Genomic DNA, 141,417 nt, shown 5'->3' with positions numbered 1-141,417 from the left:
CTCAGTGTGCTTCACCCCGTTTATAAACTTCTCTATCCTCACTATCGTGATACCATTAATATCAATGGACTTGCTAGGCAATCTTTGATTAATGCAGGTGGAATTATAGAGCAATCATTTTTGCCCGGAAAGTACTCTATTGAGATGTCTTCAGCAGTTTACAAGAACTGGGTTTTTACTGACCAAGCTTTACCAGCAGATCTTGTCAAGAGGTATGTATATATAGTAAAAGCTAACCATTCTTTTAAACTATTGTTTTTATCTATATATATATATATATATATATATATATATATATATATATATATATATATATATATATATATATATATATATATATATACAGGTACCATAAAAATCAGCCTATTTATCATATACTATTGAATTTGTAATAACATTTTACTGTTACTTGATTCAGAGGATTGGCTACTGAAGATCCTTCTGCTCCTCATGGCCTTCGTCTTGTGATAGAGGACTACCCTTATGCTGTTGATGGACTTGAAATTTGGGATGCTATAAAGTCATGGGTAAAAGAGTATGTGTCCTTGTATTACCCTACAGATGTGGCAATTCAACAAGATACTGAGCTCCAAGCATGGTGGAAGGAAGTTGTGGAGAAGGGTCATGCAGACCTAAAAGATAAACCATGGTGGCCTAAAATGAAGACCATTGAAGATCTCATACAATCTTGCTCTATTATAATATGGACAGCTTCTGCTCTTCATTCAGCTGTTAACTTTGGACAGTATCCTTATGGAGGCTATATCCTGAACCGTCCAACTCTAAGCAGAAGGTTTATCCCTGAACCAGGAACTCCAGAATATGATGAGATGGTGGCGGATTATCAAAAGGCTTATCTGAAAACAATCACACCCAAGTACGAGACCCTCGTTGACCTTTCAGTGATAGAGATATTATCAAGGCATGCTTCTGATGAGATCTACCTTGGACAAAGGGATACTCCAAACTGGACAACTGATAACAAGGCATTAGAAGCTTTCAAAAGGTTTGGAAGCAAACTCACTGAAATTGAGAGCAAAATCAATACAAGGAACAGTGATCCAAGTCTGAGAAACCGACATGGACCAGTTCAACTGCCATACACATTGCTCCATCGTTCAAGTGATGAAGGGTTAACTTTCAGAGGCATTCCCAACAGTATCTCTATCTAAAAAGACTGTGTGGTTTCCTTCTCTTTATCATTGTACTTCTGAATAATTTACGTATATGCTTAGCTGTGTGTAACTATAGCATGTATGTTTGCACTTTTGTATTTCCATGCTCTCAGTTCGCATATAATAAATAAGGAGTTTTTTCAATATCACTTATTTAGTTATTTATGTTTACCACCAAAGTTGTAGAAGTTTTTTTCTCTAAGGAATTCAAGAGAGTCCAAATTTTATACTGGATAGAAATGAGAAAGTAGAACACTGAGAAGACTCATTAATCCATTGTTTTAAGGTTTTGGATAGAGAGTGATGTCAATCTCTTATATGGTTGGACTCCAATATTATTGGTGTTTGTGTCTCTCCGGTGAACTTCTTCGATAGACTCAATAGTGGTATCAGAGTCAGGTTTGTCTTGGTGACTGGTGTGGTTGTGGTTGGTTGGGAATGTCCCGTTGGAGGTGAAAGATCCATTAACCCATTATCTTGAGATGGTGTCAATCCCTTATATGATTAGGTTCAAATGTTATTGGTGTTTGTGTCTCGATAGACCCAACAGTTTCCGTTTAACATAATTTCAATTTTAAGAACAAACAAAGGGTTAATTTATAATTTATTAAAAAATTCAACTCCGCTTAATGAGAGGGTCAATCACATTAGATGTTGTTTGGTTAAAGTATGTGCTCTCTCAATATTATACGCGAGTATGTAATTTTGTCATGGTTTTGTTTTTAAAAAATATTTCAGATGTGGAGTTGAGAACTACTCATTCATGTCTCCATTACAGTTGTCTTAGTCTTTCACATTCAGAGTTTCTAAGCTGAACGGGTGTATACTTGTCAAAAGTACTCTAACGCTCAAGTGAGTCAAAAGTATTTGATCGATTATCAAAGTAAAATCTTGAATTCGCAATAAATACAATCATCTATCTCCTTACCTTACTTCTGTATTTATAGGTTTTGAAGTGAACGTTTGATTATCACTAGCTTAATCACGGTTCAAAAGTTAATAAGTGTGTTTTATCTATTTTTACTTATAGATATGTTGGATTTATGATGATATACTTAACAATAAAATTACTGATCAGCTCAATAAAAAGTTGTTTGGTTTATATAAATTTGGGATTGAACATCTTTTAAACTTTTTTTTTTAAAACATTGATTCAGCGATAACATTTACAAATGTTGACCATAATCATACAATATAAAAAAACATGTGAGATAGTGAAAGAAGAAAAAAATATTTAAATTGTTATAAATTTTAACTCCAAAATTATATAAAACTATTAAATGTATTACGAATAATTAGATACTTGATAGAGGTTGGCTTCATAAGAAATATACGTCCAACAAATTTTGAATTTTCATTTAGGAGAAGTATACCTATGAAGTTAAATATACTTTTTAATTCTTAAATTCGATACAATTATTTTTATTAGTTTTTAAAATGAATATCTGTAAAAGTTTTAGCCAATAAAAAATATAATTAGTTTTTTCGTTATTTAAGAAAAATTACATAAATTAATCCTAATACATTTCTGTTGGTTTATTTTGGTCACTATGTCTTGTCACAAAAAATAAATAATTATTTAAAATACTATTATAAAGATCTAAAACGCTATCAAATGGAAAATGGAAATATAAAAATCTAAAATACTATCAAATGGAAAATGGAAAAATAATATTAAAAGAAGTGATTTAAATGGAAAGAAATAAATCAAAAGAAAAATACAAATACAAATCATTTAATAAAATAAATAAATAAATTAAAAATAACAAATTTTATTTATTTATTTATTTATCATCATCATCATTGTTATTATAAAAATAAATTTTTCTATAATTATAATTAATTAAATCTTTAAAAATAATTATAAAATGTTATAATTAATATAATCAATTATATATTAAATAAAATTTTCTAGTATGTCGTCATTTTTAAGTATTAAAACTCTTTTCTTGCGTCTAAACTTCATTATATATATATATATATATATATATATATATATATATATATATATATATATATATATATATATATATATATATATATTGCACAAAGTCAGATTACCTTTTGTTGAAGGTCGTCACGTGATATAAAGTTTATGGTTTTAATAAGATATGAAAGCACTTTAATCTTTTGTTGAAGGGACAAGTTGATTACCTTCCCCAAATGCCTCAAACATGTGTTACTTTAACCCTATTTATTGCATTCATAATGACAAAATTGTGTTAATTTTCATGGGTAAGTAAGGTTAGATTGTTTAACAACGACATTAGAAGAAAATCACTTCTCAAACCGTTGTTTCATCAACTCGTGACTAGCGTGCAAATTATAATATATTTTGTATTCTTGTTTTGAAGATTAGACAACATTAATTAATTGATTAATTCATTAATGACAGGTACAACTTCTACCTTCGCTTTCCTTCAATTAAAAGCACAAATTATTACCATTTCTTTAATATTTAATGTTCAAACCAAACCATACCTGGTAGGGATAATAATAGCAATTATTATTTTAATATATTCTATTTGTCTTCTACATTCTGAAGATGTGGATGATATAATGAAATGGAAACATTTTCGTTTATTCTTTAAAAAAAATGATTTAATTTTACATGTTCCATGCTGAGATATGTAGCTTTCATGCTGTGAGAATCTGTGATTGAAAGAAAACAAAAATAAAATGTCGTTTTACAGCTTTTTGTTTGTCTCTTTCTGATCTTAGTGAATTATTCTTTAGAAGTTCATATTCAAAATGTAACCATAGATGGCAATATATATATATATATATATATATATATATATATATATTAATAATTCTGAATTTTAAATAATAGAAATGGAAAGAAAAGGACCCATAGTTTTTTAAGTCTTGAAAAGATCATTTACTTTCCGTTTTTCCATTGGACAAGGAAAAGACGTGGATGTGTTTATTTATTATTTTCATCACGTCGACATTATAATTCATACTTTTATAAATGTGATTTGAATCACGTCAACCAAGGTATTATATATTGAGTTTGAAGTTAATTAATAATAAACAATTTAGCTACAATAAATATAAAATCAATGCTTTCATCATAATAGATTGGGCTTAATATTTTACTATTGGACTCCACATTTGAAACTTTATATTCTCTTTTAAGTCAAATGTCTAAGAAAACAATATATCAACTAAAATAAATTATCTTTTAAAGATCAGGTAGGTTATTAGAAAATATAGCACATTTCATTGCAATTCGTATAATTTGTTTATTGTTTTCGGCACATATATCATTCTTGTTTCACAATTTTCAATTTATATTTTCTATTTTCTGAATTGTATTTTTGTTCCCATTTTCATTATTGCTAAAAAAATCAAAAAAAGAAATCAAAGGATGATTGTAATTGTGAGACATGCAAGAAATCCTAATTCAAATTTAAGTGAAAAGGTGAGATTAATATTGGTATTAGATTAATTTACAAAATAAGTTATTTCTACGTCAAGTTTGTAAAAATTTAAAGCAAAAGATCCCAGTTAAATTGAAAAACTAAGTATCTACTAATGCAGGGGAAAAAATCACATCAAATTAATTTAGTTTTAAATAAACGAAAATACGATTGAAACTAAATTACACATTAAAATAAAGTTGATCTTTTATTGTATGAATATATCGTAAAATTGATTTTCTCTTCTATCTAAAAACATTTACAAGATAAAAATATTAAGATATTCTTATCTCATTATTAATAGATTAAAACTTTGAAAAAGAAAAGAAAACTCGTAATTCACATTTTTAGTTGAGAGAATGATTATCAAAAAGAATCCTAAGCAACCTTACGAATGAGTTGTATGAGCACAAGCCAAACTGTACTTTCTTCAACATTATTGTGACTATAATAATTCTATCGTTTCATAATTAATAGTATTTTTTGCAATAAATAACCAATCAAATGAAGATTCTGTTCATTTTTTATTTCATGCCACGTACACACAGGTACGTTAGATTTGAAATTCTGAAATATAGTATTTTTTTTTCTGGGTATTCACCAGAAGAAAATAATTTTTTGAGATACGAAATAGATTATTATAGAAAATATCATTTTTTATTTTGTGGTGTTCAGATTTCCACGTTCAACTCTTCTTAAAAAAATGTTCATAACACATTTTTTTGGTACCATATTGTATTATTTGACTGTTTTATATGAAACAAAAGGTACTGTTACTTTTTTTTAGTATAGTATGTACTCGTTTCTTATGGATAAGATATGCAAATTTTCTTACTAACATACCGACAAAGACAACATGGACACGTACGAAAAATGTCTATTCAAAACAAACAGTACACGTGCCTCAAATTTCAAAAGACATTAACTAATTATTTAAATATATTAAAGTTTCTTCTAGTTTAATCTTTTCTCAGAAAATTCATCCATAATGTCTATTGGTGGTCGATTTAAATAAGTTTAACTTTACATCTATTTTTATAAAATTAATAAATAATAATTTTAATTATTATACAAATATGAATTGTATATTTTTAGATTAGTTTGAAAGTTTATTACTTAATAGTAAAATTGATATATAAATTTAAAATATGTAAGAAATAAATCTAAATATATTTAATGATAAATTTAAAAATTCCACTTCATCTCTTGGGTGCGTGCTGTACACAGATTTTGCTGCTGATTTTTTTTCTCACTTTCTCTTATTGAAAATATCAATATAATTTAAAATGTCTTATTGAAAAAGACAAAAAACAGATAATAGAACGTGCTCTATATATTCACAATATTAAGAATATTTTCTTATTGAAAATTCGTAGCAAATAATAATTCACTTTGTAACTCATTTTTTTAATATATCATTGATCCTTAATTATTGACTCAAACGTCCAATCCAAATCAATCTATCAGTCATGTGCGTAATGTAATCGATGAGCTGTCATATAATTGGTATAATAATGATAATGTATTAGTATTATAAAATGAAAATAGTATGTAGAAATAAGATTTCGATTTTATTTTAATATAATTGTAATTGTGCTCTGCATAATACTTTAATTTTACTGAAATATTTTCTAAATATTATTTTATTTTTAAAATTATAACTTTACGGTAATAGTTTTTTTTTTAAATCATTTCACTTTTGAAATAAAACTACACCATTTTTAATAAAAAAGGATGAATTCGTCCATGAAATTTATTCACGTGAAAATTTATCGAAAAAATATAAAAGTAGTTTATTAATATCACTTTTAATATAAAATTTAAAAATAATAAATTTATGAGTTTTTTATTTTAAAAAAATATTTATATTTTCTACTTTTATTCAATATAAAATTCATATTTGGGATGACTTGTTAATAATAATTTATTAGAAAAGGAATTTAATAATTCTTTTTAAAAACAATAAAATTTAACTTTTTTTGACTATTTTTTAAATAATAATAATAAAATGATACATTTTTATATTTATTTGACACACAAAATAAAATAATTATAAAAGAGTAGATTTTTATACTTTTTAAAAAGCTAAAAATAAAAAGTAAAAAATATATAATATCAAATGAAAATTTATGTGTTAAAATATCTTTTTTCTTTTTAAAAAAACTACAAAAGTTAATTTTTCTATGATTATTAAATTTTTATAATGTGTGGCAAATAAACGTAAATATTTATCATCTTATCATTATTTTAATCCATTTTGCATAATCATAATTATTAATTTCTTGTCCTCCATTGAATGGGTTCTCATTGTGTGAAGGGCCAAGAACTTAAGAACAAATGGAGGTGAAAAAAGCGTACCCTTCGTTCACACGCAGACACTCTTTCTAACATGCATTCAATCAAACACAAGGTGTGTGTCTCAATCGTTACTCACTATTTCTCCATCATGTTTACCCTAAAAACAAGTTATGATTGGATTCTTCCAACATTTTTTTCTCCCTTTCAAAAATATTTATAGTTTTTCTAACAACCATCGAGATAACAAAAACTAGTATATATTATAATATTTGAAAATATTCGAAAATAGTTAACTTTGTATTTTTAGTACAATAACTATTTTAATATTAGCTAATATAAAATAATAATAACAACTTGAATAAAATTATTTGAATATTTTTTATACGATGGGTAACAAACTAGTTTGAATTTAGAATTTCATGCAAATTGTTAAAATTTTCGATAACAAGGAGCTTTTTTAGTTTTTTTCTTTTTGTATTATTAAAACAACTTCAATTTGTTATTTAAAAGTTTCGATATAAAATTCAGAGAATAATATAATTATATTAATATGTCAACGTGAGTTTGCATAAAATAATGTAAAATGAAGTAAAAAAATAAAATAAAATAAAAATGAATTTTATCTTATCATGTTATGTGGTAAGTGTTAAAATTTGATAATAAATCAAAATAATATAACAATCAAAATTGTATTATATATATATATATATATATATATATATATATATATATATATATTGTTAATACAAAAATGTTTAAATATATCTTTCCATATACAAAGTTATTATAAAAAATTGTGTTTAGTTTTTAAATTAAATTATTAAATTCTTATATTTTATTAAACTCATTTAAAATATGTTTTCAATAAGCAGTACTTTTCATGCGATAAATGAAGTTTCACGATGAATAATTTATATGTGATTTTCATAAAATATATATTATTTATCTGATTTTAATAAAATATAAAGATTAATACTTCAGAATTTAATTTAAACAACAAAAACAATATTTTTTAATATTATAAAAAAAATCATAATTCTTTGAAGATATTTTTCTGCCAAGTATCACATATATTGGTTAACGGTATAACATATAATTTCGTCAAAACTATTTTAAATACTTTTGTTAAACACCAAATCCAATTTGAGTAAAACAGTTACTTTATTTTATTACATATTTTATGTTTATCGATAAACATTTAAAATGATAACATTTATTTTTGTGCTGAAATTAAAAAAAAATGCTATATTTATTCTTACGGATATAAATACAAAACAAAAATCACTGCCAAAAAAAGCAATTGGTGGTCCCTGATAAGCAAAAAATTCTCTACCGACCAAACTCAAATGTCGTTTTTAAGTCATTGCTGGTCGCTTTATCTCTGTGAGAAAAGTGGGAAAAGAAAATGCAAAAGGACAAATTCAAGGAATATGAATTTTGTTTTCTTACATTCTTTTTATCTTCTCTTATTTATTTTTAATAAATTGATCTTTTATATATAGTTTGTTAGATGAATATTTTTCTGTGATTTTCTTGAAAACATGAACTTGAATTGATGATTAAGTTTGGAGAAACCGTTTGTCGCGTGGCATTTAGCTGACGATTTTTAAATTGAGATGATATTAAATATATTATCTTGATGCAATAAAAGGTTAGGTAGAGATTTTTGGTTTTGCATGGACCACCAAAGACGTGGCGCATGGAAAATGGTGTTTTGGACTTTCCAATTCAGACATCATTTATTATTATATTATCTTATGATTGAGACCGTTATCGTCTTATTTATTTATTGCCCTCGCGCACCACGATTCGCATTTATTATTCTTTTAAATGCATCGTATCCTTTTCGACGTGTTTTTTTCAATTATCAGAAAAGGTTTTGTCATAGATTATTTTAGATATTAAGTTATGATTTTATAATCGAGATATATATATATATATATATATATATATATATATATATATATATATATATATATGAAGATAAGATAAAGAAACTTTTTTCTCAGTTTTAAAAGTTTTTATTATACTTCGATTTTTTTTATCGCTTAAAATCATAAATAAATAATAATAAATATAAAATTCAAATAGTAAGTGAAACTTAATTTTTTATTATATAAAAATGTTGTTAAATTTTAAAGATATTTAATCTTATTTTTTACAACAATCACTAATTTTAAAATTAAATAATATTTTAAATTAAAAAAGATAATAGAACTAAATTTTACTTTATGTTCAATCATGGTAACCAAACTCAATGTAGATATTTTTTTATTTTTTTTCTTCCTATATTAAACCTATAAATAATATTATAGAACCAACACAAAAATAATATATTATATTTATAATAAATCAAAATCTAGATAAAGAGTATAATGTCTTTCTAATAAGTAAATGTGCTAAATACTAATGTATAACATGTATCAAATATAAAAAATACATTAAAAAAATACTTTAATATAAATATATAAATATACAAAATTTTTATTAAAAATATATTTACAAAAAATTAAAACTTTTCATGAACTTGAGAGTACAAAACAAATTGTAACTAAAAGTTTCGATGCCAAATACCTTTAAAATTTTAAAAGTTTTTGTACTTTGATATCAGTTGCTGGGAATCGAAGTAAAAAAAATTACAACTTGGACTATAATAATCGAAACCAAATGTCCTTCTTAGATAAAATAATTATAAAATAATAATAAGAATTTTGAAAAAAAAAATACATACCTTTGAACTTTAGTTTTTGAAGAACTGAATTAGAAAATGATATATGAGTTCGATAATCAAAACTAAATCCTTTTGCTCTAATAGAATAATTTTAAATAATAGTGAAAATTTAAAAAAAAATTAGGCAGCTTTTAGTTTTGGTTATTGATTAACGGAAGTAAAAAAAATATGGTTTTAGTTATCAAAAGACAAACTCTTGAATAAAATAATTAAAAAAGTGGTAAGAATTTTTTTGAAAAACACTAGTTCTTGCTGTTCCTGTACTGCAAAATCTGAAGTTGAAAGCAACCCTCCATAGGTGCAGATCCTTAGGCACATTATGCCAAACAAAGTTCCCACCCCACTAATAACATACTTCTGCACTGAATTTCAATCATTGTTTAATCTTATAACATCAAATATTTAAAATATAATTTTTGTATTCAAATTTATCAATCACATATATATAATAGTTGTTTCGGGAGTGGAATATGGAATCATAATCAAAACACTTTATGTTATATTTTTTTCAAATCTTCTAACGTTGTTTTTCTAGTTTGAGTTATAAATTTTTTCTAAATTAATCGTACGAAATATTTGAGACTCGTATTTAAAGATTTCGAAATATCATGACTAAATAATCAATAAATATACTTTACTTATAAATTTAATTATTAAAGATGGTTATGTATTTAGATGATATTCATAAATTATATCGCTTTAACAAGACGGTTATACAGTATAATATTAATATTAGTATAACTCGTACAAAGATGAAGATAAAAGGACAAGCTGCATGATGGAGAAAATGACATATGCGTTTCCATCGTTATTACATACAGAGAAAAGTGCGAAGAACATAAACCGTCGATTAAGATATACATTGAAAACAAATAAAGTTACTTATAAGGAAACAGGTGAAACAACATTAGATTTTGATACATCTAACGTAAACTACTAGGTTAACTTGTGAGCTTATTTAATAGTGAGTTTAAAGTGTAAAAAATTCATACTAAAGATTCGATAAATCTAAATATCTCAAATAAGCACGTTTAATTATATTCAGATTTATAAAAAAGAAAGCGAAAGTAGAAAGATCAACCTCCAGCCATTGTTGTATATTTGCTTAAATTCTGGTTTCTGAATCTTGCTCTTAAAACACGGTGATGTATATGAAATAAAGAGTAGGCTCAGTGACTTGATATAAAATTTTCTGTAGTGCTCCAAAAATCATCACAGAGAGTATTTTTATAACGTTAGAATAGATTGTTGTGGGAATAATGGCACACCCACACGTTTGAAAATGATTTTTATTTAAAATGGACCATTTTTATAATATTAACTGAAAAGGAAATAAAATAAATGGGATATGATATATTCTTAACATGTAACCTCTTTTTTGTATAAGACTAACATAAAGTGTGAAAAATATTTTTTTTTTCAATCTATAGTTTAAAGTGTTTGAGAGGAAATAAATTATGTATAAGGTGGGTGAGAGAACCTGGAAATTTTTATGCAAGATAATGATCTTGCAGTGTATAGAATAGAGAAAAAAAAAGTTGAGAAGACAAAGAGAAAGATTGATCTTCCATCGTGTATCATTGATTGATCTACGTATCATGCTATGATATAATATGGAGATAACGCCATTAATGTGACATGACATGCCATATTTTATGATATGGTAAATGATGACATCATAATAATATCGTCTTAACATTTTTAAATATTTTGGTAGTAGAAATAGAAGATAAAACGATTGAAATATCAGACTAATTAAAATTTTATTTGCAGATACGGAAATTAAAATCTAGATATCTTGTTGCAAAGGACAAATTAATAATAATAATAATAATAATAATTATTATTATTATTATTATTATTATTATTGGTAAACCATTCATATTATATATGTCTTGTCGATAGATGTTTGAAAGGAATTTATGGGAGACAAAAGAACAATATCCTAGTGTCAAATTCACATAAGGTGATTTATATGATATTTAACTTTTTTGTTTATGATGTAATGAGAATGTAAAAAGCAAAGGATTTATTTTCTTATATGAAATTCAATTTTTTTTAATGAAAAATGTGATACAGACATCAAATTCTGGGAAAAAGTGAGGAGCATTAAAACCAGAATCAGGATTCAATTTAAGACTTAGGTGAATCATAGAAAAAGATTTAAAAAGATTAAAGAGAAATTCTAACATATATGGTCTATCTTTTCTAAGTTGAATGGTTAAAGATTTCAAGTATCAACTTAACTGCTAGAATAAATTATCTTTCTTTATAATATAAAGATTGTAATTTTTTTTATTTGATTATAACTAATGCAAGACCTACAACTTAACTTATTTTTATAATTTTTCTGATCCAGCATAAGATTTTATCTAAATAATTATGAGGTTATCTTTGTTATGGTTTTTCAGCATCACATTATCTTATCAACACTCTAATTCTTATTGCGGTTATCCTTATACTTATCAAACATTATATTTTCAATTTATAATTATTTTTAATTGATTTCAATCCCTAAATCTTTATGTTAATTTCTAAATATTAGATTTATCTTGGATTCCTAGCAATTTTCAATCATAAGTACTTATATAATTTTCTTATATTTATTTAAAGTTCGTTAGAAAAAATTTCGATACATATTATATAGTACTCGTTTCACTTGGTTATCAAGACGATTTTTCGATTATAATATTATTAATGAGTATTTTGAAGAGATTCACTAAAAAGATTCAACAATAAATAAATTTAAATCTATGTAAAAAACTTGACACTACCTTTAACTTATTATCTTAAAGTTTTTCGTTGAAAGTTATATAGTTTTCTTAGTTGAGTTTGACTTATATTTTATTAAAAGACTCATAAGTGATATTTAATTATTGGTCTCGGTTATTAGCCGGAACAAATACAATACATTTCATGTATCAAAAGTCTAATGGAAGTTTAGGCAAGTGTATCCAATGATTAATCACAATACAAGTAAACATACTCAATTAATGTTTTCGGAAGTGTATAATGGGAAGAAACTTACATTAAAACCCCTTTTTCATATTAGAATTATTAGTTTTTTTATTATTATTACTATTTTTTATTATTATTGTTCCTCACATAAATTTAAAAGAATTACTTTTACATATTTTAGTATTTTTTTTTATTGTTGTGTTGTTGTTTCCTTCATCCCCTGTTACATACTTACTTTGATTACTTTGATGACATTAAGAATGTATTGCAAAATAGTGGTAGAATATAATGTAATAGTTTGAAACGTTTAGGACAAATAGTCATTGACAGAAGAATACCCCAATAGGAAACATACACATGCTTAACATATGTTGTTCAAATGGTATTAAAGGCTAAAGAACTTCATACGAAAATAGAAAATAAAATTAATTTTGAAGAACTCAATTTTAATTTAAACATGCAGTTTATTTTGCTGAATATGATGTATACATATAGCAGTAAATATTAGATTAAAGATATAGTTGGGCTATCTAGAGATTGGAAGATATCCAATGAATGATATTGAAATCCAGCCCACACTCTCTGACAGATCTTCCGAACACTCCCTTTGGACCATATAAATGCATATATCAATATTATCACAACAGTATGCTTGATTACTCTGTCCTTTGCTTCGTAGTCAATGGTCAGTGTATGCTGAATTAGATTCTTCCTGTAAATAAATAAATAAATAAATAAATAAATAAATAAATAAATAAATAAATAAATAAATAAATAAATAAATAAATAAATAAATAAATAAATAAATATATATATATATATATATATATATATATATATATATATATATATATATATATATATATATATATATATATGGGGTTTGCTAACGCGCGTACGCCTGTTTTTTAGTTGGTATATTTTAGCAATGTGTACCGAGTTTTAGTAGACAAAAATACCCTCATATATCATGGATTCTAAGTTTTAAGGTTAAGGGTATTTTAATAATTTTCATTCTCAAAACTATAAAAAAAAAAAGAAATCCCCAAACCCTTACTCACCTCTCTCATTTTTTTCTTTTATCTCTCTCACTCCAACATTCTCTCTGTCATTCCTACTTTAGCCCCAATTGAAAAAATCAGAAACACCTGTCGTTAAACAATTTGTCTTTGTAAAGAGTTGATTGATTGATATAAGCACCTTCAAGCAAAGGTTCATTAAATATCTCTTCAATTTCACCATCTTCACTAACCTATCTAATTTCATTATCTGCATATGTTGAATCATCATCTCTAAAAAAACCCTCCAGGCCAATTACCAATTCCTTTGGATGTCATTATCCTTGTAAAAATAAAATTAGATAAGACAAAAATTATAAAATGAAAACTCATTATAAAATCATTTTTTGTAAGAAATTGTTTAACCGCAAGTATTTCTGATTTTTTCCAGGTTAATTACCAATTCCTTTATGCTTGTGAAAATTGGATAAAATTATATAAGACAAAAATTATAAAATGAAAACTCATTATAAAATCATAACTCATTATAAAATCATTTTTTTGTAAGATTGTTTAACCGCTAGTGTTTCTGATTTTTTTTTAGTTGGGACTATCATAGGATGACAGAGAAAATGTTGGAGTGAGAGAGATGAAAGAGAAAGGATTGAGAGAAATGAGAGAGGTGAGCAAGGGTTTGGGGTTTTTTTTTTTAGTTTTGAAAATGAAAATTATTCGATACACATTGCTAAAATGTACCAACTGAAAAACAGACGTATGCACGTTAGTAAACCTCTCTCTCTCTCTCTCTATATATATATATATATATATATATATATATATGAAAAAGGATACAGGATTGAAAAAATATATTTTGAAACAATTTTTTTACTTTTATTTGATATTACAATTTCTTATTTTTAATTTATTTATTTTTAAAAAATTAAAAAAAATTATTTTAAAACTATTTTATCCTCGTTAGATGTTTTAAATGAATATAACTCTTATACTTATTTAAGGATGACAACGGTCGAGTCGGGTACAGATAGTGCCTTCACTCGCTATCCAACTTGCTACCTGCATGAATATTTGCTTAAAAAATATTTGTCAAAATTTTAAAACCCGCACATACCCTTAGATACTCACAAATATTTAAAAAAATATATATTTTTATAAATTATTAAAATAAAATTTAAATAAAATATATAAAATATAATATAAATTAAATTAAATATATATTAAAATTTAATTTTTATTAAATTTAACTTTATAAAATATAAATTAATGTTAATTTTAATTAAATAAACTTAATAAAATATAAATAAAATATTTATTTTTATTTTTTGTGAGTAGCGGAATTCTCAAGTACGGATAGTATAATATTCATATATAAATGTGTGTTAAAATATCTGTTACCCACAATTCTTAAATAATAAATATACGCAAATACTAATTATCCGTTATTAATTTTATCCGTAGATATTCGCGGGAGTGGATTTTTTTTTGCCATCTCTGTACTTCCCTGTATTACTCATTGGTTGGGTAATGTATGAAAAGAAACATTATAGGAAACAATCTCTTCTGGAAAAGATAAAGGGAGTTGCCATAATGCTATCAGAGAAGTCACAGATGCAAAAGTGCCGTGGAATGCTTGTTATGGAATGACAGAATTACCCAAAGTTTATATCTTAGTAGTAATTCCCAATCACAGTACAAGTATAAATAGGAAATAATAGTACATTAGAAATTTCAGCTCGGAAACATGTCGTGGATATAATATAAAAACCAAGTTTTTAACTGTACTTAAGCAAAAACCTGTGATTTTATTTACATGTTTACGCAAAAACAGCAAGAGAGAAGAGTACAATAATAGTGGACACATAACAGGAAGTGAACTATACGTAGGCTTAACAGTTAACTACTTAGCAAACAAAACAAACACTAATAATATGGAAAGATGTTTTGAAAGAGATATTTTCACATTTTGACTCAACATATGTATATTTTTTTCTCATTTATTATTTATTTGGTATTGTATGTTAACATATTTTAAATCTAATAAAAAAGTAACACGTGTGTTGTGTGCTATGTATCTGATGTTAAAAAATATATGTTATTGATATTTTATAGAGCAGATGAGAAGAACAATGTGGAAGATCATGTTTCGCTCATGCTCTTAAAAAATGACAACTCTTTCTTTCTCACCATCTAGTTTGGCCTTATAAATACTGACCACCTTCCTCGTCTTTCTCCCAACCCAGTTTCTCTACTGGAGAAAAACAAAGTGTATAACGTTGTTGTTGTTGTTGTTGTTTAAGATTTCCAAAGATGTTTTCAGGTGTGACAGGTCTCGTCAAGCGGGGGCAGAAGCTGAAGGGAACAGTGGTGTTGATGCATAAGAATGTGTTGGACGTCAATGCCCTCACTTCTGCTCAAAGTCCCACCGGCATCATCGGTGGCGCAATCGGTGTTGTGGGTGGTGTCATCGGCACCACCGTTGACACTCTCACTTCCTTTCTCGGACGATCTGTGGCTCTCAGGTTGATCAGTTCCACCGCTGCTGATGGTAACCAATTTCTTTTCTTATACTACTTTGCTTTTTAAATTATGTTTATTGTTATTGAAATGTTGAACTGATAATACATTTTATTTATGTCTGATAATACATTGAAATGAAGAGAAAGTTGTTAGTTCTTTTTGCTGTAAAAACTTACGTTGGGACATGTTTATTTTGTATGTGGGAATTTGACAAAAAGTTGAATAAATGAGAATATGACACTTGAAAATTTTGTTCAGCATCTGGAAAAGGAAAGGTGGGAAAACAAACATATTTGGAAGGTCTTGTTACTTCCTTACCAACCTTGGGAGCTGGCCAGTCTGCATTCGATATTCATTTTGAATGGGACAGTGACATGGGAATTCCTGGAGCATTTTACATTGAGAATTTCATGCAAGTTGAGTTCTTCCTTGTGAGTTTGACTCTTGAAGATATTCCTAACCACGGAACCATACACTTTGTTTGCAACTCATGGATTTACAACGACAAAAAGTACAAATCTGATCGCATTTTCTTTGCCAACAAGGTAAACTCCTCACCAAGTAAACCAGTTAAATCTATTTTCCAATCTTGGCATCACCCATCAATGAGAAAATCAATCTGTTAAATATAAACAAATATAGGCATACCTTCCAAGTGAAACACCAAGTCCACTGGTGAAGTATAGAGAAGAAGAATTAAAGACTTTGAGAGGAGATGGAACAGGAGAGCGCAAAGAACATGAAAGAATCTATGACTATGATGTCTACAATGATTTGGGTGATCCTGACTCCAATGCCAGATTGGCCCGTCCAGTTCTTGGAGGATCCACGTTGCCTTATCCTCGCAGGGGAAGAACTGGAAGAAAACCAACTAAGAAAGGTAAGACTTTGTTCTAAGATTCAATACAGTTTTTCAGCAATCTTCTTTTCAAATTCATGGTATGCAGTTTTAGAAAAACTGATACAACAACACCTGAAGTTGTGTTTTACCTCGATGGAGGAAGTTTTGGGGTTTAGAAATTAGTTTTTGAGATAATTAACATTTGGCTGAATTTAATTCGTTAGTATCAGTCTCAAATAAGCATGTCGTTTTGGTATTTTGAGTCAATTCTACCTACAGAAAAGTTGAAAATTATCATTTCTACCTTACAATAAAGTATAGTTACAGTGACCTCAAATTTATCTTTGGGGGCAAATTAGCCAAACATTACTGGCACTGTCAAACAATATCAATTTGCTTTGCCAGAGCTGAGGGTTGAGAAACACAAACATATAGTGAATTTTTTCTGATATTGTACTAGTTCTAAAATTACTGTTGTTAATTCTGGTATTGTGTACCTTGACAGATTCTAAAAGTGAGAGTCGCAGTGACTCTGTATATCTTCCAAGGGATGAATCATTTGGTCACTTGAAGTCATCAGATTTCCTTGTTTATATTCTTAAATCTGCATCTCAAAATGTGATACCTCAATTACAATCTGCACTTAGACTACAATTCAACCAACCTGAGTTTTCTAGCTTTAATGATGTTCGTGGACTCTATGATGGTGGAATTAAGTTGCCCACTGATGCACTTAGCAAGATTAGTCCTATACCATTGTTCAGTGAACTATTTCGTACTGATGGAGAACAGGTTCTCAAGTTTCCACCACCTAAAGTAATTCAAGGTAGTACATTACAAACAAATTCATCATACCAATGCTTATATTCATAAAGATATCATATAAGTTGATACATCATTAAAAAGTTTTTATTTGGAGTAGTGGACCAGTCTGCATGGATGACTGATGAAGAGTTTGCAAGAGAGATGATTGCTGGTGTGAATCCTCATATCATTAGAAAACTTCAGGTAAATTACTACTGTTAAGAAAGTACAAAAAATAAATTTTTTTATCAGGGTTTATTACCTTCCCTCATTGCAAATTTTTTGTAGGAGTTTCCGCCTAAGAGCAAGCTAGATAGCCAGCTCTATGGTGATAATACCAGTACAATTACAAGAGAACACTTGCAGCCTAACTTGGGTGGGCTAACTGTAGAACAGGTAAATGCACATACTTTTTTGTTTCCTCATAGAATTTTCCCCTCCTTCTATCCATCTCAATCTCTAACTTAACAAAAGAAGAATAAAAGAATTTTGCTATTACTGTGAAATGAACTTGTTTTTTATGTGATTGAAATGAGTTACAAGGACTAAAATATTTTTGGTTGAACAGGCCATCCAAAACAACAGACTCTTCATACTAGATCACCATGACACACTTATTCCATATTTGAGACGAATCAATGCAACAGAGACAAAGGCCTATGCTACTAGGACCATTATTTTCTTACAAGATAATGGAACATTAAAGCCATTGGCTATTGAGTTAAGCAAACCACATCCCCAGGGTGATAATTTTGGTCCTATTAGCAATGTTTATCTTCCGGCAAACCAAGGAGTTGAAGCTTATATTTGGCTACTTGCAAAGGCTTATGTGATCGTAAATGACTCTTGCTATCACCAACTTGTCAGCCATTGGTAAAAATTTGCAGATGACATTTGTCAAACTTGGTTTTTCTATTTATGAACTATTCTTTAATAGCTTTACATGTATGACAGGTTAAACACTCATGCAGTTGTTGAGCCATTCGTGATAGCAACAAACAGGCATCTCAGTGTGGTTCACCCTGTTCACAAACTTCTTCTTCCACATTATCGTGACACAATGAACATAAATGCACTTGCAAGGAATGTCTTGGTCAATGCAGAGGGTATCATAGAATCAACTTTCTTGTGGGGAGGCTATTCGTTAGAAATGTCTGCAGTTGTATACAAGGATTGGGTTTTCCCTGAGCAAGCACTACCTGCAGATCTTCTTAAGAGGTAATACTTACAAGCTATTAGCACATCTCTTTCAAATTCTATGTATTCGTTACTTAAGATAAAAACAAAAAGATTATCTAAAAACAAAGAACATATTTCCTTCTTTTGTTATCAAGAGGTGTGGCTGTTAAGGATTCATCTGCTCCACACGGCCTTCGTCTTCTAATAGAGGACTATCCTTATGCTGCTGATGGACTAGAGATATGGGCCACTATCAAGTCATGGGTGCAAGAATATGTGTCTTTCTACTACAAGTCTGATGCTGCAATTAAACAAGATACTGAACTCCAAGCCTTTTGGAAAGAACTTGTGCAAGTTGGTCATGGTGACAAGAAAAATGAGCCATGGTGGGTGAAAATGCAAACTCGTGAAGAGTTGATTGAATCTTGCACCACACTCATATGGACTGCTTCAGCCCTTCATGCAGCTGTGAATTTCGGACAGTATCCTTATGGTGGCTACATCCTTAACCGACCAACTCTTAGTAGGCAATTCATGCCTGAGATTGGATCTCCTGAGTATGCTGAGCTTGCCAAGAACCCTGAAAAGGTGTACTTGAAAACAATCACAGGGAAGAATGAGACCCTTAAAGACCTCACCATTATAGAGGTGTTGTCAAGGCATGCTTCTGATGAGTTGTATCTCGGACAAAGAGATGGTGGTGAGTTTTGGACTTATGATAAGGAGCCATTGGAGGCCTTCAAGAGGTTTGGAAAGAGGTTGGCAGAAATTGAGCAAAAGCTCATCCAAAGAAATAGTGATGAGACTCTGAGGAACCGATATGGTCCAGTGAAGATGCCCTACACATTGCTCTATCCTTCAAGTGAGGAAGGCTTGACTTTCAGAGGTATTCCTAACAGTATCTCCATCTAAAGAGGTTTATGAGTATGTTGCATTCTAAATAAACAGAAAAGGAGGAGTTTAATTCCTTCGTTCCCCCCAGTATCAGACTTTGTATTGTGTACGTTTGATGTTCTGAATTAATAAAATTCTGCATTTCTACTGTGTATATCATGCTATTAATAGTAACGATAGTTATGGTAATGACCGTGGTATTGGTACGTAGTATTAGTAATGTTAGTGATATTGGTCATAGTTGTGATAGTGGTAGAGGTAATTCTAGTACTAGTAGTAATAATAGTAATGAGAATGGTGATGATGGTAATAATGGTGGTAATAATGGTTATAATAACTCAAATTAATTTTTTACTTATTTAAAATATTTCATAATTTGATATTAGACATAAAACTAAATAAGTAAAAATTACTATATTTTCCCATAAATATATATCTCTATTGTTTTTAAAAAAATAAAATTTAAATAAAAAAAAGGAGAGGAAATAAAAGTAATATAAAAGTTAGTCTATTTATCTCCATCAAAATTAACTTTTATATAAATATTATAATGATATTTTATTAAAATTGATATTTTTATTAAATATTTTTCACAAGTTTACTTAAATTTATATTTTAAATAAATTTTATTTAAATTTTGTTTTAAAATTTTAAATATATTTATTTTAATTAGTTATAAAATAGTTTTAAAATTTTACATTTTGAATTTATAACATTCTAATTTTTAAACCAACTATAACATTTGCATTGAAATTATTAATATATAATGTTATACAAATAATTGAAATATAAATTTATAAATCTATATAAAATTATATACAATTATTTGAAATAGATATTCAAATAAAAAATATTAAAGTTTGATGTAGTGAAATATCAACACAAATACATTTAAAATTCGAAAACAAATTTTAAATAAGATTCAATGTAAAATATCAATTTAAATAAATTTAATCTTGTTAAAAATATTTAATAAAAAAATACCAGTATAAAATTTATATAAAAATTAAATGTTGTCATTTAGAGAGATATAATGTGCTAAATTAAAAAAAAAATGAGACTGAATCAATGAAAATTATAATTGGTTAATTTTTGAAATCTTGATCTAATTTAGTTTCTCAACTTTAGAAATATATAATTTAATTTTTTTAATTTAATTTTTTTAAGTTTATTTGAGTTTCAAATGCGTTTCTCAACTAATAATTAAGTGGAAACGTGTCATTCGGTATAAATAATTTAACTGTTATCATAAAAAAATGTTAAAAAAACTTAATAAAATTCGATTAAAAGAACTAAATCTACATATTTCTAAAGTTGGAAGACTAAATTAAATATTCCAATTTTCACTGAAAATTCGAAGATTAAAAACATATTTAACTCTTAAATTAAAATAACCAATAATATCACCAAATTGAAATTTATTTACTTAAAACATGACAAAAGAAAATTTAAAAAATAAAATAATAATAATAATAAAAATAATAAATTAACACGCGTGACACATATTTAAAATAGTAATTGAAAATACTTATTTATTACATATTTTCAAAAATAAAAATCTAATTAACATCAATGAAAACATGAAGTGTAAAGACTGGGAAAAGTTAGCCTTAGGAGTGGACAAGTGGCAGCAGATAATGGGATTGAGTCATTAATAATAAAATAATGTTAACATAAAAGCTTTGGACTCAGAATCATTCCATTATCTAAGGAAAACTTTGTCACTCTTCAAAGCCCTACTCCCTCTTCTCTGTCTTCTCTCTTCCATTCCTCTTCACTGAGTCATTGGATTTCCGATCAGGTGACGCCCAAGCATCTGCAACGTAGAGGGCTTCACAACTGACCGATCTGTTTCGGGTCCTAGGCTGATAAGTCCTTCTGCCCAATTTCTCCGCTGTTCTTGAACCTAGCACATGCAATCTTTGCTGGTTGCATGTGTCTTGTGTTTTCCCCTTTTCATTCTCTGCTCAATCCTAGCTCTAAGAGTTGTTTTCTATCACCAATTGGGTGATTTGTAGGGTTTTGTTGAGTTCTTGTTGCGTAAGGTACTGTTGAGGAGTTCTTGTGAGCTGGGCAGTTCAACTTTGAGGTAAGGGGAGCTAGATATTTTGTTTGAAATGGGTAGTAGGATATGTGTGTACTGAATTCTGCATGTTATTACTGTTTGAGCTGAATTGTAGTTCTTGTGTAGGTTAAAAGCATGTAATCTTTGAATATCTGATGATGAAACTGTGAAATGTTGTGATGAACTGATTTAAACGTGTTGTGTGACTGCAATTGAGGATGTTAGATGAGTATATTATGAGATAGCAGTTGTTATGTTGAAAGTAAAGAGGATTGGTAGTGTTTTGGTCATTATAGAGGAAGTGAGGTAGTGATTTTGAGAGTTAGAGGTCAGGGACTATTGTGCTCTGTTGGGGAAGTCTTAGCAAGTGTATTGTGACTTGTTTGAGTCACCAAAGTGGTCCAAATAGGTGCAAAGTGTTAGAATTGGGTTTGGGGTCCTCAAGTTGTGGAAATTGATGTTGAGGAGTAAAAGTTGAGTTGTAATCACTTTAGAATTGTAGTAGGAAGGTTTAGGAACATCTAGACAAGTTTAATTAGGTGTAAAACATGAATTAGGGGTGTTAGAAATTGGAGAAAAGGCCTAGAAATGGTAAGGGGGTGTGTGACTGCATAATTTTGCAGAATTTGCGTTCTGCAGATTTTGCAAACTCGTTATGCGAATGGTCTCGCATAGAGAGTCCCTGCAGAGGGTGCTCTCTGTTTGAGTCATTCGCTGTGCGAGCTGGTGCGCTGTGCGAATGACTGGAGGGTGCTGCTCTCTGTCTGGTGATTCGCATAGCGAATCTGGTCGTTATGCGACTGGTGGTGGCATGGAGCCACTACCAGTTTAATTCGATAAGCGAATTGGACGCAAAGCGAGAGTTTTAGGGGGGTTGGTCTTTGTCTAAGCTCTCGCATAGCGACCTGGGTGTGCTATGCGAGAGGCCTGAGGTTTGTCACCTCTGCGAGCTAATTCGCTATGCGAGTAATGTGCGCCGTGCGAACAACTCTCAGTCTCGCTGTGCGAAGGGGTGCGCTGTGCGAGACGTCCAAAGTTTTATTCTCTATCTTTTCTTTTGTCTTGTTTCATATAGAGTCGAATGTTGTATTGTTTGTGAAGCATGTATAGGAGCATATTGTATTGTATGATGAGATTCAAACATGAAGTTGATTACTGTTAGAAAGTATATGATCGTAAAGGTTGTGGTTGGTATTGAAAATGAAAAGTGTGGTTATTAGATGTAATTCCATGATCCTCAAGGAGAGGATCCATGGTGGTGCCCTTAGTATGTTTAGAATGATTTGCATGGAAGCTCAGTGTTGGGGATTATCCTGAAGCTCCAATAGTCTTTCTTCTCACTTAGACAGAATCGATCTATGTCGTGAGGAGTAGCAGGAGGTCTTAGTCTTGGAGGCTTCCAGTATGCTTCAGGGCGCGGTACAGACTAACCTCGTGAGTGTGGTAGGGTAAAACCCATTGGTAATGGCTTTGCAAAGCAGTAGAAGCCACCACAAGTGCATGACCCGCTATAACTCGGCAATCATTCTAAGTCCGGACGAGTCAAGTTTAAAAGTGTAACAAGCTGTGTTAAGTGACCCAGTATAGGTGAACTAAACTTGCCTGTTGTGTGTAATTGTTATAACATGATTTTTGTATATCTAGCTCACCCTTCTGTTTGCTTTTGTGTGGTGTTTTCTTTTTGCAATGATCATCCATTTGGATGTGAGCAGAGGTAGATGAGGTGCCTTTGGAGCAGGTCTTAGAGGGAGACGACGTCGTTGCTTAGCCTAGTTAGGATTCCTAGTCGTTTTGTGTATTTTTGAAATACTCTTATGTGTTTAAAGTTTTAAATTATAGCCATTTTGGGATGACTGTAACCTTAAGACTTTATCTAGAAGTATTCTTCTAACTGTTCTATTATATTAAAAATGTGGACTACTCTTTTATATAGTTTATACTATATATTTTGGGATGTTACATGAAGACCCATTCAAAATTTATGAACTAATACAAGAACCATCCAAATATTTTAACCAAATTTTAAAAATTTAAATTAAAGTCAAAATACATTTTGAAGACTAAATAAACAAATTATTTTAAATTTTTAATAGGTAAAAGAGTTACAATTATATATTAAAATAAATGATTTTACCTTATATTAGAATTTAGATTAATTAAATTCATTTAGTTATTATTTTACATTAATTTAAAATATTTATTTATAAAATATAATTATTTATAAAAATTACTTATATTAAATAAATTTAATAAGTTAAGCATAATTGTATAATTGATTGCGAATATTTATGCTCATACTTAATTATGTCAATTTTTTAAAATATTATATTTTGTGGATTATGTACGTTGCATAATTATTTTATGTTTTTATTTCTTTACCAATGTTGAAATTTCATTTTTTTTGTAATTTTTTTTCTTTTTAATCTGTAGAAAAAAAACACCTTTTTATATTTTATCATTTAGTTGACAATTCACTTAAAAATAATAATATATGTATCTATATAAAAGGATTTTTTTATGTTTATATTTATTTTCCAAATTTATCTTTAAATAAAAGTTTTCTTAAATTAAAATGATTATTTTATAATTTATTTAAATTTTTGAATTTGATATTTTTTTGTAAATTTAACATCTTTTAATTAGAAAATTATCTATAAAATAAATAAAATTATTTACAATCACAATTCAATTTCATAATTATAATAATAATAATAATAACAATTTTAAATTCGAAGAATACTTGAATATATAAAAAGTAGATGGAAAAGCTCGATTGAATGTGTTTTGTACGTTGATGTGTGACCCATTTGGCAACAAGGAAACGACAAGGAAAGGAAAAAAGCAGCGACCTTGGAGAGCGAAGAAGAAGCTGTGAAGAAGAGAAGGAAAGGCAAAGGGAGAATGTGAGTGTGAATTTGAATGGGGAATCAAAAGCAGAAGTGGACGCAGGACGAGGAAGACGCGCTCATCGCCGGAGTTGAAAAGCACGGTCCCGGAAAGTGGAAAAACATTCTCAAAGATCCCCAATTTGCCCCTTTTCTCACTTCCCGTTCCAACATCGACCTCAAGGTAAACCCATTAAACCCTAACACCTTTTCTTTTCTTTAATCTTATTACAATTGGATTAGGGTTAGGGTTCTTACAATTCCCTCTCTTTCAGGACAAATGGCGGAATTTGAGCGTCAGTAACGGTTCTCAAGGCTCCAAAGACAAGCCTAGGGTTCCCAAGCTCAAGGCTCTTCCTCCTCCTCCTTCTTCTACCACCTCCACCACCACCACCGCCACACCTCAAAACGCGGCTTCTGCTCCACAAAACGTACCGTCTGATGTCACTGTCCCTGATTCTTCTCTGAATGACCAAGATGTCAAAAACCCTCCGAGGTATGACAGTAGAACTGTATATGTATTTGGTGCTCTTTATTAATTTGCAGCAATTAACAGATGTTTGATGCTGTATTGGCAGTCTTACTGCCTTTGTTGTTGACATTTATTGACTCTCAATTAGAAGTTCAAACTCTTTTGTTATAAATATGAAAACATGACACAAGTATTTGTTCTGCCAAGTAAGATCATAATCTGAGGGGCTTTTGGTACTTTTGTTCTTTTATCAGGTATAATGCAATGGTTTTTGAAGCTCTATCAGCACTAAAAGATAATAATGGATCTGACCTAAGTGCCATTGTTAGTTTCATCGAGGTCAGATGAAGGTCTTTATTACTGATGTTTCCACACACACACACAGAGATATTGTAAAGTGGTTAGAATAATTGTTTCTGAGATTATATGTTGAGGGTTTTACATTTCGAAACCTAGAATGGGAATGCATATCACTTTCCGTATGTAATATTATAGATCTGGGATTTGATTTTCAGCCGTTTTTATTTGAGAGTAATGAACAGTTTTTTGTCTGTCAAAGTATAAATTGTTCCGGTGGTAACAAGGGACTTGTTTGCAACGTTGTAACTCACCCCTTTGCACTCTTTGATTGCATTTACATATTTTAGATCAATTTTTCTACTTCGAGACCCTCTTAGTGTTTTATACTTTTACATCATAATGGTTCTGTTATTATCTTTTAGAAGTAGTATGTTAAGACTCCGCACATTTTTTTCTTTATCGGAGTGAGAGGTGTTAGAAAGTTAATTTAATATGAATTGTCTATTGAGCATATTTGTCTTTATTTTTAAGTATTATAATCTTTATTTGAAAATTTTAGATATAACAAGAACTACATGTAATACTGCAGCAAAAACATCAGGTTCCTCAAAATTTTAGAAGGGCATTAAGTACAAGGTTGCGAAGGCTTGTTAGTCAAGGAAAACTTGAAAAGGTAATTTAATTTGTACATGGTGAATTGTTGATTTTACTGATGTATTGCATAGTATAGTTGAGTGCGAGCCTTGGGACAATGGGTGGGGTTGTTTTCTTTCTGTTTCAAATTCTGGAAACAACCTCTCTGCTGGGTAGAGTAAAACCTCACTACTCCTCAAACCTGACAGGGTGGGAATCTCATGCGTTGGACTTTCATTTTCGTATTTTTTTTAATATATTCATTTCTAATGTAGATATTTTGCCCAGTTTTATCATTTAAGCATGTTACCTTGTTGAGATGGCTTTAATGTCTGTGTAATTAGTTACTGAATCATTGTTATTTTTTTTCCCTGTAGAGCAAGCATCTGCCTCTTCCTATGCTAATCAATTTTGTTCTCTTATTTCGAAGTTGCTAAACTTGGTTAATATATTATCGTTCTTTATTACACATTTGTATTCAATGATCTAATGGGAGTTTTCTCAAAGGGAAATTATAATTTTGTTACATGTTCATAGTCGGAGAAAAACATTCTAATATGGGTTGGGGAAAGATACGTTATTATGCTTATTTGTTAGGACTATAACCTATTTTTTCCGTAAATTTGGATCATCTTAGACTTTTGACATGTATATGCAGTACTGAACCATTAATATTTTTTGCTATGCACATTAACAAATTTTGTGCATTTATGTTTTTCTTTTTTCATACGCACAAATATTGCACGCATGCATGTACACAAACATATAAGTGAACACTTTTGAAACTGGAAGAATCATTTATTGACTATTGATAATGTATTATAAAATAATTAGTAATGTGATCTAAGTTTTTGGACATTTTATGCAGTCTTACAAAATCATCCTATCCGTGTTGTAAAATGTATACGCGATTACATTTTTGGGACCCTATTAGCTCTTCTTCTTCCGATAGGGGCTATAGGCCTACCTTCCAACGACAACTTCCCACACAAGCAGAAATTTGCATATTGAAGTTGAATGGTCTTAAAGCTTGTTTTCATTCTTGTATGATTTATCTACTCTTTACCATCTGCAGGTACAAAATTTTTACAAAATAAAAAAGGATGTCCCCTCGGGAACAAAATCACCTTCACCAAAACCAAAGGATGTCCGGCCAGCACCGTCACAACCTGCACCACAACCACAATGGCAGTCCTCGGTTTCTGTCTTTACAGCATCTAATGAGACAATAAAGGATGCTGCAGATACTGCAGCCTACAGAATTGCCGATGCTGAAAGTAAGTCATATCTGGCTGCGGAAGCAGTAAAGGAGGCAGAGAAAATATCATTGCTGGTTGAACATAGTGATTCGATGTTGGAGCTAGCAAAAGACATATATGAACAATGTACTATGGATAAGCAATCTTTCCTGCCTATAATTTGTGATTGTTGACTCATTGATTATTTATAACTGTCATTGATCTTGTGGTCTATTCGTGCAGGTTCTCGAGGTGAAATTATCCTTTTGGCTTAAGATGGTCAACGAAAGGTCTATAAATAGATTCATCCTGATCTTGGTTTCTAAATGTAAAATTGTGTATTCGATGAGACAACTATTTTAACATTTTTTTTGGGCGTATTTTATCATCACTCCAAAAGCATGTTACATAAATTAAACAGCACTGTCTTCTGCGGATGTGGGGGGTGAGGGATATTTCCATTTATTTAGTTTCAGAAGAGAGTGCGGTTTTCAACTTTGAAGATGCATTTGGTCATAATTCAATCTATATATAATAATCTTTAGAGAAGTGGTGATGAGAGATGCATAATCATCCATTAGTCCTAGCTGGGAGAAACCTGATATAATAGTGCAATTTTCAAGCAGGTATGTTTCTGCGTATTGCAAGGCATAAAAAACAAAAATCTAGCCCAACGGAGTTAAATTCCATGACAAACACAGAATTTGAACACTTCTTTCAAAGGTTATAGTGACCACTTAAACCAGGCGTTTTTGGTTTGGTAATATTTCAGGACTTTTGCACTATGAAAAGACAAAACAAATGTAAGCAGAAAAACAAGGAAAATAAAATAATAGTAACAGTGCCATGATTTGTTCTTTTCACACAATGAAGTGTTAAATGTTTTCATTATTTGTGAAAGAATGTTGCTCCTTGGGTTAGTAGGATGTTTTAGGAAGAGAATGTTTTCATTATTTTAATTATGATGCACTTACTTTTTCCGCCGTAAAATATATGGTTATAAGAAAAAATATATGTTTTAGGAAGAGAATAAATTATTTGATTTTGTGAATAAGTTCTCTTAACCACAAATTTGAACCAAAATAACAGTAATTGATTTAGTTTCTGATTATTTTTTTCTTCAACTTGATGGTATGATTAAAAGTTTTTTTTTTTAAACTTTGACAATAGTATAATTTTTGTTTCAGTACTCAAACCTATTTTATTTAAGGGTTAAATATGTTTTTCGTCTTTTAAGTATACACGATTTTGGGTTTAGTCCCTACTCGAAACTTTTATTCTATTTAGTCCTTTTAGTTTTAAAACTCGTATTTTTAGTTCCTAAAAAGCAACAACGTTAGATTTTCTGTGAGGTGGCTAATGACGAGCCACATCAGATGCCACTTTCCCTTATAACTTTGTGCCACGTTTTTTTTTTCTTTTTTTCTCTTTTACTACTCTTTTTGCTAAGAACCCTAATTATTTTCAAACATAAAAAATCCCTAATCTGATTTCATAAATGATTGAAGACAGGTTCGCGTAAAAGTGTTTGATTGAAGACAGACGCGATTTGCGCGAAGTTGAACGGAGAAGACAAAAAAGCGTCGAGAGATGGAGGTTGCTTCGCGCATGTTGCTGCAGGCATAATGGCTTGGACGGAGGTTGAAGGAGATGAGGGAGGCGTTTAATGCTTCCATGGTGCGATTAAAACGAAGGAGATTATCTGAATGGTGGCGCAAAGGAGGAAGATGTCTCGCGGGTTAGGGTTTCACGATTTGGATTGTTGATTTCTGGAATTTGTTATTCAGGGTTGCGAAGAAGATGATGACGTGCGATTTCGCGAGTGTAATTTGGGATTTTATGGTTTCTTTGCATTCAATTGGATTTTTCTTCTGCAAATTTCCATGGTGATTTCGATTTAGTGAAGAAGATTAGTGTAGGGAGATCGTTGTGATTACCCTTTTGTAGGAGTTGTCCATGGTGGACTCATGGTGATGGCCATGGAAGTAATTGAATCACGAGGGAATTAAGAAGGGGCAAAAATTGAATCGTGGATTGAACTGATGTATTCAGAATTTGAACTTGTGCCTTTTTTAGTATCTGAACCTGATGAGTTTGTCGTTATTTGGTGGGAGAGGGAGAGATGGGTGTTGCTGCTTGTCGGACTTTTGATTTTTGTTAAGAACCCTAATTATTTTCAAACACAAAATAGCCCTAATTTGATTTCATAAATGAAAACATACGTGGCAGATCACTTAAATCTGATTTCAAAAAGTAAAAGCAACGTGGTATACAAATGGTATCAGACTGATTTGCTGTTAGCTACCTCACAAGGAAATCTAACACCTGTTACTTTTTAAGGATTAAAAATACGAGTTTTAAAACTAAAAGGACTAAAAGGAACAAAAGTTTCGAGTAGGGACTAAACCAAAAATCGTGTGATAATTAAAGGACGAAAAACATATTTAATCCTTTATTTAAATGATAAAAAATATTATATTTTTGTTTTCACTCTTGTGACAACGTATCTAACATTTCCAAGTTTCTTGATATGGTTAACGCAACTACAATTCTTATATATTTTAGGTTCAAGAATTATTATTAAGATAAATACAACAATAACTATAGTAAATCAATATTAAATGACATAAATAATCGGTCACTGAAAAACAAAATACTTATGCTTGAATTTATATTAAGTAAAAAGTTTATATTATAAAATAGATAAAAAATTAAAACATAATAAACTTCTCTTTTAATTTATAAGTCTTCTATTGTTTACTTAAGAGTTTAAATTTATCTTATTTTTACAAATTAATTTGTAAGTTGAGGTTGGTTATAGTTTATATATTATAATTTGTTCTTCTTTTGCATCTTCACGGAGAGTGGGAGGTGTAATTTTTTTTCTCTCCGTATGATTTGGTTTGGAAGATTCTAGATAGACTGATTCAGAAAGTTTGTAAATTGGATGATCCAGAAGTTCAAAGAGTTTGTATACAATCTAAAGTTATTTAATTTTTAATGCCGTTCATTATTATTTTTGTAATGTTTGTAGTATATGTTATGTTATACACATTTAACAAATTGATAATAAACATGAAATCAAAAATAATATAATGATATAATATGTGAAAAAAAGAGTTGATGATCAATTAATAAACTAATAATAATAGTAATAATAATAATGATAATTCGGTCATAAAATTGTAATTGGGAAAAATTCACAAGAATGCAAATATTCATAATTTTCTCTCATAAGTAAAATCTATTTGTGCATGTTATTAACAAATACAAAGCGAAATCATGAATTCAATAAAACAGTATTTGGAATTAAATTTAAAAGTTAAATTTTGTTCACGTATCAAATTTAAATACGAACTTAAAATATGTAAAAGAAATTAAGTTGATTAGATTGTTAATTTTTGAAGTTTTGAATCTAAAATGTATGAAAGTTGAAGACATGAACTAGCTGAATCAGTGAAGAAGGAAAGAGAAGTGTGAATTCGTGTTGAGTTGTGATAGGAATGAGATGAATCAGTGAAGAAGGAAAGGGAAGTTTGAATTTGAGTTGAGTCGTGAATGTGAATGTGAATGTGAATGTGAATGTGAATGTGAATGTGAATGTGAATGTGAATGGGGAATCAGAAGCAGAAGTGGACGCAAGACGAAGAAGACGCGCTCATCGCCGGAGTTGAAAAGCACGGTCCCGGAAAGTGGAAGAACATTCTCAAAGATCCTCAATTCGCCCCTTTCCTCACTTCTCGTTCCAACATCGACCTCAAGGTAAATCCTTTAACCCCGAACACCTTTTCTTTTCTTCAATCTTATTACAATTGGGTTTCGGTTAGGGTTAGGGTTGTTACAATTCCCTCTCTTTCAGGACAAATGGCGGAATTTGAGCGTCAGTAACGGTTCTCAAGTCTCCAAAGACAAACCTAGGGTTCCCAAGCTCAAGGCTCTTCCTCCTCCTCCACCTCCAACTGCTGCCACCTCCTCCACCGCCACCGCTCCTCAAAACGCCCTCCCTGCTCCTCAAAACGCACGGACTGAGGTCGCTGCCCTTGATTCTTCTCCGAATGGTCAAGATGTCAAAAACCCTCCGAGGTATGAAAATAGCACTATGTATGTACTCTCTTTTTTAATTTGCGCCAGTTAACAGATGTTTGATGCTGTATTAGCAGTGTTGCAGTCATTATTGTTTTACATTCATTGGCCCTCCAATTACAAATTCGAATTCTTTTATTATGAATATGAAAAATGGCAACCTATTTGTTCTGCCAATTAAGATCATAATCTGAGGAGCTGTCTGTCGATACTTTTGTTCTTTTATCAGGTATAATGCAATGGTTTTTGAAGCTCTATCAGCACTAAAGGATAATAATGGATCTGACCTAAGTGCCATTGTTAGTTTCATCGAGGTCAGATGAAGATCTTTGTTACCAATGTTTCGATAATATTTGTCAATGATATTACTCTATATATATTTTGTAAAGTTGTTAGAAGAATACTTGTTTTTGAGATTATGATATGGGTTTTACATTTCAAAACCTAGAATGGAAACGCATGTCACTTTCAATATGTAATTCTGTGATCATTATCATGCTTTATAGATCTGGAGATTTTAGTTCCAGCTGTTTCTTTAAGTTTTCTGACTTAGCAAAGCAGTCTTATTGGAGAGTAATCAACAATTTTTTGTCTATCAATGTATAAATATTTTGGGTGGTAACAACCGTAACTCATCCGTTTGTCATCACTTACATTTTGGTATTTGAGATCAATTCTTGAACTCCAAGACCCTGCTAATGGTTTTGTTTAGGCCCTGCTCCTTTTTTATGGCGAAGAGGGGAATAAGAAAATTACTTTAATATGGTTTGCTTATTGTCTATATTATCCGTTAGTTTTAAGTATTTTTATTTGAGAATTTAATTTGTAACAAGCACTAAACATAATACTGCAGCAAAAGCATCAGGTTCCTCAAAATTTTAGAAGGGCATTAAGTACAAGGTTGAGGAGGCTTGTTAGTCAAGGGAAACTTGAAAAGGTAATATAGTTTCAATATGGTGAATTGGTGATTTTACTGTATTGCATATTATAGTTGAGTGTGAGCCTTGGTACAATGGGTTTGGGGCTTTTTTCTTACTGTTTCAACTACTGGAAACAACATCTCTGCTTGGTAGAGTAAAACTATATATATCTACTCTCACCACTACTCAATTCTAACAAGGTGGGAATCTCATACATTGGACTTTCTTTTTCGTATATTTTATTGGTTTTTCTCATACATTCAATAATCTAATTTGAGTTCCTTAAAGAAAAGTTATAGAATTTGTCACATGTTCGTAATAGGAGAAATACATTCTTATATTGGTGGGGGAAAGATATGTATTTTGCTTATTTATTATGACTACAACCTATTTTTTCCATAAATTGTGATCATCATTTATGAACTTTTGATATGTATATGCAGTACCGAACCATTAGTTTTTTCTTTTTACATATTTACCAATATTGTGTATTTATGCTTTTCTTCATGCACCAAAATTGCACACACTCATGGACACACACATGTGAACACTTTTGAAATTGTAATAATCATTTATTGACTATTGGTATATTTAGGTAATTATAAAGCAATGAGTAATGTGATCTAAAATATTTGCACATTTATTTTTACACAATCATCACACCTGTGTACTGTGTTTCGCGGCTTCCATTTTTAGGACTTTTTATGTTTCTCTTCTTCCAATAGGCTATAGGCTCCCTCCCGCCGGGGACTTTCCATGCAAGCATAAATGTCATATTTAAGTTAATGGTCTTGAAGCTTGAAGCATGTCTCAGTCTTGTAGGATTAATCTACTCTTTACCATCTACAGGTACAAAATTGTTACAAAATAAAAAAGGATGTCACCTCCGGGGCAAAATCACCTCCACCGAAACCAAAGGATGTCCGGCCACGGCAATTACAACCACAACCAGAACGGCAATCCCCAGCTTCTGTCATTACGGCATCTAATGATACAATAAAGGAAGCTGCTGATACTGCGGCCTACAGAGTTGCTGATGCTGAAAGTAAATCATATCTGGCTGCGGAAGCAGTAAAGGAGGCAGAAAAAATATCATTGTTGGTTGAACATAGTGATTCAATGTTGCAGCTAGCAAAAGACATATATGAACAATGTACTATAGATGAGCTAATTTGTGATTTTTTAATCCTTTTGATTGTTTTTTATTACTATTGATCTTGTGGGTCTACTCATGCAGGTTCGCGTGGTGAAATTATCCTCTTGGCTTAAGATGGTCAACGAAAAAGGTCTATGAATAGATTCAACTTGATGTTGATTTCTATATCTAAAATTTTGTTGATTCAATGAGATAGATATATATCATTTTTTGGGTGTATTGTATCAGATTCATTTAACAATTTTTATTCCTAAAATTTGTATGGAAAGTCATGTTTGTAGGCCATGCATATTTTCTATTCTTTAGAAGTATTATTGGTCCACCAAATCTGTCCAGATTTGGAACTAAAGTTTATACAACAGACTTATTTATGTTTTTTTTAGCGTTGTAATATAAATCATTCTTGTATATTGGATTTAGTGGTCTAGAATTTATCCATCCTATGTAATTCTTTTATTTGAAAGTGAAATTAAAACAGAAGATAGCTACGGGTAATGTTAAAGATTACTTAACCATCAAGTTTCTCTATGGTTTAGTTTACACTCTTGCAGTAATTGAAGTATTCACCTGTAAAATATTAGTTTGATAAAGATTTTATATTAAATACAACAAAATTGTATCTGATTTTGATGTTTGTTTGTAATGATTTTTTGATATAGATTTAAAAAATCAAATTGCAAATATTTTTAATATTTATTAATATTTCAATTGGATGTGGACAATAGGTATTTTTAATTTTAAAGTATCTTATGCTATTTATTTTAAATTTTGAAATTTGGAAAAGATTTTCCTAATCGAATATCAAATAAGTTTGCCAGTGCTAATTTTTAATAAAGATTATTTTTATCAATTAAATGTAAATGCAATAATTTCATTCGCCTTTATCATTATAATTGAAATTGATGTGCTAACATTAAATTTTGATGCTTTTTAAAATTTTCAAACCACTCTTTAAAGATATTTCTTTTAGATGTCCTTCGAAATGTAGTTGACATAATTCTTGGCGGCTTCATAAAGTGACGTGTTCTATCATTAAAATTTCAAGATTTTGAGAAACATGAGGAAAGAGTAATCCAACGACACTGTTCAAATACATGTTGAGATGGCTAACATGCAGTAAAATAAGCTATTACAGTCCAGTAACAAAATCCCAAGCTCTACAGAAAAAAAATATAATAAGACATATAAGTCAGAACAAAAGACAAATAAACAGGAACTAGAAATCCGTAAGTTATACCAGTCTGTGGTATCATCACAGGTTTGCCTCCAAGGTCTTTGTAAAACTTGTTTGTTCAAAAGTAAAAACAAAATTTAAGGTCCACCTTGATCATCACATAATTCGCAACCATACAATGTCTACAACAAAACCACCACGAATCCCAAATCATGCATAACATGACAAATTTAAAAAAGTTAGCTACAGAAGCACAAGCCCAAGCTCTGACGGCTTCAATGCATGCCTTATTCGGTAGTTGTAAAGATAATAATGAAGTTTTCCATCACCTGGTCCAAACTTGAGATCCCTCAAAAAGGTCTCATTCTGCATGACATCCAATGCATTGAAAACATCATAATCCTTCTGTTTTGCGACAATGAGAGCATCATTCATCAGCTGAAGCAAAGGGGTGACAGTGGAAACATTATAGAATGAATATGCTGCTTTCAGAAGTGAATAACTAGGGTGGCCAAGGATAGTAGAAGGAAGTGTGTAAAAACTACAGAAGTCAGTGACCTCATGAGTTTCGGGACTTTCAACTAGATAACTATCAATAACATCGTCCTTTGGCAGAAGCCAATGCTCCACATCATTTTCATCAAAATCGGGTGCAACAACAAAACGGCTTAAATAAGTCCTAATTAGCCTTGTAACTGCGGGAACATCATGAATTTCCATTTTTCTGAACCCTGGGGTGACTGTTGATTCTGGCAGCTTGTAAAGCTTGATGGTTCGACTCATTGTCATTCGTGCACCAAGCCGAGAGAAACCAACATCAATTAGCTTCTTGGGGTTCAAAGATCTGTGCCAGTATTGACAAGTTGCTATTGGTGTAGGAAGAATTACTCCAGCAGTATAAGCTGCCTGCCACATATTTTCCAGGTGCACCCTCCTGGTCACCTCTTTGATCATGACAGGAGCAAGCCTCTTTGTTCTAAGTTTCTTATGGACACACAGGAAATTGATCTCTGCCATATGAACAACCTCATCACGAACTCGGATTCTAGCAGGAATACCTGTTATGAAAGCAACCATCTTCTTGGTACTTTTAACACGAACACCAATATGCCAACTCCTAAAATATCCAGGAGGTTGCAGAGCCCAGCGCAGAAATTCCTTCGAGTACTTAAATCGAAACATGTTCTCATCATCCTCAACATAGTTATGAGCAAGAAGGTTGTATACTTCATCACACATGTCCTCGGAGTTGATGTCACAAGTAACCCATTCATAGTGGTCAGGAAGGTTGTAAGGTTCTTGTTTGACCTCAGATAAAGGGGTTGGAAGTTCAATAGGGCCTTCTGACAAACTGGAGTCTCCTATATCCTTGAACTGCCCGACAGGTTGGGTTTCCCAAAATTTATGTCTTTTTTCCAGGGAGAGAGATTCTTGAACTTTTTGTACTAAATTATCCAATGCAAGATCACTTTCAGCTGGTGCATTCCCATCCGGGTTTGGATTTTGTGTTTCTTCAGGTGATCCAGAGGAAGGATTGCTGTCAACCATTTAAAATGCTTTCAAAATAGCGGTCTGAAAGACAAAATAAAGATTTTTCAGTAAATAAATTTAGTAGGACAAAGCACAATTTTCTCTCAATTCCCGCAACTTCAGTATTCCTTGATCAATGCCTTGTGGACAACTATTTTCTACTTCTATTCTCATCAATGAGCAGACACCAATATTTTATATATATATATATATATATATATATATCATATAAAAACCCAAACTAATATTTAGAGTTAAATACTGGCCACTTGATCTTTATGATACAATTAAAAGCCAAGATCCAGTGTGGGCCAAAAAAAGAAATACAAATGTCTACAAGCTATCTCCCATTCTCATTTCAAAGGGACAAAACATACAACTTAACTCTTAAAGAAACTTGAGTTATTGCTGAAAGTATTCTTTGAAATGTGAGATACACATGTAGGTGAAACAAGTTGTCATACTATGAAATGCTTATTTGATGGGATCAGAGTTGCACTAAAGATAATAGTTGGTATTTATTTTCACATAACAAGTTAACAACTTCGGCACAAGTTCATCAGCATGGGCCATTATGAATTTACTTTGCATAGCCACTATTAAGATACTTGAAGCAATGCTTGAATGTTTAAAGTGACATGTTCTAGTTGGAAACGGCTAATTCAGTGAAACAAGTAAAATTAGCTTTGGCTTTGGTATGCAGAGGATAAAATAGCCAAATTGAAATTCACCAAGTGAAATCTAGTACACTTCACAAATAGAATTACGTATGATAACAGAATAGGAAAAAGTAAAATTTCCAATAATCAACAATTCAACAGAATTAATGTTTCCAACATTCCTCTTCAAAACAGGATTACAAAGTTCAACACCAAACAACAAGATCCATTGTTTTATTTTTTGGTTTGCACCAAAAATAACCCCCAACCAATAGTCGGAGATCCATTATAGTCCAAGGCAAACTTAACACTGACTAGAGGATCCATTCCCATCAGGCTTCTTCAGGTGATCCAGAGACAACCGTCTGCAATTTTCTTAGAACGGCAATCTGAAAGACAAATTGACTATGTTCCAACAATTTGATAAAAGAAGATAAAGTTTTCCTTAGCACTGAGTGGTGCAAAAGTGTTCCTCTATATTTCATCGGTAGGCAGAACAACACCTAACCAAAACTTTACCTGACTAAACTGATTCAATCTGTTGAGCTTCCAAACAAGTCCAATCAGTCCATTTTTAGCAAACAAATTTATATATTTATTTCTTAGAATTTGAATTTGGGCATAATTAAACTCCAAAAACTAATTTATACGACAAGGGTTATCCCCTTCCTATATTCACTATTTTAGTCATATAAATGTCCAACACAACTGTTCAATAACCCAACACTCTATTTTTCATTTCTTTGGCGCAAAAACAAGAAAGCATGTTCCGAACACATGACCAAACAGCAAAGCTTGAATATATATATATATATATATATATATATATATATATATGTTCATCTAATTATATCTAAAGCAATTTTGAAAAAGGGAAATGAAGTGAAAACGAAGAAGGCTAAGAGCATCTGAATGGTAGCAAATTCGGATGAGCTTGATCAGGATTTTGAGTAAAGTAATTAGTAATGAGTGAATGAATTTACCTGAGAGTGTGAATGAATGAAGGAGAAGAAGGAGAAGAATGGAATCAACCAAAACTGTGAACGATTTCCTGAGATCCCGATGTTCACATAGACAAAAGGGTTCGGTTCCCTACTTCAGGCCTTTGCTAAGACTATCCAATGGGCCAGGCCCATAAAAAGTTTTCCTAGACGAGCCTATTCTCAGTGGAAAATTCCTTCCTTCACCCCCATAATTGCTTCTTGCACCTATAATATTAAAAAAATTGAAATAAATATATTTATTGTTTTTAAACTATTATTAAAAATTGTGTTTTATTTCTAAACTAAATTATAAAATATTTAGTCTCTTTATTTTATGAGTCAATGTAAAATAAATATGTCCAATAGATTATATATATATATATATATATATATATTGTTTTTCACATGAAATTTATAATAAATTAAAATATAACATTTACGTATTATTTATAGACAAAGATATTTTACATTGAATTTCTTAAAATACAAAATATAGTTTAGGAAATAAGCACACTTTTTTTCGTAATAATTTTTGAAGATATAAAACATATTTAACCTAAAAAATATCGATTTTCTGTCTTTAATATTAAAAGTTACTATAAATATGAATGAATAAAATGTAAATGAAATCATTTATATATACTAGTGAAAATATATATGTCATGTGAATTTAATTTTTTTATAATAATAAAATTATTATTATTGTTATTATTATAACTATAAAATTAAATATAGAATAATTTGATTAGTTTTTATTTATTTTGTTGTAATTTTTTAATTAAAAGAGTAGTTAAGTTTTAAAAATTGGTTACATAAAAAAATGATTAAATTTGAACAAATAATTACTTTAAAATAACTATTTCAGTTTAAAAATATGTAAAAGATAAAATTGGAAAATAAATACGTATACTAAAAAGTTATGAACAGTAAATGATAAGAATATCCTTTGACAACTTATTTTAAAAATATTACTCCGTTTATTTTAAATATTAAAAAAATCCTCTTTATATATAGTAATGATATTTTGTACAACTTATTTTAAAAATATCACTCACTTTATTTTTAATACTGTATTATAAAATTGACATTGTTTATTTACATAGAAACTAAAATAGTTATTTTAAATGAAAATGTTTTTGAAGTATTTTTATTGGTCATTTTTAGAATAAATAAATAAATTCCCTTGTAGCATCCTATCACATGACGTTTCTATTTGATTATCTATATCAATATCAAATCAAAATAAAAGAAGAAAATAGAAATATAAAAGAGATGTTATTTATATGATTATCGATTGATCCCAGAAGGCATCTGAAAGGGTAAACGTGGAAAGCTATATTTACTGTTCTGCCCCTTCCTTCCTCGTTCCTATAACACTCCCTCTCCCTCTCTTTCGCCTCCCTTTAACTCCACGGTGCAGATCCGAGGAGTTACCCCTTTGCTCTATTTTTCTCTTTCCTTATTCCAATATCAACCCTTCAAGCTTCCACCAGGTATCTATCTTTTTTTTTTCTTTTTTTTTTTCGATTTCATATATTATTCATTGTTCATTCTATTTCTCTGCTATTAATCTGGGCGTGATCTATGTTTTTTTTTCTCATTTTAATTCTACCCAGAATTTTGTGATTTGTTATTTATTCGTGTGTTAAGCTCCCAGACAAAAAGATCGTGTTTTTAGATTTAAGAGATTGCGGGGGTAGTGCATGTCTGATAGTTTTTTTTTTTTATCAGCAGAATGATGTGTTGATTTGTTTTCTGGTGCTGTGAAATGTTATACACTAAGCGAACTTAAGTTTTCAATGATCATTTTGTTTTTGTTGTTTAGTTTAAGTTTGATTTTGGCACTGTTAAACTGAATCATGGAGGAGTGGGAAAAGTTGATATTTGACACTGAAAGATCTGTTTTTTGGGTATGATATGTATCCTTTTTTCCCTTGTGAATCTCCTGACATCAGAGACAAACAGAAGTTTAATGCTTGCACTTCTTCCTCCTGTGTGTATTTCAAGTTTGGCTCATCTGTTAAATATGTCCAGTGGATGATGTCTTTTTTTTATCCATGTCCAGTAGAAACTCCTAGTGGAGGCATTGGTGGGTTGGTTATTTGTATGATATTTGGTTCTTGTATTGTTTTACAACTATTCGTTTGTTATTTGTTTCAGTTTCGCCTTATTAGTTGAGTGTATGGTCTTCCTTTTTGACAGAGGTTTCGCTTTTTCCAGTTATGGCAGGTTTGGCTCCAGAAGGAACACAATTTGATGGTCGCCAATATGACGCTAAGATGACTGAATTGTAAGTTCCTGTACTGTACTCTTCACTTGTATTGTAATGCTTTTGTTATTTATTAATTAATTATTAATGTACTATTTCTGTTATTGTCTTGCAAATTAAATACACAGGCTTTCCACTGATGGGCAAGAATTCTTTACCTCTTATGATGAAGTCTACGACAGCTTTGATGCAATGGGATTGCAAGAAAATCTTCTGCGAGGCATATATGCTTATGGTATCTACTGGCAGATTCACCCTCTTAGTCTAAGTGCTTATTCATATTTGTTAGTTTGCCAAATGCTCTTTGAGACTCTTTAGCATTCAATTAAACGGATAAATAAATTAATTTGTGGCAGATTGATTGATGTTATATGTTGTTTCATTAAAGTCATTTAAATTTATTGTTGTGTTTTTATTACCAATGATCAAGGATTGGGAGTGGTTATACTTTAACATGCTTCAGAGTGTACATGTTAAATTAGCATAAACCTCTTTCGTTACATATTTATGACTGCAGTTTTGTGTTTCAAATTTACCTAATGTACTTATTGGAAAACAACAAAACAAAGTGGGTACAAGGTAAATGAATGTAATCTTGAGATTTTAATTGTTTTGAAAATGATTAGATATTTCGTGAGGATATTAATGATGTAATTCTAAAAGTATTATTGTTACTCTTGCTTCTGTTATAACAAAATGATGTGTTGGTGTTTTATTATTGTTCTTAAGGTTTTGAGAGGCCTTCTGCAATCCAGCAAAGAGGAATTGTTCCTTTCTGCAAGGGTCTGGATGTGATTCAGCAGGCTCAATCTGGAACAGGAAAGACAGCAACATTCTGTTCTGGAATTTTGCAGCAGCTTGATTATGGATTGGTTCAGTGCCAAGCTTTGGTTTTGGCACCAACAAGGGAGCTAGCACAGCAGATTGAAAAAGTTATGCGGGCTCTTGGTGATTACCTGGGTGTTAAGGTTCATGCATGTGTTGGTGGCACAAGTGTCCGTGAGGATCAGCGCATTCTCCAAGCTGGTGTTCACACTGTTGTTGGCACTCCTGGCCGTGTGTTTGACATGCTGCGGAGGCAGTCTCTCCGCCCAGATTGCATAAAGATGTTTGTTTTGGATGAGGCTGATGAAATGCTTTCACGAGGTTTCAAGGATCAGGTTTTTGTTCTGACTAGTTTCCACAATTTAATTAATGCACCAATCTTGGTTCTCATGTACTTGTTGATTATCTTATTTCTTTTGTTGGTAAATATCCTGGAAGTTTGAGGTGTGATTTCCCATATGTTTATAAAGCACAAATAGATAAATTACTCTCCAAAACCTTTATGCAGCGAAGGCCTATCCTCATTATCTTCTATAGGAATCTATAATATGGTATATTGCACTTATTACCTCCAATATAGCTTAATTTGAATGTATGACATAGATGGGGAGGGTTATGAGACAAAATACAATATTTGTTTATCTGGACTGGACAGAGGAATTTTCTGTTCTTCAATCAAAATTCGTATCCGTGAGAAAGGTAAAAGTTTGTGTATTTTCATTCATGACATTGAGAATATGTTGGTTGGTGTTGCAGATCTATGACATCTTCCAGCTGCTGCCATCCAAAATTCAGGTTGGGGTTTTCTCTGCTACAATGCCACCAGAAGCCCTTGAGATTACAAGGAAGTTCATGAATAAGCCAGTGAGAATCTTGGTAAAGCGCGATGAACTGACCCTGGAGGGTATCAAACAGTTTTATGTCAATGTTGACAAGGAAGAATGGAAGCTAGAGACATTATGCGACCTTTATGAGACTCTGGCTATCACCCAAAGTGTCATTTTTGTGAACACCAGGCGCAAGGTCGACTGGCTCACTGATAAGATGCGAAGCAATGACCACACGGTCTCTGCCACCCATGGTGACATGGACCAAAACACGCGTGACATCATCATGCGTGAATTCCGGTCCGGCTCGTCTCGAGTTCTCATTACCACCGACCTTCTGGCCCGTGGCATAGATGTGCAACAAGTGTCTCTGGTCATAAACTATGATCTGCCAACCCAGCCTGAAAACTATCTCCACCGCATAGGCCGTAGTGGCCGATTTGGAAGAAAAGGAGTTGCTATAAACTTTGTCACAACTGATGATTCCAGAATGCTGTCTGATATTCAGAAGTTCTACAATGTGACTGTAGAGGAGCTGCCATCAAATGTTGCTGATTTGCTCTGATGACTTAATTTTTGTTCCTATTAAGTCATCAGGCCTCTTTCTATTGTTATCTTGTGCTCATTCTCTCTCTCTCTCTCTCTCTCTCTCTCTTTATATATTTTATCCACATTAGAGATCAAAGACATATGAACTGATGCTATTTGTATTGGATTCTATAAATTTTGTTTAATCAATCAATTAATTAGCAGGTTGTTGTTTGAAGCCTGCATTTACTTTATTGTCTTATCTGTATTTCTTTTTTTGCTGCACTGTTTGTTTCCGTTGCAAATCTTTTGAGCATGCAACTTTTAAACCAGATTTCTGTTAACTATATTTAATAGACAGTCTTGAAAATTAAACACATTTATAATTGTTTGGCATGTTAGATTATGAACTAAAACAGATTAATAACAAATAAGCGAATAAACCTTTCATTAATTCAACAATCTCCAATACCTTATATAACAGAATATGAAAGCTATTTGGATTGACAATTATAAAATTATAAATAATATAGATGAAAGGTACATGATCTTTTAACTGTTGTAGATCATATTATGTTCTTTTTTAATTCTTTCTTCTGTTGGAAATAAATAATGCTTACATATTCAGACACGTGAATTATAATTTCTTTATGTAATATTTGTTGGTTATTTGTTTTAAAAAATCAATAATTGTAAATTTTTAATTTGATTTGATTTGATTCAAAATTTGATTCATATTCTATCAAGACAAAATGCATTAAATTTTATTAAATTTTTTCTTAGATAGTTGGTTTTTTATTTCTTTTATTATATTACACAGTACATTGCATATTTTATTATATTTTAACAAATAATTCTTTTATGTGTTGTGACCAAGTTTCTCCAAAAATTGCAAACCCTTCTTTCCATCGTTTGAAAGTACTGGAAGTAGCTTTAAAACTGCTTAAACATGATTTCTTAACGTACGTTTCAGATGTGAACCAAACACTGCACAAGATAATTGGAATATGTTCCCAAATTTTTATTTTTAAAAAATGCTCACGCCAATGATGAAAAGATATATTTACTCAGAATCTATACAATTCAAACATTACTTTCAGTGCTGAATTATTGAAGTAAGGTTAAGAAAATGACAGCACGAGAATAATATCGTATCAGTTAGTATGAAAAGGATTGTTTCAATGGTAGGTACTGCCACTGATAATACTAATAACGAATAATACTATGCACTTTCCACCAAAGCTTTAAGATGAAGTTTGGTACAGAACTCTAAAATCAACTCAAGAGAAAGAAGAAACTTCTGGTATTGAAATTAGTCACTTGGTGCTACCAGAAGAACAGAAGACTATGAAATCTGTTAGTTTCTTGTACGAATTTCCTTTGGTTGATACAATAGTTTCATTTTGGCAGGTAGCTACATTAATGAACCATATTAAAGTCATTTTTCTCATTAGATGTAAATAACTACACTTGAAAACACTTTCCATGCCTTTTGCCAATAATTTCAAGCTTTCTGTTTTCATATATATATATATATATATATATATATATATATATATATATATATATATATATATATATATATATATATAATAAGTACTTGAAATTTTCACCCAGATTGGTGATGTCAAAGACAGAAACATGTGGGATGATTCATTAGATTTTAAGATACTATTTAAGATGTGGAGTGTGGACCACAATTGACTAAAAAAATCAGAGTGTTTTGCTTGGTCTTGGGGATTTTGTAAAATATATAACAGGAATGGGGGAGCCTCCTCTGTCACACATTCACTTTATATACACATGAATGTCTAATCTCTCCATTACCTATGTTTTTTATCCACTTATGTGCAGAACTCCAGATTCAAAAGCCATTAATGTAAATGTAGAATCTTGATCTCGAGGAACATAATCAGTTAAAGAGACTTAAAAGTGGAGGAAGTAGGTTCTCTTAGAATTTCAAGTGAGTCTAAATTTCACGTTAGGCAGAAATGAAAAAATAGAACGTCATATAAAATTGAAGATCCATTAATTCATTGTCTTTAAGATTTTGGATGCAGTAGTGTGAGTCTTTTATATGACTGGGCTCAAGTCTCATTGATGATGTATTTCTGAATAGATCTCCTCCTTCATAAACCCAACAAGTGGTATCAACAAGTTCCATCTGAACATAAAAGCTCTGGTAATCTGTTGAAGCAGTAAAGTTCAGTTCTTCATCTAACTTCTCAATTAGTACTTTTGAAGAAATCATTAGTAACCTCAAGAACTATAAGAAGTTAATGTGTTTTTGCAAGTTCACAACTTTAGCTAAGAGGGCGGTGCATTAACTTGTATTGTGGGAAAAGGGCATAACCAGTTTTATCACTTACACGTGTAAGAGTTGGTCAAACAAGAATACCTTAAACAGTTATGCCATGTTGAATGCCCCCACAGACTCCATTAATAAAAACGACAAAACAAAGAATAACATTATCTTTTTCATCTGTCTCCTATTCAAAGATTTGATTATATGAAGTCGGGAAAGAGAAGCAATGAACAACACTAATATAATACAACTAGAAAAAAGCAAAACCAACCAACCGACCAACCTACCATCTCTTTTAGCTTCATTCTTTCTCTCCTTAAAACTACACATCCTTAGTTCTTCACTCTTGTGTTTGTGCAGTGTGGTTTTCACCATGGAATTCAGATCCAAATCATGCAGGAGTGAGAGTCTGCAGATTGAAAACTACAATGGAGGAAGGGTGGCCCCAACAGGTATGCAAGATCTAAGGTCTTACAGTTACAGTGCAAGTTATGGTGCGTCTGCATATCCATGCAAGATAGGTAAGGAAAAGGAAGTGAAGGTGGATAAAGGGAAAAACATAGCTAATAAAGTATCAAAAAGTTGGAGCTTCAGTGACCCTGAGTTGCAGAGGAAGAAGAGAGTGGCTGGCTATAAAATATATTCTGTGGAAGGAAAAATGAAAGGCTCACTCAGGAAGAGTTTAAGGTGGATCAAGAACACCTACACAGAAGCTGTTCATGGATGGTGGTGATTAATCGGTATATAGTTATGCAGAATATAGTAACATACTACTTTTTGTTTCTTGTATTCTCTTGTGATTTACTTGTTTTAAGGTGGATTCTAAATCTATTTAAACCGAATTTCCTTCCTTATAAAGGCTAAAACTCCTCTCATGTATCCAACTCCATCAAGTTCCTCTAAGCTTTCAGGGAGGCATGATCTGTTTTAGCAGATTGATGCTCAATTTCAAAATAGGAATGCATGCTCAACAATTTTATTTTGATAGTCATAAAGAGAAAACAGAACAATACTAAATGGCCTTCTGGTGAGTGAAAGTATTGGACAAAGTTTAATTTTTTTTTAATTTATACGAAAAATTAATAAATCTTGACTGCATAGATTAATCAGTATTTATGATACTTCAGACTTTAAGTTTTTATTTTTCTTTTCGAGAAAGATTCATTAGAGAAAGATTACATCAATGTTACCCGAATCCAAACCAAGTTCGATCCATATAAAAGATGAAAACAAGGATGCAATTAGTTTAAAGTTTTGAAAGCTATGTCCCCCTAGCAGCTATTATAAGATATTCTGTGCTTTTATCCAGTCATATTTCAGTGCTTTTTTTCTATTATGGTACAGGTGAATGGAAACCAGACTACAATTTCAACTAAGAAAGAAGGAGTATCAAATGAAAGCTTATTAGTTGAAGAGAGAATTGGCTGTGTTATTCATTCTGTTTCACTCTTGCATGTGATATCAACATATCTCAAGAAGAGTTAGGACAAAACTTACGCATCTACAATTTCTATGTAAACTATACTGAAAAAGTGTGCTAAAGTTTACACAGTTTTGATGAGAGAATGAAAATGGAATTTGCATTGAAGAGTGCAACCTAATATAATAGTTGGGTTCAATATTACAATATATCTTAACATATATTGATTAATTAGTTTCAAACTATATGATCCTAACAGCCCCACAAGTGGGAGTCCATGAAAAACACTTCTAGGGTGGTGAGAAGCCTAAGGAATGATGAATTATCTATAATGCCTCTCTGTCTCATTATTTGGATACATAATCTTGTGAAAGAGAATTTGGCTAATGTATTATTAAGCAGTTTGAATAATTCTCATGCTATAAATAATGTATAATTAAAAATCGTCAATTTTTATGATAATTACTTCACAGGACGTATTTAAAGTATTATACAATTAGTTGATTATGTACAATATTTACACTGGTGTATCAAAATTAAACGCGTAAGCTCAAGTCACTGATATTTTGTTTATTTTATTTGAATTGGAAAGCAAAGAACTTGTCTTGCAATTCAATCTTAATTGCTTATGACTTTCAAATATTTAACAATTATAATTGGAGTGGCTGTTATTGTCATCTGTCGAAAATTCATTGAAGCTTTGATTTCAAAGTTGCTACGAAACGGCATTCAAGAAAATATTTTTGCGTGGAAAATAATGAAAAATGTTATTTGCTGCTATTGTTTACCTACATTGGTTGACATAAATTATGAAGACTTGTATCTCTTAACCAACACTTCAGAATTTGAATCTGGGCGATGTCATGTCAGAAGAAAAATATCTACTTCATGAGCATGTGAGATCAATATTAATTTTATATAATTAAATTCATAGTAAATAAATAAATATTCATGTTTATATTTTATATTTACAATCAACCATTTAAAGATGATATGATATACCTTTTAAGTGACACTTTTACAAAATATTAACATACAAGTTGTAATTTGACACTGTCAACACAAATCTTGACTAGTACGTAAAATAGGCGTTAAATAGGAAATATTTAATGGAATTTGAAGAGTCAAGACTCATCAAATTATATTATCACCGAACTTAATAATGTTATATAAATTGGAGTTCAATCAAATAACAGACTACAAAAAAAAGTCGCACTTTAAATACATTGTAATAATATAACTAGCTTATATTTGAGGTTGTTTCTATAGTTGCAGCAGAAAAACATTAAAACAAGACAACGCCGGTTCACATCTTGTTCAAGAAATGTTATACTTCCCCAACTAATAGTTTATCAATGAAATTATATGATATGCTTTATTCCCAAAGTGTAGCTTAAAAGAGAACCATACATGACCAAATATCAAACCAATAAGGGAAAACGATGCAAATGAGAAGAAGCAAAACATTTGTCAGTATGACACAAACCGTATGAACAGACGAAGCCTTTTACAAGGTCAGTTTAGTTAGGAAGCTGCCTACACATATCTTTTTATTGTATACTTAAGGGGAATAAGTCATAATTCTTCCCTACTAGTTCGCAGCTTTTCTTCAACACAATGCATAGACAACATTCCACTCCTCAGTTCATCAAAAAGAGTATAAGCCTTTTAGAATTTACAAAGAAAGGTTATCATCGAGAGTGGTAGCTACTAATAATGTACCCTCTCTTCATTGAAATGTAGGCTCTCAATACCCCTAAGAGTTGTCTCCAAATTCTTTATATTCGATGTGTTTCTGCCAGAGGATGTACGGTTGTGCTCAGAAGACGTGATTGCTGAACTTCTCTGAGCACCAGGAACAGACATTTTACGAAGTGCTCCCTGACTTGAATCCAGAGTTAGAGGACGAGAAGCCTCAGTCTCACTGCCAACAACTACATCACGGGATTCTCGGCTGCCTGAGACAGCCCCTCGCCTTGCAGATCCACTTGGCCGGAAAAAATTAGAGCTTGACAACTGATAAACCATGCACAGATATTCGTGAGTAACACGAAAACTAATTGGCATATAAACAGATAAACTAGTATAACCTCAACCTGTAAGATATATCAAATATGATTAGAATTTTGAAATAACAAGGCAATCACAAAAAGAAAGATCAGCAACACAAACAAGAAAGGGTCTATATTGATTTAGTTTACCGAGAATCACATACACTGGATAATGACATTCTCCCCACAAAACTCTAATACAAGTCCGAAGAATCTAAGTCCAGGGAATGATATATAAAATGTCTAACATAAAGCTAAGTTTTGAATATTATATTACGTATTTATTTCGTGCTTCATCTGTAAATAAACGCAATACAGCCGATACAGTGTAATTGGGTCATGACCAAAATAAAAAAGATGCAACAAAAATGTAGCTTCGTAATTTTCTCTAGGATAAATGAAAAATAGTTTCATATTCTTTTTTCCTTCTAAAGCAAACCCATATTCCTGATAAATAACAATTCCCTTAATCAAACATGATTTGACAAGAATATAATGTATTTAAGAATTCTGAAAATTATTGCATAAAGAGCCCATCATCTTTAAACTTTCTGCAAGAAATATGATGACATCACAGCACAGGTAACAGCCATGTCACAAATGAATACACGCACCATAACATCTTTAGATTGAGTTGAGTCATATGTAACTGGGCCCTTTTGTCTCGATAACACGCCATCATTAGCAAAAGGTACAGGGTTTCTCCTACGAGTAGGATCTGATGAAGACCAATTATTATGCCTACCATCCTCTCCACCTACAAAGAAGACGCCCCATAAAAATAAGCTAGAGTTACATATCAAAAAAGAAAAACAAGGTTGAGTCAAATGACAAATTAAAAGGGACAAAAAACGTCACATTATAACTGACAGATTATTGAATGGTTACCACACTGTAACAGTCTGTCTGTAAACATCTCAATCAAGGTAAATAAACGATAGATAAGAAATATGGAGCCAAAAGAAACATCATACCTAACTGTCCATCAGTATTTGCCGCTAGTGGTGGCACGCCTGAACTTGGTCCAGCAGCAGGACCCTGCAAGAGTTAATTCCATTAAATTAACCTAATCTCAACAATCAATCAGCTAATACCGTGAGATAGCATGTTATCGAGCTTACAATAGCACGGGCAGGGGCAGTGGCACTTTGAGATTGCTGATATTTCAAAATGGTCCAATCAAAGACATAATCAAACTGGAACCCTGGTGTAAGATGTAAACAACAGCCCAAAAAAAGGCATATAAAAACAGTCATTTGGTCCCTATAATATTTTTTTATCAAGGAGCACAGAACATGGTACATCGCAAAATAAAACATAAATAGAAGAACAAGGCTCAAACCTTCACGAATGAAAAGGTCACGCAGAAGTCTTTTCAAATAAGCATAATCTGGTTTGTCATCAAACCTCAGTGACCGGCAGTAATGGAAGTATGAAGCAAATTCTGAGGGATAGCCACGACAGAGAGACTAACAAAAAAGCAATCCACAGTCAGATATGATTTGAAACCAAAATATGGACATGTGATATCAAACAAAAAACCTTCTTAACTACATAATCACACCTCAATAGAAGTAGAAACTTTCTTCTCACTAATCTTCTCGTACTTCTGCTTCTTAGTACCAGCTTTCAATCCCTGCCAAGGCAGACTGCAGAACATCCAAATGAAAAAACAGTACGTGATAAAAATATAAAAAATTAAATAACAAAGGAGAGAGGCTAATGACCTTCCTCTTAAAAAGTACATAAGAACATATCCAAGTGACTCTAAATCATCCCTGCGGCTTTGCTCTATAAAAGCATGAAAATGACATTGTCAGGTCCAAATAAATTGTCTTCCACAAAGAAATAAGATAGGTTACTGATTAAGAGACATTAGAGCATACCAATTCCCAGATGAGTATTCATACTAGCATACCTAGCAGTTCCTGTCAAATTCTTGTTCTCTCTGCAAGCAATTAGAAGGAAGTCAAATCAACAGAAAATCATGCAAGTACAGAATACAACAGAGACACAAAAATCAAGTTCTATCTAGATATTAATTTAAAAAATTTAGAGACTATGTAAATTGATAATATAGAAATAAAAAAATAAAGACTAATAACAAATCATTGAAGAGAAATACTCATAAAACTCGAGTAAGTAACAGAAAACAAGTCATTGTTGATTAAAGAAACGCATTCACAAATTGCAAGGACACACATTGTTATTGATAGTTGGAACACAAGCATAGAAGGTTCCAGTGCAAGCCGAATTAGCTTCACAACTTTCAATGACATCAATTCAAAGCTGCTATTGTTTAACAAGAAATCTCACATAAATAGTTACCAATTTTATAATATCCCGATAAAGGATTTTCCATAACAGTAGATGCGCGTCCCTAAAAGTTGGAACCTGTTTGAAGTTGAACTGTGCAGCGATAGTGAATGAAGTCAGATAAATGTAAAGTACCTGTATGGGATATGCTGATGGGTAGAGGTGTCTCTATATTTCTTAGCAAGGCCAAAGTCAATGATATACACCTAAAATGAGGCAGATGCGAAGATGATACATCAAAAATACGACATGATAAAGAATTAAAAAGCAACAATTAACTACATACTTGATTTGCACGCCTTCCTAAACCCATAAGGAAGTTGTCTGGTTTGATGTCGCGATGTAAAAATGATTTGGAATGAACAAATTCAACTCGATTTATCTGTAAGCAGTTAAAAATGTATAAGCAACATCACTTAAAGTGGGTCAGAATTAAAAAAGATGTCTCCACAGTAGGGAAAAACCTACCATCTGATCAGCAAGCATAAGAACAGTTTTGAGAGACAATTTCCGACTACAGAAGTTGAATAAATCCTCAAGACTAGGGCCAAGTAAATCCATCACGAGCACGTTGTACTCTCCTTCAACACCGTACCATTTCACATTTGGAATCCCATCTGCCAAATAAAAATGGCCAACCAAAAACATTTAAGCTGAGTGAGCATCACAAACAAACAACAAATAAAAATTTCACAAAGACAATTTCACCAAGAAGAGAGCCTACTTCCTCCTTGCAGAATTTTATACAGCTTCGATTCATACAACAGTTGAGGGTGCTTGGTTTTCACACTTTCCTGAATCAAAAACCAAAATAAAACAGTAAAACATCCAGTTAAACACATCCGACCCCGCACTCAATAATTTCAATCTTGGAGCAGAAAGAAACAAAAAACCTTAACTTCCAAGCACTAATTAGCGAAAATTAACCAACGAGGCCCGTGTTAGAAAACAAACTAAAAACAAACGAAAAGAGATTCGATATCCTATTACTCCAATTTCAACTCTACAATACAACGTCACTGAAATTCTCCAATTCCTAACTTCTGCAACTTCTTAAATTTCTCAGCAACCAAACAGGAGTAGCAAAAAACAAATATGTTAAACTTTTTTTTTTTCAAATTAGGGTACGTCGTAGGTCCAAAAACTCACAAGCTTAATCGCAACCTCTTCATTCGTCTGAAAATTAGTTCCTGCAGCAACACAAGCAAAATAAGCAAAACAAATTAAAGGAAATAGGAAAATTCGCGCAGTAAATAAGCAAAAAACGAAAAGCAAGTGGAAGCAGAGCGCACCGAGATAGATCTCTCCGAAGGATCCGCTGCCAATTTTCCGACCGAGACGGAACTTGTTCCCAACTCGAGTTTCCATTCGGCCGAAACCCTAAGAGGTTTGGGAAACTGAAATTTGGAATTGGAAAAGCAAACGCGGAGTGTAGCTAGCTACGAGTTGAAGTAGGTCATGGGAGAAGAAGAAGAGGGCAAAATCGGGAAACAGGAAAAAACAAGGTCAAAATCGGGAAAGAGAAACGGATAAAAGAAAACGGACACAAAGAGAGTGAGAATGATCGTTGTGTGTCACACGCTTACTTACCCTCCTCAACCTACCAGCTCTTTTGTTTTCTTTGCAAGGATGAAACGACGTTGTTTTGGACGTTTAATTCCTCTTCTCATTTCGGGAATATATATTTCCACCTCTTATATTTGTCCCTATTCTAAAACAAAAAGAAAATTATCTATCTATTTAGAATTTCGAGAACATAATTTTTTTTCCTTTTCTGTTATATATTTATTTAATTTTAAAATAATTATATATGTGTGTGTATTGTGTAGATGAAAAAAAAAAGTTATACAATTACTTTATTGAAATAAAAAATACTATATTTCTTGATTTTAGGAAAAAAAAATAAATAAAAAATAGATGAACATTAAATTTATATATCCTTTTATACGATGGAGGAGGTGATGTGAAACATTAATGTTATACTATTATTTTTTAATTTAAACTACATTAAAAATTAAAAATAATTCTTTAAATATTAAAATAAATATTCAATATCTTTTTAATTATGTTTTATATTAAAAAATGTCTTTTATAAAATTAAAAATTAAAGATAAGTAATAAAAGAAAGTTAAGGGGGATAAAATAAAAATATCAAAATATAAAAACTATTTTAATAAAAAGAAATTAAATAAGTAACAAGTTAATTCTCTTAAAATAAATTTCTTCAAAATACTTTTCAAACATTTATGGTAGTTGAATAAAGCAGTAGTTAATTTATTGGCTTATTAAAAATATAATTTATTTTACGTTTTCTTAAACAAAATTTCAAATTCTATGATGAGAATAAAAGAAGTGGTTTGAGAAAGACGATCTATTAATATTAAACCTGACTAAGTCAAATTATTCTAGAGACATTAGTCATCGTTTAAGTCAATGGACATCTGGTATTAATGTGTGGGATGATTTGCTATCTGTTCTGAAAAAGTAAATGCAAGTAAAGAAGATTGTTTTCTTCTATTGTTACACTTGCATAATTATTAATGTGTTTGGCCTCTTACTGACATTTTTAATGTTTTCACAAAAATTCCTATCTTGCAAATCTTCCACCTCTCTTTCTTATTCTAAAGGTAAACTTTTATGTCTAAGAACATATAATAAGCCTATAAATGAGTTGGAAAATAGGAATGGTTGAAGTCAAGTATGTTGAGGATGTAAGGTTGGGGTAGGTTTCAATGAAATTCGAATGCCTGCCAGCACAAAAGCTTTCAATTCAACCACTGACTTCGTCAATTGGACCATATTAGGCCTCTCGATGACGTTTTTAATTAATGCCTGCAACTTTTATTTCTGTCAGGACTTCTTCAATGATGGAAATTTAAACCTCCCCTCACCCACCAATGAGATAAATACAGTCAATGCGAAGAATTTGAATAGTATAATGAATACACAGTGGACTTCATCCATTTTGGAAGAGAATTTGGGGATTCGATGTTCTAACCAAATAAAACTATTAAAAACCCTTAGCTCAAGAAGAGGGGGGAAAAATACTAACAGTACAACTTAGCTGTTTCACTTCTTCAAGGTCAATTGAATCATAACCATGTGGTAAGAGAATTGCACACTGACACTTCTACGTAAATATGTTACATACAGCAGCAACTTCCATACTTTTCGGTAGTGAATGGGACTTTAATTCACCCCATTGAATCAAACAATATGAGCAACCCTAAAAGTACCCAAAACTGTTAAATTATGTATAGTGTCACGATGGGGCTGTAATAGTCATGGAAGATTGCTTTTTCTGCAGCCTTGCCTTCAGTTGCCTGATCTTTGCTTCCACTCTTGCGGTGAAACCAATCTTGGTTTCCTGTCTGGCTTTAGAACGCTCCCTTGTCCACATGTGTTGGTCTTCAATATCCTTTTTGTAGTACTTAATTTCTTGGATAATGTGATGATCCATGGGATAAAAACATCTTTGGTAGGAAATGTGGACAAAATAAGGAAGATTACAAGTAACTGTAACTAAAATGGTTGCTATCCAATAATTAGGCGCAGGACCAAGAGCTTCAGCCAGTATTTGGTAGGCACTCTTGGAATATTCTGGAGTAAGCATTCCATACAATATTAGAAAGATGTACCAAGTGGATATGCTTCCCCATACAAACAGGTGCTGAATCCATGTAAAGTGGCTCATTGTCAACGCAATCTGACAGTTGACAGTACAGACGATGCAAGTGAACATAGTGGTTCCAACAACAGCCATGTCAGCTACCTGGCCATCACCACGAAATGCTTGGTCGTAGAAGATGGTGACGACGAGAAAGAAGATGATGAGTGAAGAATAGAGACCATTGCCCATCCATCCCAATATTCTATACCAGTCAAAGAATAAATTCCTGGGTCCTTGTTGATACAGTGCAGGAAACTGGAAAGCACAACCAACCGGCTCATTGGTAAGTTCTATTATTCTACTATCTAAGAAACACAGAAGACATTTCAAGAAAACAAACCTGTAAACAAACTTCTGATGGAACATCTTGTTCAAAAACACCGAGTGAAATAACAGGTAATGATGTCAGAACAACATTGAACAATATCATATACCAGTCATCATAAACTGATTGACCAGAGAAGCCTGTGAAAGCCTCAAAATAGAAGATGGTGAGGCCAAATGCAATATTCTTGTAGAAGAAATAACATATCTGCATGCATTAACATAACACTTTAGAAAAGAAATACAGGAACCAATTTGGAATAGTAACATACAAACTAAAACTATTATTACATGATTCTCTATCCTATGCAATGTATCGCACACAAGAAATCGAAGACAAGGCTTCAGACATGTGACATTAATGATTAAGATGATCATTAATGAATTACCATTTGTGCGATTCTCTTGTAACACCAATGTCCATGGACTACCAGAAGCCTCTCTAGAAATCGAAATTGGGCAATCGCAAAGTCACTAGCCATCACTGCCTGGAAGAAAGTTGCAGGCTTGAGTCTACAACTTGCAGAAATTTTACAAGATTCCAAACATAAACATAATGTGCATTTTGTTGTCTTGCAAGTATGAAAAAGACAACTAACGGGTGTACACGGACCAATTATAGTTTCTGACCAAACTATATTCTACGTGAGATTAATTATGCAAACATCATTTTGGAATCAAACAAAGTTGCCAGTTCAAAATATCTTCTATGAACTACAACAATAAATGTGTACATTTAAATAGTTGATAATCCCTATTTCAGCCCACATTCAGAAATCAGAACAAAAACTTGTCACAATGAACCAAGCTAGTGTTTGCGAATACTTACAATTAGCATATAATAATTAATTGATAAGAAACGTTGGTTAATAAAGATTTCCGGTGCTTGTGTTTTCTGACTGAACAGCAAAAGCAAATAGCTTGCAACTCATTGCCCACATGACATTAAACATTTTAACTTTTAAATACGATTAGAATTCAAACATAACTATATTAATATTAAAATGAATGAAAGACTAAAAAGTAGCGTAGTGCTAGATGAGTTTCACATTAAGTGTCACCTTTTTCTTCGTTTTATAGAAGAAATTAGTCTGCAAATAACTATTAGCAAAGCGAGTCTAACCTTTTTCTCAATTAATAGAAGAAATTAATCTTTAGGTAATCACTAAAATGCAAAGAGAAGTCCAGTTCTCCACTGCATTAGATAAGCACTAATCACAATACAGCTAATAGGAAGAATTGACAAGAAGCCTGGTCCATAGTCTAGCTCGAAAATAGAGCCAAAACATGCAAAAAATACACAAGAGCTTCTCTCTCTGTCTAAACCATGTTATTTTAAAAATATTAAAATAACATAAAACTATAATTTGGTTTTGTTTCTGGAACACAACATATGGCATTGCAACTTGCAATAAATATTAAAATCAAGCTATCATTCACGGTGATAGTTTAATGACATCATTGTGCTTAAAGAACCGGTCCTGTAAGCCACTGACCTGCATACCTTCCACCCCACTGATTCCAACACCAATATCTGCTTCTTGAATCATCCCAACATCATTTGCGCCATCACCTATTGCTAAAGTAGTCTTTCTAGTACCTTGTTTCACTAACCTTGTTACCTGACGCCAAAAGACGAAGGTGGAAATCATAAAACAATTAACAAGATTATTTTTCACAGTTGATACATCAACAAAGATTAGAAAACGCTACCAACTGCATGACTACTGTGCACAACCGTACTCATGGATCCATCTGAACTTAACTTGGATCTAAGTTTTCCTATCAAGCTCAGGAGGATCCATGTGTAGTCATGCACAAATTTAACCCCAATAAGCACCTGCATAAATGTGGCAAAAAAAATCGCAACTGAAAGCAAAAATTCCTACCAGTGCCTTTTGCTTGGGAGACACACGACAACAGATGACAGATGCACAATCAACTGCCAATGCCAAAAATTGGTGCTTCATATCATCTTCTAAAGTATATGTCAGAGTTTTCCCATCAATAATTAATGCAAATGCAGCATGAGGATCCTTCTCCAGTTTTATCATTTGGGAAGCATTGGTGAGTTGGTTCGAAATGTTATCCTTGATGGCCTGGGGTGTTAAACAAAAGAACTAGGCCTAACATCAGATGAAACTCAAGTCCATAAAGTAAACTCCTTTACCCTTTCTCAATGACAAAAGGTACCTGTTTGACATCAGTGGTTACAGAATCTGTGACCGGAGTAGTTATACAGATCTGCTTCATGCCCTGTCGAAGCAAACTGCAAGCAAATCTGTACCACAGAAACAAAACAGTTTCATAATGCATTTTGCAAAGGCATTATTGAACAAGTTAAACCTTAATTATTAGAACAGGAATTAATTTCACAAGGTCAAATGATTTGTGGTAGACAGACCCAATGTTGATTGCAGTTTCCATCTTATCACCTGTCAACACCCAGATCTTAAGACCAGCTTGAGCAAGATTATCAATACATTGGGGAACCTGCAGAGAACAAAAAAATTAATTTGGTTGAATATTTGTAGAAGAAAAGAAATATCGACTATACAGAATGACAGGGCCCACCCCATTCTGTAGTTTGTCTTCCACAGCAGTAGCCCCAACAAGAATCAACTCTTTTTCCATCATATCTGATACTCGCTCAAGCATTGAATCTCTTTCAGCTCCAACAGATGCTTTGGCTTTCTGAAATTCATTATTCCAAGCCGAGTATTCTTGTTCCTCAAGCTTTCTATAAGCCAGGGCTAGTGTTCTCAAACCAGCTTCTCCGTAATCATTTAGATGCTTGGTAGTAGCCTCTAAATACTTTTTTCCATTCTTTGACATGCGATCAAATATGATACTGCATAAGCAAGCAATAAAATAATGGATGTCAAAGTTTAAAGAGAGATGCTGAAGATATCTAAAAGCATTCATGTGGATGTGACGTGCACTTTAGTGACTTATTTCTTTTGGAAGCAGGAAATTGCGGTGATTATTCTAATGCATGGTGCATTTTAGTGGTGATAAACAAGATTAAAATTCACAGGCTTGAATGTGATTTCGATTTCCTTAATTCTAGTGTAAATTTTGAGATATAGGTCCTATTGGTCATTAACAACGACAAGTAATGAAACTACAGGCACAAGGCAAGAGTAACAGATTCTGCAAGCTAACCTGTCAGCCCCTTTGCACATAAGAAAGACACTGCCCTCCTCATCACGCACGATCACTGACATACGTTTTCTTTTACTAGTAAAATCCAGCAGATTCAAAAGTTTGTACTCTCTGTGGAATTCACCCAAAAGTACATAAGTAGGGGGCAAATCGTTTGAACGAATTTAAAAGCAAAAGCAAATTTTGGAACTTCTCTGATTCAGGCTGACCTGGAGGGGGTAGTAGAAGAACATAAGATTTTTTGTGAGTACTGACCTTTCAACCACTTGTCTAGAAGCAGAAAACTTTTCACGAACAAAAATACTTGATTGAGTCCTTCTGCAAAACTCAAAGCCAAATTCTCTTGCTGCTACAAGAAAAGCCCCTTCATCGGGTGACTCGGCTTCATATGTATAAACACCAGTCTCCTCATTCAGCTCGGGAATGGCGGTGTGGCAAACTGCTAGGATTCGGAAGAACATCAAAAGGTCGTCAGCATTGGGCTCTTTCAACCAATTACAATTCATGAGACGGTCATCTTCAAAACCAAATCCCTTTATGGCATGCTTTTGATCCTCGTCTCCTTTGGAAGTGACAACAGCCTCCAGTCCAATTTCTTCATCTTTTTTAACATCATCCCATGAAACTCGCACTTTAGCCTTAGGCAGGGGAAAATTGGAGAGATCTGAATCAGGTTCCTCAATATCAGAAGCCATCTGCTTTGCTGCAGCAAGTTCAACATCACTGGGGCGCACACCATATGCAGTACCAGCAATGGAGCACTTCAAAAAGTCCATCTGATTGCAGGTCAAAGTTCCAGTTTTATCTGACAAGATAGTATCTACCTGACCCAACTCTTCATTCAAATTTGATGTCCGTGCATCAGCTGGAGTTCCAGTATCGTCATCATACATTTGAATGTCTTGGTTGATGAAGGTAGCCTGTAAAACCTTTACAACCTCGATGGAAACATAAAGTGAAATGGGTATCAAATATCCATAAAGAATGAGCGCAGTAATCAAATGACTCATTCCAGCTACTCCAACTTTTTTGGGATCATACTGGTATTCTATATCGTCCGGCCGTAAATACCACCAACTTGGGGTTTGGTACTTAGTCTTGATGACAAATCCTATGGAACTAATAACAGATATCAAAATAAGGACAGTGAAGAGGGTGTATATAATATAATCCATCTTCTTTTCTATTGTGCTTCGTTTGGAAGGAGATTTTGTAGAATTTTGCATGACTTTGCTGTCATGACCAGTGAAAATGGCCACCCCATAGATGTACTCAGTGTTCCTGAGCTTAGAATCTCGGAGAAGAATTTGATTAGGATCAAGAGGATAAATCTGGCGCTCATACTCTAAGTTTCCAACAAATGTATAAAGATTCGGGTTTGGGTCTTCACAACGTATTGTTCCAGTGAAATCTTTAAAAACTTCGTCATTGTCTAGATTCAAGGTAGACTCCAAAGATCGTTTCACCTTCAAGTTTGTCTCACCATCTAAATTCATAGTCTCCACATAGCATATCCCATCCTCATAACTCGATGACAACAGAAGCAAATCAGCTGGAAAAAATTGATCCTTTTGCACTTTTACTACATCCCCAACCATAATGGTCTGCCACGACCTGGGACCAAAAATACCATCGCTTTTATGACGATTAACCTTTCGGCGATTAACTTTGACATCCTGAACGAACCTACGAGAATCTTCCAATGCTTCCTTTGCCATACTGAGCCCTACAACAAATGCCAAAGGAGCAATCATGCTGAGTGGGCTGAAAGGTGAAATTGGAGAGGCCGAGAGACACGCAGCCAAAAGGAAGTATATATTAGCAACCCTACGGAATTGTTCAAAGAGTGCCTTGGGGACAAACGTAAGAACATTGTACTTAGTCGTGGATATATCATTCCTGCAGTAATATAGAGGCTTCCTTTCATGAAGAAGAGGCTGATTGCAGTACACAGTACGCGAGAACCCGGGACCTTGAAGTGGATGAGGTGCATCCTCAAGAGTAGAAGGCTTAAGGCAACCAAATGTGTAAAGATTGCTCCTCCGGAGCCTCGCCCTTATCCTCCCCCGTGTCATTTAACCAGAATTCAGCTCAATGCAGAGTTATATTTAACTTAACACATTCCCAGCAACAAGGAAACCCAAATCTCTTGAACCATCAACCTGCCCCTTGTCCTCAATTTGTTCTCTTAAGACCTACCAAAACATACACAACCCAGAATTATTCCCCAAAATCACATGAACACTGATCATTGCTTGCATACTACTAAATCCACGACAAATTATAAATCAAAAGTGCAAGAACTCAATCCCAAGAACAAGAAACCGAATACACGCAAACAATAAAATGAGAAACAAAAAAAATACAAACATTCCAACATAAATTCAAATTCAAACCCACGAGATTCTCCGATGTCATATATAATTTTATTTCAAATAAAAAAAAATCTAAAAATTAAGACAAGAATAATATCAATAAAAAAAACAAAGAAACACGAGATCCTGTAACACACTCGTTCCTTTCCCCGGGTCTGCGAAATCCAAGAATTCAAATCGATGAGCTAAAGAACGTCATGTCAGCGTCTGAGACAACAAAATGCGTTCAAAAAAGCTGAAAGAAAAACCAACGTGGTTCACGTTGTACTTTATTCTATCTTCTGTTTCCAAATTTTCCTAACGACAAGAATGATCCAGCTAGAGGCGTAACCAATTAACAATGCCAGCTAATTGAAGATTCAGTGCAACCAAATCCACCAAATTGAATACAAAAAAGAATTTTCAGTTTCTCGCAGTTAAAACAAAAAGAAATAAAAAATGACACGCACCGAACGGGAGGGGCCCGTTCATGCTGTGCAACGAACGTAACAATGCAGTAAAATGCGAAAGGAAAGGGAAGAGGAAGCAGAGTCACGCTACGCGTGTTGTTCGTTGCAGATCGTGGAAGGAGACAAAATGAAGAAAGAGAAAGAATAGTGAATGAAATCGAAAGATAGAAGAAAAACAAAGTTTAGAGAGAGAAAGAAAGAAAGAGAAAGAGAAAATCTCACATCACACACACTCTTTTTCTTTCCCTCCTCTGATGCCAGCAATTTTCGCTCCCTCGACACATTTATATTTTTTCCCCTTTTTTTGGGTTTGCCTTACAAATAGAATGGGAAAATATGGTTTTTTTATTTTATTTTATTTTTTGTTTTGAGTATTCTAATATTTATATAATTTATCATTTCTAATTTCTAATTTAAATTTTGAATTACCAAAAACCATGTTTTGTTGTCCTACGTGGCAACCCCTGAATGCAACTTTTCCTTTTATATGCTCTGCCACGAACTGCAATGTAGGTCAGAAACTGTAGTATAGGCAGAAATTTAGGTGCAATCTAAATGCACTGATAATAATAAAATAATAATAATGAATTAGTAATAAACATGAGAAAGTGTACTTATTCTTACAACGAAGTATAAAAATAAGCAGAAAATCAAAAAATAAGGAAAATAAATAATTAAATGAGACTTGTCATTTATTATAAATATTAAAATGAAAGTTGCCGTTTAAAAAATTATCCCGACATTGTACTTTTTTCAAAACAGAAATAATGGTCCTCATATCATACACGTATTCGAAATTTTAAAATAACAGAAGTTGGAGCCATTACCATATTTTCTTTTGTCGTGAGTTCATTCCTTCGTCAACGAAGAAATGAATCGTAACAACTGCTAATAATAAATTAATTATGAAAATTAAGATTATTAATTTAAACTGTAAATGATATTATTTAGTATTTACTTGTCACTTTTAAGAATCATTTTTTTTTCATTTATTTTTAAATTTATTATATATTATATTTAAATTATTAATTTATAATGTCTTAAAGAAATTTACTTTCTTGCATGGATTACTGTATAGTATTTCAAATGTAATATCTTAATTATTGCTTGAATATTAAAATAATTATTTTGTACTATAGTTTTTATATTACGTTATATCAATTTTTTTTATATTAACAATATATTATTGTTTTTTCTCATTCTTATGGAATTCTAAAACACAGCGTTATTTCACTAAAAATCTTAGGTAACTCAAATTTGAAGTTATATAGTAACTTCTTAATATATTCTTTTAGATTATATTATTGGTATGGAATGATTAATCTTTTATTACACACATTTAACGATTCACGAACATATTAATAAAGCACAAAACTTGGAGACATTGTGCTTTTTAGAAGTTAAAATGACATTTCATACAATTTCATCATAACTAAATAACGTGTTATCTAAACAATTTCTTTAAGTTAAACAGAGATATTGAATAAATATACTTTTAAAAAATATAAGAGATCATTTAATGTTTTAAATTGTTTTCTCTTTAATTAAATAACTAATTGGTGGATTAATATTTAATTATCATGTTTAGTTAAAATTAAAGAAGTGAAAACAAATCATTCTATCACGAATTGGTTTACTTAATTAAATTTTTATTTCTCAATTCCAAAAGAAATTATAACTTTTTTAATTAAAATTTAATTAAAATTCAATAAAATACAATCCAAAAATAATATAAAAATTTAAATACAATCTAAAATCATAAAAATACAATATAATTTAATATAATTTAAAGATAGAAAAGTATTTAGGATTTTACTTTTGTTAATATAATTTGTGGATGATAAACCAACCTAACTTCTCACGGATTTAATTCAAATAAAACGAGTTCTTAATAAATTAAAATTATTGATATGTTACAAAATTTTGTAATTTTTTTTAATTTAACCCAACTTAAATCCATAATAAATCAGATTGACTAGTAAGTTTTAACTTTTTTTACAACTCTAATTAAAATCATATTTATTCATTAAAGTTATAATGAACTAAGTTATATATATATATATATATATATATATATATATATTCTTTTTAATTGCAAAGTTAAAAGTTATAATTAATAATTAAACTGTAAATTTTTTCTAACAAAAAATGACGCAACAGTCTAAACGTTATAATGTAGTTGTGGTTTTTCTCGTTTTATTTATGTTATAAAACAGTATCTGTCACAAAATTATTAATATGATTTGAGATGTTCATATTTTCATTACATTTATTGTTTACTATTGTTGATGTTATATCTATAAAAAAACAACTCACGTGGTTTTTTTTTTACTTTATATGATTCGTTTAAGGATGCTAACTCTTGTATTTATATTTAACATTTTATGCAATTACTTTTGTTTATTATTGAACATCAATGCCCTAAGATTGTATTAGTAACTACCAAATCATGGCAAGATGGTTATTCAAAAAATATTATATATATATATATATATATATATATATATATATATATATGGAATAAACACAATTAAACTAATTAATGATCAATTTAGATAATAGTTTTTTTACAATCAATATCTTAATAATTAATGAAGTCGAATTTAGTGACCTGTTCAAAACTCTATTATAATTTTTTATTTATGATGAAACTATTTTAGATATTAATAATTTTTAGTTTATAAATTAATTATTATAATGATTAATTATTTTTTGTTTTTGAAAATGGTTATTATTTAAATATTTTTTTATAGTAATTGTTCAATAACACAAAATTTAACATTAAAATCAATGAACTATTGTTAAAAGGTTGAGATGGAATAAAAATAATTTTGAAATATTTAAATAAAAATAATTTTATTTACTTATTATATTTTTAATTGAGAAGGATTAGAAACATATCTACGTTCTAATAAACTTGTAGTTGTTTTGGTATGAACAAGCTAAAACTTTATTTCTTCATCATTTTCTCACAAAGTAGTCAAAAATAATTTTTCCTTGTTAATTTCTCTAACAAAATAGTAAATTTCTTGTAGTACAGAAGATAAAAGCAATGAGAATAAATATACCACAATCAAAATACGTAGACACTTGAAGAACAAAATAAAATAAGGTCAATTGAACTTTTATGAAAATTTAATATTCGACTTGATGTATATGCATTAATCAAGTAAAGAAGAATAAATATTTACAAACTATCTAGTTCTACAATTTAAAATTTAACAAAATGCAAAACGATCAATACTACATTAATATATATCAAGAAATCAAGACTCGTTCATAAATTACAAATTAAGTATAAAAAAGACTTACTATCTATAATGGTACATATAAGTTAAACAACAATTTAAAGAATATGAATTTTTCAAAAAAAAAAGACAAAATGTTCGCTACTTTTTGGTATAAACCAAATACTATAATATAAACAAACCTATCAAAGAATTGCATTTTAAATATATAATCAATTTTATGACTAATCCAAGCTTCCATCTGAAACACAAATACAAATGTAAATTTATCCATTTATTTTAGGGGTAAAATGTGATTTAGGTAACTAAATTTGTGATCTAAATTAGTTTTAGTTAAGTGCTTCAAAGTTAGTGATTATATGATTTTATTCTTCTTTTGTATCATTTTATTGTGAAATTTGTGACACTAAGTGTAAGACCTATAGAAAAATAAAAGTAATTTTATGTATGTTGTGGTTTTGAATAATTAATTATGGTGTGCATTAGTAGGTAGAAAGTATGAAAAATAATAATAATAAATAAATAAATTTTTGGTTAGTGTAATTAGTTTCAAACATATTTTGCATATGTAAGATAAAGACTTGTTTGTATTTTTTTTACCATTTTGTTTAGCTTGGTTTTTCTTGTATTAATTATTTGAATTTGATGCAATTTGTGCTGGCAATCTTTGGTTAAAAGGAGGGACATAATTATAAATTAATAATAAAAAAAATTAATACTAATATGGAAAATAAGAAGACAATATTGAAGCATGGAGGTTAATGTTTTGTTTTCCGTGAAACATGGGTGCATGTTTTGGTAAAGGGGACCCATCCTTTTCTTTGTTTGTTTTTTTTTTCTTTCCATTGTATTACTGCAAGCATCTTCCAAGAGGCTTCATTCTCTTGATATAAGCTTATTAAGGCCAAAAGAGAGGAGGAGAAAAGAAGAGGGATTTAAGTTAGAATTTTCTTTGAATTTGAGAGTGAAAACAAGCAAAGGTGGTGGTCTAGGAGTATCAAGAGTGAAGAATTTCTTGCAAGGAGAAGAGGTAGGGGAGCTAATCCTTTCTTGTTATGATCATGAATATGAGTATGAATATGTTAAAATTTGGTAATGGTAGTTATCTATTGACTTGTGTAAAATTTGGCTTTCATGATTATAATTTCTTATTTTTGAGTTACTATGGTGAAAATTTTCTATTAATTGTTTTCACCGTTGGATTTAGCTAAACTTTTAATATGTGAATCCTAAGACCTATTACTAAACTTTGACCGTTCGGATTTGAAAATAGAAGTCTGTACTTGGAGAAATAAATCCTGCATGTTTGAGTAAATTAGTTACCCCTGTAGTTCTGTTACTAAGTTGTCTCGGTAAAAATATAGATTTTGATCTATTTGACCGTTAGATCAACCTCAAAATTTGATATATGATTTCTAAGACATATTAATACAATTTGACCGATCGGATTTGTAATTTAAGGTCTATGTTTAGAGAAAGAAATTTCGAAAGTTTGAAATGTTTGATGAACACTGAAATCGTCCCCCAGCCAATCAGGTCTTTTTCCTAGAGTTCTAACTTTTTTATACATCTCTGAGAGTCTATGAGATGCCTTGATGTGATAATTTTTTTTGACCTTTTCCTCATCTTCAGGCTTCCATGAAACCCTTCTCTGTTATATTAGAAATAATAGGTTTGAATAAGTAAACAAGTTCAAAGTATAAATTAAATGCAGGACACCAACTATTGACTTTGTAACAGGATTGGGAATGAAAAGTGTTTACCTTAAAACGTTCGAAGAAGACATCTCTGGTTGACTTAGGGATTGAGCCCCATGTTAGCCATGGCTCATCAAACTGTTCCTTGATGGTGGCTGTGATTGCCTTCGATGCAGTTTTTGTAGGATAAAACCTAAAACAAAATTAAACTCAAACATTACAATAATACAACAATGAATTGTCTATATATTAATTGAGTTAATTTTTTTCTTACCCTCCTCCAACGGGTGTAATCATTGGACGACTATTGGAACATTCTTCCACGTAATTGGCGGCTGAACTAGAATGTGGATCTGCATCCTCTATACCAGGTGATGGTGCAATATTTCTGGGAGTTGATGGGTTAGAACCAACATTGGGAGAGAGTGAAGCCATTCGATGGGGAGGCACTTGGTATGGAGTGGGTGTCAAGCCAGGCACTTGTATCGGAGGTGGAAGAGATGTACCAATAGAGGTAGGTGTAGATGTAGGAACTTGATGTGGAGTGGGAGTGAAGGCAGGAACAACTAATGGAGGTGGAACAGATCTACCAGTGGAGGTAGAGGTAGGTGTAGTTGGTTGACTGGTTGAACAAATTTCATTATTGAAACGTGTCATCAACTTCACTGCATAAGATTTCTTCCCCTTCCCCTTATCAGAATTTCTTGAAGGTGGAATAGGAGGGCCAGAACGACCTGATGCCATATTCTTGAACATAATATATATTTTTATACAATAGAAGAAAAGAAAATTTAGAAATAGTACAATTAGAGATAAAAATGTGTAACAAGTAAACCAAAAACAATATTATACTCCAAAAACAAACAAAAAACACGAGTACAAACAAACACATCAACAACAGATGAAATCACATTGTTTCTGGCTTTCTAATAAAACTCTATTAGTAAATGTTTAATCTTAAGACTTACATTGATAAGAACTTAAGATTGTGGACAACATTATAAATGCAACAAATTAGAAGTAAGAACACACCCAAACTCTATTCAGTGCTAGAACTATGAAATTCATCTTCATTGTCATCTTCACCCTGTCCCTCTGCATTGTATTCTTCTGATTCCGTTGTATCTTCATCTATCTGCCCTTGAAATGATGAAATATTGTTAGGGTTCACTTCTTCAAGACCAGCTTTTACATCTTGTAATCAGACTACTTCTTCAACTTCAATGACGTCATTAACATGTGACATTTCCTTCACTTGGTATGGCACATCGGCTTCTACATCATTCGAATCAATGCGACCTCTAGGCTTCGTTTTTATCGCAACACACCAACCTCGTTTGTCCGTCGTGATGTAGGATATGGTACATAATACACTTGTTGTACATTATGTGCAATTATAAAAGGATCAAACAACACATATCTTTTATCCATTCGAATATCCACAATGCCATACTTTGAATCCACCCTTGTACCTACTCTCGATGGATCAAACCAATCACAATAAAATAATACATTTTTCTTTTCTGTGGTTGTTGAATTGTATTCCAACTCATAAATGTGTTTAATGACACCATAGAAATCATCTTGACCTCCTTCTGTTAGCCCTTTAACATGAACCCCACTATTTATTGTATTCTTGCCCTGACTCCATGCATGAGTATGAAATTTGTATCCATTAGCAAAGAATGTGTGCCATTCCTTTACACACCTTAAAGGACCAAGTGATAAATCTCTAAGATGTTGGTTCCTCACACTTAAAGGATCGTTATGAACCTACAACCATTCAGGATATGAACCTATTCAACAATGTAATGATTAAAGAATTAAGGAAGAAATGAATGTGTTAGAATGATAGGAAGTTGTACTTTTTGCCTAAACCACAATGGGAAATTAGCATGTATGTATGTCGAACTGTTTGACTCAGATAGTTGATAGGTATGTAACAATGAGCTGTTGACATGTATGACGAGATTAGATCAAAGACAATTAATTATATCAAATGAAAAAATTGGGAAATATAATTGATTTTGGAGGCTTACTCAAGGTAAGGTTCAACTTCATTGGAATTGATCAATACATGAACATGAGCTGATCTCAATTCTTCATCACTTAACCAATGTGTTGATTCCCTCCCAGAATGACGGCTAGGTTGGTCAAACACTGATAATGTTGTCGTTAGGCTTTCTATTTGAATGTCTACTTCATTTCTACTGCTTTGTGGTGTTAACATGAAGTTTTTGAAATAGTGGGAACAAAAATGAGTTGTTTCTCTGTGCAAGTATGATGCGCAAATATATCCTTCAACCCTAGCTTTATTCTTTACTGAACGTTTAGCATATCCCATGAACCTACAAATTTGAAACTGATATGTTAGGATTTTTGAATTATGCCTAGTAAATTGAACGATAAGATGTCATATTGTCACCTTTCAAATGGGTACATCCACCTATAGTGGACTGGTCCACCAAGTCGTGCCTCATATGGAAGATGGATAGGGAGATGTTCCATAGAATCAAAGAATGAGGGAGGAAATATTCTCTCCATCTTGCACAGAATGAGAGGAATGTTTTCTTCCATCTTCGCTAGGTCATCCTTGTTCAATGTAGTAGAACACAAATCTCTAAAGAAATGACTTATCTTTGTAATGGGATTGAGAACATGAGACGGTAAAGAACTAAACGCTATAGGAAGTAAGCATTCCATAAACACATGGTAGTCATGGCTTTTCATCCCAATGAGCTTTCCCCTATTCACATCAACACACCTTGACAAGTTAGAAGAATATCCATCAGGCATCCTAATAGCTTTTACCCAATGACAGACTTCTTTTGTTTGATCTGCTGAAAGTGTATAATTTGCTTTTGGCTTATACATGTTTCCATTGGTATGACTTTTTAGCTCCAAATCTTTTCGTCTACAGTACAAAGCTATATCCATTCGGGCCTTGTCATTGTATTTTGTCTTCCCCACAACATTCATCACAGTATTAAAGATGTTGTCAAAGAAATTTTTTTCAATGTGCATGAAATCAAGATTATGCCTTAACAAATTATCCTTCCAATAGGGTAGATCCTAAAAGATGCTTTTTTGCATCGTAGTATGTTTTAGGCAAACCTGATTTGATGGGTGTTGCATCCATAACCATTTTTGCAATAAAATCTATGCATTGGTTAGGAATATTCTAATTTGACTTGCAAGCTAATAGTCTGACACACATTGATAATTTCGAATTTGATGCTCCTTCATACAATGGTTGGTTTGCATCCAACAAAGAATTAAAAAACCTTTGTGTTTCTTCATTCGGAGCCTCTTCAATGTTATTAGAAGTATATGCTTGACACGACTCATTTTGCCTAAGAGCATCATCCACCATGTCTTCCATTGTTTGAAATTGGTTAATTTGACCACGTTCCGTCTCTACAGCCATCCAACTTTCATGATTTTGTACATCATCTTCTAGCATTCTTTCCCCATGATCCTCCCAAATGAAATAATTAGGCTTGAAACCGTTCTTGTAAAGGTGAACCTTCACAACTCTTTCATGCAGAATCTTTGTACAATCGCACTTTAAACATGGACATCGAAGACCCCCGTCTCTACGATAACGTTCTTGTTCACAAGCTTTACTTATAAACTCTTCAACACCCAATACAAAAGACTCTTTCAAAGCACCTCTTCCTCTATGACACCTATCGTACATCCATGAACGATTTGGTTGAGCATCATCCATGTTCTGTACATAAATCGATTACAAAACAATTAGCCAATGGTTAATACACGTCTCCATATTAGGACACGTGCCCTATCAAATGGCTTCCTAAACAATAACCTAAATTAATTTAGGTCCTCTTCTCTGCACAATATCTTAGAATGTTTTTCAACATGTCTCTATCTTAATACTTGTTTTGTACATGTAAATCACTATGTACAATATTATTGTTTTATATTAATCACTATGTACAATATTGTTTTAAGCTTTCAATATAGAAGGATATTGGCCAACCTACAACGTTGAGCTAAAACTTTCACTACAACCAAGCATAGTTAAAGAAATATCAAATTACGGTAGATAGTGCTTGATGTGTTTAATTGTTTAGCTAAATAATTTTAATTAAAAAATCAACATTTAAAGAACTAAATAACCCTCCTAATATGTTACATACAGTTGCATAAGCATACATTTGCAAAAGGACAATTATTTGAAGGTTTAGGTCTTACTAGGAGCTTTGGTTGATTGTCAAAATGAGTTGTTCTATACTGGATTGCAGGTACCGAGTGCAACTACAAAAGAAAGAACATCACATATCAATTTATAATAAAGTAATAGAGGGGCAGTCAACTACAAAATTCTTAAGTCTAGGTAGGCTAAAATGTGCTTAATGAGTCAAAAACATGTAAAATGCATGGAATGGGGTAATTCGGGGTTCAGACATCATTAAAGAAAGATAATAAAATGCTCAAAACAGTACTCGAATAAGAGAAATGTAAAATCAATGGTGATACCAAATTTGAGAGCAAACTAGTCAAAACTAGTGTTAACATCAAATGGGTTTTCTCCTAAGTTTAATTCTGATATATTGAAGGTTATATTTGGATGATTTTATGATTATTACATGCTTAATATGATGCTAATTACATGCTAAAATGCAGAATTGGATAGAATGTGTAATGAATAAGAAAGGCCTAATTATATAGACGCATGTGAACCTAGAAAACAACTTAATCGGTCAAATTCTGTAAAATGACTTAAAACTGTATAAACATGATACCAACATGAATCTAACATTAAACAAAAATGTTTGAATAATAAAATCCCTACTGGAATCAACAAAACAGAAAAAGTCATTGGAAAGTGGATGAACAAGTTTTAAAGTAAGAACACCAAGGTAGTTATGCATATGTTTGCAATTTGGGTCTGAATGTTTAGTAATGCCTAAATGCATGATCTTAATAGCTAACATGTTTAGTATGATCCTAATCAAAGTCTAAAATAAAGAATATATCAAAAAAATAAAGCAGAATAAAATTCCTAATTCTAGCTAGTCTAGGTAGCCTAAAATGTGCTTAATGAGTCAAAACACAACCACTAGACCTAGGTTCAAAGAATCTAATTAATTTAACTTATATAGTTTGTAATGAACAAGAAAATTTAGAGTGTTGAAGTTGGAACATATTTTAGAGTGTTGAAGTTGGAACATATTTTAACTATACGAGTGGTGGTAGGGACAATGGGTATTGATTTGGCAACAGTGGTTATCCTAAGAAATGAACACATCTTACTGGAGTCCTAAGAAATCAGACCACACACAGGACAACCACACCATACACACAACGGACAAAGAAAACAACACAGAGCAAAAGTCAGGAGTAAACATACCTTGCTTCAGTTTCTGATAGATCTTTTGCTTCACTGTACAACACTTTAAGCCTTCCCAATGAGGTACCCCACACTTGTCAACCACTTCAGCTCCTGTATCAAAGTCAAAATAAAATTTGAACAAAAAAATAAACACATATTATAGTAGAATAAAATCATAAACATCTAATTATCATTCTCAAAAATGAAAGCAGCACCCTAAATGAAGTATGTTGTGGATGATTCCTCATACATTTCTAAATATGTGAGTTAATAGTAATATTGAAAGGTGATGTGCAGAATAGATTGAGGTTGATGATGAGTAAAGGTGAAATGAAAAGGTGGTGAAATTTTGCTCAAGTTAAGATGTCCCTCCTAGGTCTTTTGTTTAGCCTATAAGATTAGGTAAAGCAGTCTAAATTGGTCTGATAGATGTGGGTTGCTCAAGTCCCTAAATTGGCATGTCAAATTAATTAAAACGTAACAGGTTTTACAGACATCCCTTCCTCTTCCCTGCTTTTTATTTTCTATTATATTTTTTAATTCTAATGTGTCCAAAATGAGAGTTAAATTGCTCCAATAAACCAATGAAGTTGCTTCCTAGCTACTTTGTTGCACCATCACTACGGGAGAGAATTAATGCATTGTCCAATCAATGCATTAAAAAATCATCTTACTTTCTTTTCAATGCCAAAACAACTCCCTCAATTATTCACCTCTTTATGCTTCTCCTCAATCATACCTTACAGTATATATATATATATATATATATATATATATATATATATATACTATAATACAACTTATCCCTAATGCATATTCACCAACACTATTAATCAACATATATATGACTTTTGAAATAAATTATTAGTGAAGGATAAATTAAATAGAACAAAACACTTCCTATCAAATGTAGTATGAATTGACAAGTGCCTCTCTGCACCAGTACAACATTCTGTCATTGCATGTGAAAGATTAAAATATTCCTGATATTGTATTTTAGTAAATATGGTTGTTGATTAAAAGAAACTCCCATAGATGTGACTTTGTGATGAAATTGATTTACCTAAAAGGGGTCTGAACAATATAAACTAGGCCTATGACAGACAATGTTTAAATAATATATGCACCAATAGTGAAGAAGTTTGTTGCATGATCTTGCGGAAATCTGATGGTTAACAATGCAAAAGCTTTTATACTATTTATGTTAGACTCTACTTTTAGTTGTCCAAAGGATTGAAACTATGTTCTCTGTAATTTGGTGTAGTTTTTTATAACTCTTAGACATTATTGTTGAGTTGTTATATTATATAGAGGTTGCAGACACAACAGTTTTCTTAGTTCTCACATTTTGCAAGAATTCTCATTGTATTCAAATTGAGAAAAAGGTATCTTACATAAAGAAAAATAGAGCTTATATAAAACTTTGTATAACTGAATAGCTGTTACAAAACCAACAGAAAAAAAAAACAAAAAAAATAAACTATAACTGCTTATGTCAACTATTAGAAAAACATAAACTAAAAGGGAAATATCTAGTAATAATCCCCGTCAAGTTGGGCAGTGAAGTTCACAAATTCCCAACTTGGTAACAAAAATGTCAAAAGAGGTGTGATGAATAGGTTTAGTCAAAGCGTTAGCAAGCTAGGCTTAGGTAAAAATAAGAAGTAGGTAAATTAAGCCTTGTTGAATTTTGTCAAGAATAACATGGCATTCGATCTCAATATGTTTGGTGTGTTAAACACATGATTGTGAGATCAGTGGATGATAGATTGATTATCCAACACGACACTTGGATCCAAGGAAACATAAATATCATGAAGGACAAAATCCAACCATTGGATTTCACAAGTAAGGCTGCCCAAAGCTCTATATTCAACTGCAGAGGAAGAACAGGAAACAGTAGTCTGCTTCTTTGATTTCCAAGAGATCAATGAAGAGTCAACAAAAACTCAAAAGCCAATGATAGACCTTTTGGTATCCAAACAGCAAGCTCATCTGAATTGGCAAAGGCCGAGAGTCTAAGGTCTGATGAAGCAAAGAAGAACAAGCCATGAGCAGGGGATCCATTGAGGTAATGAAAGATTCTTTGAGCAGCATTGTAATAAGTATCAAGAGGTTTGCATAGAAATTGTCTGAGTTGTTGTACACATAATCAATATCTTGCTTGATGATGGTGAGATGTAAAAGTTTGCCAACTAACTGCCAGTAACCAGCATCATTAGATAAAAGTTGTCCATGATTTGCTTGAAGTTTAATAGAAGGATCAGAAGGAGTGTTAGTAGGTTTAGAACCAATCAAACCACTGTCATCGAGAAGTTCAAGAATATATTTTCTCTGATTCATGTGAATTCCAGATTTGGACCTTGCAATTTCAAGACCGAGAAAGTATCTTAAAGATCCTAGGTCTTTGATTTTAAATTTGGTATCTAAGATGTGCTTAAGATGATTAATTTCTGCCATATCATTGCTAATTAAAACAATATCATCCACCTAAACAAATAATGCAGTAAAAGAAGTAGAAGCAGATTTGACAAATAATTAAAAGCTTGATCTGCAGAAGATTATTCGTAATTAAGAGAAAGAAGAGTATCATATAAGGTACTATGCCATTGTCAACAAAGGGGAAGTAAACTAGGAGGAGGGACAATGTAAACCTCCTCATGAAGCTCTCCATGAAGGAAAGCATTGTTGACATCCAATTTCTCCCAAAACCATCCTTTAATAGCTGTCATAGCAAGGGAAAATATGTAGTAATAAGTTTATTGATACTGTCTAAGAAGCAATGATTCTTACTCTTTATCTTTTCTAGTATGCCAACTTTCAGCAAAGTAGATTTTGGAATGAGTAAACTCTTGAATAGAGAAAAGAGGCTATGTAGTCTCAACACAAACCTTTTAACATTACTCCATATAACCACGGGAAGAAAAATTAAGGGCAGGGAATATATTCTTGATATTGTAAAGTAAACAAAAAAATTCAAGGTTACAGAATAGATTAAATAAAAACACAAAAGGATTGAAACTATGTTCTCTGTAATTTGGTGTAGTTTTTTATGATTGCAGTGCCACAAGAGGAAGAGTATATCTGCCACAAGATGAATTGGCAAAAGCTAGGCTTTTAGATGATGACATTTTCCTGGGTAAAGTTATAGATAAACCTAGTAAATTCATGAAGGGACAGATAAAGAGGACAAGGATGTTTTTTGATGAGGTAGAGAAAGGAGTTGCAGAGCTAAACCCTGCTAGCAGGTGGCCAGTGTGGGCATCCACAAATTCCTAAACAAAAACAAATTCAATAATTTGCCATTTTAGAGTTTAACGGAATATTATCTTTCCATCTTGTGAATGAAGTAATTCCTTGATAGTACAAATTAACAAAGATGAGGAAGAGCTTGAGCTTCCTTTCTTTGATCAAGCTACAATTACCCAAAGCAACTTATGGCTTCTCAATTAACAATGTATATGGTAATCACATCAAAACCATTAAACTAAATACAATAGCTATTTACTCATTAAACAAAACATAATAACTACTTACCCTTTTGTGGTGCTTTCCTTTTTCAATCCCAAAAGCTTCCTCCACTTATCTTACCCTTCAAATACTTTGCAGTCCTATATCACACAAATCCAACCAGAGAAAACCATATCAAACATATATATAATTAATAATATAAATTATATGTTATAGTCCTTAAAGATTGCGTAAACATACCTTAACACGCCTCTGAATGTTCACTCAATGTCCTAAAAATGCACCAAAGTATGGATTCAGGTTTCATATCTCACCGAGAATAAAGAAAGAGATTGGTTTCAAGTTTTCATTTCTAGATTGGTGCTATATTTTTACAAAATGGGTACCTAATAAGTGAATGATGATGTGGGAACATTAGCTGAAACATGGGTTTGTTAAATTTAGTTAGTTGAAAACCTCCATTACAAAGAAAAATGAAAAATATTCATCAACAACCACAAGACATTTCCCAGGTATAGGTGAAAATCCATTCATCATGTACTTAATCTAATGGCATTAAGAAATTATCTCAATATAAGAATCCAATAATAACTGAATGGTTCACCTGAGCAAAAGATGGAATAAATGATTATGGGCATGGTCAAAGATGATCTCTATGACCACGGTAGTGTTTGAGATATTGGGTTTGGACCTACTTGGGACATCCTTTTACGAGGGAAAGGAACTCACTCACCTTTGGTTCCTTCACTAAGGGCCTTCGCAACTCCAAATGGTATGTCTCAATCCTGCATACCACTGACAATCTTCTTAAACCGCCAAACACTAGCCTCAATTGATATTTCCTAACACTCCAACCACAACTTGCGACACTTCCATTGCTGCTTTAGCAGATGAAAGTTCACTTTCAAGGTTAATATGTGAAAGCTTAGAATTAACAAGACTGTTAGTTGGATTGCTTTGCAGTTGATTGACCAAACTTGAGTCACCAAGTTGGGAGTGATCGAATTCGGCAGCAGCATCATGAAGCATATCATCAATATCATCATGACTAACGTCATAAAGTTGTGGTGATGCCAAGTTTTTCTAAATTACTTCTAAAATAGAGTGGCACTTCTAAATTACTTCTAAACATTTAACAGTAGCAGACCTTGGTGGAACATCCTTCAACACCAAGAACCAGATTTGGAGCTAAGACTATCTCTTCCAGCTGCTGCCACTGAAAACAGTGGCAAGTTCTAGTAATTGTAATGCTTTTGTTTACAATTATGATTTGAAAAAACACATGAACAATACAAGCATCGTTTCAAGAGTTGAAACCCTTCACAATGGCGTTTGAGAGGTTTGTTATGGCTGGTTATACACCTAATTAAGCTTAGTTATTGTCGCAACCGGAAAAAATCGCGACGGGACGACGATCCGAAAAAATAACGATATTTTTGGAAAAAAAGAGATTTGGAGTCGCCACCATAGTTTATTCTGGAAAACTACGGAGAAAACCATAAAATGATAAGGCATGGTCTGCGAAAATGAGATTCTTAGTTCGGGAGTCGGTTACGTGTAGGGAAGGTATTAGCACCCTACAACGCCTGCCCTAAGGCAGTACCTTTAACTAAATGCGCGAATATGGATGTGGTTTTCAAAATGTTTAACTTTCCCTTGAAATGAAACTCTAAAGAAACAAACAATATTTTTTTTATTTTTTTGGGCCCGACAAGGATTGACCTTGCTCCTACGTATTCCCATTCAGAATGAGAAATCAGGGTTCCGTAGTTCGTTCAAAAAACTGCTTGAAAATTTGTTTGGAAATTGTTTGAGAATTTTATTTGTAAAATGATTTTGGATTTTTGGGAAAGTGAACCTGACAAGGTCTGGCCTTGCTCCTACGTATCTCCACTTTTGATGGAGAATCAAGGATCACGTAGTTCTGGCACTGACCTTGGTTTACTGTTTGGCTCATATCTTTTTCCACAGAACTATAATTGCAATGAAACTTTTTGGGTTAGATTCTAGACTCAAAGGGCTTTCATTTGAATACTCACACATAATTTTTTGACCTCTGGACTAGCTGCAGATCAGTTTTGAAGAGACGAGTGGGGAAAGGATTTTATTGTTTGGTCATGATGATGGACATCAATTTTGTGGGTGAAATATGTTGATACTGGTTTGCTGAAGGGGTGTAAGGAATACGAAGAATACGGAATAGGAACGAGATTGAAGGTAATTGGGTTTCATGTGAGCAAGAATCCAGATCTATGAGCTTGGTTTTGGAGGAATGAAGAGATTGAAAGGAGAAAGAAACTCTCCCTCTACTCTGGAACGTCTTCCCCCTCTGATCACACACCCCCGTTTGCTTGCTGTCCAGCTTCTTTTAAAGCCAATATCCCCACTTCTTGTGCTTCCTCTACGGTGCAAAAATTAAACCAAACACGGGCCCTCCACTTTCCCTTCATTTCAGTAGAATGAGTGCACTTTTAAAAGAGACAAAAACATTGCTTTCCATCAAAATAATGGGGCGGCTGGTGCAGCAATTATTGTGCTTAAAAATATTTCAAGACTTGCTTCTTGGGTGCAAAGTTGATTCCCATGGCCCCCTGCTGCCATTTCCTCTCCAAGCTGCTGTCTCTATTCTCTTCAAGCACACACTTACTAACGTTGCAGTGCTGCTGGACCGTGATCATGATGAATCTTCCAGTGCTCTTTCCACCAAAAATATTTTACCTTCCCTTACCAAACGCACTATCGCCTCCACTCAATCTGCATTCAAACTTTATTAACCATATTCAGATTAGTGGGTGCAAGAGTGTTGATGAAATGGTGTCTCATTGCATATTAAGTGTACTGCTCATGATGATGTTAAAGACAATGGGTTGGTAGAATAATCTCTAAGTGGAAAGGTTGGTTGGTGATGTGGAGAATGGGGTGTGATAAGAAAAGATGGGTGGTGAGGAAGTAAAAAAAGTGAGATTATTTTGGGCCATTGGATTAAGTGTTTAAAAGAAAACTTGGGGGTGCAAAAAGTAAAATAAATAGTATTTTTCATTTTGGTGTTTTTATGTTTTTTTTTTATTTTTTGTGAAATCTTATTTACCCGGACGAAATTTGGTATTGACAGCTGCCCCTCTTTACTTAGATTTTACTAGATAATATGACAAACAAAGTTTTTATATTATCAGAGTAAAAGATAAGTAAAGATAGAAATACTAATTTCGTCCGTCTTTCAAAATAAACAAGAAACAAATAGAGAATAAAACAAATGGACAAAGCTGAGAGAATTGAGGTGTGACAACCTCGTGGAGGGTGTCGTAACTCTATGGAAGTGAATGAGGTGTCATAACCTCGTGGAGGGTGTCGTAACCCTATGGATGAAGTGAATGAGGTGTCATAACCTCGTGGAGGGTGATCGTAACCCTGTAGAAGTGAATGAGGTGTCATAACCTCGTGGAGGGTGTCGTAACCCTGTGGAAGTGAATGAGGTGTCGTAACATCGTGGAGGGTGATCGTAACCCTGTGGAAGTGAATGAGGTGTCGTAACCTCGTGGAGGGTGTCGTAACCCTGTGAATGAGGTGTCATAACCTCATGGAGGGTGATCGTAACCCTGTAGAAGTGAATGAGGTGTCATAACCTCGTGGAGGGTGTCGTAACCCTGTGGAAGTGAATGAGGTGTCATAACCTCGTGGAGGGTGATCGTAACCCTGTAGAAGTGAATGAGGTGTCGTAACCTCGTGGAGGGTGTCGTAACCCTGTGAATGAGGTGTCATAACCTCATGGAGGGTGATCGTAACCCTATAGAAGTGAATGAGGTGTCATAACCTCGTGGAGGGTGTCGTAACCCTGTAGAAGTGAATGAGGTGTCGTAACCTCGTGGAGGGTGTCGTAACCCTGTGGAAGTGAATGAGGTGTCGTAACCTCGTGGAGGGTGTCGTAACCCTGTGGAAGTGAATGAGGTGTCGTAACCTCGTGGAGGGTGTCGTAACCCTGTGAATGAGGTGTCATAACCTCATGGAGGGTGATCGTAACCCTGTAGAAGTGAATGAGGTGTCATAACCTCGTGGAGGGTGTCGTAACCCTGTGGAAGTGAATGAGGTGTCATAACCTCGTGGAGGGTGATCGTAACCCTGTAGAAGTGAATGAATTTGATTGCTGGGCTCGACCATTGCCTTGCAGAGGGCCGAGATACCAATAGCAGAAAGTAAAATTGTTTGGTTGTTTTGAATTTGAAATTTTGGAATTTTGGAATTTGTTGAAATTTTGAGAAAATTTTTTTTTTTATGATTTTGAATTTTTTTCTTGAGATAGAAATGAGTGTCTATTTTTTTTGAAATGAGAAACAAAATTTGCATAAGGTTGAAATTAAGAAACAAAGTATTGCATTTTTGTACAAGTATTTGGATTTTGAAACCTCGATGTGCAAGAGAAACATGATTGATGTAAATTTTGAAATTTGGAGAAGAAAACTTTGATGCATTTTTTTGTCTTTTTGAAGGAAGAAAATTTGATGAATATACATGGAGGCAAATTCAAAGTTGATGAAAATATGTACATGATATGATTGTTTGTAATGGAAAACTATGATATATTTTTTTTTGAGTCAATTTGCTTTCTTTGAAATCATCAAATTTATGACGATTTAGACTTTCATTTTCCTTTTACGCAAAGGATGTCAAATTTTGAAGTCGAATGTTCAAAATGAAGCTTTTGTGCTGGACATTTCTTGGTGAAATACTAGCGTGTACCTGCTTGATGTCAAGGGTTGGGACAAATATGTGGAAGGATTTGGAAGGTACCGGGTTGGCTACTTGGGCCTCTTACTCCTTAAAACAGTTACACATGCCAATGTAAGGTAGTAGACTACTCAGGAGCTACTCCAGTTTGGAGCATGGTAAAAAGATAGGTATGGACAAATGTATCTGGGAATTGTGAGGGAATAAGTCATGAATCAGGGAGTGAGAATATCATGTGAGATTTACAAATTGCCCCATTTTTGGTTGCGATAGATTTTTTTTTGAAATTTAGGGCGAACCAAGATCATGTGAGGCCCAACAAGGGATGCCCCAGTCTTTGTATGAGCTTTGAATATTCAGATGAAAGATTAACAAAGACGCCCAATATTTTGAATGGGTCAAAACACACGAAACTCACAGAGTTGTCCCTAGTTTTGGGTATGAGTCAATTAAGCGAGGTTCAAAAAGAGGTTGCCCCCACTTTGGGTTTACAAATGATAAGATGGACAAAGCTCCAAAGTGTCTGCCCCTGTTTTGAGGGTGGATTTATGAATTTCAGTGCAGACAAATCTGAGAGGCCCAACAAGGGATACCCCGGTCTTGGTACGAACTTTGAAACTCACATAGTTTCCCTGGTTTTGAAGAACAGGCGAAAAGGTTATGAAAAACTTATAAAGTTGCCTCAAGTTTGGGACTCGGGGGAGGAGTTTGAATATGATATGAATGTGTTCAAAAATTTGTGATGGATATGGAAATGATTGGCTTGAAAGGATTGCCCTAATTGGCTTGATTTTCCTTTGTATAATTTTGATCAATAGGGAGTTTCCTTCATCCGAGGACATATATTTTTCATCATTTTTTTTTTACAACTACATTGTTAGTCATTTTTGTCTTGTCTCAAAAGTTAAACTTTATGAAAATTTAAACAACCATTATTCAATCTGTGTGGACTTTTATTGGGCTTATAATGTGGCTTGGGCTAAAGGGTACTGAAAGAAAAGATATAAAGGTTCAAATACATGTTTTTGGGTTATTCGAAACAAGAGTTACCATCTACACTTTGTATCAACTATTTGTCAAATCTGTTTTGACTGTCTTTGCTAATTTGCAAACTTCACTCTTTGTTTGTCATCACTTTGTGATCCTTTCTATTCTTGCTTCACTTTTGATGAATTCTCTTCGTTTGATCATTAAGTGTGTTTTTCTTGTAATTTGAGTTGACTTCTACTGTGATGGTAACCCTTGTTTGGGTAAATTTGAAAAGAAATTTCTTATTGGCTCAAATTTGGTATCAAAGGATATATTTTTGTTTTTTTATTTTTGGATGAAGAAAGATGGCCACACATCATTTCAAATTTTGATTGCCTTATTTTCACAAGATTAATTAGGAGACAAGATTAAATGATCTCAACAAGAGTCATTTTTCTTTTTTTTTTTTTTGCGTCCCAATGGATTCAAGTATCTCCCAAATGAAAGTCAGTGGAGGTAATGGAAAATCTGCCCCAGTGTAAAACTTGGTGTCAATTATTTGGGCTCAAGAACATGATTGGGTCAATCTTTGGTTTGGCGAGGTCTGAAGGATGATGTTTTCAAGCAATGCACACACAGATATCTCTTTAAGAATATTTGATTTAAACATTTGACTCCAGGAGATTATGACATCCGTTACATTTTTTTTGAAATCTCATAAAATGGATGATTTGCATAGAAAACAATTGACTCAACTTTTGCGTATTTTTTTGGTTTTATGCATGAAGAAAAGTAAAAATGATGATACTAGTTGAAAAGTAGATTTTTTTTGTTTTTTTGTTTTTTTGTTTTTTTTTATTATTGGGCTTTGCGGACCAGTCTGAAAACTGGATCTTGCGGACCGATGTGGAAAATGGGCTTTATGAGCCATTGGAAAAATTGGGATTTCTTGGCCAATGGAAACTGGGCCTTGCGGGTCAGCATAGGAACTTAGCTTTGCAGGCCAGTATGGGAAATAGGTTTTGAGAGCTATTGTGGAAATTGAGATTTTTGGCCTTTATGGAAACTGGGCCTTGCGGGTCAGCATGGAAGCTGGGCTTTGCAAGCTAGTATGGGAAATGGGCTTTGAGAGCTATTGTGGAAATTGGGATTTCTTGGCCCTTGTGGAAACTGGGCCTTGCGGGTCAGCATGGAAGCTGGGCTTTGCAAGCCAGTATGGGAAATGGGCTTTCTGGGCCAATGTGGAATCTGAGATTTTTTGGCCAATGTGGATTTTTTTTTTTTGAGATTTTTCGGCCAATGTGGAAAATAGGCTTTGTGAGCCATTGGGGAAATGGGATTTCTTGGCCCATGGAAACTGGGCCCTGCGGGTCAGCATGGGAACTGAGCTTTGCAGGCCAGTATGGGAAACAGGATTTGAGAGCTAAAATGGAAACAAGGGCTTGGGAATTAGTGCAGAAACTAGACTTGGTGAGCAATGCAAAAATTGATATGAGAAAATTTGATTTAGAAAAAACGTTCGAAAAATAAAAATGTTTTTTTTTTTGGTTTTATTCATTTACACAATGCGAAAAACATTAAACATATTTGAAATTTTCTTTTTAGTGTTTTTATCTTTTAGAAATAGGATTTAAGGAGAAATATGCATGTAATGGGCTGAATTGGGCTAAAAAGGTTTGAACATTTTCAAAAGAATTATTTTGATTCGATTTTTTTGTTTTTTTTTTATTTTTTTGACACGGGAAAATCCAGATCGGATCGAACCTGAGGAGAAGTAACATAGAAGGAAGTTGGACTTACCAGACACATTGACCCAATGGATCAGATGACCTGAGCCGTTGAACTTGACACAAGAAGATGACAAAGAAAACATTTTTTTTTATATAGTTTATGGAACAAGCTAAAAGAAATTCATTTTTTCATTTTTTGTTATGAGAGGATTTTACGAGATTAAACTAAAGAAAATTTTGCAACACTACTAGATTGAATGAGCCCAAGACTATTCTTTTACAATCATGACAAAATCTTCAGACAAGGGTCTGAATTCCTTTATTTTCATTTTTTGCACACTGTTCACACAAATGAAAAGGAAATTATGAATTGAAAACACAAAATCTACATAAACATGTATTTTTCATTTTTCAGAAATTCAGATGCACTGGTTCAAGAGAAACCACATATGACAAGGGGGCCTAATGGGCCGGACAAACCCAATACCAAAGCGACTCAAAGAACTGAAATTGCTTTCAACATTTTTTTTTTGTTTTAAAGTGAAGTCTCACATTATGTGAAATTTATGAAACATGATGAGGGAAATATTTTTTATTTTATTTTATTTATTTATTTGAGAAAACAAAACTAAGGAAAACAATACACTGAAAATGGGCCCAAATGGGCTCAACGATAACTATTCCTATTATCACACTGAAAAAAATTGAAATCTAACTTGAATTCGTTTTTTTTTTCTTTTTTTTTTTTGACAAATCTCAGAATGATACATCATTCAACAACAAAAATGTGAAAACAAAATATTTTTGACATATTTTCAAAAGAAGTAGACTCGAGAGAAAACCATGAAGGCCATTGGGCCTAATGGGCTTGAGCACTGTTCCCTTTTTTCAATATTTTTTAGATTTATTCAGAATGTAGAAGAAGAAGGAATAAAATCAAACAAAATGGTGTGATGTGAAATTACAAATATGCCAAAATAATTCTTCACTCAAATTTATATTTCAGAAGAATTGGGTTCAAAGAAGGCTAACATGACAATGAAGCCCAATGAACCTGAAAAATGTCCTTTATCATGCAAATGAAAAACAATTTTGAACACTTCAAATTTTACATCACTCCATTTATTATTTTTGAAAATTTTCTATTTATCACATTTTTTATATTTTGTTTTATTATTTTTTTTGGTGAAATCGGATCATCTAAGAAGTCTTGTATTGGGTCGGATTGACCCAGCAAAACCCTACCCGTTTTCAGATTTTCAAAATTTTTTTTTTATTCAGAAAGACCGGGACCGACACCAGACGGTTGCAGTGACCGGAACTGTAGCTACAGTGGACAAAATTTTCGCTATAAAATGGTTACTCCTTCGCGTCGAGCGGCATTTCTCGATCTGCCTCTCTCTCTACCCCTCTCTTCCTCTCTCTTCCTTGAGCGTCTGTCGAGAGCGTCGGGTTCCTGCGACGAGGTTCTGCCTGTGTGTGCCCTCGAGAGCGTCTGAGTCTTCCGGCGAGCTTCTGTAAGCCTTTCTTCCCCGGGTAAGTCCTCTCTCTTTCTATCTTTCAAATTTTCCGCTCTTCCTTCCCTTTACGCTTTCCTGTTTCTCTGCCCTTCTCACCTTTCTCTGTTTTTCTTTCTTTCGATGCTTTCTGTGTTGTCCCTTTTCGATTCCCCGCTTTCCTTTCCCTCTTCCCTTTCTGTTTTTTTTCTTTTCTGCTTTCTCTTTCCCTTATGCTGTTCGGTTTTTTTTTCTTTCTCGTTCTGCCTTTTTTATTTCCTGCTTTCTGCTCTTCTTTTCTTTTATGTTTTCGCTTTCTGTTTTTGCTTTCCTTCCCCTCTCCCTTTTCTGTTTTTTTCTTTTTTTTTTTTGCTTTCGTTTTTTTTTTACTGTTTTTCTGCCCTTTGATGCTTTCTCTGCTTTTTTTTTTCTTCTTCCTGTTCCCTTTTATATTTCCTTTCTTTATGCTTTGTCTGCTTTTATTTCCGTCTCGCCTTTCTCTGCATTTCCTTCTGAATCTTCTTTCTTCCTCTTTTTTTTAATTTTCAAAACATAAAACACTTAAAAACACAACTGTCTTAAACTTAAGGGGTATATAGGCTGGAAACCAGACGTTAATCTCCCTTCGATTGAAGGTATGGCAGAGACAATCGGGTAGAACAACGCCACGTACCCCATAAAAACAAAAAACTTAAAAAGAGAATTTTATTTGTATGAACCGGACATGGACAATATGGACAGAAGATTTTACTTGTATGAACTGGACATGGACAATATGGACATAGATCCGTTTAGGAACCTTCTGCAAGGACCGTGAGACAGATCCAAGACCAGACACTAAAATAACAAAGACTGACCGGACAAAATAAACTAAAGGGAAACAAAAACGAATAAAGAAAACACTGAAAATACTTTTTGTTTTATGCTTTTGTTATGTTTTTGTTCTTTTTATTTTTTTTATTTTTTTTGTAGAAAACTTAGAGAAGAAGGATGAGCGAGATGGAGATGGAGAGGTACACCAGTCAGCGGTGGAGACCTACTGACGATCAGGTCAAGATGATGACCAGAATCTACAACTTTGGGGTCACACACCCAAGCAGAGCGCAAGTTGTCGAGATCGCGTCTCGACTAAGGACCTTCGCAGATGCCAGCGAATACAACGTGCACTGCTGGTTCAACAATCATGGCAATCGGGTCAGGCGCTGGCAAGCGGAGATAGACCCCACTGGCACTCAGTTTTCACAACTGCCGCTATACATGTATGGTAAGCCTCCTGATCACCTCCATCTTTTTTTTTTTTTGAAAATATTCTCCTCTTCTTATTATTGACAAATTTTTTGTTTTTTTTTTATTTTTTTGGAAAGAATACGACTGGGTGATCATGAGGGCGCCGAGGCTGCTGAACTTGTTCCCCGTTCCGATCATCATTGACGACGACAGGGACGGACGACAAATCGCTCCACCCATGCTTCTCACATTCCGGACCAGAGCCCCCTCGACAGAGCTCTCCCTTAGACCACCACAACCGGCTCGGGAATTTTTTCGCTGAATTTCTTTTTATTTTATTTTTATTATTTTTTTTTTGTCTGTAATATTAACGATCAACATTGATCGAACTCTAAACATCCTTTATTTGCTTTTATTTTTTGTTTTTTCTTTCTTTATGTTTTTACTGTCAATGGTCGAATTTGGACGAATTCCAAAATATGTACTTTTAATGTTTCCCTTATTATTATGTGTTTTTTTTTTGTTATATTTTTGTTGTTTGAGACCTAACCCCTTTTTGTGCAGATTGTCATTCTACAGAACTCGAGAGGGTTGGCAGAAGACAATGACCTGAGAGATCTCCAAACGCTTTGTAAATTTTTTAATTTTTTGTAATTTTTGTTTTTCTGTTTCGGCCACATGAAGGCATTTATTTGTAATAATCAAAACACTGCAAAATTGAAAGTACTTATTATTTTTTTATGTACATGTTCATAAATTCACATATTCTGCAATTTCGAGTCATGGAACTCTTTTTAAAAGTTTCCCTTTTTTTACTTGGTCCGAAAGAAAACCATTAAGTTATCGTTGAATTTGAAACAACATCTGAATAATCGTGTATAAAATTGTTCAAGATTTTAAGAATGATCCAACACTTTTGAGGTAAACAGACATGAACATGAATTTGCCCCAATCTGGAAAAGTTTATGCGCCGAGGGACTTAATCAAAATGAATCCTCATTAAGGCAAAGACACGATCGAAATGGGTGTAAATGGAAAATCAGATTGACACTTAACGACCATGAAAATAAATAACACATGTTAATGAGAGCCAAAATAGGCTTAGACAGAGAGAGGTTTAAAAACAAAAATCAGGCTTGACATGGCTGGAATGATAACAAAAATGATTTGGACAGTGTTTAGGCTTAGGCACAGATGATGGGCCGAACATGACAAGGTTTAGGTTAAGACAGGGAGATTAAGACTGACAGTGGATTACGATTTGGGCTTCAACAGGATAAACAAGGTTTAAGATAATAAACGTTTTTTGCACCTAAAACATGAAGAAAGGGAACTAGTATGACAAATACATCGGATGACAAAGGAATATGGGGGTACAAACTAAAAAAAATGCCCTCGACACGGTGAACAAACTATAAATTTGACGGACCCTTAAAAAGTGATGATCATTGAGAAAACAATCCAAAAATGGCCCGCAAGCAAATCTATTAACACATTTTTTTTATTTTTCATCAGGGCAACTTATTACACATTTAAACATTTTCTCATGAGTTAAAAAATTTAGAGAACAAACAACCAATCTATGTGTGCGAACTTTATTGAATTTGTGAAATAACTAAAAATGGATTGAATTACTTAAAAATTTGTTGACAAAATTTCATCTAAATATGCTTCATTTTCTAAATATTTTTCGAAAACATTTTTTTTGCAAAATTTTCTTTTTTATTACATAAATTAGATGCAAAAATCATAATAATCTCCTTGTTCAAAGTAATTTGAAATATTTTCTATTATTTTTTTTAATATGCCCCTTTTTTATTTTTGACCCTAAACTGGATTACAAAAGATGATATAATTTCTAATAGCAAAGGAATATATTTTCAATCATTTCAAATTATCATCATTTATTTTCCAGATGAAAAAAAACAAAATTCAGACGCGACTAATTTTCACAAATTATTTTAACAAAACTGGAACATTTTTTTTCATTTTTTAATAAAATTAGTACCAAAAGACGATACAATTTTACAAAACAAGTTCGCACATAAACATAAATCGTGGTTGTTTTATTTCTAAACATCTTAAATTACAAGAAAAATTTACAAAATATTGCCCCTATTTTTATTTTTTATTTACTTTGGTAAGAATTGCTTGCGATCATTTACGAATAAAACCCCTTATCTGATGATTCCTCACTTACGAACGAAAATGGGCGATGGATCAGTGGTCAAACGATGATCTTGAACATTTTTTATATCATGAAAGCCGGATGAACATTTCAAATCATTGATAAAATTGAATTGAACGATTGGACCAAAAATCTTTATTTTGCTTCAAAAGCATTTTTATTTGAATATATTTTTTTTTGTTTTCTTGAGAATTATTCCATGAGCTCGATAACAAGATAAATGCGAAACAAACACATATGAATCAGAACATGTACATTTTTATTGCTCTAAATGTTCTACGTTTTTTTTTATGGTACATTTATTTACTGTATACAAAGAAATGACAAAACGATCTCCCTTTCGTGTCTTAATCGAAGGATGGTACTTAAAGTTCTAAGACTACATACATGCACTCACCTGGATGGTTTCCTAATTCTTAAATCAAGGTCACCAGAGCTATGGCTCTTTTCAATGTCTCTCCACAACAGTCAGAGTAATCAACTAGATGTGGAGACACAAATGAAGAGAACAGACTCTAGCTAGAGTTCTCACGATAGCCAGACAGGAAGTACATCCCAGAGTGACACCGCTACACAACTCCTCTATTTCTAAGTTGCGCTCAGACCCGGGTATAGGGCCCCACTCATGATATGCATAATGTGTGTGGAGGGAGATTATAATGCAAAACAATTACAAAAATAGACACAAATAAGCAGACATATCAAACATAGATAAGGAACAATTATTTCAAACATAAAGAAAAAGTAAAAATAACTCACATGCAATTATTCCAAATATTAAACATAGATAAAGACAAAGGGAATAAAAACACAAAGAAAAAACCACATCGAATTCGCTTATCTAATTAAATGGCCTGACTCTCATAATCCCCAGTGGAGTCGCCATCTGTCGCAACCGGAAAAAATCGCGACGGGACGACGATCCGAAAAAATAACGATATTTTTGGAAAAAAAGAGATTTGGAGTCGCCACCATAGTTTATTCTGGAAAACTACGGAGAAAACCATAAAATGATAAGGCATGGTCTGCGAAAATGAGATTCTTAGTTCGGGAGTCGGTTACGTGTAGGGAAGGTATTAGCACCCTACAACGCCTGCCCTAAGGCAGTACCTTTAACTAAATGCGCGAATATGGATGTGGTTTTCAAAATGTTTAACTTTCCCTTGAAATGAAACTCTAAAGAAACAAACAATATTTTTTTTATTTTTTTGGGCCCGACAAGGATTGACCTTGCTCCTACGTATTCCCATTCAGAATGAGAAATCAGGGTTCCGTAGTTCGTTCAAAAAACTGCTTGAAAATTTGTTTGGAAATTGTTTGAGAATTTTATTTGTAAAATGATTTTGGATTTTTGGGAAAGTGAACCTGACAAGGTCTGGCCTTGCTCCTACGTATCTCCACTTTTGATGGAGAATCAAGGATCACGTAGTTCTGGCACTGACCTTGGTTTACTGTTTGGCTCATATCTTTTTCCACAGAACTATAATTGCAATGAAACTTTTTGGGTTAGATTCTAGACTCAAAGGGCTTTCATTTGAATACTCACACATAATTTTTTGACCTCTGGACTAGCTGCAGATCAGTTTTGAAGAGACGAGTGGGGAAAGGATTTTATTGTTTGGTCATGATGATGGACATCAATTTTGTGGGTGAAATATGTTGATACTGGTTTGCTGAAGGGGTGTAAGGAATACGAAGAATACGGAATAGGAACGAGATTGAAGGTAATTGGGTTTCATGTGAGCAAGAATCCAGATCTATGAGCTTGGTTTTGGAGGAATGAAGAGATTGAAAGGAGAAAGAAACTCTCCCTCTACTCTGGAACGTCTTCCCCCTCTGATCACACACCCCCGTTTGCTTGCTGTCCAGCTTCTTTTAAAGCCAATATCCCCACTTCTTGTGCTTCCTCTACGGTGCAAAAATTAAACCAAACACGGGCCCTCCACTTTCCCTTCATTTCAGTAGAATGAGTGCACTTTTAAAAGAGACAAAAACATTGCTTTCCATCAAAATAATGGGGCGGCTGGTGCAGCAATTATTGTGCTTAAAAATATTTCAAGACTTGCTTCTTGGGTGCAAAGTTGATTCCCATGGCCCCCTGCTGCCATTTCCTCTCCAAGCTGCTGTCTCTATTCTCTTCAAGCACACACTTACTAACGTTGCAGTGCTGCTGGACCGTGATCATGATGAATCTTCCAGTGCTCTTTCCACCAAAAATATTTTACCTTCCCTTACCAAACGCACTATCGCCTCCACTCAATCTGCATTCAAACTTTATTAACCATATTCAGATTAGTGGGTGCAAGAGTGTTGATGAAATGGTGTCTCATTGCATATTAAGTGTACTGCTCATGATGATGTTAAAGACAATGGGTTGGTAGAATAATCTCTAAGTGGAAAGGTTGGTTGGTGATGTGGAGAATGGGGTGTGATAAGAAAAGATGGGTGGTGAGGAAGTAAAAAAAGTGAGATTATTTTGGGCCATTGGATTAAGTGTTTAAAAGAAAACTTGGGGGTGCAAAAAGTAAAATAAATAGTATTTTTCATTTTGGTGTTTTTATGTTTTTTTTTTTATTTTTTGTGAAATCTTATTTACCCGGACGAAATTTGGTATTGACAGTTATATATATGTTTAGGGTTAGTTAGTACAATCTAATGAATGTGTATACCCATTCCCTGTTCAACCCTTCTATAATCCCTTATACCCCTATACCACCATTATTCTTCCCAAATAATTTACCCTTAAACTCACTATGACCCCTGGAATCATCTCCATCCTAAAACCAACTATATTTCCTAGTTACAATATTCCTTGCATGTTCCCTGCACATGTCGAACCCTTTCTTATTATCTTTCTTTCCCAACATAACCACGATGAGAAACTAAGCCCTTCACACATTATTTCATTCATGCTACCCAACCCGAGGCACTCTCATTATTAGCTCTTCGTTTAACCCAAGGCCCTTCCACAATCACTCTATCCTTCTTTCCTTTTTCTTCCAACTATGTGATATATATATATATATATATATATATATATATATATATATAACCTAACCAGTACTTGATACAAAGAACTTATGCATGAAACCAACTTCTTCCTTTACTACCAACCCACACCAATTATGACAACCTCAAAACGGACTTAAGCTTAATTCTGTACGTTGCAATCCTAAATTTTGATACAGAACATTCTACCACTGCATTAAATATTTACAGGCCCAGCCACTTGACAAGGAAAGAGACTTAGTCACTGTGACACTAAAGAAGAAAGAATCGTACCAGTCTATACAATTCAAATACAAAACAACATATTGTTTACCAAACGAAGCAAAAGAACACAATACAAATCATTTTTCTGCATCTAACAAACTTTAAAGGCAAACGAACTCACTCACATTCGCAACTCCAAATGCTATATGTCTCAGTCCATAAAACCAGTACGAATCTACTTAACCTGCCACACAGTAGCCTCAATTGATGCTTCCAAACACTCCAACCACGGCTTGCGACCCGAACCATAGATGTGACAAATAAAACACACAAAAATGAGATTAGGGTTCACGATTTTCACCATTAAACAATTACTAAGCATTACAGTTTACTTACCAGATGAAGCTACTCTTTCAGCACCCAACTACGACACCGCACCGAACAATGAGGCCTAACGACAGTGTTTGATGAAGGATTGATGAAGGACACAGTTTGAAAGAGAGAGACGATGAAGAACCAAAGCCACACCGAAGATGGATCAAGACAACAACAACCAGACCGAAAGGGCTATTAGGCGATTTCGGCAAGTGCACCAAATCGTTCAAGTAATAAACCGGTAAGACTAGGTATCATTTTCCCAAGAGACTCGTAATACTAAAGAATTGTGCGATTAACAACTCATCTAGACTCAATAACATAACATCAATTTACAAACAAGTGCAAAAACAAACATTCACAAGTAATTACAAGGTTGGACTTTGGTATTGAAGACTCTTGGAAATGGAAAAGACTAGAAATGGTATGAAATGACATTGTTAAGGTTAGTTTTCACCAATGCACTCTTGTGTAAAACCAATTTTATCTCCTCTCTATCAATTTACTAAAGTCAATCCACTAAAACACTCTAGCCCTAATCCCTTAGGTGAAAGAGCCTAGGTTTTCCTTATCAAACTCCAATCCCTTGGACAATCTAACAAGCAAACCCGCATTAAGAACTAGGATCTAAGACAACATGTGAATCATCTTCCATCCCTAGAATCAATGAACCACAAGGACCCCTATTTCAGTTCTGGGTTCCATCTTATGTCCCCATAACCCATGAAACCCCAAAATCAAGTCATGAACGTCCCCATTACATGCAAGCTTTAAGATTGGAAACAAGAATACTAGCAATTGATAGAAAAGGCATATATATATTCAAATCATTCAATTATTACACAAGATTCAAAGGCTACAACTAACCCCAACAAGATGGGTTTGGCTCTCCATTTCCATGGGCGAGCGTTCACTGATCTCTGGACGAGCGTCTGCCTGGCCGAGCGTCCTCCTTTATGGACGAGCGTCCTCTTCTGCCTGGCTGGACGAGCGTCCTCTTCTGCCTGGCTGGACGAGCGTCTGCCTATTTTCGCTGCCGAGCGTCCGCTGCGCGTCCTCACTGGACGAGCGTCCTTTTCTCTCAGGACGAGCGTCTGCTGGTGCTTCCACTCTGGACGAGCGTCCACTTATCCTGGGCGAGCGTCCACTGCGCGACGAGCGTTCGTTCACTCTGGCGCCGAGCGTTTCTGCATGTGCGACGAGCGTTTCTGCGTGCCTTGTGGTTGGTTCAGCTCTATAATTTGTTGGAGACTCTTCCAAGCTCATTTTTAGCTACAAAATAAGGGATTATTGATGAAAGTACATCAAAGTAGCCAAAAACACAATTATTCAGAAAACAAGACAAAAGAAGAGGATTAAACAAGTTATAAGTTAGAAAGGAGTTGATTTTGCTACTAAAATGATGCTTAGATAATGGTAAAAATTAACATTATCAAGGGCTCGAAAGAAGGAATGCGACAGGGTTCGAGAGAGAAAAGAAAGCACCAGGGTTCGAGAGAAAAGAAAGCACCATGTTCGAAAGAGACGAAAGCTCGAGCTTCACAAATGAGAGTGAATATAGGGTTCCAGCTTCCACGTAATCAGAAATACATTTTTTTTAAATTATTTCCTAAATTCGTATATAATATCTGCAGATAACACTTGGTTCTAACTACATACGGATAATACAGGTTATATACAGATCCTATCCTTGGGTAATTTTCCCGCCACCCCGCGCCAACATTATATACGGATTTTATATACGGATAATCCGTATATAAAATTCCGTATATAATTTCCGTATATAACGTCTTTCTTTAACATCCGTACATAATTTTTGTATATAATACCTGCTTTACATACGACTCTAGATCCGTATATAATGTTCCGTATCTAATTCCATTATTTCTTGTAGTGATTGTAAATTCAAAATTTATTTATTTTCCTACGACTTTGGTAAGTCGAGAGGGAAGATGTTTGAAGTCAGACGCTACTTTGGTAAGTAGGAGTGATAATGAGAGATTAATTTGGCATAAACCGTACTACTTTGGTAAGTAGGCAAAATATTACCTTGTTGTGCTACTTTGGTAAGTAGACAATATCACCTTATTGTGCTACTTTGGTAAGTAGACAATATCATCTTATTGTACTACTTTGGTAAGTAGACAATATCATCTTATTGTACTACTTTGGTAAGTAGACAATATCATCTTATTGTGCTACTTTGGTAAGTAGACAATATCACCTTGTTGTACTACTTTGGTAAGTAGATCACCTTGTTAGATTACTTTGGTAAGTAGTCAGTATCACATGGTTATACTACTTTGGTAAGTAGATAGAAGGATTGTTGACTGCTTTTCTTTGGTAAGTAGGCAGGTTAATAATATGTTGCATTGACTCTAGTAAAGGTACTGATAGTTCTGACTTGAGAAATATTATATAGTATCAATGTAATAGTCTGTTCTTGAGTATGTTCGAGATGCATGTATTGGACTGATTGCCACACTTGTGATATTAGTAAGATTGTGGATAATGTATATTTCTTGATTTGGTTAGCTCACCCTACTGTTTGTGTTTGTGTATGTGAATGCAATGATCGTATAATGTGTGATATTATACGGGAGCATAAACTATTTCAGATGAATTAGCAGATGGTTCTGGACTTGCTTAGAAGATGAGAGATCTATGGGGGAAAAGGAGACATGGGGAATTTCTAAAATAAATCTATGTTTGAATTTCCAAACTGTGTGAAATTTTAAATTTCAGAAGTTTATGAACTGTGTGGAATTTTATTTTCAGAAGACTTGTGTTGTAATAAAGAACGTAATATTTTGTTGATGTTGAAATTTTAAAAAAAAATTATATATGTATTTTATGGAACATAAATTGTAACGCCTAATTCGGGGTGTTACACTAAGTCAATGAAAGAAACTCGTAAAAGAAAACTTTCTACATATATAATATTTAGACAATAAAAACTTAATTTAGTAGTTTTGAATACTTTAAATTTAGAAATTATCACAACTTTATTAATCTCTCCCATTTCTATTTAACCAATGACTGTTTAACACAAACTTACATGGATCGACATAATATAGGTTTAATACATCATTTGGTCCCTAGTTTTGGAGTTTTTGTTCAAAGTTGTCTTATGTTTTTAAAAAGTTCAGTTATGACTCATATTTCGTTAAAAAATGTTCAAAATTGTCCTTAATTCAACAGATAATATTATCTATTAAATTATTAATTCCTTAATTAATTCAACAGATAATTTTTGCATTAAATTCAGATGTTAAGAATGACCAAAAGCACAAAAGCTATTCCTAGCGTAGTCACTTTTATTTTTTTTCTTACGTTTCTGTTCTAAAAATACTTCCCAATACAAAAGAACTTTTAAAGAGAATTATACTTCCGTATAATCAAAAGCAAGTTAAGAAAAGAACAAGAACTGAAACATATATTGCACAGGAAATTTACATTAATGTATCGTCATACAACCAATTCCAATGAACAGAAAGATTATCTTATCCTAGACATCTCAAACGTACTCTTTTCAGCAATTCCTTGCAGAAAGTGAAGTCTTGATGTCTTGAAAGGTCTCCTGAGTGTCTCCAGTATTTTTCTCGCTTTTTCGTGTCAGAAGATCGTTTCTGCCTTTCTGTCATGTCTTTTTAAGCCATTTAATTTAATTAATTCGCTCAGCGCACAGGTGTGTGTGCAAATTTCCTTTAACTGCTGCACTTCAACTGATGTTATTCGCTCAGCGCACAGGTATTGGTGCGCTATGCGAATTTACTTTTTCTAGCTGTGCAAATTTTGGCTTGCGCTATGCGAGAATTGGCTGACAGACTCCAAATTACACACCCTTTTCCTGTACAATAATTTACATAACAATCTACTTCCTATTACAACTTTTCACTGAGTAACAACATGAATAATTATAAGATTGAGATCATTTATAAGTGTAAAAACAACTCTTTTTCACACTTATCATGGAGGTGGACAGAGATGATGGATTGGAGATGGAAACTAATGGTAGAGTGGAGGTGGACAAAGATGGTGGACTGGAGGTGGAAACTAATGGTGGAAAGTGAGCCAGTTTTCTTTCATGTGTTTTTCGTTGATATTCATTTGGGACCAAAGTACATAGTTTTAAATTGAAAAGGGGACACGTTGCACATTTTTTTACCAAAGGGAAAACTAAATTTAACATTACATATAAACACTTGAACGTAAACATTCAGCTTCACCTTCACATTACGTGAACACCTACACCTAAACGTAAACATTGAGCTTCACCTTCACATTACATGAACATAAATATTGACTTAGACCTTAATGTAAACATTGACCCACCTACGAACATAAACCTAAACAGACCCACATTGTCACAATGTTCATCGCAATAACAACACACACAGCTCCAACTAACAATTTTAGCCTTTCTCTAACAATTTCACCATCTCTTTCGTCAATCTTTTCTTCATTACACCACTTGAAAAAGTTACAGTACATCCCTCTTGAAGATCCACCCTATTATTCACCAAATAAGCCACCAAAATTGATTCAAACTCAACAATTTATGAACAAATAAATTCCAAATTAAGTGAGAAGGGTATTCATAAAACTTTGTAATGACGACATCCCAAAATTATCTGTTAACATTCTGTGGAGGTTTGGCCACTTTGCTTACAGCAAAATTGTCACATTTGCAACGAGGGATTATCCCACCTCCCCTTCAACCACCATCGTGTGAGGAATGCGAAATTCTTTCCGGCCATGTATTGGAACAAAAAGAACAACCTTTGGAAGAAGCTATTTCTATCTATCCACAACTACTTTGCTCAAAAAAGGGAAGAAGTTGCATGAACCCTCACCAACCCTAACCCTTTTCTTTTACCCAATAACTTAAACTTTAAACATTTCCACCAAGTCAATTCACTTCACATTGCCACGCAAGTCATCTAATTTTAGCCACGGTGGCACGCCGTAAGCTAAAAAGACCCGCCGTAAGCTAAAAAGACCATTTTAAACATTTTTTTAACAAAAAAATGGGCCTAACTTTTAAAAAACGTAGGAAGACTTTGTATAAAAACTCCAAGAATAGAGATCAAATGTATTAAACCCATAATATAATATTGAATACTTCCGGAAAAAAGGAAGAAGAAAACAGGTAGAATACTGTAGAGTATGATTCCTTTTAAGGTAGAATGGTGGAACGTGTGCTGACTTAACATGTTGGAGCGTTACCAAGTCAACGAATGAAAATCAAATAAAAGAAGAGCTAGATCGGGATTGTTCCTTGCTTGCATTGGCAGTGGCGAGATGAGTTACTCCACGAAAAAGCACGACGTGTTCGTGAGCTTCAGAGGGGAGGACACACGAACCAACTTCACTAGCCATCTTTACAAAGCTCTCGAAGATAAATCAATCGGAGCTTACATAGATCGCCAGCTAGACAGAGGAGAAAGTGTCTGGCCGGCACTTGCCAAAGCAATTCGGGACTCACATGTCTCAATTGTTGTTTTCTCTGAAAACTATGCTTGTTCCAAATGGTGTCTGGAAGAGCTGGTGAAAATTCTTGAATGCAGAAAAGAACTGGGTTTGGTAGTTATACCTGTCTTTTACAACATAGATCCATCAGACATAAGGAATCAGAAAGGTACTTACGAGAAGGCATTGGCAGAACTGTTGGAATCCGATGAAGAGAAAGGGCCAAAGTGGAAAGCTTCTCTCACTGAAGCAGCCAATATATCTGGATGGGACTCTAGGACACATAGGTAAGCAAGTAGCTTTCTCTATGGTTTCACCTCTTCCACTTCTTTCTGAAGTTCATACGCTATAATGTCTTGTTTTTCTCTTCCACTTTTCCAATTTTTGTTATTCCCAAGTTTGTACTTGAACAGAACTTTTGATGTTTCATGTTTTTTTTTTTTTGTAGAGTTTTAATATATAGTTACTTAAAAGTTACACTGACTAGTTGTAATCTTTGATTGATTGACAGGGTACATTTTTTTAGTAAATTATACGTTTTTTTTTTCTATCCTTTTCTTGAATTTCATTGAACACCCCTTTTTCCTCTTGAGAATCTACTCTAAATTCTTCAATTGTTTTCACAACCTTAATCTGTTATACATTATACCATCTTCTTTGAAGAGTCTGGAAAATATTATAATGTCTACCTTGCACGAGTGATTGCTGTAAACTTTCAGTGTTTTACATATTCACTTTCACTCGTTAGATTCAAAACATGTCGTTAATATTCCCCTTTAGTGATTTGTTTCATATCTTTGTTAGGGACGAAGCTCATGTCATTGAGAATGTTGTCAATGATGTATTGCAAAAGCTTCATCTGCGATGCCCTACTGAATTAAAGGGCCCTGTTGAAAATGAAGAAAATTGCAGAAATGTAGAATTATTACTAAAATCATGTAGGGTCATTGGAATTTGGGGTATGGGTGGAATTGGCAAGTCCACCATTGCTAAAATCTTGTTTGCTAAACACTTTCCCCAATATGACCATGTCTGCTTTGTGACCAATGCAAAAGAATATTCGCTAGACAAGCTTTTCTCTACCATATTGAAGGAGGAGGTTTCCGCAAAAAATGTCGTAGGGTCATCGTTTCATATGAGGAGACTCAGAAGTAAAAAGGTTTTCATTGTACTTGATGATGTTGACATGGATAGTTTTGAGCCATTGGAGTATTTATGTGGGGAGTATGAAGGCCAGCATAGTGATAGTAAACTCGTTATAACAACAAGAGATAGGCAATTGCTTGTTGGAAGGGTTGATGCGATATACGAGGTTCAGAAATGGAAGAAAACAGAATCTCTGAAGCTTTTTTGCTCAGAATCCTTTAAGAAAAGTTATCCCGAAGGAGGTTATGAGAGTCTCTCAGAAAGTGCAGTTGAATATGCTGGTGGCGTTCCATTTGCCCTTAAAGTTTTGGGTTCATATCTTCGTTCAAAAGGTATCAGTTTTTGGGAAAGTACTATAAGAAAACTCAGCTTGTATCCTAACGAGAGAATTCAGAAAGTGTTAGAAATGAGCTACACTGGATTGCATGATCTAGAAAAAAATATTTTTCTAGACATTGTATTTTTCTTTAGAGAAAAACAGGAAGATCATGCCACACGGATACTAGATGCCTGTGGTTTTGAAGCAACTAGTGGAATAGAAGTTCTCGCAGACAAATCTTTGTTAACAATTTCATATACAAATATAATACAAATGCACGACTTGCTGCAACAAATGGGTTTGGAGATTGTACGTCAAGAATGTAGAGCAGATCCTGGCAGACGTAGTCGCTTGAAGGATAATGAAGCTCGTGAAGTGATTGAAGAAAACAAGGTAAATCAATAATCTGCTGACTTTTTATAAGACAGAAAGTTGCAGATAATTTGATACACTTTACTTCTTTGGTGTTTGTCAGGGAACTGAAGCAATTCAAGGAATAGAACTGGATTTGTCTCAAGCTAAAAATTTACGTTTGCGTTCTGACACATTGACGAAGATGAAAGCTTTAAGATTTCTGAGATTCTATAACTCCTCTGGTCAGAGTTCTTGGAATACATACCTCGACCTTCCTGCAACTCTTGAGCCGTTTTCTGATAAACTAAGGTACATTGAGTGGATTGGATACCCTTTTGAGTGTCTTCCATCACCTTTTTGTGCAAAGTTTCTTGTTGAGATTCACATGCAACATGGCAAAGTTAAACAACTTTGGCAGGGAATCCAGGTAACTAAAGAATGATATGTATGTACACATTTTTAAATTTTTTAAGGATTTTCCTTTGTGATGCCACCTTTTGAATGTTCACAGGAACTAGATAACTTAGAGGGAATTGACCTAAGTGGATGCAAACAGTTTGAAGAGCTTCCAGATTTGTCTAAGGCGCCAAGACTTAAATGGGTGAATCTCTCATGTTGTGAAAGTTTGCGGTATCTTCACCCGTCTGTTTTATCCTCGGCCACGCTTGTTACTTTGATACTGAATGGGTGTACAAAACTCGAGAGTGTTAAAGGTGAAAAGCGTTTAAAATCTCTAGAGAAGATCAGTGTCAATGGCTGCTTAAGTCTGGAGGAATTTGCAGTGTCATTAGATTTAATTAAAATATTGAATGTGAGCAATGCACCAGTAAGGCGAATGGGAAAACTCAAGAGCCTCAATTTAGAGGAGTTTCCAAGATCCCTTCGTCGTTGGTTGGAACTTGTCAAGACTACGGTGAGCCACCACCTCAAACATTCGTACGTGCTAAAGTTAGATCAATACGATGGGACAACGTTGCCTGAATTCATTAAGAATTCCGGAAACTTGAGAATTTTGTCCGTGGAGAATTGTGACTTGTTGATGCATCTTCAAAAGCTTCCATCCAGCATCGGTTACTTAGGTGTCATTAACTGCACTTTACTGGTGTCAGTGTCAGACTTAGTCAATTTGGCAAATGTGATGCGGGGAAGTACCAGATTCATTACATTCAAGAACTGCTTGAAATTGGATGAACATTCATGCAGACTTATAATGAAGAGCGTAAAGTTAATAATGGTGTGTTCTGCATTTGACAACCTGGTGAGAAAATCCTGTGACGTCCGCGACTACAGTTATAACAGTGTTGAGCTTTGTTTGCCAGGAAGAAAGGTCCCACAAGAGATTAAATATCGGAGCACCGAGTCCTTCATTACCATTGACCTTCCCAAACTTTCCAACTTGAGGGGCTTCATTTACTCTGTTGTTCTTTCTCCATCTGGTGAAATGAAGAAGCATGACACCAAGATTATATGTAAACGCCACTTGAGACAAAATACGAGGGAATCATGGGTATATAGTGATATCGAGGGCTTGAACACCGATCATGTTTATATATGGTATGATCCATTCCACAGTGATGGCATTCTCAAATATAATGAGCCAAGTGTTTCTTTTGAGTTCTGTGTTAGAAATGATAAGGGGGAAGTTGATGGCTCTATGTTTATTAAAGAGTGTGGTGTTGGCCTTATAAGTGTTTCAGAACTGCCGAGTGTTTTAGAAGAGTTGGACTGGCACTCGGATAAGAAGAAGGACTTAGTGAATAGAGTGGAGTTGATTACAGGACAAAGGATAACCTTAACATCAATTGAACAATCCGATGAGAGGAAAAACCATTTTTCTGCTTTGGAAGAGATTATCAATTCTACTCACAAGGAAGCCAAAATTGATTCTGGGCAGAATACTACAAAATCTACTTATGCGGTTAGTCAAGAGTTCTTATATGTCGACAAGATTTCACAAACTTTGCCCTCCATTTACTAGAAATGTCAAAAGCTACAAAATGTAAACTTACATTTTATGATTATTTTGATTTTCTATTATGTCAATAGTAAATTATTAGTTTGTGCAGGTCAAATATGAAGGAAATAGAGAAACGTCAATCAAACAAGATGCAACATTGCCTGAAACTGTTGAATCGGAGTTAGACAAAGAAAATGAATCTAAAGAAAAGTCAAGTAAGTAGTTATATGTGAGCATATCAATTGTTAAACCATACAACTAATTTTTGCCATGTCCGTTCACACATCTTCATGTATGATAGGTTTGTTAATAGAGTTATCTTAAGAGTCATATCAATAATGGTTTGTAGTTGATTAATATAAAATTATTGTACATTCTCTATACGTATCTATCAAACTCAAATAAATTCACCAAAAGTTTCAATCTTTATAAAGAATATTATATATTTTATTATTATTATTATTATTATCTAGAGTAAGATCTTATCCCACCAACAAGTATTTATATTTTGAGTTTATTTTTTTACGTTTGAATCTAAGTTTTATATGAAGTAAAAATGAAATGTTCAATACATGCAAGAAGAAGATTTATAAACTCGAAACATTGTTTTAGGTTGAAAGTACTGTAAATCTATCTGATTCGAAAGGCAATTTAAGTATGAAACTTAATCTATAATTAGACCATTAGTTTACAAAACTATGCCATTTTTTTCAAATGTAATACTCTCACGAACTTCATGTGGATGGCTGATATTTTCCAAGGTAAACACAATCTGAAATTGAATAAAATTACATCTACTACCTGTGTTTTTTAATTAATTAATAGAAATGGTATATGAAGTTATCTCATTGTATGTTACGGGAGTTTTATATACAAGGTATTCACTGGATCCTTCTAAGCGTGAACTTCTATCTTTTTGGTTTACTTTCTTGTTGAATTCATTCTTTTTCCCTAGATTTTATTCTGCATTTAATCATACAATCTAAGCTCGTAGTGATGGTTGAACTAGAATCAGTTGAAGACAACAGAGGGAGTAAAGAATATTTTTCTGGTATCGAAGAGAACATTGAATATTGTGCTAGCAGTGCAACCAACGCAACTACTGAAAGAGGTCCCGAAGAAAAATCTACAAAGTCTACGGAAACTGTAAGTATTTTCTTTATAAAGAAAAACTCAGGTATATGAAATGTCAAAGATTAACAGCAGAACATGAATCAATATATAATGATAGTTGAGATTTGCAATATAAACAATCTGCTTCAATTAAATACGACTAAAATAATCAAAACAACCCTGTGAGAACGATGGAAACAATTAGTGGAGAATTTGGGGCTAATCCTACCTAACCAAAATGGATCCCAATAAAACTTTCCAAAGCAAATGGCATAGCAGTGACTGCTAATAGCAGCCTGTTCTGGTGCAAAGGTCTTAAAGGCTTGATTTATGCAGTTTCACCGATTCCTAGTGAAACCAACGGGAAGATTTATACTTAAACTAATTTCCAGCTCCAACAACAGACCTTGCTTTCAGCACAAAATTTAAATAATTTATCCTTTTTCAGACACTGAGTCTTCAAAGTCATCTTTAACAATGAGAGACTGATATCCCTTGTGAAAAATTATATGCATATGCCTTTTTACCAACACAAGGATTTCTAATAAATTTCAGGTAATCATAAAGAGTAGGTTTAAAACAATACATTAGAGATTGTATTACAGGTATTTCTTATGTAAGTATTTAACTTTGTTAAACTTGGACTTTCCAATTTCACAGGTAGCCAATGAACATTCAGAGAGGTTGGAAGAATCGATTGAGGAAGTTGTAAAAATTCATGATACAGACAACTCTATTATTAAATGCTCATCCTTGGACCTTGAGAATTGCCTCCAACAGTTCGATGAAAATCCATTTGCAATCTTTGACTTACTTTCTTCTGAACTATCCCCTTCACTGAAACAATCAAGTGATGCTACAACCCTCCTCAATGAGTTCCGAACCTTAGTGTTCTCTACTTCGTTGCTGAAGAAAATTCCAGACCAATCCTATCTGCAACAAGTTACAGAATCACTACAGAAACTTCAAACTTATCGTGGAAAAATTACAAAAGAGCAAGAAGCTGGTTTAGACACATTTATAGAGCTCTACAACAAAGCTGTCGACATTTCTCAAGGTAAGATGTTAACCGAGGATAACCAAGCAAAACTGGCATCTGAGAAGAGAGACTTGTACAACAAACTTGAACATTCTAAACTGAAAGTTCAACAGTTTGACACTACCATCTTAACTTATAAATCTCAGAGGGAAAACCTACAAAAGAGACAAAGGGAAATCCAGGAAGCTATAAAAGAGCTTCAACAAGAAAATGAAGCCTTGGAAAAGGATAGCTCAACACTAGAAGTTTTATACTCTGAACAACAAACCAAGAAGAAGGAAACACTTGAATCAGTGAAGTGTATCTCGATTTCTGTTGTTCAAACTACCAAACAATTAGAAGAAGTTGAAAAGAAAAGATTGAGTTTGGCTTCAGCTTACGAAGGCCTCGAAGAGCCATATGGAAGAATGAAGACAAAACCCCCATTTTAGTTCCTGACTGTAAAAGTGTGATGCGTTGAAGATGACAGCTATTTCTATGAATGATGTATGAGGTTTCAGTTAGTATTTGACTTCAAGTTTTAATGTATTTTGTACTGATTGATTCAAAATTCTATTAGCTTTCACAGTGTTTAACTATAATGGATAATGAAATTTTTATTTTGTGATTGATGTAAAATTATTCCAAAATCAATAATAATAATTATAAACATTAATCTAAATCAATTAATGAAACGTAAATGATATTAAAATATTATAAAAATATGTTGATAAAGTATTATTATCCAAGTATAATATTTTGACCTCCTATCCTTTCTTATACCAATTATATAATTAATTATATTATTGTTTTATTCTAAAATTTTATTCATATTTGTTAATATATTTGAAATTATAACGATAAAATATTTATTTTATTTTAAGAAAATAAATTTTGAGTAAATAAATATTTTATTATTATTATATTTCCAATTCTATTATTATTTATTATTATTATAAGAATTGTTATTAGAACGAAAGAAATATTAATATTATATAATTTATACATTAAACTTGAAACGAGAAATGCTTTTATTTTTTATTCCCAAAATTGGAAAATATCAGATCTGATTAACTTGTTTTCTACATTTAGATATTAAGTTATTATAATAATTTATTTAAATTTAGTTTTAATAATAAATATGTTATTATTTTAATTTTATCTTTTAAAAAATGCTTATTACAATAAGTTGTTCCAATTTTACATCTTTAAATCATATAATTAAAAAAAATGATATATCCAATTTAGTTCTCTATTACAATTTTATTTCTTAATTTTTAATAATTATGACAAGAGTTAACTAAAATGTTATATTATTATTGTTATTCTTAGTAGTGGGGTCATAACGGTAATTTTACATTTTTAAAGATATACTTTAGATGTATTGATTTTATGGTAAGTTGTAAGGCTGACATAATTAACTTAGTTACAGTAAATTATTGATAATTTATACTATTTTGTATTATAAAAATTGAACTGTTTTTATAAAAGCTAAATTATATTGTATTTTAGTGCAGTTTAGAAAAACAAATTTTTTTCTATTAAGAGTACAGTTAACTGTTTTAAACTCTGAACTGAGTTTTGTTTGAAACTTTTACTTGCTTCGCTTTTTTTTTCAACAACATAAAAAAATAAGAAACAAAGATACATGGACAAATAAATAAATAACTGTTTTTAAAGTTGTTTAAAAAGTTAACTATAATAATTATTATAATAAAATAATATTATTAAATTTATACTAAAATTCATTAAATATTTTAAAAGAACTAAATTTTATTAAATTGTAATTATGAATCGATAATTATTTTGTAAATTAATAAAACTAAATATATATATATATATATATATATATATATATATATATATAATATGGATAAATAAATAAATAACTGTTTTAAAAGTTCTTTAAAAAGTTAATATAATAATTATTAAAATAAAATAATATTATTAAATTCATACTAAAATTCATTATATATTTTAAAAGAACTAAATTTTATTAAATTGTAATTATGAATGAGTAATTATTTTGTAAATTAATAAAACTAAATATATTTGTAAAAATAAAAAGATAAAAATGTGTGTATGAGAAAATAATTATAAAATATAATATAATTATATATATATATATATATATATATATATATATTCTCTATTTTGTGTGTCGGACAATGACTAATATTTTATTTATATTACAAATATTCAATATTATTAAATACGTAAAAATTTGTTAAATTTCAAAATAATACAACGTATGAAATAATTGTAATGAATACATAATAATTTGATATTTCAGTTATCTGTGTATATAAATAATAATGTATTAATTTAGTACAGTTATTAGTTAACTATATAAGTTTGGTTTTTAAAAATTAAACTGTGAAACAATTCAGTTAAATTATTATCTTAAATAATTCACTTTCTTTTAGTTTAGTATAATATAGTTAGTTATACTTTAGTATAGTTTAGTTTAATTTGCCTACAGTAAGTAAGTTGCTTCAGAATAAATAATTAAAAAACTAATTCTAAGTTATAAAATTTAGTGAGCAGAAAAGCTTCATAGTCCATTTGGTTTCTTACGATGTTGTGATATTGGGTGGTTCGTTCCTTTCCTTGAATCGACAGTGGAGATTTTGGAAAGTTTGGAGATGTCTTCCCCCTTTGGAGAAAAGCACGATGTTTTTCTGAGCTTCAGAGGAGCGGACACACGAACAAACTTCACAAGCCATCTTCTGAATGCTCTCACTCAGAAATCAATCAGCGCATTCATAGATTACGAACTCATCAGAGGAGACTACACTTGGCCAGCCCTTGAAACAGCAATCGAGAAGTCCCTTCTGTCAATTGTTGTTTTATCCGAAAACTATGCTTCCTCCACCTGGTGCTTGAAAGAGCTTGCGCATATACTCGAATGCAGAAGAAAGAGGGGTCTGGTTGTTATACCCGTCTTCTATGAAGTAGATCCCTCACACGTGAGGAAGCTGAGTGGGAGTTTCGAGAAGTCATTCGCAAAGCATGAGCTAGACAGCACATCATCGGACAGAAAATCCCGGAGGAAGGATGTTTCTATGTGGAAAGCTGCTGTCAAAGAAGTTGCCAATATTTCTGGATGGGACTCCAGATCATACAGGTAGATACCAACTTCCTTATTAATACTGCTTTTCATTGGAATATGACGACAGTGTTATATTTGGGACTTTAGTCTTTTAGAACATCTTTTATAGGTGTTTTTGAGAACAATTTCATATAGATCTTAAGTGCATGGATTCCTTTGAATTTAAAAGAATTCCTTACTTTGCGTTTGGATAAAGAGTTTCACAATTTTCAAGACATTCAAATACATTGAATTTGAATTAATCTTTTTTCAAATTGTTTCAATTTTTAAATGTATTGTTTAGATAAGAAAATTCAAATTTAGTGAATTTTAATTTTCTTGTTGGGATAAAGTATTTCAGTTACCATCAAATTCAAAAAACTATTTAAATATTAAACAATTGTTAAATATTAAAAAATATTAATATTGATTATCTTGTATAGTCGATCTTGATTAATGTTACTATTGTTAAAGTTCGTCAAAAGAAATTCATTTTGTATTTGCAAAACTTCTTCTCAATATACGTTCAATGAGATTATGTTAAGTTATGAAATGGTAGATGAGGACTAACTCAATGAGATTATTTTAAGTTATGAAATGGTAGATCAAGTCAAACTCAATTAATATAGCACTAGTCAGGTTCATCCAAGGTCGAATCTTCCTTGATCAAAGTCAACCCAAGTTGATTGAGTTCAGCATGAGCCAAATCGGTCTAGGTCCAAGTTGAATCAAGTAAGCTCGGGCCAAGATTAAGCCCAGTTGGCCTAACCTAGATCGAGTCAAGTTGGCCAGACCAGATCAAACTAAGTTAGTCCAAGCCCAATCAAGTCGAGTTGGCTTGGGTCTAATTAAGTCAAGTCAACCCAAGCCCAATATAGCCATGTCGACCTAGGTTCGATCAAGTCAAGTCAACTCAATTAAGTCAAGTTGAGTTGTCCCGAGCTAGGTTGATTTGACACGATCGAGTCGAGTTTGTCGGACTAAGGTCGAGTCACATTGGTCGACCCAGGTCGAACCGAGTTAGCTTGGGCCCAGTCGAGTCAAGTTAGCTCGGGCCTGCTCGAGTCAAGTCTTCTTGAGCTTGGTTGAGTCGAGTCATCTCAGACTTAATTGAGTGAAGTCAGCATGAGTCTAGTTCAATCGAGTCAGTCTAGGTCTGGTCCGGTTAGGCAACTCGTGCCTAGTGGAGTGCTTAATTGAGTTGATTCGGCTTGCGCTTGGTGGAGTAGATTTGGCTCATGCTCGGTCGAGTCAAGTTGATCTAGGCCTGACCAAGTTGCGTTTAGCCCGATCAAGTCAAGTCAGCCTAGGTCAATTGAGTCAAGTTAGCCCAAGCTAGATCAAGTTGATTCAACCCGAGTTCAGTTAAGTCGAGTCGAGTCGAGCCTCATCGAGTTGAGTTTGAGTTAGTTGAGTCAAGCTAAGTTGGCTTGGGCCTTTGTCAATTTGAGTCAACCTGGGCTCAAGTCGAGCCAAGTTGGGGCATGTCAATGTTCATCCAAGTCGAGACAACCCACGTTCAACCGAGTTGGACTAGGCTTAGATGGGTCCTAGTCTGATCAAGACTAGGTTAAGCTTAGCTTGATCAAAACCAGGTCAAGCCTAACCCAATCAAGACAATGTCAACCTAAGTCAAGCTTAACCTAGGTTGAGTCGAGTTTGTTCCAGCTTAAGTGAAGCCGAGCTGGTCTAGGTTCATGTTGGATCGAGTTAGCCCGAGCCGGTCAAGCAAAGTCAACCCGTGTCGATTAACCTGAGTTGTCTCAGGTTAAGGTTAAGTCAAGTCAATCCAGCCGAGGTTGAGTTGAGTTTACCTATGTTCAAGTCAACCCAAGCCATGATAGGATCATGTTCAACAAAGTCGGTCTAGGCCTATGTTGGATCAAGTTCGGTCGGGTCTAGCTTGGTTTGCGTCTAGGTGGGGTTAGGCCCAGGTAGGACCGAGAGAAATCACATCAGGTATGACTAAGATAAGTTGGGTCGAGAAATTGGACGAAGACCATGTTAAATTGAGTTGGGTTGATCTATTATGAATTTGAGAATAAGAAGAATTTCAAATTCTTACATTTTAGGTAGAATTTGAAATTCTTTACTTTTAAATAATCCAATTATTCTAATGAAATTCTAGAATTTCAATTTCTTTCATAATTCCTTACCCAAACAACATATTTTGTCATAAAGCAATTCAAATCCTTAAAAAAAATGATTTACCCTCTTAAAATGCTTTATCCAAACACATGGTTAAAGAAATTCCTACTAAAGATGTTCTAAAACAGAGTCTTAAAATAAAAGACATTTAATTATAATAATTAAATTACTTTTTTGTTAATGATTTAAGTATAAATAAAAAATTATAAAAACTTGAGTTTTAGAAAAACATCGTATTTAGGAAAAAAGACATGCAAGAGAGCCTTAAAATTGATGTAGGACAGTGAAACAAAATGAGACCCGGATATAATCCTTGGAGATATTCTTAACTTACCAATTGATAATGTAAGCGTGACGATATAGCTGTGACTGAACAAAGTAGAGATTAGAGAAGGAATGTAAGTAGTGAGTATTATTTCAGCTAATTCTCCTTTCTTTTATCAAGTAAATTCATATTAATATTATTTCCTTATGTGTGGTTGGTTTGTTTCATTATTATGACAGAGATGAAGCTCAGGTCATCCAGAATCTTGTCAATGATGTATTGCAAAAGCTACACCTAAGATATCCTACGGAACTAAATGGCTTAGTCAGAATTAAAAATACTTATGCAAAGGTGGACTTGTTACTGCAAAAATCTCGAGTCATTGGAATTTGGGGTATGGGGGGAATTGGCAAGTCAACCATTGCTAAAGCCTTGTTTGCCAGATACTTTCCCTATTTTGATCATGTCTGCTTCATGGCCAATGCAAATGAATTTTCGCTTGATAAGCTTTTCTCTGAGCTATTCAGAGAGGAAGTTTCCACATCAAATGTGGTAGGATCAACATTTAATATGAGGAGACTCAAAAGGAAAAAAATTTTCATTGTACTTGATGATATGGATTGTTTAGACCTATTGGAATATTTATGTAGAGAGTATCAGAACCTAGATCGCGATAGTAAACTCATCATAACAACACGTGATAAGCAATTGCTTGAGGGAAGAGTTGATCAAATCTATGAGGTCAAGAAATGGGAAACAAGAGCATCTTTAAAGCTTTTTTGCCTAGAAGCATTCAAGAAAAGACATCCCAAAAGGGGTTATGAGAGTCTCTCAGAAAGTGCAGTTGAATATGCTGGTGGTGTTCCATTAGCTCTTAAAGTTTTGGGTTCATATCTTCGTGCAAAAGGTATAAATTTTTGGGAAAGTACTATAAGAAAACTCAGCATGTATCCTAACGAGAGAATTCAGAAAGTGTTAGAAGTGACCTACACTGGATTACATGATCTTGAAAAGAATATATTCCTAGATGTTGTATTTTTTTTCAAAGAAAAACAGAAAGATCATGTCATAACAATACTAGATGCCTGTGGTTTTGAAGCATCTAGTGGAATAGAAATTCTCGCAGACAAAGCTTTGTTAACCATTTCATATCGAAAGATAATACACATGCATGACTTGCTGCAGCAAATGGGTTTGGAGATTGTACGTCAAGAGAGTAGTGGGGATCCTGGTAGACGTAGTCGATTGAAGGATAAAGAAGCTCGGGAAGTGATTGAAGAAAACAAGGTAAAGGAAAGGAACAATGACATTTTATAAGACATTTTTTTTATAGAAACTGTTGCAAATTTGATGTTGTCAACTTGTTTTCTTTTTTGTGTGTTTTCCCAGGGAACTAGTGCTATTCAAGGCATAGCATTAGATCTGTCTCAAATTAAAGGTTTAATTTTGCATGCTGATACATTCACAAAAATGAAAACCTTGAGATTTCTGAAATTCTACAACACATTGGGTCAGAGTGCCAGAGATACATACCTTGACCTTCCTGCAACTCTCGAGCCATTTTCTGATAAACTGAGGTACATTGAGTGGATCGGATACCCGTTTGAGTCTCTTCCATCACCTTTTTGTGCTAAGGTTCTTGTTGAGATTCACATGCCACACAGCAAAGTAAAACAACTTTGGCAGGGAATCCAGGTAAGTAAAATATATATATATATATATATGTTTACACTTTCTTGAGTATTTTTCATTGTGAGGCCTCCTTTTGAATTATTTACAGGAGCTTAATTATTTAGAAGGAATTAACCTAAGACAATGCAAGCAGTTTGAGGAGCTTCCGGATTTGTCTAAGGCACCGAGACTTAAATGGGTTAATCTCTCCTGCTGTGAAAGTTTGCGCTATCTTCATCCATCTGTTTTATCCTCAGGCACCCTTGTTACTTTGATACTGGATAAGTGTACAAACCTCAAGAGTGTTAAAAGTGAGAAACATTTAAAATCTCTTGAAAAGATCAGTGTCAATGGCTGCTTAAATCTGGTGGAATTTGCAGTTTCGTCCGATTTAATTGAAAATTTGGATTTAAGCAATACAGGAATCCAAATGTTGGGCACATCAATAGGGAGTATGCATAAACTTAAGTCGCTCAATCTGGAGGGCTTAAAACTCAAGCATGTTTTAAAAGAGTTATCTTTCTTGACATCGCTCAAGGTGCTGAAGATTTCTGATAATGGACTAGTTATTGACAAACAGCAAATACATGTCCTGTTTAGTGGATTAAGGTACTTACAAATACTATATTTGAAAGATTGTAGTAAATTGTTTGAACTCCCCGACAACATCAGTCTCTTAACCCAATTACAGGAACTAAGATTAGACAGAAGCGATTTGAAAAGGTTGCCTGAAAACATTAAGAATCTTAAAATGTTGGAAATTCTGTCCCTGGAGGATTGCAAGGAGCTTCTTTGCCTGCCAACGTTTCCATCCCTCATCAAGTACTTACGTGTCATTAACTGCACATCATTGGTGTCAGTGTCAAACTTAAAGACTTTGGCAATAGAGATGTTGGGAGTGACCAAACGAACTACATTCAAGAATTGCGGGAAATTGGATGAAGATTCACTCAGAATTATTATGGAAAGCCTCCATTTAACAATGATGAGTGCTGCATATCACAATGTGTTAGTAAGAAAAACATATGGGACGTACAACAGCTGCAACTATACGAGTGTTGAGCTTTGTTTACCCAGAGGGAGTGTCCCTGAGCAGATTCATTATCGATCCACTCAGTCCTCCATTACCATTGTACTTCCTCCACGTTCTGAATTACTGGGCTTCATTTACTCAGTGGTTCTTTCTCCAGTTGGTGGAAAGAAGACTTTTGGCACTAAGATAATTTGTAAATGTCACTTGCCAGAAGAAGGTATAAAGGCAACATGGCTATATGGTGATATCAGGGGATTGAAGTCGGATCATGTTTATGTATGGTATGATCCATTACACTGTGACAGCATTCTCAAATATTATAAACAGTCAAAAGTTTGTTTTGAGTTCTGTGTTGCAAATGATAAGGGGGAAGTTGACGGTTCCATCTGTATTAAAGAGTGTGGGGTAGGGCTTGTAAATGTTGTAGAAATGCATAGTGTTTTACAAGAGTTGGATTTTGATTCGGATAAGAAAAAGGAGTTGGTGGAGGGAGTGGAGTCTGAATCAAAGCTTAGGAATCAACAACGAGATTGGAGTGAATCAAGCTCTTCAGATAGTCTAACAACTCCAAGGAGCTCCTCTGGTATGCAACTCATTCCCTTGTACTGATATCTTATAATCTTCTATTACAATAAACCATGAATAACTGCTCATAACTATCCACTTCAAATTGTCATGATCATTAACAATTAGGTTGATATGATCCAAAATATATTTAGAACTCATGGTGTAGCTCTAGTTTCTAATGTTCGAACCCTGATAATTTAGTGAGAAAAGACTACTTCTAAACACCCGCATTCAAACCCCACTCTCAACCCCTTCTGATAGGATCTAAGGTAAGAGGATAGAAGGCGGGAAAATGAGAGAGCGTTTAGGAAAGGCGGGATGAGAGATCTTATATAAATATAGTTCTATTCATTGTTAGAAGCCAGCTAGCCATATACTTTTGTGAAAACAGGTCTTGAACCTTGTTGAGGGGGATTAGGCTCCCGTTTCTGTATTTCGTTATACAGTAAATACATTCACAGAGAAATTCATTCTATTCTTTTGTTCTTTCTTGTTTTTGTGCTGTTGTGAGTTTGAGTATTGTGAGGAAATTATGTTTTCTAAATCGGAAACCTAACAAATTGGTCCGACCTGCCGGATCGAGAAGTAGAGCGCTGTCGTATCAACAAGAGAAATGCCAGATCGAGAAGCTGCCAGATCGTCATCGGAGGAGCGAACAGAGCGCGTGTGAAGAAGAAGAATGGAGGGAAGAAATGAGGGACGCCTGAACGTGGTAGAAAGCCGGCTAGACGTGGTGGAGGTTGCAATAGACAGATTGAAGGTCGAAACTGCGGTATTGAGACAAGATTCGGCGGCCATCCGCCAAGATCTTCAAGAAGTGATGCGATTATTGGGGGGACGGCACCGCACTCAAGGGGAACAGTCCGACGGCAGTCCGGCGCCTGTGAATGCCAATAGGAGTATGAGACGCGAGGACGAAATTGGGGGCAGAGAAGGTGAGCGGTTCAATTGGAGGAAGAGGGTGGAGTTGCCCGTGTTCGAAGGATTAGATCCATTGAACTGGATCAATTGGGCGAAGAGATTCTTCGAATTACAAGGAGTAGCGGAAGAGGAGAAGGTACGATTGGCATATGTGAGCATGGAGGGGAACGCTGGTTACTGGTTCAGAGCTTGGAAGGAGAAAGCCAAGAATCGTTCATGGGATGGTTTGAAGGAAGCCCTGGTGATAAGGTTTGGAACCATTGTTGAGCGGTTGGCAGCATTGAGACAGACGGGGACGGTGGATGAGTATGTACAATACTTCAAGATATTGGCAGGTCGAACGAAGAGAGTGCCGGACGAGCAGCTGTTAGGATATTTTCTTGCGAGATTGAAAGAGGATATCCGGAATCAAGTCCGACAGCGTGACCCGCAGGAATGGATGGTGGCGATGTGGATCGCAAGGGATGTTGAGGAGTTCCAGAGAGTCGCCAAACGATCCGAGGACAAGTGCTATAGCCCATGCCGATCGGGAGTGGCCGAGTGGTCTGAGGCCAATCACCTAGGCCGATCGAGAGCCGCCAAGAGTGAAGAATTCCAGGGAAGCAAAAAGGAGAGGACGGCCGAATCCAAACAGGAGAGGACGGCCGAATCCGAACAGGAGAGGACGGCCGAATCCGAATAGGAGAGGACGGTTGGACCCGAACGGGAGAGAACCGCTGAATCCGTACCGGAGATGACGGCCAGAACCGAACGGTCTTACTGTTACAATTACATCCCGAACGGTCTTACAGTCAAAACGGTCTCCTAGTCATTGGCCGAGCGGTCCGAGGCCATAGAAGACCAGTCGGGGGACGAACGAGCAGTGAGGTGATAAGGTATGAGGCTAATCGCTATAACCCAGGCCGATCGATTGTTGCCGAGCGGTCCGAGGATTTGCGCAACAGCGCAGGCCAATCGGGAGTTGCCGAGTGGTCCGAGGCTAATTACCCAGGCCGGTCGGGAGCAGCCAAGAGTGTGCGTCAATACAGAAGATGCACGGTCTGATAGGGGACCGAACGGTATTGGCCATTAAAGGACGAATGGTAGCAGAACGAAGAGGAGAAGTAACTCTAGACTGGGAAGATCTGGCAGCAACTCTGTTCGGGGTTGTTAACGCGGGCCGAACGGTTGAATGCAGGGGGAGGAGCCGAACGACATAAAGATAGGGAGAAGAGATACGAACGGCATAACGAAAGGGAGAAGAGAGCCAAACGGTATAAAGATAAGGAGAAGAGAGCCGAACGGCAGAGGAAGTTATTTTACAGGAAAAGATAAGAAGCTCCTCACCTTCAAGGAAATAATAGAGAGACGAAAATGGACCCATAATTTTTATCTCTTAATTTGACCACCACCTAAGCCTCCAGACCGGAAGTTGCAGGTAGTAGCCAGCAGGTTCTCTTCCTGTGATAAGACCATATCAAAATGCCATGGGCTCAAACTTCATTGTTCCAACCTTGAGGACAAGGTTGTTTTGCAGCAGGGTGTAATGATAGGATCTAAGGTAAGAGGATAGAAGGCGGGAAAATGAGAGAGCGGTTAGGAAAAGCGGGATGAGAGATCTTATATAAATATAGTTCTATTCATTGTTAGAAGGCAGCTAGCCATATACTTTTGTGAAAACAGGTCTTAGGTCTTGAACATTGTTGAGGGAGATTAGACTCCCGTTTTTGTATTTCGTTATACGTTACAATAAATACATTCACAGAGAAATTTATTCTATTCCTTTGTTCTTTTTTGTTTCTGTGCTGTTGTGAGTTTGAGTATTGTGAGGAAATTAGGTTTTCTAAATCGGAAACCTAACACCTTCTCTCTTGTCTTTGATAAAAAAGATGTCAATCATTTTTACTATTGACACAAAGGACTTTGATGTTTTCACACTTCTTTTTCTTATACTTAGTTTGCATTTTACTTCATTTTTTATTACACTATCTTATTATCTCTTTCTCCCCTTTCCTTCTGTTTCTGTCTCTACTTTTTGCACTTGAGACAAACGTATTGTCGTAAAACAACCCATATCTTTACTAATGTTGCTTTTGCTTTCGCTGACCCGTACCCAGAAAATAAATGGGTAAGTTTAGGCTTCAATCAATTATTAGGGCTGTTAAAAAATATATAAACTGAACTAAATAGATACCAAACTAAATTGAATTATATATAATAAAACTGAACTGTTTAAAAAGACACTGAACTGAATTGTTCTATTGGTGAAGTTTTTAGAAACGGAATTGTTTCTAGAAGGAACGTTTTAAACTAATCTGGACTATAACTTGAGACTGAAAAATATAATCTAAAATAAGATATCTAATCAGATATTTCAATTAAGAAGCAATTTAGAGAAGGTCAATTTTGTTTACCATAACCATGATATAATGCAGTTCAATTCATTTAAATAATTATACAATTCAATTCAGTTTTGTCTTTCAAAATTTATTTAATTTTAAAGAAGTTCATTTCAATTCATGCTTTTTACCAAGCTCTATCAATTATACCAACATTTTACTTTTCTTTAAACGGGCTCAAATTCTGAAGAATGGTGTTTTCACTTGTCTAACATATTTTTATCCTTTACATAATTACAGATTAGGTATATTCAGATCCTTATCAAAATTATTATTTTCTTTTTAAATGTTTACATCTTGAAATGGGATCCGGTAAGTGCGGTTTGGGGTATAACTAGGCATCCCTGAGGTACCAATTAGGTCACTTTGAAAAGAAATGACATTTGCAGCTAAATATAATTTAGAGATTTTTTTCACCTTTCTTTCATTTTTTCTTTGTTTATTTCTCTATTTGAAGAAATTAAACACATGCATTGTCAGTGTAAATTTTGTGATACTGTTAAAAGTTTAGAAATCATTTTAGTATGCTTTTATAAAGTATTTAATATAAAAGTCGACAAACATGACATGCATGTCAGCTTTTGTTTGATTGATAGTGTAACAAAACTTGATAAACTTTTACATTATTACTATATTAGATGTTATTTATTATTTATAATAATTTATAAGTATTTTATGTTCTTTATTTATATTATTTTAACATTATATTAATATATTTTTTAAGGAATTACATTAGCATATTTGCACCTAAGTTTCATAGGTATAGTATTTTCTTACCCGTATTTGCATGTCTACCATACCCATAATCATATTCATATAACTTAGGTCACTGTAATTTTTTGCAATTTATCATTTTTCTTGTCTTCAAATGCAGAGTCAGACTCAGAGATTGTTAAACCAGTTTCAGCTGAAAATGGTAAATCTACTCACAAGGAAACCAAAACTAATTCTGGAACAAGTGTGGTAAGTCAAGAGTTTTATAAATGCGTGAATTTAGTCCTTTTAACTAAATTTTGTTAGGTTTATTTGCATTGTTAAGTTTCAAACGCGTTTCATGATAACATTTGAATTCTTTACCCTATTTGACATATTTCCGCTCCAATGCTAGCTGAGAAATACATTTGAGACGTAACATAAACTTAACAAAATTTAGTTAAAAAGACTAAATCCACGTAATTCTAAAGATGAGGACTAAATTGGTCCAAAGTTTTATAGAAAAACTAATTCTAGTTTCTACTATTAAGGAACCAAAAACATATTTAACATTTATTATTATTATTTAGTTTAATTTTCAAATTTTCAAACTTTCAATACATTATATTGTGCAGGTCAAATACAAAGGTAATAAAGAAGTGCCAAAATCAGATGCAACATTGCATGAGACCATGGAGTCACATTCAGACAATGAAAATCAGTTTAGAGAAAAGTCAGGTAACTCATTATAACCGTGGTTGAAGTATCACATTAACTATTGATATGACCAAATTACGAATCTGGTGAGGAATCTTTTGTATTTATTTTCTATATGATAATTCAAAAGTTCTGAGTCACCTATGTGCATCTATCTTTTGGGTTTAGGTTTTTGGTAGAATGTTATTCTAAGGGCTGCGTATACTCAGGCCATTTTAGTCCATGGTCTTACGGCACACTTTTTTTTTCAAATATTTCTGTGTAGTGTATAATATTTTTTATATAGTTTATAATATATATGACTGCATATTTCTTATTATAATGAAAAACTAATTATGATTAATTGTTGTTTGACGTGTAATTAAACAAATTTAATAAATATTAGATACTCTTATGGAGCATTACTAATTTCTAGTTTTATGTGTATATATTTATGTTGTCTATGAAACAATTGCAAATTTTGTATGCTTATGAATGAAAATTTTGTTATTAAATCATTATTGTCCCTCACTTTTCGGTTTCTCTTCACTTTAGTTTTACTCTCCTAGTCCCTCAAAAGCCATTTATGTTCCAGATACCATATTAAAGCATTAATAGTGGAGGGGATAAAGTAAGAATAAATACCGAATAAAATATGTGATGGAATGGAACAAGGGGGAAATTGGACAAGAAGTCTAAATCCATCACTAGAGGAGAATAATTAATCATAAAGATTACTAAAAGGTTTTTCATGCAAAGCATATGTATCTATCGTTTTGGGTTTTCTTTCTTGCTGATTCCTTTTTTTCTCCTGCTCATAATTTTCTTCTATGTTTAGTCACACAATCAGAGGTAGTAGAGATGATTGAGCTAGAGAACACTGAATCTACTTGCAAGGAAACCCTGAGCATTGCTGGAAGAGGTCCCAAAGAAAAATCTAGAGAGTCTACAAAAATTGTAAGTATCTTTTATTTTGAATTTTTTTATCATATTTGAAAGTATTTAAAAACATACAAAAACGTAACAGCAGAGTTTTCATCATAAAGAAAAAATTTAGGTGTATGAAATGTCCAAGATTAACAACCTAAAACAACACTGAGAATAATAGAACCAATTAGTGGAGAATTTGTGGCTAATCCTACCTAACTAAAGTTGATCTCAATAAAACTTTCGAAAGCGAAAGGACATAGCACTTATCGATAATAGAAGCATGTTCTGGTGCATAGATCCAAAGAGGGTCCATCAAGGCTTGGTTTTTATGCTGTTTCACAGATTCCCTATGAAACCAAAGCAAAGATTTGTATATACTTGCATCAAATAATTTCCGCCTGCAACAACCAACCTTGTTTTCTCCACAAAATTCAATTCATTTCTCCCTGTTTAGCACTTGATGGGTCCCTTCGAAGTGTTCTTTAATAACTAAGAGGCTGAAATCTCTTGTGAAGCATTATATGCTTTTCCATTTTACCTATACATAGATCTCTAATAAATTTCAGGTAATAATAAAGAGTATGCCTAAAACAATACATCAGAGAGTGTATAACTAGTATTTATCATTGAAGTATTTGACTTTGTGAAACTTGGACTTCCCCATTTCACAGGTGGCCGATGAACATTTACAGAGCACATCTCTTCAAGCCTCTTCCCAGGGGGGCTCTGAGCACTTGCATGATAGGTTAGAAGAATCGAATAAGCAAGTTGTACAAACTTATGATACAGAGAAATTTGTTACTAAATACTCGTACTTTGACCTTGAGAGTTGCCTCCAACAGTTGTATGAAAATCCATTTGCAATCCTTGACTTACTCTCTAATGAGCTATCCCCTCCTCTGAAACAATCAGAAACTTGTGTTCAAAAGGTAGCTCAAGCAAATGATGCTACAACCGTCCTCGATGAATTCCGAACCTTAGTGTTCTCAACTTCATTGCTAGAGAAACTTCCAGACCAATCCTATCGGCAACAAATTGAAGAATCACTACGAAAACTTCACGCTTATCGTAGAGAAATTACGAAAGAGCAAGAAGGTGTAGACAAATTTATCGAGCTATACGATAAAGCTGCCAACATTTCTCAAGAAAAGATGCTAACCGAGGATAAACAAATAAAACTGGCATCTAAGAAGAGAGACTTGTATAACAAACTTCAAGATTCTAAACTGAAAGTTCAACAGTTTGACACTGCCATCTCAACTAGTAAGTCTGAGATTGAAAACCTCCAAAAGAGACAAAGAGAAATCCAGGGAGCTATAAATAAGCTTCAACAAGAAAATGAAGCCTTGGAAAAGGAGAAGTCAGCACTAGAGGTTTTATACGCAGAAAAACAAACCAAGAAGAACGAAACACTTGAATTAGTGAAGCATATCTCGACTTCTGTTGTTTACACAATCAAGCAATTAGAAGAACTTGAAGAGAAAAGATTGAGTTTGGCTTCAGCTTACGAAGACCTCAAAGAGCCATATGGAAGAATGAAGACAAAGCCCCCATTTTAGTTTTTTTCCTGAGGTTTTTCTTTTGATGTAATTTTTATTTGAATCATTCCACAGGTAAGTTCCTGGCTGTAAATAAGTGTGTTGGGTTGAAGATGATAGATATTTGTTGAAAGTGAAATTTGTATGGATGATGTAAGAGGTTTTAATTAGTATTTAATTTCAAGTTTTATGTATTTTGTACGGATTGATTCAAAATACTATAGCTGTTGATAAGTCACAAGGTTTAACTTTCAAGTGTATATAAATAATCTTTTTCTTTGCCGACTAGAGGTCCTGACACCTTTTTCAAAATACTATTGTTGAAACTTCTTTTAAGCATTTTTTTTCAACGGTTTTTCTTTGATAATTCGTGTTCACGGTTATATGATTATACACACACGCAACAGGAGTTGTGATATAATAATGAAAAATCATTTAAAAAAACTGAAAAAGTCCATTAAAAAAATTGACAAACGAAAATAAATTCCGGAAGTTTAGCTGGTTCAGGAATATTCAATTCAACAAGTTCGTCATGTACTAAAGTAAGACTAACACATCCTGGTATACGTGTGTGCATATATATATATATATATATATATATATATATATATATATATTTCCAAGAAGTGTTTTTAGATTATTATCCATAAGTATTGCTTCTATTAATTTAGTTCTTTTCTGTGTAGAAATTTTAGCTAAATATGCAATTGGTTAAGCTTCTTGTCTTGTCAGGGGACTGACTGTTGCAGCTGAAGGAATAACATTACATTTGTCTCACAGACTAGACATGCAATTGAGTGCTCATACATTTAATATAATGTCTAAAAGTTTCATAGATTATATTATTTCCCATTGGATTTGTAAGAGGATCCAGACACATCTAATATTGAATAATCATTCAGTTTATTTGCACTCCATTTTCATAATTGATATAGGCGATGAGTTCTTCCTGCAGCTCGACCAATATTCAGCAACCAAATTAGAGAACCAAGAGTTGGTGCCCATAAGTTTTGAAGGCTCGTCATATTCCACTAGTTTCCCTACAGTAACCAGCAAACTAAAATGAGAGAGCAGAAAGGACTAGATAAAATTGTGATATATCTGAAAATTTGAAAAGGAAAAGTAATTAACTTGTATACCATAAGACAGGACCATGACCATGTCACTATCTATTACAGTTGGAACTCTGTGAGCCACAGTTATGACTGTGCATTCTGCAAATTCTTGTTTTATCACTTGTTGTAGAATGACATCTGTTGCAGAGTCAATAGACGCAGTAGCTTCATCTAGGACAAGTATTCTGTTCCTCTTAAGTAGTACTCTACCAAGGCAAAACAGTTGGCGCTGTCCCAAGCTCCAATTTCCACCTTCGTCACTCACTGCAAAACTTGTCAAAATTAAACTTCTATGGTTTATTTGTTTGAAAATGTTATTGTTATAAGCATACTGCCTAGTTTCAGTCACTTTGTACTTTACTCAATGTAGAAAGAGCAGAATAGTTGCATGCGTAAGGCTATATCAGATTGTAGGCTGCAAGTCTGTTAACTCACCAGAAGAGTCCAAGAGACCTGGTAGCTTGCCGACTGTGTCCTTTAGCTGACATTTATCTAAAGCCTAAATAGTAATATACAAATCAAATCTTATCAAACCTGCTCTAATGAAATTGCTCATGAAAGAGGTCGCAGATTTATTAGTTACAGAAGTTTCAGCTGTGAAGCTAGTCCATTCACCTTCCATATTTCATCATCTTCATAGAAGCCTAGAGGGTCCAAGTTGGTCCTAATGCTGCCCTTGAAAAGAGTTGGTTCTTGAGGGATGATGCTTAGTTTTGTTCTCAAATCCTTTAACCCCATCAAGCATATGTTGATCCCATCTATTAGAATATCACCTCTTGAAGGTTCAACTAAGCGAAACAAAGCACTGATAAGTGTACTTTTGCCACTTCCAGTCCTCCCAACAACTCCCACTCTACTCCCTTCTACAAACGTACAATTTATACCCTTGAGAACTAATTGAGAATTTGGACGATATCTAATCTGAAATCAACGTAGGAAAAACAACAATAAGATTTGAAGTTATCTGTCCAAATGTCAGAAATGAAAGGAAGAAAAAACTGCAAGCATAGGTTCAAAAGAAAAAGGACAACAATACAACTTTATCGAAATAAAATCCATTAAAATGTATTTATTTCTAGATTCCATTTCAGTACCAATTGATATTAAGTGAAGTTGTCCAATAAATATATAAGTAACACTCCAAAAATTGAGGCAGGTGATGTCAAGTTTCCCAACTTCCCCCTCCACATATGTCTGTGAGAACATCCGAGCCTACCACAACACATAATTTACCAAGATGTGCTATTAGTTATGATTCCTTGTCAGAACTTATGGCTGCTATCCTTCTTTCGTTGTATTCTCTGATAAAAATAATACATCCTCAATTACAGCCTTAAGTGACAATTTAACATTGATTACTACAGTTACCTCTAGGGCTCGAAGATCGATCCTACCCTTGGAAGGCCATGAAGATGAAGGTCTGTTATCCTCCACAATGGCAGGAGGCTCTGATGGAATGTGAATGAATTGCTTGATTCTTTCAGCAGAGATGATATGGTCAGACAACATGCTATACATCCTACTCCAAAATACTTGGGATTCTTTCAATGTCAACGCATAAGAAAGAGACAATCCCACAAGACCTGACACAACAGGAGAATTGTCAAGAATTAATGATTTGTTAACGACCTAAAGAAACCTTATCATGGTAAATGATATTAGTACTATGTATCATTACCCGATGATACAGATCCCCTGGGAAGTAGAATAAGTAATGCAGCTGCTGTGAATACTGTCAAGTTTTGAAGTATTTCAATCCTTAGAATTGACCATTCCGTGGCCACATTGATGTGAAAGAACACTGCTGCATCACTGTCCACAAGCTTTAGGTAGTTGTTGAAAAATCTGTTCACCATGTTCAATGCTCTTATAGTAACCACCCCAAGTGATGTCTCGGCAGCAAAATTCATGACAGGAGCTTTTGTGGTTCCATTAATCCTCATCAATTCCCTTGAAGAGGCTTGATAATATCCCTTTCAAAGTTAAATAAAACAAATACATACATATATCAGGGCAAGGAAGTTGCTAGATCCATGACCTAATTAGGAATCGAGAATGGGAAGTTAATAATGTTAGTACACTTCTTACATCTATTGTGAGCATCATATTTAATATTAATTCAAGATTGATAAGGGGTTCAATTGGGGATTATGAGAACCCTAATAGATTAATATATAAAGAGTTCATTGAGTTCATTGATTATGGTCTCCAATATATATAGTTCTACACAGTTTTCCTTCTCCCTGTGAAGAAGTGAAACAAGAATCCAACTGAGAAAGACCATAAAACGATAGGTCAAGATATTTTTAAATCCTTGATAATCTAGCATGATCTAGATCCTTTTCTTGTGCGTTGTTCTAGGCTGTATTTATCTAGAACTATGGTTTTCTATATAAAGATTTTAATAAGGCAATAAAATTCTACCAAATAAAAATTAGGAAGTGAAGAAACCTGAATGTATATTGATGCCACTGTAGCCGGAACAGCAACGATAAGAACTTGCCATGTGATTGATACTATTACACATATTATTACTAGAATTTCAGCTGCTATAAATGCTACCATAGTGAGAGAATAAGGAATATCAATGTCCAAAATACTTAAATCAGATGAAGCCTGATAGAGAAAAGATGACAGGGAGTTACTTATACTTGTAATGAACAGATTGAAATATATATGTTAATACAATTTAGAAGGAAGAAGCCTTACTCGGGTTAAAATCCTTCCTACAGGCGTTGAGTCAAAGAACAACATTGGAGCATTGAAGATAGCTGATGTGAAACTTGAGAAGAAGGCTTCAGAAGCTTTTAATCCAAGATGAGCAGCTAGGAAAGACCGTATATATATAAATATAGCACTGAGAAATGAAAATGATGCATAAACTCCTATCAAAATGCCACTGGTTACTTTTGGAATTTCAAAAGCTAGAGCAAGCCAATAGGATGAGGCAGTCTGCAAAGCCATAAAAGCAAATTCTGCTAACATGGTTAAGCAAAACACGAATGAGCTCCTTGAAAATGAAATATATTCCCAGAATTGTTTCCACCCAACATCACCAGTCCCTTTTTCTTCTTCTTGTGTAAGTTGTGCCCGAAGTTGTCCCTTGGTAGAAATCACTTGCTCACTTTGATTTTGAGTGAGATTAAAACTTTGAGATTCTTCTGGATGTACCAGAAGTTCAATACCAGAATCACTACTATTTTCATATTTTTTATCCAATCCTGTTAATGCAGCTTTATGGGCACTCACAAGCTGTTCAAAGGCAGTGCCAGCTGACTGGAGATCTTCATAACTACCTGATTGAGTAACTTTTCCATCCTCCATTACCTAGAATTTTCATTATAATATTGTTATTTACTAATGTAATATAAGGAAAAAAAAAGAAAAGGAACCCAAAGGAGATGCTTTTACCAGGATCGTATCAACTGCTGTGAGAAACTCCACTTGATGAGTAACTAGAATGACAGTTTTCTCTCTTAAAGCAGTCATGACACAGTCCTGTAATTTTGTAGATGCAGCAGTTAGTTTGATTCACCAAAATCATGAGTAAGACAATAGTTTTACTATAATTAACAATATATAAGTGTTATTTTCATACATGGAACAAAATTGCGGCTGTTTGTGCATCAACTGCACTGAATGGGTCATCAAGGAGATAGATGTCAGCATCATTATAAACTGCTCGAGCTAGTTGAATCCTTTGCCTTTGTCCTCCACTCATGTTAATGCCTCGCTGGCCTATTTCGGTAAGATCACCATGGCTAAAATCATTAATATCCATGTCTAAGGCGCAAACTTTAGTGGCATTTTCATATCTGGTTTTGTTCATTGGCTTTCCGAAGAGTATGTTATCTCGAACGGTCCCACTTTGTATCCAAGAAGTTTGAGAAACATAGGCTATGGTTCCACCAACATTAACCTGTTTGCCATTATTGTGAAATTTTAGAGAGAAAAAAGTGTTATATACAAAGGTTATTAATGAATTTGGCTTGACAAAAAACCGTATTTGTTTGATTAATAACTCACAGTTCCTGAGATCTTGGGAATCTCTCCAAGTACTGCATACAGAAGAGATGATTTTCCAGCACCAACTGGGCCACAAACTGCAATTTTCTGTCCCCATTTGATTTCTAGCTTCACCTCTCTTAAAGTTGGGGACACTGATTCATGATCCCAAATGAAGTTGCCTTCCTGGATTTCCACTGCGTTAACTGAACTTTGCTTTATATTTCTTCCATAACCGTTAACACTGGTTAGCTCTTCATCAAGTAAAAAGGTGTTGAGACGATCAAAGGAGACCTTAACTTGGATCATAATAGATAGAGCCTCTGGGATCATTCGAACAGGTTCTGCCATCATCCTCAATGTCGTAATAACTGTGAAAATGGTCCCAGCATTCAGTGGGGCACTTTTGAAAAGAGCACACCCGAGGAAAACAACAGTAGAAACAACGATGGGATTCATCCAATATAGAAATGACCCACTAGCTTTGATGATCTGTATCTTAGTCAACCATTTGAATTCTTTAGCACGTAGGGACAAAACTAAGTTCTTGAATTTATCTTCCCAGGATTGTAACTTGATGATTTTCATACTATTTAGAATTTCTGAAGTTGATCTGAGACGCTCATCTTGTGCCATCATGAATTGTGACTGACAACTGTGTATGATCTTTGCAAATGGTACGTTGAGAAGTCCACAGATGAGAAGAGGGACTAAACCTGGAAGAGCACCAGCACCCACAACACTAAAAAGGATAATGATGGACAAAACAAGTTGAACTGCAGAAGTCCATGCTATATGAAACCACCATGGAAATTCTCCCAATCGATATGCGTCAACTGCAATGTAATTCACAACTTCTCCAGTTGAGTGCCTTGTCCTTGCTGAGCTGGAAAGATTTAGCAGTTTCTGGTACACTGCCACCATCAGAGCTGATCTAATTTTCATTCCTGATCTCCTTGAGCCAAAACCGCAATGTCTTTGACACAGAGACTCAACCACTTTGCTGAGAACCATAAAACCCAGTATGGAAAAACCTTGTTTGAGATCTCCCTCAGTGGTATTTGTGTAGTTTACAAAAGCATAGAGTATTAGAGGAGAAATTATCAAGCAAATACTTCTGAGTAATGCATAAAATGCTATTAATATGTTCTCCTTGGAGAAGGTTCTAGCTACAGACCAAAGAACCAAGTTTTTGTTGTTGTTATTGCTGGTCTCCCTTACAAGGGATTCCCATGCATGCATAAAAGCTTGATAGGCCAAGTTGGCTTCATCTTCAGGAAGAAGAAATGGGATATCTAGAAGAGCTAGTGGCTTTGAGTAACCCAGTCTGAGTAAAGAATTAACCCAAGAGAAAGTTAACTTACTGAGAAGGGTAGCACGCCCTAGTTGTATTTGTGTAGTTTCAACTTTCTGAGCAATCAGAGGCTCAGATAAACTTGCAGTGTCTTCTGGCTTAGTTTGGGATGCGACAAAGTAACCGAGATTTTGGAAGGAGCAAAAGAGAAGTAAGAAATGTACAAGCCATTGTAGTATTTCAAACAGTTCAATTGTGTAGTCTTTCAACATGATTTCAATGTTGAGAGCTGAAGCAAGTACACAGGATGTTGTCCACCAGATAGAGTTTAGAATTTTGATCCATTTGTTTCTCTGAACATGCAATGAAACTGTAAAAGAAAGCCACACAAATGCTCTGAAAATGCAACCCAACCAGCTCTGCTGATTCCGCAACCTCAAGCCTTTGCTAAAATGTGCAACGCTAATGAGAGCACAACAGATGGAGACAACAAGGACAACCCAGTTTTTTCTGTTGCTACCACATGCAGAACTTCCTCTGATTAATGAAATAAGCAAAGACGTGTAGAAGACACCGATGAAAAGTAATTTTAAAATGTCTATTATGCTGGTTTGGGAGCACAAAGAAGTGAAATCAAAATCTCTCAGACAAGTCCATGAGAAATCCGCTGCATATCCATTAACAAAGAAATACTCATAAGTTCATCACTTCTACACGTAACATTTCAAATCATTGCTGGGCTAATGAGAAAGTACACCATACTCAAAATCAAAAAGCCAACTGCGTTGGACAAGGTGTGTTGGAGATCTCTTTATTGCACAATGAAATTGAGAACACATGACTCCAAATAAATTAAAGATCTTCAACTCAATACAAAGATTTACATATAAAATTATGGTAATTAATTTGCATGATCTGGATTGTAACATTAGTATATTATTTTAAAATATTGACAAGTCATTTTATTTTATTATTAACTAAAATTTTATCTTTACAAGTCTTAACATTGTGCTGCGCTTGACTAGAACGAGATGCAATTAATTTTAACAATATAGAGTGCAAAAGATGAATACACGGTTTGTTGAAGTCCTCCATTTGATCTTTTAGACTCACCTAATTATATATATATATATATATATATATATATATATATATATATATATATATATATATATACACTGTAACAATGTGTCATCTCTAGTTTCCAGTAAAATCTTTAAAGAAAACATAGTTAAATGAATGTTTATCATTTGATGACTAGCAAGACTACAATGCAAGAACCTATAATGTAATATGATATAACTCACAACAGAAAAAAGAACTATAGTGTAGTATATACCTATGTTGATACCAAAGTAAGTCATCTTTTGAGCTTGAATGGCTTGCTCCTTTTGCAGCAGTGCAGTCTCTCTGTATGTGTAGGGAGGCTAAGTTTATAAAGAAAAACTCACTGCAAAGTTTACTCCTTGCAGAGAAGCCTCGTGTTTTCAAATATATCAATAAGTAGCTTATTCTTGTGGTAAACTTTAATGGGTCCCACACGGGTTTAAACATTTCAAAAAGGAAGAAAAAAAGTCTTTGTATGTGTAAGGTTTTTCCACAGGCACCAGCTTTTTGCTTCTCCCAAAAACTCCGATTGCCACATGTGGTGGCCCATGTAGTTGCTGAGTACAAAGTTCCACAGATAAAATAAGAAAGTTTACAACATTTTATACTCTACTCAATCAACCGAGCAAAGCTCCTGACTGTTTTTCTTAGTTTTGAATATTCTTACTGATATTTTTGGGAGTTTAAAACAAGATGAAAATTGAGTAAAATTTCAATGTCAATAGTAAAGGTTTTCCAATTTTCTATTTACTGTAGTTTTATTCAGAACTTTGAATATTTCTTGTAACTAATTTTGAACACTTGTATAATTGATTCTTGAAAGTCTGTTGTTGGGAATCTAAGTGAGTCCAAGTCTCACATTGGATATAAATAAGAAATTAGAGCATTATATAAAAAGAAAAGACCTATTAACCCATTATTTTAAAGTTTTGGATAAAAAGTGGTATCAATATTTATACAGTGAGATCGAGTTTGTATGCTATGCACAATAAGCTTCCTTATTCTTTCAGAACATGTAGAACTTTTGTTGGTTATAGTACAAGTTATGCCTATAATCTGTAGACACTGTAAAGAAAACCTTTGTATGAAACTGTCATAATGTGTTCGCATCATATGAAAGAATCCAAGAAAAATATTCGCCAGTGAAAAGAGCACTTTTAAGGCCATCAAGCTGGCTCAGATAAATATTAGCCATCAGACAAATAATCTGATGAGGCCAATACTAGGACAGACATAATAGTTGGTTACTGTTGTTGGCTGTGAACAAATTCCTAAATATCTTTATAAAGTTTCTACTGCAGCTGGAGCAGTATTCAGCTACAAACTTAGAAAACGTGAAGATTTTGCCCCCCATAAGTTTTGAAGGTTCATCAATCATCACACCCACAAGTTTATCTGCAAATTACAATCACAATATAAAATACAATCTCTATGGAATGAATCAAACAATTTTTACTGTCACCAAATTCAAGAAGAAAAAGAATGATTTTGAATTTTCCATAAATTTTGTTACAACATTACCATAACTATTGTAGGGGTAAAAGAGTTCAGTGTGATTTTGTTTACGTTGCATGTGAAATTGTCAATCGTTAAAATGATTCCATCCACAGGACAAAATCCAAGTCACATTCCTACTATATATGTATATAAGAAAAATAAGTTTAGCATAGGAGAAAACCAGAACCATGTCACTGTTTATTATTACAGTGGGAACTCTTGGGAACAACATTGATAACAGTTTATTCAGGGAATTTCTGCCTCATGACTCTTTGAAAAGCCAACGGATAGGAATGTTGTGGTGAATTTCTGACGTTTACACGTGACTTTAAGGTTATATTCCAGTGAAATAGTTGAGTGCTAAATGGTAGCTTTTGCATGTAAACCCAATGGATTGAAGTTTTTATCTCACTAATATTTTAAGCCTTGGTTATATAACTGAAATTTATAATAAATAAATCTTTCTAGAGGTATAAGTTACATTTTGAATGTATAATTTATAGTTTAAAATTGTAGTATAATGTTATACTAAATTGAAATTGATACACTACCAAACAATAGAATGTAAGAAATATCAAGATAGTTTTTTTAAAATCGAAATGGTTAGAGAATGAGGAAATTTTTTTGGCTTCTTGACACAAAAAGTTGTGAAATACAAGAGAAAAAGTAAAGAATATCTAAGAGGGTAAAAAAAAACTTGATATTTTCCCTTTCCATATTGTAGATTCTTAGTGTAGAAATTAGATTAACAGACTAAAAGGAGAGTAAGAATTGACATATATAAACTCTTCTGAAATAATTGGATACAAAACATAAATCTCCAAAATACCCAATCTTAATGTGGAAATTTAGGGAGTTTACCAAAAAGACAAATAACAGTTTAAGTCTAATTTATATATAAAAATTAACGTTATTTTTAATTAAAAATTTCAAGATAATAAATTTATAGATTTCGATATTTATATATGATGTTTAACTTCTTAATTTTTATCCAAATATAAAACTTAGATTCACTTTAAATTTCCAACTTTCAATCTTGATTAAGTATTTAGGTTTTGATCTTTAAGTAGTTTTGGCGTTACAAGGATCTTGCGGTGTTTCTTACACAAATGAATTACAGTTGTTCCTTTGTTAATTTATATTAGAAAAATCTATATTTTGGATATTGCTTGTCTAAAGATTTTTTTTTCTTTTGAAAAGTCGCGTAATCGTGAAACATATTGCAGTAATTTAGACAGGAAATCAAAGACAGACAGTTTTCAAGTGATTAAAGAGAAATGAGAATAAATGATAAACTAATTAACATAAAATTCACCTTTTAATAGTTTTAACCAACGAAATGTTAAAAAAACGTCATAAGATTATTCCAAAATGTTGATGTGACTATTGTATGTGGATTGTGGACAGGTGATAGAACAGGTATATCATGTCTGCTTAATGAATGAGCATGGAATAGGTTTTATAGGATTAAAGTTCATTTAACCTTTGGAATTATATATAACCACTGAAAACTAAGCGGATGATGAATTGTAGTCTTGAATTTGGCAAATAATGACTAAAATGCAGGAGGTACACACTTTTCAGGACAATGGTATGGTGCCCGGAACAATAATCCACAAATAAGGGGATAGAACAACTCTCATTAACAGACAAAAAATTGGCCATTCAATAATAAGCATTTTTGGTGTGTGCAAGCATCATTTTAAAAGGGTTCTTGTCAAATGTTCTCTGGCTGTAGCCCAAGCTTGAGTCAGTGTCTGCAATATTCAGAAAATTACTGTTAGATTGATGATGAAGTACATGCCATTGTTATTCTAAAAGTTGGCTTGCAAAAATGTGGTATAGAAAAATTGCTATCAAAGGTAATATTACTTCGGGGAATAACCTAACCATCATCGATCTATATGGCAGATTTTGTGCAATTGTGTTTTACAGCCCAACAGAAAACGCACGTTAATAACAGAAACCAAGCCAAAACAGAGTTGCATTACCTGCTCAGACAAGGGGGCATCAGCATCCAAGCTATGAGAGGTCACTTTTTCAGCAATAAGAGTTCCATTTGTTTCAAGTATCATCCTTCAAGGAAAAACAATACTATTAAAAAATTAAACTACTTTTTGAGGAAATAAAAGTTGTGTAAGAAATATATACCCTCCATCAACAATCTCATCAAGACACAGCAGAATGAGATCCAAGTTCTCAAGTGCCTCTCTTTTGTCAACATTGCTCCTGTATAAAGGCACACACAACATGATCACTAAAGGTTCATCAAATTTTAGATCCAGATAATAAAATACAACCAAAAATACCTCAATAGAAGGGTGACTGCATCAAAGAAACCTTGAAGTACTGATGCTAAAATGAGTTCATTTTCATCATCACCACCAGTAACAAAGAAATGCAAGTCTTGTACAAATTTGTAAATGATGATATTGTTCTCAAGTAGTGTTACCTCAGCTGCAGATAATTGTAAACGACAAATCAGTTTCAATAGAAACATGAATAATACATGCGGAAGTGTGTCCCTTTCTTGAACAATAACATATAAATATCATTAGTATGTTATGCTGATAGCTGCTTTCGTTGAACTATTGATTTCATGTTGATTCCTGGGAAGGGAAATAAAGGAAAGATTAATCCTGCCTAGAGTTGTCAGGGATGTTCCCATCATATGTTTGAGATCAATACAGTAGACTATCTTTGTATATCACTTATCCCCACTAATGACAAGTTAATAAACTTTTCAATCTTATTGCTCATCAATTAACATGAATCATAAGGACAAACCAAAATACTATATATAATAGCAGTACGGTTGACCATGGCAAAACTTTTAATACATATAAAGCACAAAGGATTTTCTTAAAAGAAAAATGATAAACATCAAGGCACTTTGAGATCCCTCCCTTAACAGTTAGTCATTAAGAGGGTTAAACCAAAACATTAAGTACTCCACTAAGCATCTTGTACCACTCGATGTGATACTTAAACATCCCTTAATACCCCATGTCTGTACCATAGCACTGCTATTGAGAGCCAGTGTCCAAGGAGCTGACACTCTACAATGCTTAACTTGGCCTTTCTGGTAAGTCCTTCCATATCCTTTTGGAGACACCAGCAACTAACTCTAATACAAGTTGTTATAAGGACACAAATGCTTGGGGAATCCTCCCTTCATTGCGAGGGGAGAACCAAGTCACTTAAGTATTCCACTGAACATTCTACACTTAGGCATTATCAAAGGTTTAACATGAAAATACTTCACTTTATTATTTAGTCCAAGGTTTAACATTGTGAATCATATTTTAATGTCGGGATATAAGCTATGTACGGAAGTTAATAGAATTCTTGAAAGAAATGCTCAGACAGAAGAAGTATTTAAAGATCAAACCAAAGTGCAAAATAGATTAATCAATAACCAAAATTTTATAACACAAAAAACCATAATCAGATTGATAAGGCCACCTCTAGAACCAAATACAAAACAAAATGACTTCATGGATATGGTTGTTAAACTGTAATGTTTACCTTCAGTACGAGCATTTGTCTTAACAGTCTTACTAAATACAAACTTCTCAAAAGCTAACTTTGAATTGTTTGTCGGCCAGTCATCTGAGTAATACTTGACTGCCACACGCTTCCCTTCAGAGTCCAAAAGAAGAATATTCTTTATCAAAGGACACAAACCCTACAAATGTAACAATACAGCAGCCAGTCATTAAAAGAGCCCTTTGCTTATCACAAATATCAGAAGCTTCTCCCCAATGAAAGCAAATGCAAGCAGAGTGAGTGCAACAGCTTCCTTTTGACATCATCGTTTATGGGAAAATAAAAATCGGTAATCAATAATTTTTTTTCACTAGCTGGCATTACCTAGTAATTCTCTATTCACACTAACTTCTCAACATGTACTAATATGAGGAGAAAATAAAAAGGTGAAATGAATTAAGCTTTTCAGTTAGTTAAAACTAGCTTATGTATATGTAAAAATCAGCTTCTAAAGACTTTAACGAGAACATCTATGAATTAATTTATGCATAAACTAATTTTAACTTCTAGAAGAAACCGAAATTGTCTTACTATTTTCTTTTCAAGTACTTATTGAGAAGTTTATCCAAAAAGTGCATAAATTGCAATGTTAGCAAAACTGCTGCTTACCACATTTAACATTGGAAAATATGTGAAAAATCTCGTAAGTTGAATAACAGAGTATCATTCATAGTGTTCACTTCATACAGTAATGTACAAATATGCTTTCCAGCACATTCACTAATCATCAGACGTTAGAGTACATGAAAACAATAATTAATCTTTGAATTCCTTTCTCTTAATTATCATCAATTATACCGAGCAAGTACCATGTTTTCAAAAGCTGATGCAAACCCAGAAACAAATCAACACATTTATGCCAGAAAGTTAAAAAATTAAACACTCAGAAGAAAAATGTTACAAACAGATCTGAAACGAGAGTGAACCTACATCTCAAATTAAAACACCCACTCACACGTATATCATTATTCATACTCCACATCACTTGACGATCCAATAAACAGTAGCTAAATAAGAACTTTTTGGAAACCCAATCCCTAGATTTACGGGAATAAGTTCGTGCTCCAACGGATCCATTACGAGGGGAAAGAAAATCAAAATTCAACCCATTTCATAGTTTTTCGCGAACCTATCATATTTAGCTAAATATGCATACAAAATTGTGATTTGTGTGCACAAGATATGAGATTTCTGAGATGAAGATTTTGCAGAGAGAAAAAGAGGCTTACTTGAGATGCCATGTCAGAGAGAAGACAGTTTTGCACTGCGCTACAAATATTGGAATGGAAGATCTGTGAGCAGAGAGGGAGCAAATAAGAAATTGAAATTAATCTTATTAAGAGAGAAGGGCAATATGGTAAATAAAAATACGCCTGTTTGTTTTTGTTGAAAAATATTTCTGTTTAGTATACTATTACTCCAATTTCTGCTAAGGACAGAAGCAATTGTCACAAAAATTACACACAGGTTCACAAACCCCAAACAAAACCTGAAATATAAATTCTTGAATATTCCACACTATCTCTGTCACTACTTGTAAGAAATTACACAGAAAAATATCTATTTTAAAATTATTTAATCTTATTATTATACAATTCTCATATACTTATGTGTCCAAAATTTTCAATTTCCTATTTTTCTGAAAAAAAAAATTATTTGATAAATATGGTCATAAAATTTAGAGTATTTAACTGTCATTAATACTGTAACCATAGAATCTTAAAGTTAATTATATTTAACTACCTGAAATTCAAAACAGTTTAGAGAAAGAAAAAAAAAACAAATTCAGCTGTGACAGCAATAAACTATTAGAAAATAAAATGAAATTCATCTAAAGTAGAACCAATCATCTAAAGTAGATTTTCAAAGTTAAGATATGTTGATACTGGCACTATATATGGACCATGGTTTACTGATTCTTAATTTATAACATAAATGAAGGAATGAACAACAAATACAGTATAATGATGCCCTTATGAGACCGGATTTTGAAGTGTGTTTCACGCGAATCGTGGCAGCAGATGAATCGTAAAAAGTGCAGCTTTTAGTTATGTATTGCACTGGAACTGTAAGGCTCTTTACATTTTGCCTTTGATTGTTTGGATTTGGAACATGTTTAAGGAACTACCTCAGACAGTTAACCATATATAGATGTAACATTTAGCATCACTCTCCGCAGGTATCACAATTTATTACTCACTTAATAATTCATGTGCAGCTTTTGGTTATCACGCCTTCTGGTGCATATGTTTAGTTGGCAATGTTATTGAATTCTTGGCTATATAATACTGGAGACTGTTGCATTCTAATATTTTTATTCAGAGCAGAATGGAATCAAAGTGCTACTAAGCTTCCATAGAGTTCGTCTGATATACCAAAAATAGTCTGTGTTATAGAACAAACCAGAATAATTCTTATCGAATGGTAGAATGAATATAAATATATCTTAGTGTTTGCATTTACAAAATTGATTTCGAATGATATGAAGGAGCACAACCAAATCTTTCCTCATTTTCATCTGTAATTAATTTTCATTGTGTTGCAGAACTCGTTAGATCTGTAAGTATGACAAGAAGAAATCATCATTGACCAAGTAGACTTGGAAAAACCCTGATAAGAAAATTCAAAAATCAAATTTAAGTTCATTAATACATGTGATCAAATATGTGAATATTTATCTAAAATATATTAACTAAAATTTCAATGTGATTTTGTACAACATAAATTCCAGTGCAGTCAAAAAATGTGAAATGGGTGCTCAGAAAAACGGAGTATGGATGTGACATCAAGCCTAATCTGAATCACATTATCTCTTTCAATCTCCATTTATGTTTGGTCCACTTATTTTGTTTAAGCTTGCACCTACGCTGGTAAGTCAGTGATATGAGATAGCTGATTGCCAGGGAGAGGACTGAAGAGTGCAAAGATTGGGACTGCAAACCTATAACCCCTATAAACATTTCCTAAAATGAAGATAAATCGGTTGAGGCCATGAAAATGTATGGGTCAGACCTTGCAACTATGCTTTTGGATGGAATCTGTTTGCTTCTTTTTTTCTTTTTGTTTCTGTTTTTGTCTTGTTGAGTTTTCAAAAGGTTCTGATGTCAAAATCCAGCTAACCTTATCAAATGCATCTATTCATATAGAGCGTTTGCGTTTTAATATTTCAAGATTAGCCTGAGATTTATCTGCTTGACAGTGGTTGTAAAGATAGTGTTGATTTGACAAACTATGTTAATAAGAGGGCACGTTTCCACAAACTACAATGGGATATTATGTATGAACTTGAGAGGTGATATCATGTCATTACATTATATCAACAATATTTAGCAGATATGAACAGTGTTCACGGGCTATAGAAGGAGGGACCACACTTGCACTTCCAGCTCTCAGGCTCATAATTTGCATACTGGATACCCAAATGGCTGCGCCTGGTGCTGGTGCTGGGAACTTGAATGGCTTCACATGGAACACAACCATAGCACTTGTGCTCACAGCTTGGTGGACTTGACCCTATTTTGCTCACTCCTCTATCATATGCTTCCTGCATTGTCTCTGAGGTGTCTATGTCCATGAAACCCTTTAACATAGATAGAAAACACAATGCAATAACGCATTGGTTCATCAGTACACCAAGTATACCACCCAGTTCCAAACAAAAGAGAGATAAACGCACCTTTTTTGATTCTGTAGTATATGGTGGTGGAGATTGTAGAACCTCTTCTTGGGCTGAAAAGGAAGGGACAACAGTTAACATAGGAGAGAAAGAGAGAAGCATACCAACTACAGTTTAACGAGATGATCAAGAGTCTAAAAATGTACACTGAGCTGAAAGTTCTGAGGGCAAGCCATTTAAATGCCATTTTCTTACTACAAGTATGTTTGAAAAGTTTTGGAGAAATATCACAGCTAATTTATAAGTTACAGTTGAGGTATGATAAACCTACAATTGCAACTAATAGAAGGAAGTCAATCTTCAGAACGGTGTGTGTAAGTGTAACTAACCTGGAAGAAATGGCTTCCTTACTGCAGAAACCAAACTCACTATTTGCAGTGCTAGCAGAAAACAGAATAATCTTCCTATCATTTTTCTTTCTTCAAAAGTGCAAATGATGGATGTAATCAGATGATGTTTGTTGTTGATGGTAATGTTTGGGGTGATGTTTGTGTTGATGATAATGTTGTGAGAGACGTGCAGGGTTCAAATCATTCATAACAAGTGGCTAGGGATGATTGCTGGAATATATGAAGGATACCAAAGGAGCTTGCAAGCTTCAAATCCCAAAAAGCAGGCCGGGACCCCCAAACATTCTAAGGCTACACTTTAAAACCTACGCATTGGCCAAGAGATTTTGCTTCACAAGCAAGAGATTCAGTTTTCTTGTCACATAGTTAAAATCCACAGCAATTTTCACCTTCATTTGACAACTCAGTAGGAAGTCCAAAGACTAGTCTTTTTTCCACTGTCTTTCTGCATATAACCTTGGATAACTTACCTTTCAAAACAAGCCAACAAACCTTTCTCTCTCAAATCAATCTAAATTAGTAGTGCTATTTATGGTGGTCCACTAATTCAGAATAACAGCACCCTTTTAGGGCCTGGTTGTCTGAAACACCTGCAAGGCCCCTATAAAGTTTTTATAATTCAGATTAAAAATAAAAAAATAAAAACTTTGACGTGTAGACCACACACTACTTACAAAGCCTTTCCCATTTTCTGATGCTTTCATTGCCATATGTGGAAGAAAGAAATCAACAACAGAAACCCAGTCATTTAAAGTGGTAAAAAGCACCAGTCTCTAAGCATTCAGTTCTGCGGGAAAAGAAATTTAATGAGTTAGTTAACGAATTAAATACGGTAACATTCTCAACTTTCCAAGGGTTGGTTGTTGGAGAACCTACACAAGTCTCCTTATTAACATCCAATCTGGGCTATTACTTTACTACTTGGCATTGAATTTGGGTGTCCCACTCACCTGCTGGATATTTTCCCGCATTAAATGAAGAGCATATTCCAGTTATATCATTTATTGTGGTACAAAAAGCAACATGGAAGAAAGAGAACAAACAAGGCATGCACAAGTAAACAGAGAGGGTTCAGTGAGTTATAGGTGAAGTAGCCATTAAGTTTTACTGATATATTATGTCATTTTTTCTGTTAAGCTTATTAGGCACTGTAAAGTAGACATTATAGTGTTGTAATTGACTGCAGACAGTTACATGATTTATTATGGTACAAAAGCACCATGGAAGAAAGAGAACAAACAAGGCATGCATAATTAAGCAAAGAGAGTTCGGTGAGTTATAGGTTAAGTAGCCATTAAGTATTAGTGTTATATTATGTCATTTTTCTTTGTTAAGCTTATTAGGAAATGTAATGTAGACATTATTGTGTTGTAATTGACTGCAGCCAGTGCAGTTTGTGTGATAACAAGTGTTTCAGATATATGCAATAAATAAGCTCGGTGATGCTATAAAAAAGGTTAGTAAAAATGACCTGAATAGTTCATCCATCAATCATGTTAAAGGACAATCAAGGGAAGGCATGACTCAATAAAAAATGCACCCATAAATTCATTTTTGTGCAATGTGGGTGAACCCTATTGTCTGGGAATTATTACTTATGGTTATGGGGCAGGTGAGAGTGATTTGAGTAAAAGGATATTTCAATGTTGATGTGCTATATAGACAAGGAAGCTGATGCTATCTACCTACATACCTGCAGACAGTTGCTAAGAAAGTGACAGAAAAGACCCCCTAGTAAAAATAATATAGAGTTTAGGGCTGCTGAAAAGGAGTTAAGGAAAAACATGAGGGAGAAAAATATAGCTTTACGAGTTAGATAGTTTGCATGAATGTTTGGCTGTTCAAGTAACGTTAATTGGGAAATGAAAGAGTAACGGTATATTCTTCTGTTGTAACTTTTCTATTAATCTTCTTAGTACTTTAAAATAAGTTTCAAATATATAACGGTATATTAGCTTTTATTATATAACGTGGAATCTAGTTCATGCAAGGATTGCTTTGATTTTTCATGAAATAAATCAGTATTACTTACATACTTTGTGCTGCTTATAGGATGTACAAAATTTTCTCAGATAATGGAGGATTTACAATTTCTGCTAAGTGTCTGAATTCGCATCTGATGCCATTTTCCGCGTTCCTCATATACTACTAATAGAAGCTTCTGCTTTCATATACTACTAATAGAAGCTTCTGCTTTATTGCTTAACATGAATATATGCGTTGGAGTCATAGTTCCAAACACTCTTTTAACAGGAGGTGGAGAGGCCATCATCATATATATTCTTAAATGCATACATGTCAAACCAAATCAAACTTCCCTGCACCAACCAATAACTTATCCCTAACTCAGAGCATCATATGCTATTGCTCCAATATTGATACTCTAATGGAATTCAATGCCATATATGTAATGTTAGTTAACTTACCAGTAAGACCAGTTTTATCATTTTTGGTAAGATTTAAATCTGGATCGGCAAATATATAGATTGGCAAGAGGAAAAGACAACACGAGATAGAATTGCTAAAGCGGATTAAAATATAATTAGACACCAATATTATTGTAACTGAATCCCAAATTTTATTATATGCAGATGATATGTGCAACTAAATGTTTTGATAGTACAAAGTTAAATGCCTAATAAAAGAGTGGAATACTTTGTGAATCATAAATCCTTCCGCTGTACTAGATGATGTTACAGATCAGAGTTTACAACTAAACTTTCACATCGATAATCTACCACCAAACCAGGGACAATTTCTTTCCTTTTTTTCTGAAAAGAATAGAAGAGGACTATGCGTTCATATAATCAATTGAAAACACAAATCAATTACTATTTATACATCATAATTGAGACAACAAGAAAAGAAAGATAAACCGAGAAGCCAAACATGGTAGTTTAGATGGTTAACAACACCAAGACAAGTCTTCAAACTCCTTGGTTATAAAAAAATAAGGGTACACCCTAGCCATCCCTTTTTGGTGTGCTAGATTCAGATTCTTTCTTGGGGTGAATGGCCTCAACAACAGCTTCAAACTCCTCCTTCACCCGTTCAAACACATTTGGCCCTTTGACTTCATCAGATGGAGTTTTCTCATCAATGTCGTCACTTCTCCCATGAGTTTCTCTGTGATGGTGAGGCGATTTGTCATGATGAAATGCTGCCTCAAACTCCTCCTTAGCTCTCTCAAAAAAGTTTGGAGATTTTACCTCTTTTTCTTCCGAGAAACAAAATACAAACAATTTAAGTCTTTAATGTTTTTTGGAAGAAAAAAAAAGTGTCATATCATGAATTAGTCCATGCATACACCAAAAACATTTAACCAACAATTCCAACTTAAGAAATCAAATAATCTCCCAATCTTCCCCACAAGTCCACAACCAGAAAGAAAGGAAATTTCAGCAATGGGCAAGCAGCAGTAACCATATTATGAATTAGGGCTGAGAAAATTTCTCTTTTGTCAATTTTCTACTTTCACTTCTCGTTAAACAAATCCTTAAAAAGGAGAAAAAGAATGTGAATGTTTGTAATTATAGGTAAAAACAAAAATGAAAATTGAAAACCATTTTCTCACATCCTCCTCTTCCCTTCTAGATTCAATACAGACCACAACAGATAGTAACTTGAGAATTCCAAGGCTATTACCATATCGTAACCAATTTCAACAAGATCAGGTAAAAGGCAATCTCTTGAAAATAAGGTCACAAGATCAGAAACTGCAATAGGTGAAAGATGAAAGCCCACGATACCCAGAGTGAATCCTAAGAATTTTCAAACCATAATTAAGAAAAGATGAAAACTTTGAATGATGATAACCTGAAATCGAGTCATTGGGCTTGCGATCCCTTTCCGCCATTGAAATTTACGCTTGTGTTCAGTTGAGTTGAGGCTGTTTCTTTTTTCTTCTCTTCAACTTCTTTTATTTTATTCTTTTCCAGCTTTGTTCTCTAATGAAATTTTATGTAATAGAAAAAACATGTAAACTTTTTACAGCATGAAACTATTAAAAACTAGTTAAACACTATTCTATGTGCCATTGAATTTATAATACTATTGTAACTCACTTAGTTATTATATTTCAATTTTAAAATAATATAAATTTTAATGTATTTAGTAATTAAAATTTTACATGTACGAAATATGTGTTAATATTATATATATATATATATATATATATATATATATATATATATAACTTTATTTACGGACTTAACCTCATATAAAATGAATAAAGTTTTGTATTTTAAAATGTTTTGCAGATAAAGTGAGAAAACTAATAACACTTTGCGGGGTGTCAATAGCAATTTGATAGGTAAAAGCCTATAAACCCAAAAAAAAAATACCAATGCCAAGTTTTGCTTCCAGCAGTCCCATGATTACCAGTTGCATCTTCAAAAACTAATATATTCTTTCTCCCTGCACCACGCTTTGGTTGCCGTTACAATCATTGTCGTTGAGGTGTCTTTTTCAAATTCTTGCCATTGAGTCTCGTCGTGATAACAACATTGTTTCGGTTGTCATTGGAGCCTTAGGAAGCTTGGAGCTTACATTAGAGATACACCACAACAAATATACGAAGATATGTTATTTGTAATCATTTTAAATAATATAAAATTTGTATAATTAACAAGAATTAGTGTAAACAAATTTGTGTATAATTTTATGTTTGTAATCGATTCCATGAGCTTCAAATGCGTGAACTGGGAAGATATTAATGCTCTAACCAATTTTTTCTGTTGCATGTGTTGTTGTGATGGTGGATATGTGGCTACTCATTCCTTTAAGTGATAAAAATTTCCAAATATGGTATTTTGATAAGGAGCTATTTTTTCTTTAATTTTTGTTTTCTATTTTGGGTTAAATTATTATTTTTACCAAAAAATATATTTTATATTACTTTTACCATGACAATTTGATAATATTTTGCTTTCTATCTATTAAAATATTTTTTAATCTATCACATTAGTCAAATCTTTCATAAGTTTGTATAAATTTTACTTTCAAATCCACTTTCAATCACTTCTAAATTCCTTAAAAAAATTAACACACACTTTACTCTTAAATCTACTCAAATTCATCAATTATCTCTCTCAAATCATTCCCTTCAAGTGAACAGATCCTCAGTTATATGATAATAACTTCATCTTTTATATCCTCATTTACCTCTATCTATATTTTCGATATCTATTGATCAAGTTATGTATTCTAACCTAATATTTTTGTGTTAGTAACAACTATAACAATCATCATCAATGAGATGGTGATGAAAGTGTTGCTCCCACTTCCTTAATGCAAGTAGAAAGCTTGTTTTGAAATTTTTGTTTTAAAAAATATTTCATATGTCTTTTGTTTAAAAAAAATTATTTCATAATCTTCCAAATATTAAAATAGTTTAAATACAAATTTCTATCTTTTTAAGTAATTTTTAAAAACAAAATTATAATACTGAGTTTTAAATTCAAAATCAAATAAAACTTCAAATATAATAATTTATCTTGACAATCTTATCTCAATTAAAGCCACAATCTTATCTCAATTACGAAGTCATAACATATATATTTTAAAATATTTACTTTAAAAAGTTTATTTCAAGTTCTTTTTAAGAAATTTTCAAAATAGATAATTCATGACATTGAAATAAAGGATAAAGGGTATCTATCATCTTTATTTTAAAGATAGCAGATGCAGGTAACTATGGAGGTGCAAGAAAACAACTTTTGAATTCACCATTTGACCTAACTACATCGAAGCAAGTAAATGCCCCCGAATATGGCATTACAGAGTCAACTACGAACACATATTTTCATAACCAAATCAGAAAAAGACCTAAAAATCTTCTTTTGAGTTAAACTTTTCTTGAAGAAAAACAAGTGAATGGAGAAAATCTCTCGATCACAAACCCTTAAAATTCTGAGTTTCTAAATTAAGGAAGACTTTTTTGGTATTCCGTTTTGGGCATATGGTGCACATGGGAGGAGGGTGTGGAGAACATGGCTCACACAAACTGTACGTGAAAAAAAAAAACTGATGATTCACGACAGAACATAACCAAGTCAAGGTCGGAGTCACGCATATGTAGCTGAACGTCTTGCGCAAGCTATTCACAACTACTATACACATATATTTATGACCAACGCTTCCTCATGACCATGAATCAGAAGTGAAACGCGTTGAAAACAAAGACATTCTACATTAAATAATCAAAACAAACCCTAAATTCGACCTTTGAATATGAATTGAACGTGACATTATGTGCCGTACTTCGCGTCGGTCCCAGGAAATACTATGTTTCATGCTCTGCATTTTTTTTTTGTCTCCCATTCATATTACTATGTTTTGTTTTCTTGTTCTTCCTTCACATATAATCCACTTTACTTTCACATATAATCTGCTTTGGCTTCATATGAAACACCGTCTATATTAAAATTATTTTTTATCTTTTAAATTTAATTTAGTAGATGTTTCAAAATTGAAATCCATATAGTTTTTTTTTTTTGTAAGTGTGTATTATTCTTTATCGTGAGATAAGTAAAAGTTCAAACCTGCATGCGAAGCTGTCTTAAATCGGTTTTTATTTTTCAACATGAGAGATGGACCAGTCGTGGAGTTAATGCTTGAGAGTCAAAAGATCAAAATCAATCTTTTCTCTGTCTAAAATTAAACAGTTGTACTATTATTTTTAATATCACTTTCTTTTTATATTAATTTCCGAATTTTAATTATAATCATCACCTAATTTTACATTAATTATAGTCATATTCGTATATGTATTATTGCCTTAATCATAAAAATAGTAATACTACAAGATAATGATTTTCCACATACTATGTTATCATAATTTTAAGGTGCTATACAACAAAAGACATAATATAAAGTTTGTAAACATACACACTTTTTTTTTGCGAGTGACATAACTCTTAAATATCAAAGTTTTCCATATCCCTCTAATTTTGGTCAAGTTTAAAAAGTTTTAGTGAAAAAATCCTAATTATGCGATGACATGTTAGGAAGTAAAATTTTAAATAATATTTTTGGGCAACTTTTTGTTTTCTTTTATTTTAAGTATAATACATGTTAACGGTTGTGTTTGCACAAATTGTGCTTTGTGTGAAATTAAAAAAAAATCACAACACAAAAAAATTATGCATTGAACATTAAAGATACGAGATAATTTTATTTTGTATTTTTTATGCTAACATTTTTAATTAACAACTATCAAGGCAAAGATAAAGGAAGGAAGGTGGAACTTTTAATCCTAAATCTTTATCTTAGGTGCAATTTATATTAAGAAATTTGGAAGAAAAACGGAAGGTTGTAAGTATTGAAATGGGGAAAAAGTTTGGAGGTGCGTGCTTCACA

General features: G+C 33.1%; 14 protein-coding genes and 1 long non-coding RNA gene across 23 annotated transcripts in view; 8 read left to right on the top strand and 7 right to left on the bottom strand.

Annotated features, from left to right (window-relative positions):
* The window catches only part of LOC108323174 (seed linoleate 9S-lipoxygenase), a 4,452-nt gene extending 3,133 nt beyond the window's left edge, over positions 1–1,319 (top strand). The window contains exons 7-8 of the mRNA XM_017555538.2: positions 1–212; positions 419–1,319. The exon at positions 1–212 is cut by the window's left edge and continues 52 nt beyond it. Coding sequence (XP_017411027.1) covers positions 1–212; positions 419–1,172 — 966 coding nt within the window. The 3' untranslated portion in view covers positions 1,173–1,319. The remainder of the gene's footprint in view (positions 213–418) is intronic.
* Positions 1,320–15,779: 14,460 nt separating this feature from the next.
* On the top strand, positions 15,780–19,992 carry LOC108323175 (linoleate 9S-lipoxygenase). The gene is made up of 9 exons (XM_017555539.2): positions 15,780–16,148; positions 16,379–16,665; positions 16,763–17,000; positions 17,467–17,787; positions 17,884–17,969; positions 18,054–18,161; positions 18,334–18,638; positions 18,720–18,983; positions 19,100–19,992. Exons 1-9 carry the CDS (start codon positions 15,911–15,913, stop codon positions 19,854–19,856), a joined length of 2,604 nt encoding a protein of 867 aa, XP_017411028.1. The 5' UTR covers positions 15,780–15,910; the 3' UTR covers positions 19,857–19,992.
* A 4,686-nt stretch (positions 19,993–24,678) lies between these two features.
* LOC108323171 (telomere repeat-binding factor 4-like) lies at positions 24,679–27,868 on the top strand. Its single transcript, XM_052868864.1, has 6 exons — positions 24,679–24,972; positions 25,064–25,284; positions 25,515–25,599; positions 26,150–26,233; positions 27,269–27,578; positions 27,675–27,868. The coding sequence occupies exons 1-6, from the start codon at positions 24,823–24,825 to the stop codon at positions 27,704–27,706; spliced, it is 882 nt and encodes a 293-aa protein (XP_052724824.1). The 5' UTR covers positions 24,679–24,822; the 3' UTR covers positions 27,707–27,868.
* Positions 27,869–30,814: 2,946 nt separating this feature from the next.
* Positions 30,815–34,018, top strand: LOC108323173 (telomere repeat-binding factor 5). The gene is made up of 6 exons (XM_017555537.2): positions 30,815–31,193; positions 31,291–31,514; positions 31,744–31,828; positions 32,368–32,451; positions 33,284–33,587; positions 33,672–34,018. The coding sequence occupies exons 1-6, from the start codon at positions 31,044–31,046 to the stop codon at positions 33,701–33,703; spliced, it is 879 nt and encodes a 292-aa protein (XP_017411026.1). The 5' UTR covers positions 30,815–31,043; the 3' UTR covers positions 33,704–34,018.
* Positions 34,019–34,789: 771 nt separating this feature from the next.
* LOC108323170 (glycylpeptide N-tetradecanoyltransferase 1) lies at positions 34,790–38,039 on the bottom strand. The gene is made up of 2 exons (XM_017555534.2): positions 37,937–38,039; positions 34,790–36,336 (listed from the first exon to the last, which is right to left on the bottom strand). Exon 2 carries the CDS (start codon positions 36,310–36,312, stop codon positions 35,008–35,010), a length of 1,305 nt encoding a protein of 434 aa, XP_017411023.1. The 5' UTR covers positions 36,313–36,336; positions 37,937–38,039; the 3' UTR covers positions 34,790–35,007.
* A 1,192-nt stretch (positions 38,040–39,231) lies between these two features.
* On the top strand, positions 39,232–42,639 carry LOC108323183 (eukaryotic initiation factor 4A-10). The gene is made up of 5 exons (XM_017555551.2): positions 39,232–39,429; positions 40,157–40,226; positions 40,334–40,440; positions 40,935–41,365; positions 41,787–42,639. Exons 2-5 carry the CDS (start codon positions 40,159–40,161, stop codon positions 42,420–42,422), a joined length of 1,242 nt encoding a protein of 413 aa, XP_017411040.1. The 5' UTR covers positions 39,232–39,429; positions 40,157–40,158; the 3' UTR covers positions 42,423–42,639.
* A 2,260-nt stretch (positions 42,640–44,899) lies between these two features.
* On the top strand, positions 44,900–45,707 carry LOC108323179 (uncharacterized). Its single transcript, XM_017555542.2, has one exon. The coding sequence runs from the start codon at positions 44,917–44,919 to the stop codon at positions 45,421–45,423; it is 507 nt and encodes a 168-aa protein (XP_017411031.2). The 5' UTR covers positions 44,900–44,916; the 3' UTR covers positions 45,424–45,707.
* A 1,852-nt stretch (positions 45,708–47,559) lies between these two features.
* Positions 47,560–52,199, bottom strand: LOC108323184 (casein kinase 1-like protein 2). Of its 2 annotated transcripts, XM_052868348.1 has the most exons (15): positions 52,068–52,199; positions 51,770–51,916; positions 51,627–51,667; positions 51,202–51,271; positions 50,946–51,094; positions 50,764–50,859; positions 50,613–50,683; positions 50,048–50,109; positions 49,889–49,952; positions 49,726–49,810; positions 49,504–49,630; positions 49,283–49,365; positions 49,136–49,199; positions 48,776–48,918; positions 47,560–48,126 (listed from the first exon to the last, which is right to left on the bottom strand). In XM_052868348.1, the coding sequence occupies exons 2-15, from the start codon at positions 51,843–51,845 to the stop codon at positions 47,821–47,823; spliced, it is 1,437 nt and encodes a 478-aa protein (XP_052724308.1). In that variant the 5' UTR covers positions 51,846–51,916; positions 52,068–52,199; the 3' UTR covers positions 47,560–47,820. The 2 variants fall into 2 exon arrangements, with proteins under 2 accessions (XP_052724308.1, XP_017411041.1); XM_017555552.2 differs by having other exon boundaries at positions 51,770–52,128.
* Positions 52,200–53,258: 1,059 nt separating this feature from the next.
* LOC108323180 (probable phospholipid-transporting ATPase 4) lies at positions 53,259–60,754 on the bottom strand. 4 transcript variants are annotated; one of them, XM_017555546.2, is made up of 11 exons: positions 60,683–60,754; positions 57,892–59,831; positions 57,637–57,747; positions 57,046–57,322; positions 56,876–56,964; positions 56,665–56,752; positions 56,361–56,591; positions 55,968–56,093; positions 54,861–54,959; positions 54,488–54,679; positions 53,259–54,402 (listed from the first exon to the last, which is right to left on the bottom strand). In XM_017555546.2, the coding sequence occupies exons 2-11, from the start codon at positions 59,709–59,711 to the stop codon at positions 53,740–53,742; spliced, it is 3,696 nt and encodes a 1,231-aa protein (XP_017411035.1). In that variant the 5' UTR covers positions 59,712–59,831; positions 60,683–60,754; the 3' UTR covers positions 53,259–53,739. The 4 variants fall into 4 exon arrangements, with proteins under 4 accessions (XP_017411035.1, XP_017411032.1, XP_017411034.1 ...); XM_017555543.2 differs by lacking the exon at positions 60,683–60,754 and adding an exon at positions 60,461–60,676; XM_017555545.2 differs by lacking the exon at positions 60,683–60,754 and adding an exon at positions 60,149–60,440.
* A 13,547-nt stretch (positions 60,755–74,301) lies between these two features.
* LOC128194003 (uncharacterized) lies at positions 74,302–75,008 on the bottom strand. Its single transcript, XR_008245216.1, has 3 exons — positions 74,969–75,008; positions 74,476–74,507; positions 74,302–74,375 (listed from the first exon to the last, which is right to left on the bottom strand). It is a non-coding gene; the product is annotated as an uncharacterized LOC128194003 (long non-coding RNA).
* A 20,290-nt stretch (positions 75,009–95,298) lies between these two features.
* Positions 95,299–102,173, top strand: LOC108323349 (putative disease resistance protein At4g11170). Of its 2 annotated transcripts, none has more exons than XM_017555775.2 (7): positions 95,299–95,914; positions 96,432–97,485; positions 97,568–97,873; positions 97,958–99,364; positions 99,513–99,618; positions 100,398–100,549; positions 101,177–102,173. In XM_017555775.2, the coding sequence occupies exons 1-7, from the start codon at positions 95,460–95,462 to the stop codon at positions 101,984–101,986; spliced, it is 4,290 nt and encodes a 1,429-aa protein (XP_017411264.1). In that variant the 5' UTR covers positions 95,299–95,459; the 3' UTR covers positions 101,987–102,173. The 2 variants fall into 2 exon arrangements, with proteins under 2 accessions (XP_017411264.1, XP_017411265.1); XM_017555776.2 differs by having other exon boundaries at positions 95,300–95,914; positions 100,413–100,549; positions 101,177–102,172.
* A 1,912-nt stretch (positions 102,174–104,085) lies between these two features.
* On the top strand, positions 104,086–117,659 carry LOC108323347 (putative disease resistance protein At4g11170). Its single transcript, XM_017555773.2, has 8 exons — positions 104,086–104,661; positions 107,278–108,325; positions 108,428–108,733; positions 108,819–110,325; positions 114,483–114,571; positions 114,937–115,039; positions 115,836–115,954; positions 116,599–117,659. The coding sequence occupies exons 1-8, from the start codon at positions 104,180–104,182 to the stop codon at positions 117,484–117,486; spliced, it is 4,542 nt and encodes a 1,513-aa protein (XP_017411262.1). The 5' UTR covers positions 104,086–104,179; the 3' UTR covers positions 117,487–117,659.
* A 556-nt stretch (positions 117,660–118,215) lies between these two features.
* Positions 118,216–125,518, bottom strand: LOC108323335 (ABC transporter C family member 8). 2 transcript variants are annotated; one of them, XM_017555759.2, is made up of 12 exons: positions 125,219–125,513; positions 122,607–124,546; positions 122,179–122,499; positions 121,992–122,078; positions 121,290–121,907; positions 121,032–121,196; positions 120,259–120,553; positions 119,949–120,163; positions 119,196–119,501; positions 119,016–119,079; positions 118,605–118,844; positions 118,216–118,505 (listed from the first exon to the last, which is right to left on the bottom strand). In XM_017555759.2, the coding sequence occupies exons 1-12, from the start codon at positions 125,241–125,243 to the stop codon at positions 118,369–118,371; spliced, it is 4,413 nt and encodes a 1,470-aa protein (XP_017411248.1). In that variant the 5' UTR covers positions 125,244–125,513; the 3' UTR covers positions 118,216–118,368. The 2 variants fall into 2 exon arrangements, with proteins under 2 accessions (XP_017411248.1, XP_052724307.1); XM_052868347.1 differs by lacking the exons at positions 118,216–118,505; positions 118,605–118,844; positions 119,016–119,079; positions 119,196–119,501 and adding an exon at positions 119,529–119,881 and having other exon boundaries at positions 125,219–125,518.
* Positions 125,519–128,003: 2,485 nt separating this feature from the next.
* Positions 128,004–131,417, bottom strand: LOC108323328 (coatomer subunit zeta-2). Its single transcript, XM_017555749.2, has 6 exons — positions 131,262–131,417; positions 130,012–130,171; positions 128,793–128,940; positions 128,635–128,712; positions 128,475–128,559; positions 128,004–128,240 (listed from the first exon to the last, which is right to left on the bottom strand). The coding sequence occupies exons 1-6, from the start codon at positions 131,271–131,273 to the stop codon at positions 128,181–128,183; spliced, it is 543 nt and encodes a 180-aa protein (XP_017411238.1). The 5' UTR covers positions 131,274–131,417; the 3' UTR covers positions 128,004–128,180.
* A 1,326-nt stretch (positions 131,418–132,743) lies between these two features.
* On the bottom strand, positions 132,744–138,046 carry LOC108323341 (EPIDERMAL PATTERNING FACTOR-like protein 3). 3 transcript variants are annotated; one of them, XM_052868346.1, is made up of 3 exons: positions 137,875–138,046; positions 133,709–133,761; positions 132,744–133,612 (listed from the first exon to the last, which is right to left on the bottom strand). In XM_052868346.1, exons 1-3 carry the CDS (start codon positions 137,912–137,914, stop codon positions 133,379–133,381), a joined length of 327 nt encoding a protein of 108 aa, XP_052724306.1. In that variant the 5' UTR covers positions 137,915–138,046; the 3' UTR covers positions 132,744–133,378. The 3 variants fall into 3 exon arrangements, with proteins under 3 accessions (XP_052724306.1, XP_017411246.1, XP_017411247.1); XM_017555757.2 differs by lacking the exons at positions 132,744–133,612; positions 133,709–133,761 and adding an exon at positions 136,700–137,275 and having other exon boundaries at positions 137,875–138,033; XM_017555758.2 differs by lacking the exons at positions 132,744–133,612; positions 133,709–133,761 and adding an exon at positions 136,700–137,269 and having other exon boundaries at positions 137,875–138,021.
* Positions 138,047–141,417: the final 3,371 nt, after the last annotated feature.

The sequence above is a fragment of the Vigna angularis genome, chromosome 9 (assembly GCF_016808095.1).
Source record: "Vigna angularis cultivar LongXiaoDou No.4 chromosome 9, ASM1680809v1, whole genome shotgun sequence".
NCBI classification, from domain to species: Eukaryota; Viridiplantae; Streptophyta; class Magnoliopsida; order Fabales; family Fabaceae; genus Vigna; species Vigna angularis.
Note: the sequence above shows the minus strand (reverse complement) of the source record. Positions and strands in the feature narration are given on the sequence as shown.

What these genes read in the sequence shown, in the direction of transcription:
- LOC108323175 (XM_017555539.2), top strand. Translation starts at nt 15,911, where the DNA reads ATGTTTTCAGGTGTGACAGGTCTCGTCAAGCGGGGGCAGAAGCTGAAG. An exon ending in CAGTTCCACCGCTGCTGATG is followed by an intron (nt 16,149 to 16,378) that starts GTAACCAATTTC and finishes AATTTTGTTCAG; the next exon opens with CATCTGGAAAAGGAAAGGTG. An exon ending in GTGGGCTAACTGTAGAACAG is followed by an intron (nt 18,162 to 18,333) that starts GTAAATGCACAT and finishes TTGGTTGAACAG; the next exon opens with GCCATCCAAAACAACAGACT.
- LOC108323171 (XM_052868864.1), top strand. Translation starts at nt 24,823, where the DNA reads ATGGGGAATCAAAAGCAGAAGTGGACGCAGGACGAGGAAGACGCGCTC. An exon ending in GATGTCAAAAACCCTCCGAG is followed by an intron (nt 25,285 to 25,514) that starts GTATGACAGTAG and finishes TTCTTTTATCAG; the next exon opens with GTATAATGCAATGGTTTTTG. An exon ending in CCATTGTTAGTTTCATCGAG is followed by an intron (nt 25,600 to 26,149) that starts GTCAGATGAAGG and finishes GTAATACTGCAG; the next exon opens with CAAAAACATCAGGTTCCTCA.
- LOC108323173 (XM_017555537.2), top strand. Translation starts at nt 31,044, where the DNA reads ATGGGGAATCAGAAGCAGAAGTGGACGCAAGACGAAGAAGACGCGCTC. An exon ending in GATGTCAAAAACCCTCCGAG is followed by an intron (nt 31,515 to 31,743) that starts GTATGAAAATAG and finishes TTCTTTTATCAG; the next exon opens with GTATAATGCAATGGTTTTTG. An exon ending in GTCAAGGGAAACTTGAAAAG is followed by an intron (nt 32,452 to 33,283) that starts GTAATATAGTTT and finishes TACCATCTACAG; the next exon opens with GTACAAAATTGTTACAAAAT.
- LOC108323170 (XM_017555534.2), bottom strand. Translation starts at nt 36,312, where the DNA reads ATGGTTGACAGCAATCCTTCCTCTGGATCACCTGAAGAAACACAAAAT.
- LOC108323183 (XM_017555551.2), top strand. Translation starts at nt 40,159, where the DNA reads ATGGCAGGTTTGGCTCCAGAAGGAACACAATTTGATGGTCGCCAATAT. An exon ending in GCGAGGCATATATGCTTATG is followed by an intron (nt 40,441 to 40,934) that starts GTATCTACTGGC and finishes ATTGTTCTTAAG; the next exon opens with GTTTTGAGAGGCCTTCTGCA. An exon ending in CACGAGGTTTCAAGGATCAG is followed by an intron (nt 41,366 to 41,786) that starts GTTTTTGTTCTG and finishes TTGGTGTTGCAG; the next exon opens with ATCTATGACATCTTCCAGCT.
- LOC108323179 (XM_017555542.2), top strand. Translation starts at nt 44,917, where the DNA reads ATGAACAACACTAATATAATACAACTAGAAAAAAGCAAAACCAACCAA.
- LOC108323184 (XM_052868348.1), bottom strand. Translation starts at nt 51,845, where the DNA reads ATGGAAACTCGAGTTGGGAACAAGTTCCGTCTCGGTCGGAAAATTGGC. An exon ending in TAAAATTCTGCAAGGAGGAA is followed by an intron (nt 51,095 to 51,201) that starts GTAGGCTCTCTT and finishes TTTATTTGGCAG; the next exon opens with ATGGGATTCCAAATGTGAAA. An exon ending in ATGTACTTTTTAAGAGGAAG is followed by an intron (nt 49,811 to 49,888) that starts GTCATTAGCCTC and finishes GATGTTCTGCAG; the next exon opens with TCTGCCTTGGCAGGGATTGA.
- LOC108323180 (XM_017555546.2), bottom strand. Translation starts at nt 59,711, where the DNA reads ATGACACGGGGGAGGATAAGGGCGAGGCTCCGGAGGAGCAATCTTTAC. An exon ending in AAGACAAACTACAGAATGGG is followed by an intron (nt 56,965 to 57,045) that starts GTGGGCCCTGTC and finishes TGTTCTCTGCAG; the next exon opens with GTTCCCCAATGTATTGATAA. An exon ending in CATCAGAAGTTTGTTTACAG is followed by an intron (nt 54,403 to 54,487) that starts GTTTGTTTTCTT and finishes TGTGCTTTCCAG; the next exon opens with TTTCCTGCACTGTATCAACA.
- LOC108323349 (XM_017555775.2), top strand. Translation starts at nt 95,460, where the DNA reads ATGAGTTACTCCACGAAAAAGCACGACGTGTTCGTGAGCTTCAGAGGG. An exon ending in AACTTTGGCAGGGAATCCAG is followed by an intron (nt 97,874 to 97,957) that starts GTAACTAAAGAA and finishes GAATGTTCACAG; the next exon opens with GAACTAGATAACTTAGAGGG. An exon ending in TGAATCTAAAGAAAAGTCAA is followed by an intron (nt 99,619 to 100,397) that starts GTAAGTAGTTAT and finishes CTAAGCTCGTAG; the next exon opens with TGATGGTTGAACTAGAATCA.
- LOC108323347 (XM_017555773.2), top strand. Translation starts at nt 104,180, where the DNA reads ATGTCTTCCCCCTTTGGAGAAAAGCACGATGTTTTTCTGAGCTTCAGA. An exon ending in AACTTTGGCAGGGAATCCAG is followed by an intron (nt 108,734 to 108,818) that starts GTAAGTAAAATA and finishes AATTATTTACAG; the next exon opens with GAGCTTAATTATTTAGAAGG. An exon ending in CTAATTCTGGAACAAGTGTG is followed by an intron (nt 114,572 to 114,936) that starts GTAAGTCAAGAG and finishes TATATTGTGCAG; the next exon opens with GTCAAATACAAAGGTAATAA.
- LOC108323335 (XM_017555759.2), bottom strand. Translation starts at nt 125,243, where the DNA reads ATGACTTACTTTGGTATCAACATAG. An exon ending in TGGCATCAATATACATTCAG is followed by an intron (nt 120,554 to 121,031) that starts GTTTCTTCACTT and finishes TAACTTTGAAAG; the next exon opens with GGATATTATCAAGCCTCTTC. An exon ending in TCGATCTTCGAGCCCTAGAG is followed by an intron (nt 119,502 to 119,948) that starts GTAACTGTAGTA and finishes CGTTGATTTCAG; the next exon opens with ATTAGATATCGTCCAAATTC.
- LOC108323328 (XM_017555749.2), bottom strand. An exon ending in GCAGTCACCCTTCTATTGAG is followed by an intron (nt 128,713 to 128,792) that starts GTATTTTTGGTT and finishes GCCTTTATACAG; the next exon opens with GAGCAATGTTGACAAAAGAG. An exon ending in ATGCCCCCTTGTCTGAGCAG is followed by an intron (nt 128,241 to 128,474) that starts GTAATGCAACTC and finishes TGAATATTGCAG; the next exon opens with ACACTGACTCAAGCTTGGGC.
- LOC108323341 (XM_052868346.1), bottom strand. Translation starts at nt 137,914, where the DNA reads ATGGCGGAAAGGGATCGCAAGCCCAATGACTCGATTTCAG. An exon ending in GCCCAATGACTCGATTTCAG is followed by an intron (nt 133,762 to 137,874) that starts GTTATCATCATT and finishes CTTCCTTTTCAG; the next exon opens with CCCAAGAAGAGGTTCTACAA. An exon ending in ATACTACAGAATCAAAAAAG is followed by an intron (nt 133,613 to 133,708) that starts GTGCGTTTATCT and finishes TCTATGTTAAAG; the next exon opens with GGTTTCATGGACATAGACAC.